At 36.0% G+C, this 144,179-nt stretch overlaps 7 protein-coding genes and 3 long non-coding RNA genes across 12 annotated transcripts; 1 reads left to right on the plus strand and 9 right to left on the minus strand.

Moving 5' to 3' along the window:
- Nucleotides 1-18,083: 18,083 nt before the first annotated feature.
- LOC144421945 (uncharacterized) lies at nucleotides 18,084-19,274 on the minus strand. The gene has a single exon (XM_078111557.1). The coding sequence runs from the start codon at nucleotides 19,272-19,274 to the stop codon at nucleotides 18,084-18,086; it is 1,191 nt and encodes a 396-aa protein (XP_077967683.1).
- A 73-nt stretch (nucleotides 19,275-19,347) lies between these two features.
- Nucleotides 19,348-25,991, minus strand: LOC144421946 (uncharacterized). The gene is made up of 4 exons (XM_078111558.1): nucleotides 25,234-25,991; nucleotides 22,098-22,782; nucleotides 21,232-22,023; nucleotides 19,348-20,703 (listed from the first exon to the last, which is right to left on the minus strand). Exons 1-4 carry the CDS (start codon nucleotides 25,989-25,991, stop codon nucleotides 19,348-19,350), a joined length of 3,591 nt encoding a protein of 1,196 aa, XP_077967684.1.
- A 7,178-nt stretch (nucleotides 25,992-33,169) lies between these two features.
- On the minus strand, nucleotides 33,170-42,485 carry LOC144422287 (solute carrier family 22 member 15-like). Of its 3 annotated transcripts, XM_078112309.1 has the most exons (11): nucleotides 42,394-42,470; nucleotides 38,566-38,768; nucleotides 38,264-38,368; nucleotides 37,954-38,086; nucleotides 37,439-37,567; nucleotides 36,773-36,832; nucleotides 35,845-35,980; nucleotides 35,491-35,631; nucleotides 34,939-35,024; nucleotides 34,131-34,315; nucleotides 33,170-33,626 (listed from the first exon to the last, which is right to left on the minus strand). In XM_078112309.1, exons 2-11 carry the CDS (start codon nucleotides 38,656-38,658, stop codon nucleotides 33,450-33,452), a joined length of 1,245 nt encoding a protein of 414 aa, XP_077968435.1. In that variant the 5' UTR covers nucleotides 38,659-38,768; nucleotides 42,394-42,470; the 3' UTR covers nucleotides 33,170-33,449. The 3 variants fall into 3 exon arrangements, with proteins under 3 accessions (XP_077968435.1, XP_077968437.1, XP_077968436.1); XM_078112311.1 differs by lacking the exon at nucleotides 38,566-38,768 and having other exon boundaries at nucleotides 37,954-38,025; nucleotides 42,394-42,485; XM_078112310.1 differs by lacking the exon at nucleotides 38,566-38,768 and having other exon boundaries at nucleotides 42,394-42,485.
- Nucleotides 42,486-51,086: 8,601 nt separating this feature from the next.
- Nucleotides 51,087-59,480, minus strand: LOC144422230 (uncharacterized). Its single transcript, XR_013475221.1, has 5 exons — nucleotides 58,993-59,480; nucleotides 54,830-54,979; nucleotides 52,931-53,023; nucleotides 52,258-52,431; nucleotides 51,087-51,543 (listed from the first exon to the last, which is right to left on the minus strand). It is a non-coding gene; the product is annotated as an uncharacterized LOC144422230 (long non-coding RNA).
- Nucleotides 59,481-63,694: 4,214 nt separating this feature from the next.
- On the minus strand, nucleotides 63,695-65,159 carry LOC144422251 (uncharacterized). The gene is made up of 2 exons (XR_013475239.1): nucleotides 65,084-65,159; nucleotides 63,695-63,926 (listed from the first exon to the last, which is right to left on the minus strand). It is a non-coding gene; the product is annotated as an uncharacterized LOC144422251 (long non-coding RNA).
- Nucleotides 65,160-67,498: 2,339 nt separating this feature from the next.
- LOC144421883 (uncharacterized) lies at nucleotides 67,499-78,161 on the plus strand. The gene is made up of 5 exons (XM_078111386.1): nucleotides 67,499-67,907; nucleotides 70,719-70,905; nucleotides 71,074-71,293; nucleotides 77,427-77,684; nucleotides 78,132-78,161. Exons 1-3 carry the CDS (start codon nucleotides 67,809-67,811, stop codon nucleotides 71,229-71,231), a joined length of 444 nt encoding a protein of 147 aa, XP_077967512.1. The 5' UTR covers nucleotides 67,499-67,808; the 3' UTR covers nucleotides 71,232-71,293; nucleotides 77,427-77,684; nucleotides 78,132-78,161.
- Nucleotides 78,162-96,399: 18,238 nt separating this feature from the next.
- LOC144422173 (uncharacterized) lies at nucleotides 96,400-104,505 on the minus strand. The gene is made up of 5 exons (XM_078112064.1): nucleotides 104,460-104,505; nucleotides 103,776-103,848; nucleotides 99,765-99,931; nucleotides 99,374-99,461; nucleotides 96,400-98,254 (listed from the first exon to the last, which is right to left on the minus strand). The coding sequence occupies exons 1-5, from the start codon at nucleotides 104,482-104,484 to the stop codon at nucleotides 98,233-98,235; spliced, it is 375 nt and encodes a 124-aa protein (XP_077968190.1). The 5' UTR covers nucleotides 104,485-104,505; the 3' UTR covers nucleotides 96,400-98,232.
- A 15,755-nt stretch (nucleotides 104,506-120,260) lies between these two features.
- On the minus strand, nucleotides 120,261-122,057 carry LOC144421878 (uncharacterized). The gene is made up of 3 exons (XR_013475010.1): nucleotides 121,614-122,057; nucleotides 120,994-121,099; nucleotides 120,261-120,574 (listed from the first exon to the last, which is right to left on the minus strand). It is a non-coding gene; the product is annotated as an uncharacterized LOC144421878 (long non-coding RNA).
- A 14,524-nt stretch (nucleotides 122,058-136,581) lies between these two features.
- On the minus strand, nucleotides 136,582-137,581 carry LOC120341871 (lactadherin-like). The gene is made up of 4 exons (XM_078111788.1): nucleotides 137,516-137,581; nucleotides 137,258-137,302; nucleotides 136,845-136,997; nucleotides 136,582-136,757 (listed from the first exon to the last, which is right to left on the minus strand). The coding sequence occupies exons 3-4, from the start codon at nucleotides 136,981-136,983 to the stop codon at nucleotides 136,582-136,584; spliced, it is 315 nt and encodes a 104-aa protein (XP_077967914.1). The 5' UTR covers nucleotides 136,984-136,997; nucleotides 137,258-137,302; nucleotides 137,516-137,581.
- A 3,699-nt stretch (nucleotides 137,582-141,280) lies between these two features.
- Nucleotides 141,281-142,280, minus strand: LOC144422050 (lactadherin-like). Its single transcript, XM_078111787.1, has 4 exons — nucleotides 142,215-142,280; nucleotides 141,957-142,001; nucleotides 141,544-141,696; nucleotides 141,281-141,456 (listed from the first exon to the last, which is right to left on the minus strand). The coding sequence occupies exons 3-4, from the start codon at nucleotides 141,680-141,682 to the stop codon at nucleotides 141,281-141,283; spliced, it is 315 nt and encodes a 104-aa protein (XP_077967913.1). The 5' UTR covers nucleotides 141,683-141,696; nucleotides 141,957-142,001; nucleotides 142,215-142,280.
- Between the last annotated feature and the right edge of the window lie 1,899 nt (nucleotides 142,281-144,179).

The raw sequence follows: 144,179 nt of genomic DNA on the forward strand, positions 1-144,179 counted from the left end.
TTCCCGAAGTTTCTGTTAATATGTCATTGTATTTATCTGGGTAAATATTGCCTTTCCTTTTGAAAGAGGTTTCAAAATAAACTATGTCTATATTTATTAATCCCTGGACTTGGACCGGTTTTAAAGACACTTTCTTATCGTTAAAAATTGTCGCTTTTGCCGATTGGTTGTTACCGATGGAATGGTTTTTATACTCATAAAATGATGGGAGAACTTACAGCGCTCATCCTGTCCCCGTAGATGGGGGTGACTTGGTCCCGCAGTAGCTTGCCCCGGTTGTCAAAATGACCACGCGCCGCCACTGAAACCTACCTTACATACTAGCCCATTCATCAGAAATTTAGCAAATGTAAAAGTTGTGCATGTGGGATAAGTACTGTAAACTAAGTTTTCTCACTACGACTCCGAGTTACAAGGTAACTAAAGTCGTGTCCTGTCCCTTGGTGCCCAAATTAATGTCTTCAATCTATGCACCAACAACTAACAACTGAACAATGCTGCAATCTGTACACCAACAATCCCGTACACTTTTGTTCAAAGAAACTTTTTTATCAGCCCTAAACACATCTTATGATGACGTCGAATTCGAAATAGGAAAACTCATCAATAATAAAATATATATACAATTGCAAAGCAGATTCCTGGATCCGCATTGTGCAATGCGTGTTTATTTTATGCGTGAATGTACTCAAAGAGCTTCAAGTAGACAGAGCTTCGCACATAATTAGAATTGGATATGCGCACTTTCACTTTTCTGACAACTTGTTGATCATCAGGGTCACAAGTTCACCAACTTGGAAGTTGCGTTGAACATTGAGTCACTTCTGTCGTCACTGTAATTCGGGAAGATATTTTTTGTCAAGCGCTGCCAAAATAAATCAAGTAATCGCTGAACATGTCTGTGTCCTCTTCCGTATTCATTTGTTCGAGAGAACAAATCAGGTTGCAATTACTGTTCTAATCTTTTTATCAAATTTGAGCTGGGAGTGAGGGCATTCAAGTCTGTCGGATCGTCACTTATCGGTGTGAGTGGTTTATCGTTGAGAATTCATTCCACTGCTGTTTAAAGAGACCATAATAAGTAATCATTGAGAGACTGGCCATTAAACATAGCTCAAAGAACCAATCTTTCCACCACTCCGTTTTCATGAATAGAAAGAAAGAAGAGGTGAAAATTGCCACTGTATACCATTTTGGGATAGAGATGTGTCGACCTGTTGAGAATTCCACTTGATAATAATTTCATAACGTCCGCATATAGATATATATAACGAAATTGGTTTTGTACTAAATTTAATTACTTTAAGCCTTATGGCATGTATTAGGAAAATTGCCAATCATATCTCCTCGTTTTTCATTTTTAATTGCTTAAAAATTCTAGCTATACAGGCATTCAGCAAACGCGAGTACACTTTTTCTCCCTCATTGGCTTGGCTTTCATAATCTTAGTTGTCCGCATTCAATGATCTTCTAATCTCCCTTTTGTATTAACCCATTCTTCAGAAAGTTAGCAAATGTAAGAGCTGTGCATACTCTACCTTTTTCTATCTGCTTCTACCTAGTTGCTTCTCATCGCTGTCGATTTGAAACCGGGAAAAGTCACAACCGTTGGTTACAGGGAAATTAATGAGTAGACCAGCGTTATGTTGCTTTATTCAAATGTAAGGTGTATGTTCTTCAAGTTGTGGGCGACAGTTATAAATATATCACTGCCTACTTCGAGTTTACAGCTATCATCACTTCTGTGCTCATTCGTTCTATTACAATATTTCAATGACGTAGTTTATTTATTTCTGCATGTTGCAAATCTATGATTGTGAAAAGTGACAATAGCACAGCAACGAAACGACAGTTCTTTTTTAATGAGCAATTCGAGAGTCCTGCTGCACGCTTACACAAACGTATTTCTGTAACCTTTTGTCTGACCAAAGTCAGACATCCGCAGACAAGCAGTTTACAACAATCAACTTTTTTATTGTTCAGGGCTAGGCTTTTATTAGTTTTTAATTCACATTCATTCAGATTTATGACGTCATAATCAATCTAATAAAGCATTTAAATTTCGTTCTTTCAATTTAGATAACAAGCGATACAGGCAACGTTCGCACATTTACGCACATTACTTGGAAATTGTGGAGTATAAAAACCAACTTAAATACCTTCAGAGAAGATAAGCAGAAATCAAAAGGTTAACAGATGATGTGAGTTTAGCTTTCTGTTTAGATTGTTTTGTAACTTTTCTAACAGTATTTCATTTCATTTAGAATAACTGAATATTTGAATACATGCTCAAAATATCTGTTCATGGAACAGCTATCGCTGTGCTTTGTTTATTCAATGATATATTGCTTCCGCGGTTAACTTGCCTGATGAGAGTGGCTCAGAGTATCTAAGTAAACCAGTCTCAGTTTATAGGAAGTGTTTCTTAACATGGGTTTTAATGGGTTCGACAAAGGTGCTGGTTTGAAACATTAGTATGTCATGGAGTACTTGTGTTATCATGTTATGTAAACCTACAGTTCACTGCAGATATGGAAGTTTATAAAATAACACAACTATTTGTTATTACTCAACAGTAATGCAATACGTCATACTGTATATATTGAAGACTTTTGTCTCCTTTCGAGCATTCTACAAAATTAACTTTAACCGTTCAATCCAAGAAGCAGTTGACGCGTGGATTGTTCACTTGCAACCAAACTAGTCCGGTAAATTTGCTTATTTTTTGATAAAGTACACAGTTGTCTTGGCGACGACGGTTCACGTATTGTTCGCTTATTTGCGTCCTTGGCGGGGTCAGCAAAACGACATGTCGACGGCTTAGGTACAATGGGAAGCAATTTTGTCCTTGCGATGAGGAAATTGATACATAAGTTCGGCCAACCAGTGACGATCGCTTGGGCCTGTTTCTAAAAGGTCGTAGATAGCAAAGACTCAGGAATTCAATAGCTGCAAAATCTCCGATTTTAAATCATACGTTCAAGCATCCACAAAAACGTAGTTGCTTCTGCAATGGTTTACATTCTTCGTACCCCTTCGTAAATATAAATCGTACCCGTGTTACCATTAACACTTTATGTAACAAAGGCGTTTCACAAGATACAGAAGTAGTAAAATTGTCGGTGAAATCTGGTTACGACGAATATTGGAGTTAAACAACGTGTTTGTGATCAAGTCACAAAGACCACATTCAGATAGAATGCTTAAAAAAGTTCAATATATGCCTCACTTGCAGGATATTCCGTTGGCCGATATTGAAGCGAATCAAGCTATGATTTTAATCGCGGCAGATAATCTCATAGCGTTCTTCCAGCTTTTGCATGGAGTGGGTCGACAACGTGAACCAATAGGAATTGAATCTCCTCTTGGTTGGACTTGATCGGAAATTTGCGTACAAGTATTGACAATAAGACAATTTCAAATTTGATGCATTGCGGAATACGTGACCATTATACCATGCTACAAGAACAAATCGGATAAAATTGGTCCAGCGAATCTGTAGACACGGCAAACAATTTTTCGCATAGTAAGTCCTTCGAAGATAGACGAGAATATATTTTCACGAACAGTAAAATTAAATGTTTTGACCGTCCTGATGAATTCGGTTTCATGGAGTTGAATGGAAATTGCGAAAAGTCACTAAACAAACACGCAGCTCGTATGAGATTCAAAAGTCCTACAAAGAAACAACGATTCAATGAATAATCGCGTCGGGGTGCTTTTTCATTTTCTGGAAAGACCGACAGCTATAAACGTCAATATAAAAGCCATGCTTCATTTATTCTATTTTTGAAAAATGATATTAAATCTGCAATTTTTAACTGTACAAATAACTGTTTTTCTTGGAAACAGCCATGTGCGTATAAATTATTGCCTCGTTTTGCTTTCGTAGCTGTTGATTCATCTTATGTGGCGAATTTTTGTTGTTTAACGGGAGATACGTACGATAGCGGACATAAATTTCCTAGTAGCGCATTATCAATTATCGATATACACTTTTACGTTGATTTACTTACTTCGAAATAGAGTTCGATTCATTGGTATCAGCATCTAAGAACGTGATTGAAATGTTACACAATAACGGGTTCAAGACGACAGATTGGGTTTCGAATTCCAAATCAGTTTCACGTGAGATATACATTCATCGTCTCGCCACAAGAATTGATTTAGATATCGAGAGACTTACTGTGAAAAGTGCTTGGGGCTGAACTGTGGAAGCGAGAGAGATTGCTTCATACTTGAACACCAGGAGTTCACAGGTTTTGTCACAAATAGAAAAGTCCTTACTGTTGTAAGTTCAATACTTGATGCTTGGGATGAAAAATTCAACAATGAGAGACTGAAGTGTTGGTCAAAGTGGAGTAATTCTATAAGTTTTCAAAATATTTCAATTCCTCGTCAATTCAAAGATGTGGAATGTAAATATTCCCTGTACAAATTTGGCATATTCTGTCATATGATATCGAAGCATCCCAAGAAGAATTGCCAGGGTCGTTCTACTTAACGCTGATTCCGCGCAAACTCCCACAGATTACTGCGATATAAGGATGAATATTCCTCAGTTTTTAGAGAATTCGGACATTGGACTAGTTTTTGACGCTACTCCCCCCGCATCAGGATTCCGCCTCATTGATGGATGACTTTCTGTGAATAGAATTGGCTGTTATATTTGCGTTATAATATTTTTATTTATTTCCAGTGGATATGATATTGTTTCAATTTCTTGATGAGCATAATGTGTCCCAATTTCGCATGATTTTTAACTTTTCAGAAGGCCGTTTTGTGAAATTCGAAACATTGATACAAGTTCATGAAGTAGCATTAGGTCAATAATATTGGAAATTTTTACCGATCCGCAGTGACGACATTTCATAAGTTTTATTTAATGCAAAAACATAGACACGACAGAAAAATACAACGAATCCAGGGGCCAGTAGCAAAGATATTGGTAAGTTTTCAATTTTACAGTGGCGATAAGGAAGATCAAATCCAGATCGAAAGAAAAAATTTAAAATAAAGTTAATTTGGAGATGGAAATTGCAAAATCATTTCTATAATTTTTCGCAGCGCCTCGTCGCCAATGATTGCACAGTAGTCTTCAAATTTGTCAAACAGAACGCGCAGTTCTGCAATAAATTAAAAAAAATTAAACATCGATATCCACCAGAGCGCAAGACTTGATACACGCGTGATTAAAAGAACCCACATTTGTATGTGGAATGCCGAAATAATCACGCCATAATCGTGAAACATACTTTAGCGGCAGTGGTTACCAAACTTTTTAGAGTTGGGACCCACTATTTATTACCAAAGCTTATGGCGACCCACTTAACTTTAATTTAATTTCATTTTGTTTTTTTAGGACATTATACAGAACACAGCAATGGCTAACCATCGCAAAACTACCGTGTTTCCTCGAAATGGAGACCTGGCCTGAAAATAAGATAATAATTTGAATTTTTAAAATGATTTTAAAATGACCCTACCCTTAAAATATATTTAAAATGTGTGGGAGAAGAAAAGTTCATTAACCTGAAGTAAGGTGAAGATCACACCACTATTAAAGATTGTGTGATATCACAATTATGATATTTGTCACTTGATTTTTGTATAGAAAATACAAATAAAAACTATGGATGTCGGTTTTTATATAATATTTAGTAAAAAAATCTTGTGATTTTCTACAATGTAATTTTATTTTTGATAAATGAACACAAAAGACCTCTTCCAAAAAAAAACCATAGTGTTATTCTTCAAAATAAATAAATCTAAATCCTGTCTAAATTTCGGGGAAACACGGTAAGAAGTGCTGTACAGTGTACAAAACTGCTATGCGTAAAAAATCCACGTGGTCATTCTTTGTGTAGCAAATTTTTGTTCCTTTGAGAAGATCGTAAAAAGGAACCAATCACAGATTCGAATTTAAATTCAATTTAATTTATTTTGTTTTTTGAAGATTTACGTATTCGAGTCCCCACCGATCCTAATTACCAGTATGATTAACCAAAGCTCTCTACATCTTTTCACGACCAACTAAGATTCTTTTTGCGACCCACCAGTGGTTCGCGACCCATAGTTTGGGAACCGCTAAAGTTTAGCCTATATAAAATACGGTACTAAAATTTAAACATTTAAAAATGTTTGCTTATGAACTCATTTAAGTGCGGGCTGAACGCGGCCCGTGCATGGGGCGTTGGTTGGACAGCCTAAACTATGTTTTTTTTATTCCTCTTCGTTTTCTTTTAGATATATTCTATATGCGGTTATAATTTCGCAATTTTTAGCGTTTGCTAAGACATAGGTTTGGTATGACGTCATAATGATTCTAACAAAACAGGAATTGTGTTTTTTTATTCAGATAACAAGCGATTCAGGCGAAGAACGATCATTTACAAACATTCCTTAAAATGTGGAGCATGAGAAATTGACTCGAAACTCAAATACCTTTAGTTTAGAGATAAGAAAACCAGAAATCAAAAGGTTAATGGAAGATGTGAGTTTAGCTTTCTGTGTAGACTTTCGTAAGGGTGATGAAGGAAGCTTTTGATCCTTCTCTAGAAACATTAGTAATGTTTCATTCCATTTGGAATACTTGAACACTTGTTTATTCTTCTGTTTGCACGTTAGTATATTCTTCAGATTCAATATTCTAGAAATGTTTCCGACTATTCGAAAGAAAAAGGAAAATTTACATTCGTAGCTAATTATTATTAGTTGGAGATTGTTGACAACGCGCCCCAATAAATAAACAAGTCCTGTCACGAAGTTAACGATTTGTTTCTGAATCAGGTACCAGTGTTTGATATTAGAAAGCAAAGTTCTTCAGCATATTGCCTGTGCCTTAATGTACTGTCCCAATGAAATTCAACTTAGAATCGGTGTAGTTTGTTCAAAACAGTCAACACGAGGGAACTTGGAATAGAATCAGGAGCATGGCATCTGCTGAAAACAATGAACCTAAACTAAATATTCCATACGGCAAGACAATTTTGCAGTATCATAATATCACAACTCTCTATATTTCAAATCAATCAGCACGATATAGATTAAAATCAAACAAAATTTAACATTATATATATACCCAATGTTTCGACTTTCCAAGTAACACAATCAAATGAAATATGCTCTAAACTAAAGTAACTAAAATCCAAGTTTTATGACTAAAATATTAAAGCAGTAGTTATTGTGCTAATTTGACAGTAATACTGCCACAAATTATATTTGTATTACACTTGAGAACCTCAATTCTTATTGTTATTTCCAACAGATACATAACGAGTACTACCAACAATACAGAACCTGTAAACACTGGTTCACACCGAATACTGAGCTAGACTGAGACAAGACATCCAACTATTGCGCTTCCAATTTACTAATTATCCTAATTAATCAACAAACTCACATCATACCATTGTGTAGTGCGTCAGACGCGCCTTTGCAGTTTCCGTAAAAACGTCAATATTTACCCTGTCCAACATTCGGATGGAACAGTAACAACCTATGATGATTTAAGAATGCATGTTAATAGGGATTTCAGGATAGAGGTTACATGAATATGATTAAGTACTGCTTGTACCGAGCTTTATAGGGTAGATCAGGGTGGTCCGAACCGCGGTCCTAGCACACATTCCTTGCGCCCGTAGAACAATTTTAGCGTGTACTAAACTAAACCATTGGTAGATAAGTGTATTTATTGGCAGAGTTATTTCTAAACTATTCCAACTGTGTTTGGCCTTTTTCCTAATTCCGATGTCGGGATTGATATTTGATAAAATCACGGAATTTCAATGTTGTATCTATAAACGTCAAGACTCAAGACCAGGATGGAAATGACTTCCCGTGGTCGGTACGAGGAGAATAAATTGTCTTGTGCAGACATGACCAAGCTGATGAGATGAATCGCGCTTCCATCCAAACTTCGTACATGAAGCTCGCCTTGAGTAACTTCTCAATTTTAGAGACGTGACCATGTGACAGCAATGACGAAACGCAGACCTGACTTAGCGCCGCGCAATCCATTTTTTTTAGCTGGGTCCGGAGTCTCATCTTAGACATATATTTTGGTTGTTATTTGACGATACCACTAGACCTGATCACGCTAAAAGTAATGAAATTAGTCAAATTTATGAATTCATCATACAATAAGTGTAGAATAAGTGAACTGTTGTAAGTTCAATACTTGATGCTTGGGATGAAAAATTCAACAATGAGAGACTGAAGTGTTGGTCAAAGTGGAGTAATTCTATAAGTTTTCAAAATATTTCAATTCCTCGTCAATTCAAAGATGTGGAATGTAAATATTCCCTGTACAAATTTGGCATATTCTGTCATATGATATCGAAGCATCCCAAGAAGAATTGCCAGGGTCGTTCTACTTAACGCTGATTCCGCGCAAACTCCCACAGATTACTGCGATATAAGGATGAATATTCCTCAGTTTTTAGAGAATTCGGACATTGGACTAGTTTTTGACGCTACTCCCCCCGCATCAGGATTCCGCCTCATTGATGGATGACTTCCTGTGAATAGAATTGGCTGTTATATTTGCGTTATAATATTTTTATTTATTTCCAGTGGATATGATATTGTTTCAATTTCTTGATGAGCATAATGTGTCCCAATTTCGCATGATTTTTAACTTTTCAGAAGGCCGTTTTGTGAAATTCAAAACATTGATACAAGTTCATGAAGTAACATTAGGTCAATAATATTGGAAATTTTTACCGATCCGCAGTGACGACATTTCATAAGTTTTATTTAATGCAAAAACATAGACACGACAGAAAAATACAACGAATCCAGGGGCCAGTAGCAAAGATATTGGTAACTTTTCAATTTTACAGTGGCGATAAGGAAGATCAAATCCAGATCGAAAGAAAAAATTTAAAATAAAGTTGATTTGGAGATGGAAATTGCAAAATCATTTTTATAATTTTTCGCAGCGCCTCGTCGCCAATGATTGCACAGTAGTCTTCAAATTTGTCAAACAGAACGCGCAGTTCTGCAATAAATTAAAAAAAAATTAAACATCGATATCCACCAGAGCGCAAGACTTGATACACGCGTGATTAAAAGAACCCACATTTGTATGTGGAATGCCGAAATAATCACGCCATAATCGTGAAACATACTTTAGCGGCAGTGGTTACCAAACTTTTTAGAGTTGGGACCCACTATTTATTACCAAAGCTTATGGCGACCCACTTAACTTTAATTTAATTTCATTTTGTTTTTTTAGGACATTATACAGAACACAGCAATGGCTAACCATCGCAAAACTACCGTGTTTCCTCGAAATGAAGACCTGGCCTGAAAATAAGATAATAGTTTGAATTTTTAAAATGATTTTAAAATGACCCTACCCTTAAAATATATTTAAAATGTGTGGGAGAAGAAAGGTTCATTAACCTGAAGTAAGGTGAAGATCACACCACTATTAAAGATTGTGTGATATCACAATTATGATATTTGTCACTTGATTTTTGTATAGAAAATACAAATAAAAACTATGGATGTCGGTTTTTATATAATATTTAGTAAAAAAATCTTGTGATTTTCTACAATGTAATTTTATTTTTGATAAATGAACACAAAAGACCTCTTCCAAAAAAAAACCATAGTGTTATTCTTCAAAATAAATAAATCTAAATCCTGTCTAAATTTCGGGGAAACACGGTAAGAAGTGCTGTACAGTGTACAAAACTGCTATGTGTAAAAAATCCACGTGGTCATTCTTTGTGTAGCAAATTTTTGTTCCTTTGAGAAGATCGTAAAAAGGAACCAATCACAGATTCGAATTTAAATTCAATTTAATTTATTTTGTTTTTTGAAGATTTACGTATTCGAGTCCCCACCGATCCTAATTACCAGTATGATTAACCAAAGCTCTCTACATCTTTTCACGACCAACTAAGATTCCTTTTGCGACCCACCAGTGGTTCGCGACCCATAGTTTGGGAACCGCTAAAGTTTAGCCTATATAAAATACGGTACTAAAATTTAAACATTTAAAAATGTTTGCTTATGAACTCATTTAAGTGCGGGCTGAACGCGGCCCGTGCATGGGGCGTTGGTTGGACAGCCTAAACTATTTTTTTTTTTATTCCTCTTCGTTTTCTTTTAGATATATTCTATATGCGGTTATAATTTCGCAATTTTTAGCGTTTGCTAAGACATAGGTTTGGTATGACGTCATAATGATTCTAACAAAACAGGAATTGTGTTTTTTTATTCAGATAACAAGCGATTCAGGCGAAGAACGATCATTTACAAACATTCCTTAAAATGTGGAGCATGAGAAATTGACTCGAAACTCAAATACCTTTAGTTTAGAGATAAGAAAACCAGAAATCAAAAGGTTAATGGAAGATGTGAGTTTAGCTTTCTGTGTAGACTTTCGTAAGGGTGATGAAGGAAGCTTTTGATCCTTCTCTAGAAACATTAGTAATGTTTCATTCCATTTGGAATACTTGAACACTTGTTTATTCTTCTGTTTGCACGTTAGTATATTCTTCAGATTCAATATTCTAGAAATGTTTCCGACTATTCGAAAGAAAAAGGAAAATTTACATTCGTAGCTAATTATTATTAGTTGGAGATTGTTGACAACGCGCCCCAATAAATAAACAAGTCCTGTCACGAAGTTAACGATTTGTTTCTGAATCAGGTACCAGTGTTTGATATTAGAAAGCAAAGTTCTTCAGCATATTGCCTGTGCCTTTATGTACTGTCCCAATGAAATTCAACTTAGAATCGGTGTAGTTTGTTCAAAACAGTCAACACGAGGGAACTTGGAATAGAATCAGGAGCATGGCATCTGCTGAAAACAATGAACCTAAACTAAATATTCCATACGGCAAGACAATTTTGCAGTATCATAATATCACAACTCTCTATATTTCAAATCAATCAGCACGATATAGATTAAAATCAAACAAAATTTAACATTATATATATACCCAATGTTTCGACTTTCCAAGTAACACAATCAAATGAAATATGCTCTAAACTAAAGTAACTAAAATCCAAGTTTTATGACTAAAATATTAAAGCAGTAGTTATTGTGCTAATTTGACAGTAATACTGCCACAAATTATATTTGTATTACACTTGAGAACCTCAATTCCCATTGTTATTTCCAACAGATACATAACGAGTACTACCAACAATACAGAACCTGTAAACACTGGTTCACACCGAATACTGAGCTAGACTGAGACAAGACATCCAACTATTGCGCTTCCAATTTACTAATTATCCTAATTAATCAACAAACTCACATTATACCATTGTGTAGTGCGTCAGACGCGCCTTTGCAGTTTACGTAAAAACGTCAATATTTACCCTGTCCAACATTCGGATGGAACAGTAACAACCTATGATGATTTAAGAATGCATGTTAATAGGGATTTCAGGATAGAGGTTACATGAATATGATTAAGTACTGCTTGTACCGAGCTTTATAGGGTAGATCAGGGTGGTCCGAACCGCGGCCCTAGCACACATTCCTTGCGCCCGTAGAACAATTTTAGCGTGTACTAAACTAAACCATTGGTAGATAAGTGTATTTATTGGCAGAGTTATTTCTAAACTATTCCAACTGTGTTTGGCCTTTTTCCTAATCCCGATGTCGGGATTGATATTTGATAAAATCACGGAATTTCAATGTTGTATCTATAAACGTCAAGACTCAAGACCAGGATGGAAATGACTTCCCGTGGTCGGTACGAGGAGAATAAATTGTCTTGTGCAGACATGACCAAGCTGATGAGATGAATCGCGCTTCCATCCAAACTTCGTACATGAAGCTCGCCTTGAGTAACTTCTTAATTTTAGAGACGTGACCATGTGACAGCAATGACGAAACGCAGACCTGACTTAGCGCCGCGCAATCCATTTTTTTAGCTGGGTCCGGAGTCTCATCTTAGACATATATTTTGGTTGTTATTTGACGATACCACTAGACCTGATCACGCTAAAAGTAATGAAATTAGTCAAATTTATGAATTCATCATACAATAAGTGTAGAATAAGTGAACAAGAAATAGGAAACATATTTACCTTTCCCCAACAACGTTCAATGACGGGGTCTGGTGTGTTTCCAAGTAATTTCTACCACGAAAAAATATAAGTTCAGCGGACATTACAAAATCAAACATGAAGAAAATTGCTATAAATATCACCATATTTCTCAAGAAGCAAATGGGTAAACTCCCGATGTTTTATCACTTCTGGGTTTTCTCCTACTGGGGCCCGCGAGACCTCGCCAAAAGTTTTTGCGTCACGCCAACCTTGGACCACCCTAGGGTAGATCTTATATAACGGATGCTGCAATTAGTAGAAACATAAATTAATATTGTATCGGTAAAAGATGTAGATAAATCGATCTTCAATACGATACCAGAAAATCTATGGATTCGACTAGGCTTGCACGTAATTGACAAAAATCAATTCCGTAATTACGGCCAAATCGATTACGTAATGACCCCGTAATTGCGATATTTTTTTCACACATTTAAACCTATCATAACAACCAATTTAATCCACTTTTATTCCGAATGGGACATCGAAGTTTGGTTTTCATATTCCCGGCAGTACTACACGCCGGCGACAGATGTTAAAGACAAATATCAAGGAGTGAATTCAAAATAATTTTATTCTGATTTTTATCTTTTGTATTAGCTTTGATTTTTTTTATCCACTATATCACCAAATTTTATGCGATCAATTTTATCATTACCAACACTGGTAATATATATTTAAGAAACGATAGTTCACTTTTTTAAAATCGTATGAACGTATTAATACGACTTTCTTATTAAATAAAAATTCCGGGTTGCTAATTTATTAATCAACTACAAGCGTATTCTCTCGTTTGATTATACTTTCGCTTGCCTGGCGACGAAGACTTGTTATTTCACCGTTTTTTACAATATCCGACTTTACTACTTAGTTAGCATTTTATAATAATTATTGATGCCGACTTATTGACGATATTCCGAATTCCATGCTTCATTTTACATTAAATCATTTCGCGGCCTAAAAGTTATAACATTATTTGCGATAAATTTAGATCAAATATTAATTATTTGCGCATTATTTAAAATACCGTACTTATATGACATGCCTTCTCCGAAAATACAAAGTTATATCGCAAAACAATGCATTTTGTGACATTTATTTTGCACTCATGAAAATATTAATTTATTTTTCTAACTCAAGTCGACAATCCTATTTGCCAAGATTGACACAAGTTTGGTCGAGTGCCGGTGGTATTCGAGTCGACGATAAATCAAAATAAGTTTGCCGCATTTGGTAAAGACAGGTAATCATATTTGGCCGACATATTGCGAGGCATTGTGAAAAACATATTGAGCAATGCCAAGGACAGATATATAACGATAAAATCGGTAACAGAACATCAAGATTTTAGAATAGAAAATGGATCTCGCGCAGAACAAACACGTGAAATTGTTTCTCTGCCGTCTCAATCGCTTTACCGATGCCGAAAAGACTAAGTTGCGTTGTTCATTACGCAATTTCTCTTCCGTCTTTATATTGCTGTTTGATAAGCGCGACATTAATTATCACGGCATTTACAAATAGACCATGTTTTATAAGTTGATCTCTTACAATCTTTAGTCATTTCACCCGAAGAAGTTGAAACCAGGTGTGTTGACGTCCATCGGTCTCAACACAATTCTATTCCTTATCTACGGTTAATATGTACGTTGGCCATCCTAGATAAGTTGATGATAGGTTAGTAAATGACGCGTTATGCCTTCCCCGTCTGCCTAACATAAGAGAGAAAAGCCTCACGGACAGTTGAAACCAGGTGTGTTGACGTCCATCGGTCTCAACACAATTCTATTCCTTATCTACGGTTAATATGTACATTGGCCATCCTAGATAAGTTGACGATAGGTTAGTAAATGACGCGTTATGCCTTCCCCATCTGCCTAACAAGAGAGAGAAAAACGGCTGCGAATACCGGAACTCTAACTTCTTTTACTTAAACTTTAATTTTTTACAATCGACGGAATTGACTGCTCTGAAGAGAGCTCGTTTCAATCGCGAAAGCGCTCGACCAATAATTACGACTTTACGTAATTCGTAACTTCGCTTCCGTAACTCGAAATAATTCCGTAATTCCGTAAATCCGTAAATTACGTGCAAGCCTAGATTCGACACGCATGTAAATTTAGATTCGAATCTTGCTCCATCCAATTCACTAAGGCAAGTAATAATTCCACAACGTCTTCATATATATATATCACAAAGTTTGTTTGAGATTAAATGTAATTAAGCCCCATATCATGTATTTGGAAGATTGTCAATTATATCTACCCGTTCCTTATTTTTTATAATGTGAAAAATTCTAATTTTACGGGCATTCAGCGAATGCGAGTATCGGCTTTCCTAATCTTATTTCTCATCATTCTATTGCTAGGACATCGGTGCCGTATGCGATGCAATCACGAGAAAATGTAAAAGTTGTGCATGTGGGATAAGTAGTTTGAAGTAATGTTTCCCACTACGGTTACGAGTTACGAGCTAACTAAAGTCGTATCCTGTCCTTTGATATCCAAATTATTGTCTTCAATTTATGCACCAACAAGAAACTTTGAAAGAAACTTTGTTATCAGCCTGAAACACATCTGATGTTGACATCAGTGTTAACAGTCTTAGTACTTCAGTATTGGTGTTAATAATAAATTGACTGTTTTTGACAAAGACTCAAAGAACAGCCGCGAGTATGCTAGGATACAAAATAAGACAATGATAAATATAACATTGCATATATTAGAGCAATCCTCAAAACCTATTCGGGGAATATATGAATAAACCTAACAATATTCGAAGTATCAAATTCTCACCTGATAATCATTTTGCAACGTATGGCATGAGTCAAACGCGAATTAGGAAATCCCATCATTAATGAAATATACAATTGCACAGCAGACTCCCTGATCCGCATTGTGCGACGTGCATTTACCTCGGGGAAACAAAATTTCGAATTTTCTAGCGAGGGGGGGGGGGGTGAGTCATTTATTCGCCCCAGTAAAAGAAGGGACGTTGACTAACTTTACAGTGCTTAAATTAAAGGGCTTATGATTCCATAAAATGGGCAATGAAACATTTCGTACATACCGGCCCCGGAAATTATATGAAATGTTTTGATGAAATGGATAACGGAGGGAAATATTAAAAAAAAAGGTTTGCTCAACTTCCAAAAACAATTGGAGTTAAAAATACGGAAACAAAACCTATGAAGATAACGAAATTGTCAATGTGTATGTGTGGTGAGGATGCTATATATGCAGTGTGTATTTTGTACGTAAATGTACTCAACAAGGTTCATGTAGGCCAGGGGTGGGCAACCTTTTTCGGCTCGCGTGCCAAAATCGGCTAAGTTTAAACAACAAAATTCTTCCGCGTGCCGACCAAAATTAAAAACAATGCTTTGGTACTTCCAAAGCAAAAATACATAATAATAAACCTTTCAAACATATGTAGGCCTACAGACGGATTCACTATTCGGATATATTATCAGTCCGACAAATAGATTTGATTACTTTTCTTATTCTATCTCAGTGAGACTTCTGCTGCTGCATTACCGCTGATAGAGATTTTACATTGGGTTTATATTTTGTAACTTTCAAAGAAATATACGAACTACTGGTTTCAACGTCCAGGCTACTCCTGTTACGAGACGACTTATTAAAATTCCAATCATAACTGAGAACAAAGATTCACAAGCATATGCAGATGATGTAGAGCAGTGGTCGGAAAACTTTATGTACTTGCGGGCCAAATATACACATTCCCTGTAGCGCGCAGGCCGCAATTTTTCCGCCTTTGAACAAGCGCTAGATTGAATTTCAAATTGTGGCGCATTCACACCTTCTATTATTGCGTTAAAAGCCTGCTACTATGAGATGTGTATGTGCCGTTTCTTAATATATATATATTATTCAACAACATATTGTTTTTATTTACTTGGTATTAATGTGAAGGATGATGTTTTTTTGCCACTTGCCCCAACGGTACGTCTTCCAAAGAAGACCTGACAAGCGAGTACAAAGTTTATTCCAAGTGTAATGCATTTTAGATAAAGCTGTTCGCAGCAATATGTGCTTCCGAACGTGCCCATTACTTGTTTTGCACTGTCGCATAGATCAACTGTGGCGCAGTCCTGGGTCTCGGCTCGAATTTTTCGTCGAAGCACATTAGAATGTTCAGTCCTCGTCGCGAGCTATCCTGCGTTTTCCAAACATTTTTAAATTTTAAAGATCACAATTAACTCGAACGACATGCAACTGACGCTACATATTTCAAAACAAGCGTCATACAGCAGAACTTGTTACCACATAAATCCGCGTACATACAATAATAAATTTGGGATCAATTTTTGTTTCATTTAATAAATGTCGGGTTGTTCGAGGGCCGCAACAAATTAGCTCGCGGGCCGCATTTGGCCCTCAGTTTACCGACCCCTGTTGTAGAATAGTGCATTGCAAAGTTTTCAAGTTTTAAAAAAATTCTCGGGAATGGCATCCCAATCATGTAATAGTTCGTTTTCTGCACTTCTCTCTTGTATTCCCTTTCCTAATAGCTTATATTTCTTTCGAAATCAAGTTATAACAGGAAGTTAGCATGTAACTCTAACCAATATGAGCTGCACCACTTCATAAATCAATCAGAAATATATATTACGTGACAATGTAGCCAAACGTTGTGTTAATTCCGACAAAATTCGTCGAGAGCTCAGTTGCTACGCCATGATATATATATTTCTTTGAAGCCATGAAAAGACAAAAAGAGTTTAAATAAATAACAGATTGTTAACAAACGATAATGAATAAACGAACACCGAGTTTTATCAGATAATTCAGTCTCGAAACTTTTTATCTGAAATAAGACGATCTCGTTTCTGAGGCCTCGCTCGCATGCCGAATAAATGGGCTCGCGTGCCAAGTTTGGCACGCGTGCCAAAGGTTGCCCACCCCTGAAGTAGGCAGAACCAAGTGGAATTCCACTTGGTACAAAATTAGTTTGGTATTAAATGTAATTGCTTTAAGCTTCATGGCATGTATTAGGGAAATTGTTAATCATATATCCTCGTTCATTATTTTTTTATAGCTTAAAAATTCTAGCTATAGGCATTCAGCAAACGCGAGTGTAGGTAATAAGCGGTGCTATCACCTAACTATGATGTGGAGTGATATCGTGTGATCCAATGTGCGTGTAACACCAGAAATACTTAAAAAGCCCGATCCCAAATAGTTCATCCAACATTTGTTGCTTTGACTTTATTGCATTATCGCAGTAGTAATGAACATCGATGAGTCAGTTTATTCCAGTAATTACACACAATTTAATCTAATTTATCATCATCACTCCAAATATTAGCTAAATAAATAAAACAAACATGAAAAATACGACTTACAAATTGACAAATTCCGGGGCTTAGAAACAGAGGTGCGCTCACTAAAAACTCAGAAAGAAGAGAGCGGCGTGCGGGAGAATTTACAGATGCCAGATTATTGGTCAGAATATACAGCCAAGTTGGCTCCATAAAATATATATTTGGGACTTCTCATGTATTAACATAGGAATAATATGTGGAAATAATTATTAATATCAAATTTAGGATAATAATCACTCCATTTAGCTGAATACGAATGTACTACGCTTGTAAAATTGAACGATTATCGCAAGACTGGCATGATTGCAAAAAATAGATATTACGAAACACTTTTCGGGAACACAACCTAGTGACCATAATTAAAATGAGGAAACATTTCTTACATACAGGGCCCAAATTAGAGAAAATGAAAAGCATTTTATGTAATTTTTTAAAGCAATAAAAGAAATGTTCAAACAACACAATGTGTGAAACACACAAAAATTAATCAGAAATATTTAATCTGAAAGAATGAGCACCATTAGAGATACATAAAAATGGTAAACGAGAATCTCTAAGGAAAGGGTAGGAATGTGGTACAAGCATAATTCCTGTTGCGGTATGTATGTTGTGAATAGGTGCATGTTATGTACAATGTGTGTGTATGTGCGTGTCACTATATGGCCTCTAACAAGCACAGCTTGCGAACATCCCGTACATAAGTAGAATTTGCAGTACGGACTTTAACCCTTCGAACAATACCATGCTTGTCAGGGTATGTCTCATCAACAATCGCCTTCGGCCAATGACTGCGAGGGGAACTATCATCAAACATCAACACCAAATCGCCAACTTCCAGATTTCTTTGTGTAGTGTGCCATTTTTGTCTTTCTTGTAGCAGAGGCAAATCATCTTTCTTCCATCTATCCCAGAATAAATCCAGGAGCCCTTGTGAATATCGCCATGTTCTTCTATATTCATCAGTCTTCATAAATTTGTCTAAAGGTAGAGATGGATCAAGTTTGGCAATTAGAATTGAATTTGGTGTCAAAACATTTAAGTCTTTAGGATCATCACTTAGTGGTGTGAGTGGTCTATCATTTAATATCCTTTCAACGCCAGTTAGGAAGAACCACAATGAATAATCTAAAAATGATCGACCATCAGTGATAGCACGTAATGTTTTCTTGACTTCTCGAACTAATCGCTCCACGACACCTGATTGATGACTGGCCAATGGAGGTGAGAAGTGCCATTGAATTCCTTTTTGAGATAATGAATTGTCAATCACATGTTTGTTCCAGTTTCTAATTCCTTCTCTCAACTCTTTCTCTCCGCCTATAAAATTTGTACCATTATCCGAATATACGTGGATAGGTCTTGAGCGTATGTCAGTGAATCGGAATAACGCTTGTAGAAATGCTGATGTATCAAGTGACTCTGCAACTTCAATATGTACGGCACGTGTGGCCATGCAAGTAAAAAGACATCCATAACGCTTGTATTCATTTCGACCAAGCTTGACCTTGATTGGGCCAAGGTAGTCTACAAATGTAGATTCGAACGGTTTCTTTCCAAGAAAAACTCTACAGCTCGGGAGGTCTGCCATCCACTGCTCGCCTGTACGAGCAGATCTTTCTCTGCATGGTATACATTCTCTGATGACTTTTCCAACAGCTGATTGTCCCCGTAACATCCAATATCTTTCTCTAACTGACGAAAGAACATGGAGAGTTCCAGTGTGACCTGTATTTCTATGATGCATGTCGATGATCAGCTTTGTTACATGATGGTGAGGTGGCAAGATGATTGGATTCTTCTGTTGCTCTGGCAAATCAGATTTTTCAAGCCGTCCTCTCATACGCATAATACCATCTTGTATGAAAGGGTCACACTTTAGTAGAGACTTGGCCAGTGTAGACTTCAATTTCTGTTTTTGTTCAACTGGCATTTTTCAGTTCCTCTACAGAAATGAATCGAGATGCAGGAACTCGGTCACATTTAAGATACTTCCATCTCATGTATCCTTGAAAACGCATCAACCAAACCATAGCACGCTGTAGTTTTTCAAACTTGGAATATCTAATGAAAAATGGGGGGAATGGAGATTCATATTCACAATCAGTAGATAAATAGTTGACTCTAAACTCAGATGCAATTGGACAATTATCACCTGAAATTGGAACATTACAAGGGCGAGCGGGCCAAAAGGACTCATCCTTGCGCAAAAACTCTGGGCCATCAAACCAAAGATTAGACAAGGAAACTTTATTGGGCATGAGACCACGGGAAGCAATATCAGCAAGGTTTTCCTTAGTACTGACATGTAACCATTGCTCAGGTTTTGACAATAAATGGATAGTATTGACCCTATTTGCAACAAATGTCTTAAAACGTTCAGCACGGTTGTTCAAAAACTGAAGCACTGAAGTCGAGTCTGTCCAGTACAGAACTTTATCAATTTTATAATCTAACTCTTTAACAATAGATCTGGCCAACTCTGCAGCAGCAACTGCAGATACCGCTTCGAGACGTGGTATAGTAATAGGTTGCTTGGGGGTGACACGGGAAACGCCTCTCACAAAAACAACATGAATGTTATTTGCTGCATCAATCATACGCAAATAACTCGAACAACCATAACCAACTCTGCTAGCGTCACAGAACAAATGCAACTGTACCTCAGTGGGTGTGAAGTCAGCTGGCTTGAAACAACGAGAAATAGACAAATAATTTAGGTTTGATAATGAAGCGATCCAATTTTCCCAACTTTCTCTAGGTGGGCCAGAAAAGTTATCATCCCAGCAATAACCTTTATCGCACAACTCGCGAAGAATAGGTTTTGCGGGCAAGATAAATGGCTGGACAAATCCTAATGGGTCAAATACTTGACTAACCATTGACAAAATACCTCTCCGTGTTAGAGGACGAGGCTCTACATTTATACGTATTACGAATTTGTCAGCATCAATGCGCCAATGCACACCGAGTGTCTTATTTGAGGAATCACCTTGAATGTCAAAATCTACCATAGATGGGGCTTTATCTTCATCGGGTATAGAATCTAAAACAGCTTGGTCATTGCTTATGAACTTAGCAAGACGAAAACCACATGTATCTAATAGCTTACGTAGTTGAGATATAAAACTGACGGTTTGGTCAGCAGTAGGCAAACTTTTCAAACAATCATCCACGAAAAAATTACGATTAACAGTTTCAATAGTGACAGAGTCAGCATTGGATAAATTATCATCAGCTACCTTTCGTAGCGCAAATGTAGCAACAGATGGAGAACTCTTACAACCAAATATATGACTCAACATTTTTAGCTCAACAGGGTCTCGGGATAAATCATCATTGGGCCACCATAGAAATCGCATGGAATCGCAATCAGGTGGATTTACCCGAATTCTATGAAACATTTGACGGATGTCACAAATTACCGCAACGGGTTACTGTCGGAAACGCAAGAGAACACCAACCAATGTATTAGTATTGAAAGGACCTGATAACAAGTTGTTATTCAAACAAGTGCCTTGAAACTCGGCTGAACAATCAAATACTACCCGAATTTTTTGGCCAGTATAGTGATGTGGTAAATATGATGTTCTGTTACTGTGTGGCAATTCATGTATGAGTAAGTATTCTGCATAACCATTCTGGATGTATTCGTGTATTTTATCTTTGTATTTTTGGAAAAGATCTGGGTCTTTCAGGAATTTTCGCTTGAGATATACTAGCCTCTTTTCAGCTAAAAAACGATTATTAGGAAGGGTTACATTATCAGATACCCAGGGTAAGGCAATTTGATACCTACCATTTACCATTTTCACTGTATCCGCCATAATGCTCAATGCTTTCTTGTCGTCGACAGAAAACTCTGTAGTACATGGATCAGCATATAAATCAACAAAATCACGACCACAAATATGACACATAGATAAATTAGTACTTTCCTCAATAGAATTTGCATAACTATAACCTGCTTTCAAAAAATTGACATCGACACAATTTGAAATTTGAGCATTTTTGTCAGGACCTGCTAGAGCCCAACCTAACATTGTATGGTAAGCAGTTGGTGAGCCTTGTTCGCCAACACATGTGTCTGAGATGGGAAATTGTCCCAATACATCAGAACCTATCAGCACTTTAATGGTGCCATTTACTTCGGGGAAAGATAAACCATGCAAGTGTGGATACTGTTCCACTATTTCCTGATGTGGGATAGAGTCACGCAAATCAGGAATACCATCAAAAGTCAAAATATTATTTATACATATTTCGTTAGGCTCGTTAATACCAGTAATAGTGAAAGATACTCTCTTTCCTGAGTGGGGCTTTGAACCACTGGCAGTGTGAATAGTACACCCCTCAGTTTCACCTTGAAGGCCTAAGCTCTTAGCAATATCAGTGGTGCAAAATGAACGTGACGAGCCATAATCAAGGAAAGCATATGTAAATGAATAACAATCAGAATCATTAGCAGAAACCTTGACTGGTACAACCATAAGTCGCACAGGATAATTTTCTATATTAGGTGAAATAAAATTTGCATGCACATTACTCACACCGGGCCCATTTGAGCCACTGGATTTTGCATTAGAATTAACAGGTTTCTGAGAAGACAGGGTGTCATCATGAATAAGTGTGTGGTGTTTCTTTCCACAGTTGTTAACTTGCAATCCTTTACGTTGTGTCCTGCACGCAAACAGTTAAAGCATGCCTTGTATTCTCGAACGAAGTCTCTACGCTGTTTGGTATCTTTATCTTTGAACTTCGTGCAGTGATACAGAAAGTGTGAATCACCACAACATAGACATTGAATTTGAGTGTTCTTGGTGAATTTGTTGTCACTTTTCTTTTCCCTTGTAGTTGCAATTGTAAAACTTGTGGTTGTGTATGTCTTAGCTGAGCGAGGTCTAGGGTTAACCTGCTGCCTACTTTTGACATAGCGTTCGGCCATGAGTCGACTATAAAATGTGTTGCTCAGGTGAGCTCTTCTTTCAACATATTCTAGTAAATGCATGTAGGATGGAATAGGACCATTTTTCCATGATTCATCTCTGAGATAGTCCATTTGTACATGATATGGCAATCGATCAAAGATGTCTCGCAGATACGATTGTGCATCAAGCATGTGTTCCTTCTTCCAATGAGAAAGTATAACATAGCAATTTCTCATCTTCACAGCAAGGTCATAAAGCGCTTCAGCATCGGAAGCCTTTAGCTGAGGACCAGCAGTGAGCTGCTTTATAATTGCTTCAATCACCAAAGTTTGATTTCCGAATCTGAATTCCAAAGTCTTTCTTGCCATGCCATATTCTTCTGCTGCAGGTGTTATCACAACCAGATGCTTGATTGCGTCTTTCGCCTTTCTTTTACACATTTGAATGAGCTGTGCTAACTTCAGTGGCGGCGCGTGGTCATTTTGACAACCGGGGCAAGCTACTGCGGGACCAAGTCACCCCCATCTACGGGGACAGGATGAGCGCTGTAAGTTCTCCCATCATTTTATGAGTATAATAACCATTCCATCGGTAACAACCAATCGGCAAAAGCGACAATTTTTAACGATAAGAAAGTGTCTTCAAAACCGGTCCAAGTCAAGGGATTAATAAATATAGACATAGTTTATTTTGAAACCTCTATCAAAACTCAAAAGGAAGGGCAATATTTACCCAGATAAATACAATGACATATTAACAGAAACTTCGGGAAAGCAGACAAAACTTAAAATAAGGTTTAAAACGTTACTATGAAGAAAGGAAAGTTAATGCAAAGATAAGGACATGCGTCGCTCACTCATAGATATATATGCTGCTAGACTTCTACTGCTTGAAGATATATGCAACACGCCGCGGTTTCTTGGAAGCAAAATGCTCAATAACGCGCTGATTAAAGTCATGCATCCCAGAAATAACGTCTCTGTGAATGGATAAAACAGCCAAGGAGTTTAATCTATCTTGCTTCATTGTGTTTCTGAGATACGTTTTAATACCTTCAGCGTGCTGAATGTTCGCTCTGCGTCGGCGGAAGAAATAGGCGTCGTCAAAATGATGTCCAGAAATTTTGCAGACGCCGCAAAGGTAGTTACTAGAGCAGGGATGGCGAACCTTTTTCAATGAATGGGTCAAAAATTATAATTTTATCGCGGAACAGAAGAGAGTGGGTCACAGATATTTAATTCACGTTTGTATCTATAAGAAACTTCTGAAACAAATCTTATAAGCTGGTGTTGGTGTAGTTTTGGGCTTTACTTAAGCAGCACTTCTATCAGGGACTTTTCATGACACTCGGTTTTATGATATTAGAGTACGAAAACACGCACATGAATTACCGAAAACGTTTGGGATGATGCGTTAAATTATTTTACGGTTCTAGTGTTTGAAGGTAGGCTAATTCCGCTTTGATAGTGTTATAATTTTCGATCAGCTTTCAACCACATTAAGCCACTTTTACACTGCCCCATTGTTTCATCAGATTTCTAGATTTTTATTTTAAGACTGAAAGTTTTTGTTTTCACAACAGCATTGTAGACGAGAAACTAATAAAACGCAAAGTAGCATCTAGTTCTCGTATAACCCCTAAAACAGTCTGCAGATGCACTTCCAAAAAAGACAGGCGTTGCGAGAAATGAATAGATCAATTGCATTGTTATGTCATAAACGATGTCAGGTCCAATAGCTGAATAACGGTACACAGCGGTGCATACATGCGTACAAGATTAGGGGTTTTGAAAATTACCATACCGGCCCGAAAATCAACATTTTGAACATGAGCGATCGCAGCCCTTCCTGACTGTCCAATTGACGGTACATTATAATAGTTTAGCTATTGTTAGATTAATTTAAGGCCGGTTTTATCAATTTTTATCATTGATATGTTAGCATTTTTTTTTATTTTATTCGTGCCTTCGCTTGGCGGGTCACAAATAAAACGCAGTGGGTCACTTTGTGACCCGCGGGTCAGTGGTTCGCCATCCCTGTACTAGAGTGTTATCTATGAGGAACCCATAGAGCGCGCAAGTTGATGTGATGTTCAAAAAAGTTTGATTGGTGTATATACATCGCAATTCATTTTCCAATTTACCCACGTTTATCATGGGGTAAAATTTTGAGACAGTAGCCAACAAATGGATGGGAAATTGACGTGCAAATTTTGAAAAATTTTTGGGGTTCATCAAAGAGAACGCGGCAAGGTGTTCAGTGCGCAGACGATCGCCTATTTGATTCACCAGAATGTCACAGCATTCCTTTGCAGAGTGCAAAGTAGTGCATCAACCTTATTCATTATGAGGTCTAAGGCTAAGAAATGCGAAGCCGGAAAGAAGTGAGGAGCTCAAAAGGAATGTGGAAAATCGAAAGCAAATGGACTAAAGGTCTCTAACTGATTCAAATAGCGAAACAAGCGACAAAAACGAAAGCGAGGAAACTATCAACTCTTCAAGCAACCAACGAACTAGAAGGAATGCGTGAATATATCAACACGTTGTTGTAAGAAACGTCGGCATTGTGTCGTCATAATTTCGGGGCCAGCCCCGATGATTTAGTAAAAGAAACAGAAAACAAACGAGACAAACGCGGCGAGTGGAAGATAAAAGAGAGAATACGATATACAATGAGCAACCGGGGCAAAATCGGCGTCGCCCCGTCGACGTTCGGCGAAGGCTTTGCGAGCGAAAAAAGAACCATGTCGGGAGAATATGGCTAGTGTAGACAGTCTGTGCAACCGATATTGAGGTATTTTTCGAATATTTTTTATTATACCGAAAAAACAACCGGGGCATTGCCCCGGTTGGCCCTATTGACGTGCCGCCACTGGCTAACTTCACATCAGGCGGATATGGATGTCTATCAATCATGTTTTCGAAGCCTTGGATGAATGAATGATAATACTCAGGGTTACCATCAAATGTAATTGGATCTAGCTTAGGCAAAGTGAACCCTTGACGCACTGTTTGCATAAGTGCAAATAAATCATCCTTGCTAGCTGCGTTGCTTGGTTGAACATTAGTAGCTGGACGGTTTATGTTGTACGAAGGAAATTCATATGATGGCATCAAACCTTGCCGTGGTAGTGTTGACATCACAGGCCTGGTGGAATGGCTTTGCAATAGTTCAGGTGCTCTTGTGTTCACAGACATACCAACTTGTGGATAAAAATTTCTTGTGAGTGGATTTAGCTGTGACTGACTGTTGATAGCTGCTGAGCTTGTGTATATTTGCATTCCGCTAGTGCTTTGAAGAAAGCCATTGTCTGCCAGTTTCGCAGGGGAAGCTGGAGATCTAGAGAACATGGGTTGATGGGAATGCAAATGACCTGAACTTGTTGCAATTGCCGGGCCCATAGACAACATTGGTTCACTCGGGCGAGTGGTAATATGGGTTGGTATGTCAGCAGTGGTAACACAGTTAGACACAGGGTGCATCAAAACACTTTGTGATGTAACAGGGATAGAATCCACAGCGTAGTCTCTGATTTGTAACACAGGTGGTGGTGAGATGCTAGTAGTTTGCGAATGGCGGAAGCTATGCCTTGAAGATCGGACACTACTTGCTGTAGCTATTACTTGAGCTTTTTCCATTTGTAGCTGGGCATTCCTCAAGGATATTTCGAGTTGCAATTCAGCTTGACGTTGATTGAATTCTGCTTGTAGTCTAGATTGAGCCAACTGTGCTTGTGCTTGCTCAACTTTTTTCAGCAGCTTCTAGTTCAATTGAACGTGCCTTTGCTAGACTTGAAACAGATGACATTGATGAAAGAGATTGATGAGAGTGACGAGATTTTTTACTTTTGTGTGATTTACTTCGACTTGATGTCACACAAGACTCTAAATAGCTCTGGTATTTTATGTCCCACAGCCTTTGAGTCTCTTCAGCCCTTGCCAGTTGTAATTTAGCCGTTTCAATTTCTTCTGATGCAACCGGGACAGATGCACCATCAGTTCCAGGAGAAATATATTTTTATAATGTTTGCCATGAATTTAATGCAATGTCCAAATTTTCTTTGACTTTTACGACAAGTACATTGTTCTTAATATCGGATAGAAGTGTTGACAGTTCGTGACATAGATCTGCCACATTTTGAGAATGTACTTCACATTGCTGCTTGAATGCTTGTGTAGGTTCATCATTTGTAGATGCGATAGTCTAATAGTTTAGTTCAGTTAGTGTTGCACAAGTCAAATTTAGATTAAATCCAATATGTAGGTAATAAGCGGTGCTATCACCTAACTATGATGTGGAGTGATATCGTGTGATCCAATGTGCTAGTAACACCAGAAATACTAAAAAAGCCCGATCCCAAATAGTTCATCCAACATTTGTTGCTTTGACTTTATTGCATTATCGCCGTATTAATGAACATCGATGAGTCAGTTTATTCCAGTAATTAGGCTACACACAATTTAATCTAATTTATGATCATCACTCCAAATATTAGCTAAATAAATAAAACAAACATGAAAAATACGACTTACAAATTGACAAATTCCGGGGCTTAGAAACACGTTCTGCTGTGAAGTTAATGTTCTGCTGTGAAGTTAATGTGAAGGCCAACATACGAATGGTCAGGGTGGTTTGAGAGTTTCTGCATGGTTTGCGAGGAATTCACCCTGTGTCCCAACCATATTTCAACTCTGGTCTTTGAACTAGCGTTACAAAGATAGATAACTAATAATCAATATCTACTCGAAATAATAATTAATTCTAAACAAAAGTGTAGGGTAGTGCTGTTTCCAAATATGTAACCTTTGAATATCCTACTCGCAGATTTATTTTCTGTTTTTCAGGTCGTTCCGTGATGATCAATACAATAGCTAGTTTATTGAATATAAATGGTGTCAATGATGATCAATACAATGGCTAGTTTATTGAATATAAATGGTGTCTACAACAACAAAATTCGCAGGCTGATGTCTTATCCACGATAAACTTGAATTGACATCTATTACGCCACAATAATTAAATGAAGAAATGATCCTGTGAAATAACAATACTAATTCCTTTATTCCTAATTCCTCTATCCTTGCAGAAGTCAATATCTAATGAAAAAAAAAAAAAACTTATAACCTTAGCAACCAACATATTCCTATACCCTGTCTTTCTACCTTAATTAATTATAATTACTCATACTTATAAAGTTACTGATAGATTTAAATACTTATTACAATGTGGACTATAATTTGGCAATAATAGGCTCTAGTTTGGGCAATAAAGTGGTCTAGCCCAGTGATTCCCAAAGTGGGCGATATCGCCCCCCAGTGGGCGAAAACGATACAGAGGGGGGCGAAAAAGTCTAAGGGGGCGATAGGGGAGCGATTTCGCGAAAGCTGTTTTATGTTCGGCGAACTTAATTCTGTACTTTGTGTGCATTCGCAGACTTGAATCATGTGGGCGATATTCACACGCGAAAGGATTACTGGTCTCGTCTTTGCAGTAAGGTAAGGTAGTTTGCGTAAAATACTGCCGAAGTAAAATAATCTGGCCCGGGACGATTCACTGAATGGACCTTTCCCCGACCTTTGACCGCGGAAAATTCTTTCCATACTTTACCATTTTAAAATTTTCGGTGCTTATTTTAAGAGTGGTTTCGCGAGCTGTGGCCTGTAAAATGGGGTATTTGATTCAAACTATCATTCTAATACACACCATTTAACAATCTGCTTTTTAAAAGTACCGATAAAGAATTTTAGCCTAGTCTATCACAGCTATTTCTACACTAATTTTTGATTGCTGTATTTAAACTGAAACTCATAGAAAGACAAAGTAATCATTGACTTATTTGATTTATATTTAAATTTCCGAAAAACAACTAAATACTAACGAATATAATTCAAAAACGTGAAAATGAGGTAGTGCTCACGACCACCCCTGAAATCTGTCCGAGTGAGAGTGTCTGAGCGCCTGCGAAAGGGGCATTGTTACGTTTTTTGCATCTTGCTGATTGGCCAATGTCACGAAGTAAACAAGGAAGTCTATGTCCGGGGAAATATCCAAACGGCGGTTTTGACGATGAAAATTTTTTATTTATAATCTACGCTCGAGGAGTAAATTACATTTTTTTACGTAACAGAATTTATCGTGAGACACGTTTAGAGTAAATTATACTATATCCTAACAATTTAGCGAACAGCCACTCGTTTAACGAGCCTACAATTTAATTATAATTAGACAAATGGAAACACGCAGAAAAGTTGATGCTGAGTGCAGGGGTTCAATAGCGCAGTAAATATTCGAATATATTGCAAAGCAATAAGGAAATAAAATTCCTATTCATATTCGGGAGATTCATCATGCTTGATTTTTGTAAGAATGTATCTTCTTAAAGAAAATATATATTTATCAAAATTTCACAAATCGTGCGAAAATATTCACTTCGATGTTTGGAAGTACATATTTGTGCAAACCATTATTTTCGAAAATGAACATTACAAAGAACAAGCAAAGAAGTGGGTTTGGTGATGCCCATTTAGAAAATGTTTCAATCTTGGCGTCGTAAAGCTATCCAGCGTGATTCAGCAACAAGACAGTGTCACATTAAATGTCATTGTAAAATTTTTTTAATAAGACGACTGAGTTGAGTTCACGATTGTCGCAGTTTTCGCGTGTGTTCCGTTTTTAACTCTCAAAAAATATATGCGACCCGCAAAAGACTAGCAACCCTGAATTTTGTCCTGCGATCGACATAAAATTTGCCGACCCCTGGGCCGTAGCCGATAGTCAGTCACGGCTTCTTCCACATCCGAGTCCATGAATCTAAAAAAATGACTGGTTAATTATGGACTGGAGGCCGTGATAGGATGAGGAATCGGGGATTTTTCCGAAATATTTTGGTGCAGGTCATCAGGCTGTACGAATGAATGAAATGTACGAAAATCATTATTATAAGTTTGGAAAATTAACTTTGTTCTTATTATTTTAATGTGAAATGGGGTGAATTTAGGAAGTGAAATGCTATAAGGCAAGAGTACACGGCGGTTTTTGAGGAGGTAGGACCCTGGATTCTTTCATTTTCGACCTATTATATGGTGAAAAAGGGGTTTTCAGCCGTGCTACTATTGCTATTAGAACAATGAAATCACCTTTCCATCAGTAAATGGGGTAATTTTAGATATAAACAAAACTCGCTGAAGAACACCAAGCTCATCTATCTCATTAAAAAACACTATAAACTATGATTTGTCTTCTTATTTGGTCTGTAATAAATTCGTTTCTGACTTTATATTTTTTTGTAGTGCAGGGGGGCGATGAAGTTGTATAAACTACTTTAGGGGGGCGATGGTCAAAAAAGTTTGGGAACCACTGGTCTAGCCCACCTCTTCATGCACCCAATTCTGGCAACTTTGGTTGGGCATTTTGGCATTTGACTCCATCTATAATCAGCTTGACAATATATTTTTTTATAAAAGTTTATCTTTACTGTTCACTCCCATTTATAAAATTGATCAATTTGGCAGTGGCAATCACCATAAATTTATTAATATGGTGTGGCAAGTAATTTTTATTTATTTATTTTTCATTAACTACCAGTATGTGATTTTTCATGTTCCCTTTACTTAATAACTTCTATATGGTTGTGTGTGTGGGTGCGTGTGTGAAATATTTCAATTATTTTAGGTGAGTGAACACGTAACGTACTTTACCCTATTATCGCCACTCGCCAATTTTCACCACACGCCTTCAGAATCGCCCTGCTGCAGTCGCACTTTCAGATAGCGCTGAATATGAGTTGTTTTCGGATTGCGACGTCGTAAGTGATAAATATTAAACATATTCTGTCACCCGGTGGCGTAAAGACATTTCAATAAAAACATACATTTTTGTAAAATGTAAAAATCAGCTGATATCACGTTCGGTCAACTTTTTGGGAGGGCGGTAATTACTAATTAGCAGCCCAAAATAGCGCGACAGTGTTTATTATTTTAGTTTTTGTCAGTCAGTGTTAGATCGATGTTGAATCAAGTTTGAAATGGGAAGTGTTTGTAAATATCGTGCTGTTGTTAATTATTGTATCCGCAGGGTGGCGATAATTAGGGTTGGATTATCCGGATAGCGGTTAACCGGATAACCGATTAACCAAGAGGTATTTTGCTATCTGATAACCGGATATTATTGTAACGGTTAACCGGATAATAGAGCAGTATAAATAATGCATATGCGCATTAGTGATTTTTATATTTTTTGTTGAGTGGCCAATGACATCTCTCAGAGCATATAATATTCACTTATATCCACACTACTCTGCATATTTTAGTCATCCGTGTAATGCTGGAGTGAACTTGACTATAGTATTACATCATAAAACACGCAGAAAAATGTGATTATTGCGTATTTGCGGTATAGAAGAGCCCGACTTACCTTAAAATAAAAGCATTTCTACTCTAGATATGAAAATAAATGGTAAGCTGCACGAACAAATCCAATTTCCTATTTTTGCTATCTTGAAAATTCATCAAATTTGAGCTATTATTGCAATTCCAATGAGTCTAATTTATTTAGTACAATAAATGCAGATATTAATTAGCTTATAGTTATATATTAACATTTTCGGGAGAAAAGTCGGGTTCAGTTTCGTCGGTATATAACGCCGATAATTGTTTTATTTCGCCCGGAACTGAAATGACCGCAGTATGTTATCTATCGTCGTATCTATCTATCGTTAATTAAGAGAGTAGATCTGAAACACACATTTTTGACTGACAATAAGGAATTGAATGCTAACGAAAATACCACGACTCTTGATTTATGAGCCAGTGATAGATAAAACAAGACTCTATTTTAGGCGCTGTTGAATCGCCAAAATTTCGTAATAATCGTATTTACTGAATTTACAACAAGGGTAACTTTTCACGGGATGTAATTTCTTTTCAAATTAAAACTGGCATAATGCCGATGTTAATTCCCTAAATAATAACGCGATGCGGAAGAAAACGATCGGCGATGATATTATTAGCCTGTAAAATTCAACCGCCTTTATTAGTGACGTTTTCGAAAATTTCAAAATGAGGAGGAAAGGCTGTTATTACATTTATGGTTTTCATGGAACTTTCACAAACAAATTTGTTTGCAAAATGGTCTATAATATTTCAGAAAAGTTTAATGTGACAGACTCTGTATCGTGTCATGTTTTTCGTTTACTCATTTAGGGTGGTAAGTAAAGTTGTTCAAAAACTGGCGCAGCATTGTTTTGGCTCTGTTAATTTAGTTTAAAAGGTATTCGAATGGAAATAGATTTAAAGTTGTGGCCTAATTAGTACAAACGTGAGAATATTTACAGTGACATGTTAAATAAGTGAAGTTTTCAAATTAGAAGAAATTTCTGACCACTTCGGTTTTTTCATAATCATCAATTTGCTTTATTATTAAAATTTTTGTTCAAATGACTTATATTTTCCTATACACATCACGGAATTTGTTCCCCCTATATTCTATTTTTTGGATACTTCTCTCACCGAAATAAAATGTTCGAAATGCACGATTTTTTGTGTTCATGATTTCATTTATATGTATGCTCTTGTGGTATATATTAACAAAGTTTATTTCGTCGTGCAAGAAATCACCAAATATTATAGAAAACAAAATACTATACATGACAATATTAAATTTCATTGCAATTGATAGGAAGGTGCGGATGATCAGAAATGATCATTGTGAGTCTGCGATACTAAAATTTAGTACGAGTCAAAATTTAAAGAAAAGAGGCTCTAGACACAAAAAGAAACTCTTAAAAAACTTTACAATAAAGTAGAAATAATATAAATCTTTACATATTATTTGAATAGGGAAAATAACTTAGCAGTTTGGGGAAAAAAAATTAGGACACAATATTTTCAAAAAATGTTTCATTTTATTATTCCGCTGTACATCGGTACGACTACTGAGCTTAAATTATTATTTATTGACACATGCAATATTAAAATGCACAATAATTCATATTCAAGAAAAATAATACATATGTGAGTATTTACAACAGAACTGTGTGGTGGTATTCGTTCAATTCACCGCGAAAATCCTGCGAAATCGGTTCTCTAAAATCAGCAGTAACTATCCGGTTAACCGTATATTTAAAATACGGAATACCCGGATATATCCGTTATCCGGATAGTGAAAATTATAGGTATCCGAACTAACCCTAATCCCCACTGCTTCTAAGAAAAATCTGCTGTAGCCGCCACTTTGATTCACGGGAGCCAAAGAACAACACACCACATGCGGCTCAGGAACCGCAGGTTGCCGACCGCTTGTCTGAGGAATAAAATGTTCGACAATCTGATCTCCGAAGGTCTGTTATAGGATTTACATATTTATCCCTGGGGAGAGGAAAGTCGACAAGACGGCTTAACCATATGGCGAACCACGGCCTCTCGTCCGGTTACCATTCCATGTCGGGTATGGGATTAGTTAGTTACGGTATTTGTTTTCGGTAGCATGGATTTGATGGTAGAGAAAGTCGCGATGAGTCCAGCAATCCTCTTGCACACAATTATCCCCGCATGGGATTCGAACCTGCGAATCCCGCAGAGTAATCAGAGATGCGGTGGCGAGCGTATGATGATCCACAACGCCGCGCCATATTATTTTATTTGAGTTGAAAAATTGAGGGGCCGCGCTCATACTGCTTAAAATCATAGCAATAGCGAAATCAGCCATGACCTTTGAAATGCAGTTTGATCTAATTTTCGTATTCTTCTGTTTCTTTCGTGTTATTATTAAAATTGCTATCGTAGTCCGCCTGTACGTTTTATTTGATGATACAGGTCTGCTTGTGTGGGAAGGCTGGGCAACTGCTCTTGGTTATTGACCCATTTCTTTAAATATTCGTTTGTTTTGGTTGGCCGTTGGCACTTGTTGGCAGTTTGAAGAATAAAACTTGATTTTTGTCTCTAACGGCTAATTTGCGTTATGAAAAGTCAAGTCAAAGTTCGTCGTGCCGTTTTTTTCAATTCCGAAAAACAAAAATAAGAAAAGACACGATAAACAATAATTTATTCAAGACGATACACAATAACTATATTCAATTAGTGTAGAGGACATAGTCAATGTTAGCATGTTATCGAATTACAACTATTTTCGTCGTTGTCTTCTTCTTGTAGTTCCGCTTCTTCAAAGGTGTTCGGAATTAACTTGGCTCGGGTTTCAGGGAGGAAAGCAGCAAAAACACTGCTCAATAATCCCACAATACCAAATGCAAGAAATGGGTCATTCGATCCAGAAAACACCTTCAAATGAAAAAGTAATCACAAAACGATAACAAGAGAGCTACGCCCAAATATATGGACACGTCTGTTCGCAGTACAGTACGGTTTCCGTACCGTCAGATCACAGTCTACAAATATATTCACACCAAGCGAAGCAGTACAGTAGGACACAAAATGGCGTCCAATGCCCGCAGAACATTCGGTGACGTCATAGCAAACAAAAACAAATCTCACAGAGCTAACAGAAATATTTGAAATAAATAAAAGTAATAGCCTTCTGGAGAAAAATTCCATCTTTAACCACTAAAAATTTCAAAGCAATTGGTCCAGTGATCAAAGAGAAAAGCGGTTTTTTAATATTTCCACTAGGTGTCCAAAAAGTGTCAAATAACAACAAGAACAAGAACAACATAACAACAAAACGATCGTTATGTCCACTAAACGTGTCCAATAATAACGACAACGATATATTTGTTCCGTTACCTTTCAGATGCTGCACAATAGTACTTCTCATAAAAAACTTACCGCAAGATTTGCTAAGAATGGAGCAATTACACCACCAACTCTTGCCCAGAACGACATTGAGCCCAGTCCAACGTTTCTCACAACTGTTGGAAAGAGTTCTGCAGTATATACGTAAATAAGATCAAAAGCTCCGCAGATTCCCAGTTTTCCGAAAACCAAAAGTGTCAATTTGTAGTTTGAGCGATCTGAATGAAAAACGGTAATTTAATCTTTCTGTTTATCTACATTTATTTCCAGATTTACATTTTAGTAAAGTAATATTATTGTTTTTACCAAAAAAATCTTGGTCGGGTTTGTTGTCGACTGAAACGGGATGGTTTATGAAGGCTGAAGCTCTATGAAAGATCAAAAAATTTTTACGATGTCTAACGAGAAATAAAAAAATTCATTCAATCGGCTATAGCTAATTCCAGTTAAACAGATTATCTTCCAGTTACAGCAATTTATAATACGTATGTATTATAGTCATTTGAGACAAAATTTACACTATATAATTAAAATACATTTGATCAATTAAAACTGGATTTAACATGGAAGAGCAGTTAATTAAATTGCTCCAACCAAGCCCCGCTTTATGTATTATGTACTTTACTTTCGTCCGAATCTTTAAATGTATATTTTCATGACAGACTATTTGGCCTGAAATTCTGTTTATGTTATAGAATTTCGTAAACAGCACTTTATTGTGGGTCCGCAAGCATCATTTCGACTTAACGAAAACTGTTCTGTAGGCATCCAAGTAATTACATTAAAAAACATATTTTCAAATTTGTAAGGTTGCTATTCTCAGGTAAATATTTGAAATTACCTTGGCCGAAGGAAACGATGTACATGACGAACATACACAGTGCAGCTAAACCCATGAAGCAGACCAGCGTTCGTCTTCTACCAGCCCTGTATTGAGTAAATCGATTAAAACTATATATATATATGGGGATAAGAATTGAACAAATACAATCAACTGAGTATACTTAGCAACACCTCTTCAATTTCTTGCGTTATATACTAATAATATAGCATTTGCTGCTTATTTTCTATGGATGTGGCCATTTTTTATGGAGTCAAATATATCAGTATATAAATATAATCCCGCGGCCGGTTTATAATTTCACCACGATGCCTTTACTCATTTTCAAGGTCATATGATCTGTTCGTTCATTCACTTTCAACGATTCTCGCTTTATTTTGCGGTTATTTTGTAGGTTAATTTTGACCAGTAGAACGAATAGATGTTTTTTTTTGGTGGACTCATTCAAGTTATCAGCCTGTCAGTCCCAGATTTTGACTACGTGACTATTTTTATGAAAGTTCAAAACAAATGGTGAGTTCGAGATTTTTTCCTGTTATGGTTTTGGCTTACCATCTTCTCTCCATAAGATAAATCGTAAAGGGTATTGATGGAAGCTGACTCAATCCCGATATTAAATATGCAACATAAAAATTTGAACTAAAAGATCCAGAACCAAGTGTTATGCCGTAAAATACAAAACTTGCGGTGAACCTGAAAATACAACGTGATTTGAGTCAAGATAGACAAACCTAACCGGATATACAATGAAGACGGATTTCACACATGGCTATTTTTTTATATAAATACTCGAACGATATTTGTCCAATCTATTTCATTTCGGTATAACTCCCATTTAGATTGGTCGTATAGATACACATTACGGATGTTATTATGTCAATTTTAGCTATGCAAAATTATACATACCATTGTAAACTTAAAATGGCTGCTCTGTATCGCAATACAGTTTTTCTTATCAAATCTATAATTGAGCCTTCCTCGTCTCTTGAGGCATCTTGCTCTTGTTGTGCATATTCATAATTTTGTTGTAGCATTAGACGATCTAGTGAAATATAACCTTTAAAGTTTAGTAGAAACTTTTAAGTTTCGTAGGAACAAGATACACAACTTTAGCTTCCAAGAACAACTTCGTTGTGTCATATCATTTTCTCAGAAATTTTAAACACATCCCATCCGCACGACGTACAAAATTACCCGTATAGAGTTAATTAATAATAGTTTATGTTCATGGCGTGAATCACGAGGTCACGTTTTCAATGTTAATTCGTTATTTGATCAACGTACATATATACCGTTCAATAGATTTTCAATGTGAGCCGATTCTAGTTTTAAGAAGTTTTAAAATTGTATTCTGTATATCGTGAAAAACTACGAATGAAACCAAATAGAGGTTTTAACGTCTATTCATTCGCGTGGGTGTTGAGAGGTAAAGCGTGGGCTTAAGATTACGAGTCAGAGTAGGTCAACGACACTCTGGTCAGTCAATCCTGGGGATTCTGTTTAATCCCTACATTTGCAACTGTTCAGCAATTCTGTCCTATGATGTAAATGTTTCTTTTGGGAAGTTAAAAATATAATATCTTGACATTCATTCAAGTGTTCATCTAGATCCGACTTCATCCAGGAACGGTATTTAAAACGAGTTTAAAATAATTCCATCTCGTGCCTTCATTGACGTTTTCATTTCTATTGATGTCGACATTGGCAAGATAGCTGTTCTAAAATCTTCTGAAGCTGGTTAGAAGATTCTGTGTTTGTGAATTTCATTTGTGAGAATGTTTTAAAAAAAAACGTATATCTAGAATTATTTAATCCGCGTTTGATATATACGTACTTTCATTTTGATGTCCCTCATCTTGGCGTTCTTTCGCGTTCCCCGGCAGAAGAGCATATTCTTACTATATTAATAATAATTATCAAGCGTTATTGAAATATTAGAATCATATTATAGGAGAATTTACGTATCAGCAATTACACATGTGATTTACTTTTTGTTTTTCGTAAGCAAATATCTTTGAGTGATATTCAAATTTGCGGGCATCCAAAATATTTGTTCATAATCACATATATATATATATATATAATATAAAATAGCTGTGTGGGGCGATCCATTCCACCTTGATAGTTTTTGCATCACTTCTTCTGCGCTGTCTGGTTTACCGCGAGACAACAGCCAACGCGGCGACACTGGGACAATGCTGAAAGGTGTTAAGCTAAATTTCTGCATCAATTTCATGTAATATGCACTTAAACTTTACTAATGTATGGACTAGCAGTATTGAAAATATTGGCATTTCGACAGAACTAGCACGGGATATATAAATATTTCACAATGCTATATCCAATTCACCATCGTTAAATAATACAAAAAATTAAACATCCTCGATATGAAAGCTTGAGATCCATTCGCTTTCCCTCGGACTTTGGCCATATTTTATCAATATTGAGAAAATGCGATTTATATCTTCAAATATATTCACCAACGTATTTTTTCACTTACTATAAAAAACAAATCCAAGAATTCCAGGTATCGTTGTAATAAAATACATTTGTCTCCAACTAGGATAAAGATAGGCAACCCATAGAAACGCTAACATATTTGCGGTGAATCCTATTGCACCGAGAGCACCTGAAAATAGATTCATTCAGTCCTATAGCTGTTGTCGAGCTTATTGGTTTTCGCAATTATTATTTATTCATTTTGGATTAAAATCATATGAAAGTCATATAAGCAATTCCTGTTGTACCAGTAAATGGAATTGGAGTCCATTGTACTCACCGTTCAGGACCCAAAGCTTCGATCCCGTAGTTTCTTGTATAAGTATAGTTGTCACAACACTTAAACCGCCAACAAGGAAGCCTGATATAGCTCTACATACTGTAAAATTGTTGCCAATTTTGACAAAATCCAGTGATAACTTAAAATATCAGAACTAATATGTATCCTGAAAATATATTTCAAATGCTCTTTTTAATTACTTTAAAATCGCAGAAGTCGCAAATAAATTTTCTCACCTATAACCGAAATTTTCTTTCTTCCATAGCGATCGGATAATTGTCCAAAAACGATAGTCCCAGGCATACAACCTACGTAAAAAATTGATTGAAGGAAGCCTGGTATCCAACTGCGATCTTCAGTTAAATCCCACTAAAGTATTTTTGCAATAAAGAAAGCATACCGACTAACTATAGTGATTTCGAATATTAGTTGAAAATCAAATTTTACATAACATGATCCCAAAATACGTGAATTACTAAATCAATGTATATAAAAAAAAACGGGAAATCCCTAGATTGTTCACTTAATAAAATGAAACTACGTTACCTGGGACACAATGGTTTCTGCGCCCTGAGCGTGTGGATTGTCATCAAAGGCTGTCGACGGCGCAGCAGAAAACACCAATAAAATCACATCAGGGGGTTTCGACAACTAAATAATAATTATACTTTGTCAGATTTTTGTTTAAAATATTCATTACTATGCGATTTTGTATTGTTTAGTATATATACGATTCTATATTTGTGCCAATACTTGCTACGAATTATGCAATGCTTTGTTAGATTTAAGTTATTGAAGTCTCAATTGAAAATCCTACAGCTATTCGCAAATGACTATATTTTTCTTACCGAAAAAAGGAAAGCCAACGAAGAGAGAAAAATATACGCTCGACTGGAGACCGACCCCACTTCATTATTAAGAGTCTCATCAATATTATTCATCAAATATATATATATATATTAGTATTTATAGTATCAATTTTATCACTCTTAACTGCCTTTATGTCTGCATATACATGGCAAGGTTTCAGCACCAGAGTTTGAAATTAAACCTGAAGGTAAATGAAAATAACATTTATAGTATAGTGCAATTTTGTACTTCTGCATACTATTTCAACATATCTATAATGATATTTTTGCTATCTTAGCTGGTATGAAAAATCTTTTCAACTTCAGTTGCTAATACCTCCACGAATACTCTATCAATTTATCTAAATCATTACAATGACAGTGAAACGTTAAGATTTTTGTTGGTCGCCTTTTAGCACATTCAATATTTTGGAGATTTAAAATATTTACATAATTTCTCAGTTGCTATCTCGTCTAGATTCGGTTCTTATAACGCCAACAAATTCTTTTGATTAATTTTCTGTAATAAGCCGCTGGCGATATGACGACCCAATAACTTTGTACGTGGTATTACTATACGGGGAATTTAAATATATTTTGAAGCGATACGCACGTAATCTGTCGATAATTCGGTTAATGTATGGCTGTTTGCATATTATGCCGAACATAGAATTATTATTATCACAGAAGTGGAGCGTTGCTTGTTAACCAATGCAACTTTTTGTTGACATTGTGCATGTAGTTTCCGGTCTTGTCGATTGATTAAATCTGCTGCCTTAAAGTCACATCTAGAAATAACTTTCTGACACGGTCGCTTTAGCTATTTCTAACAAAATTAGAACAGACAGATTGAACGAGTTGAGAAGGCGGATAATTACACGATTAAATAAATACACGAAGCAAAGCTGTTGACCGGTTGTGAAACTCGATCCTGAAATATCGTTGCCTTCGACTCCAACACGTATTCTAGAAAATTACGCATAATTGCACTAAATAGTAGGCTACGGTTGAAATGACGTAAAGTCGGGAGGTAGACGACGGCGATTCAGAACGACCAAAGTAGCAATTCTTGCAAGGTATATGGATCGGTTGTCGTAAATAAAATGAGAAGTATAGAAAAAATTCTGAATGTAGTTGGATCTGTTTACAAAAGAGCTTATTGTATTTTATCGTTGTTGGGTTTTCTATTTTTGGTAAGTTAATTTCATATATGTGTATTGGTCGGAAAAACATTAAGACAGGGTTTCAAGTTTGATGAAAAAGAAAAATGACTCTGTATGTATGCATAGCAATGTCATTTTATATATCAAATAGGTGATATTTCACTGGCACAGCACAAGCAACAGGGGCAAATTGTAACTACTAACGGTTAAGTTTAACAAACTAAAATTCAACGATAGTTTTAAAATATTTTTTAAGCTAGCGAAGCTTCCAGATCTTAACCTATATCAAATGCCAGACTGTTGGGTTGGACTTAGAGATAAAGACGCATCAAGTGAACACACTCCTGTGTAATCATAGTGTAATTAATCATATCGTTTATATTCATTTGTAAATAACCGATAAACAGCTTGGTCTTGCCGAAAAGGGTGTGAGTGGAATTGGAAGGTACCCGGTTGATGAAATACATCCCGAACCTTGAGTACACGGAAAAAAATATTGCAAGATTGACATTTGTTCAGCAGGCAAAATATATAGTTACGAACACTAGAGCAGCAGCGTACAAATCCCGCCCACATCGCTTCATCGAACTGTCGAGCCCGCCGCAAACTGATTTTAAGTGGGGTTTTGTTCAAGTATTACCTGCTTTAGAGCGTGTTGTTATGATGGTCTTCACATTGGCAAATAGCTTACAGCCTTATTACCGATTTAAAGCAAGCTATTTACAATGCAATATCTTTTTATGGTTACAATCCTGGATATACTTCAAACCCAAAATGGCTTGGTTTCCAAGTTGATCCGGGATATCATGGAACTTCGAAACCGCAGTTTTTCCACGTTGCTGATTTGTTTGAAGCGGTTGTTACTCCAAGTTATGTTACCCACGGAGAAGAGCTGAATTTTATATGGAATATAAATTTTGCCTTTAGATGTAGGAAGAAGTAATTTACTTGTGAGTAACACAGGCTGCGCAATTTAACGGGGTGAGCATGGCCAAACACAACAGCAATAAAATAAATCTCCACCTAACCACTAAATTTTGTATATATAAAAAGTTTTCAATGATCAATAACTTGTTCAGGACTCATATGAAGAGGTATGCGTAATACCATAAAGTGGATTTCGTTATTTACTATAATTGCATATTTAATTCTCACGCTATCTGACCAACGTTCTTACGAAGATTGTTGTTTGTTTATAATCGGCTTCGAAATAGCATTGTGTCTTCATTGTCTATACAGCGATTCTCATAGTGTTACAAAAATTAAATTTAGTTATTTCTGTTGCAGTGCTCTACACTTTGAACTAGAGATCTACCGATGTCAATGAAAAGGCACTGATACCGATATTTGAAATTGTCGACATCAGCGATATTCTAATAACACGTAATTTACATCAATGTAAATACAATTTTGTTGAGTGGTCGAAACGGGACAAAATATTTGTCTGCGAATAGTATTTACAGTGAACATTATTTCTTCTAAAGCAGCGCTTATCCCAAAAACTTCAAATCCTTTTTTTTATTCAAATGTATCAATAATGTGTCACTAGACTCACTTCTATTGGTTTATTAAAATACTTGAACCAAGTGCATCGTAGTATGCATTTTATCTTTGTAGGTATGCAAAGATGATTAGCACTCCCATTAGGCAAATTATAGCAGACATTTCGTTGTGCACAAGCGCACCACGCAATGAACATCTATGGGCAATCACCCAACCACTATACTAACTGTAATGAATTGAATGAGGCAGTAAATGACGCATGCATGTTCCACGTCCACCCACTATAATAACTCATAGTTCAAAGCATACTGGATGAGATCAGAGAGCTGCATATATCGGTTCATTTTTAAGCCGATATCGAAAAAATGGCCGATACCGATACATTGGTACATTTTTACGTCGGACTCTACTGTATATCATTATTCGTTATTTTCCTTTGTGTGTGTGATCGCCGATTATCGTCAAGCAACAGTGGATTGCGTCTGTCTTACTGCATTTGTTATTAGCTGTTTCGAGTATAAGTTCAATAATTATCTTGCTCTTGAAATTATATTGAACGATTGCGGCAGATCCAATCCACAGTCGCTTCCATGACCTTTTTCACAAAATTTGGGCGGCAAATCAGAATTCCATTTCCTGAATCCCATTAGAAAACTTCGCCATGTAAGCAGTGCCATACAAATGCAAGTTTCGGAATCCTGGCACGAAAAAGTAGCGTTGCAAGTGAGGCTCATTTAGTTGTCAGTGAGACTTAGTTTTGGCGTTTATATGAGGATTCGAAAGGTGCGTGTTCTCTATGATTGGTCACTTTGTAATGTTAGAATTTGTTAGCTCCTTTAATTCAATTATTATAGTGACTGTATTATTCAATAATTTTTATTGTGATTTTTCTCTGCATTCGCTCGCATGCATTGTCCTACCTTCAGCGCTACCAAATCGCACACTTGTCATGAAAACCAGACTGACTAGAATCCGATTCAGCAAAGGTATTTCCATGGTAAATATGTGAAATGCGTGTAAACATGTAATTGCATGAAGAAAGATTCGATGACCCAATAAATATTGACTATTCTAACAGATAGGCTATCTATTGTGTGCGCATCCAAATCATAAATATAAGTCACACAATTGATAAGATAAAAATCATAAAAGCTCCACTTACCCAGTCAGCTTACATGTGTAATGATCTAATCTAACAGAGTGGAGCTAGATCAATGCCGCAAGACACCCAAACACACTCTGTGGCTACTGAAATAAAAGTAATTTTCATATTTATTCCGGGAGAGAGGAAAGGGAATAAGATGGCTCAATCATATGGCAAAAAAAACACAGCCTCTTGTCCGGTTACAAGTCCAGGCCAGGTATGGAAATAGTCAGTTATTTGTTTTCGGATGCATGGACATTCCGCTGTCCAGACTGACATAACGACATAGTCTACTAAACCTGGTGAACCTAGTAAATATTTTTAAGTTTCCACAAAATCAAATGCTAAATCACTCACCAAATAAAGTGTAAAAGCATATTTTTATGAAACCACACAATACATTATTTCGAGAAGTGAGTATTCGTGATAGTAGATTATTCCGTTCTGGCCATCCCTACCAATAACACTTTTTAATACCAACGACTTGCTTAGACAGAGATGTGACATGCCATGCAGCATATTGTTATATAAACATAACTAAGGTTACAAAATAACTATAACAGAGCAGAAAAGCCTGAAAAGATGATTTAAAAGCCCTGCTTTTGCATCTACATTTGCTAACAAAGCCTTCATAACATTGAAAAATACAGACCCTGAACTACTCATTTTTAGTATAAATATTCAAAAACAAAATTTTTATTTTGCTTTGCAGGCTTGCAGCACAAACTAGACAAAATATTCATACACAGGGTTGGTTTTATGCTTTCCCTTTCTTTAAATCTTAATACTTCTAACAGAAAACTGCTGTTACAGCCTGTAACCAATTTGAATCACGAGATCCAGAGTTTCGAGGATAAAGAGCCACAGATCTACGGTGTTTAAATGACTGTCGATAAATTTGTTTGTAACTTTGCAATTCATTGTATTTCTGAGGGGTAATGATAATGTATGAGGTACTGTAAGGGGTCGACAGTATAAAAAAGTTCGAGAAGCGCTGTTATAGAAGACTATTATTTCAAGGAATCCTTGACAACCTGGAGAAACGTTATTTTTATACAGATTCACGAACTTATACGATATTTTTAAAAATGCTTCTCACTACTGTCACTCCAAGAGTTTATTTATTTTTGGGCATTGCCTTTGAATACTTGAAGCTTACCCTTTATTAAGAACTTTTATATATAGTTTTTTTTTTAATTATTTGCACCGAACTATATATGAACACGAATGTCATATTATTAAACGATGCGGATACTGCTGTCTTAATTAGCAATAGGTAACTTACTTACAAAGAAGCTCAGTATGCTAGGATAAGCAATCACCAAAAAAATTTTTTTATGATTTTCAAAATCAAGGATTTAGATAAGGATAGCTTTTTTGTGACGATAGATCTATCACATGGTTACCATAATTAAGTTGTATTTTTTTCCCAACCAAATAAACATCTTGAATACTAAACTGCCTTAGCATATATATGTACAATTTCTGGATGACCTGAATTATATTTCTAATTTTCTACAGCTAGAGATATTTTAGACTTTAGGAAAATTAGATTATAAAAGTTCTACTTACATCAAAGTGTAGATGCAAACTAAGAATGATATACGCTCCAAATAAATTGCCCACAATATTTTCATCATGAAATGAATGTCTGTATAAAAAATAAAACGACAAGTGTTAAATTTGAGAACCAGTGAAGTGAATATTGATAAAAAAGCTACCGCATTGAAAAAATAGAATCCGCAAATAAATTGATTTTAAGATTATGGAGATGAGTAATCGTCAACTACTTTTAAACGCAGAGGTTTTCAATCGGGGTTTGCAGTGATCTAGGGTTCCGCAAGTGCCCATTAAAAACCGAGAGTTTATTTTATTGTATGTATTATAACTAATGGGTCTGTCACTGATATTGAACTTGCTGCATTAAAGATCATATTGTTTTGTCAGTATTAGGTTTCAAGTCATAAGACACCCATTAATATATATATATATCATAATATACAACATATTATTGATTGCATTTTGCAAACTTGTTCTAGCTCAACTTGGCGATTGCACTATAAAAATTCTACTTTGCGAATCAGAGTTTTGGTTCAGCATATTTTCATTTCAAATTCCAGACTTTTCAGGTTGTTGAAAATTGAAGTGGGAAATTTCTACAGAAAAAAGTTGACTAAACAATCTTTAGTAGGCTCGTATTAACTTAAATTTTTATTGCCCGGATTCTATATGCAGTGCACAACCTAATATCATATATCCTAAATATGAGTGCAATAACAAAATAATATTAAAAATAAATAAATTTTTATTCCATTCACAGTCGTATGTATATTTTATCGACACAATCGCAGATTTAGTTTATCACAAATAATAACGAAACCATTTTAAATATGTATATCGATCATGAATTGACAGAAAAACCATTAAATAATAATATCTAAGTCGGCTCTTTTAACAAGTTGCGTAATCTCGACAACTGACTCAAGAGCGTGTGAAGAATATGTATTTTTGATTTACCAATATACTTTATATTATTTTCTTTGTACTAAATAAATATTCTTTCCGTGACTTTATACCAGATCTTTTTAACGACGATAACGAATTCGCATGAGCGCAATACATATCAAAACTTAATATAATTGGGCGGTTGATCTCGCATTATTATGTCCGCGGATTGGAGTGGTATTTTAGATCGGTAATGAGTTTATTTTGTCATATGAGTCGCCGCAAAGGCGAGTTACCTTGAACACAAATGTAGTAAAAAAGAGATTAATAGATTGAAAATTTGGGGGCAGAAAAATTTATTATTAGAGAAAAGCCGGCATTTTGAACAAACACGATCGTTTCAGAAGAAGTTGCATGAAAATTTCCGATGCCATCTTATGTCCTCTCGCGCCCCCCCTGATAGCATCTATTTCTGTTGGGTCTAGACCAAACTTATTTTTGTTTGATCCTAGCCCAAGGGTCTAAGCCAAAACTTATTGCTGTTGGGTCTAGCCCAAACTTATTTTTGTTTGATCCTAGCCCAAGGGTCTAAGCCAAAACTTATTGCTGTTGGGTCTAGCCCAAACTTATTTTTGTTTGATCCTAGCCCAAAACTTATTGCTGTTGGGTCTAGCCCAAACTTATTTTTGTTTGATCCTAGCCCAAGGGTCTAAGCCAAAACTTATTGCTGTTGGGTCTAGCCCAAACTTATTTTTGTTTGATCCTAGCCCAAGGGTCTAAGCCAAAACTTATTTCTGTTGGGTCTAGCCCAAACTTATTTTGTTTGATCCTAGCCCAAGGGTCTAAGCCAAAACTTATTGCTGTTGGGTCTAGCCCAAACTTATTTTTGTTTGATCCTAGCCCAAGGGTCTAAGCCAAAACTTATTGCTGTTGGGTCTAGCCCAGACCTATTTTTGTTTGATCCTAGCCCAAGGGTCTAAGCCAAAACTTATTGCTGTTGGGTCTAGCCCAAACTTATTTTTGTTTGATCCTAGCCCAAGGGTCTAAGCCAAAACTTATTTCTGTTGGGTCTAGCCCAAATTTATTTATGTTTGATTCTAGCCCAAGGGTCTAAGCCAAAACTTATTTCTGTTGGGTCTAGCCCAAACTTATTTTTGTTTGATCCTAGCCCAAGGGTCTAAGCCAAAACTTATTGCCGTTGGGTCTAGCCCAAACTTATTTTTGTTTGATCCTAGCCCAAGGGTCTAAGCCAAAACTTATTGCTGTTGGGTCCAGCCCAAACTTATTTTTGTTTGATCCTAGCCCAAGGGTCTAAGCCAAAACTTATTTCTGTTGGGTCTAGCCCAAATTTATTTTTGTTTGATCCTAGCCCAAGGGTCTAAGCCAAAACTTATTGCTGTTGGGTCTAGCCCAAACTTACTTTTGTTTGATTCTAGCCCAACTTATTTATGTTTGATTCTAGCCCAAGGGTCTAAGCCAAAACTTATTTCTGTTGGGTCTAGCCCAAACTTATTTTTGTTTGATCCTAGCCCAAGGGTCTAAGCCAAAACTTATTGCTGTTGGGTCTAGCCCAAACTTATTTTTGTTTGATCCTAGCCCAAGGGTCTAAGCCAAAACTTATTGCTGTTGGGTCTAGCCCAAACTTATTTTTGTTTGATCCTAGCCCAAGGGTCTAAGCCAAAACTTATTGCTGTTGGGTCTAGCCCAAACTTATTTTTGTTTGATCCTAGCCCAAGGGTCTAAGCCAAAACTTATTGCTGTTGGGTCTAGCCCAAACTTATTTTTGTTTGATCCTAGCCCAAGGGTCTAAGCCAAAACTTATTGCTGTTGGGTCTAGCCCAAACTTATTTTTGTTTGATCCTAGCCCAAGGGTCTAAGCCAAAACTTATTGTTGTTGGGTCTAGCCCAAACTTATTTATGTTTGATTCTAGCCCAAGGGTCTAAGCCAAAACTTATTTCTGTTGGGTCTAGCCCAAACTTATTTTTGTTTGATCCTAGCCCAAGGGTCTAGGCCAAAACTTATTTCTGTTGGGTCTAGCCCAAACTTATTTTTGTTTGATCCTAGCCCAAGGGTCTAAGCCAAAACTTATTTCTGTTGGGTCTAGCCCAAACTTATTTTTGTTTGATCCTAGCCCAAGGGTCTAAGCCAAAATTTATTTATTTCGGGTCTAGCCCAAACTTATTTTTGTTTGATCCTAGCCCAAGGGTCTAAGCCAAAACTTATTGCTGTTGGGTCTAGCCCAAACTTATTTTTGTTTGATCCTAGCCCAAGGGTCTAAGCCAAAACTTATTTCTGCTGGGTCTAGCCCAAACTTATTTTGTTTGATCCTAGCCCAAGGGTCTAAGCCAAAACTTATTGCTGTTGGGCCTAGCCCAAACTTATTTTTGATTGATCCTAGCCCAAGGGTCTAAGCCAAAACTTATTGCTGTTGGGTCTAGCCCAAACTTATTTTTGTTTGATCCTAGCCCAAGGGTCTAAGCCAAAACTTATTGCTGTTGGGTCTAGCCCAAACTTATTTTTGTTTGATCCTAGCCCAAGGGTCTAAGCCAAAACTTATTGCTGTTGGGTCTAGCCCAAACTTATTTTTGTTTGATCCTAGCCCAAGGGTCTAAGCCAAAACTTGTTGCTGTTGGGTCTAGCCCAAACTTATTTTTGTTTGATCCTAGCCCAAGGGTCTAAGCCAAAACTTATTTCTGTTGGGTCTAGCCCAAACTTATTTTGTTTGATCCTAGCCCAAGGGTCTAAGCCAAAACTTATTGCTGTTTGGTCTAGCCCAAACTTATTTTTGTTTGATCCTAGCCCAAGGGTCTAAGCCAAAACTTATTGCTGTTGGGTCTAGCCCAGACTTATTTTTGTTTGATCCTAGCCCAAGGGTCTAAGCCAAAACTTATTGCTGTTGGGTCTAGCCCAAACTTATTTATGTTTGATTCTAGCCCAAGGGTCTAAGCCAAAACTTATTTCTGTTGGGTCTAGCCCAAACTTATTTTTGTTTGATCCTAGCCCAAGGGTCTAGGCCAAAACTTATTTCTGTTGGGTCTAGCCCAAACTTATTTTTGTTTGATCCTAGCCCAAGGGTCTAAGCCAAAACTTATTTCTGTTGGGTCTAGCCCAAACTTATTTTGTTTGATCCTAGCCCAAGGGTCTAAGCCAAAACTTATTGCTGTTGGGTCTAGCCCAAACTTATTTTTGTTTGATCCTAGCCCAAGGGTCTAAGCCAAAACTTATTGCTGTTGGGTCTAGCCCAAACTTATTATTGTTTGATCCTAGCCCAAGGGTCTAAGCCAAAACTTATTGCTGTTGGGTCTAGCCCAAACATATTTTTGTCTGATCCTAGCCCAAGGGTCTAAGCCAAAATTTATTTATTTCGGGTCTAGCCCAAACTTATTTTTGTTTGATCCTAGCCCAAGGGTCTAAGCCAAAACTTATTGCTGTTGGATCTAGCCCAAACTTATTTTTGTTTGATCCTAGCCCAAGGGTCTAAGCCAAAACTTATTGCTGTTGGAAATAGCCCAAACTTATTTTTGTTTGATCCTAGCCCAAGGGTCTAAGCCAAAACTTATTGCTGTTGGATCTAGCCCAAACTTATTTTTGTTTGATCCTAGCCCAAGGGTCTAAGCCAAAACTTATTGCTGTTGAATCTAGCCCAAACTTATTTTGTTTGATCCTAGCCCAAGGGTCTAAGGAAAAACTTATTGCTGTTGGGTCTAGCCCAAACTTATTTTTGTTTGATCCTAGCCCAAGGGTCTAAGCCAAAACTTATTTCTGTTGGGTCTAGCCCAAACTTACTTTTGTTCGATCCTAGCCCAACTCATTTATGTTGATCCTAGCCCAAGGGTCTAAGCCAAAACTTATTGCTGTTGGGGTAGCCCAGACTTATTTTTGTGTGATCCTAGCCCAAGGGTCTAAGCCAAAACCTATTTTTGTTGAGTCTAGCCCAAACTTATTTTTGTTTGATCCTAGACCAAAGATCTAAGCCAAAACTTATTGCTGTTGGGTCTAGCCCAGACTTATTTTTGTTTGATCCTAGCCCAAGGGTCTAAGCCAAAATTTATTGCTGTTGGGTCAAGCTTAAACTTATTTTTGTTTGATTCTAGCCCAAGGGTCTAAGCCCAAACTTATTTTTGTTTGATCCTAGCCCAAGGGTCTAAGCCAAAACCTATTGCTGTTGGGTCAAGCTTAAACTTATTTTTGTTTGATTCTAGCCCAAGGGTCGAAGCCAAAACTTATTTCTGTATATAGTTAATATTTCATACAGGTCAACTATAATCTAAGAAATGTGGAATGAGATTATGATAATTTCTCGTTCAAGTATCCTTGTGGCTATTGCAATATAGATTATTAGACGAGGAGAAAGGAAAGGCAGCTTAATATACAATAAACTAGTACTTGAAAATAATATGTAGGATATTCGTCACGACACAAAAGCAACTATAAAATGGGACATATTCCTCTACAAAACTAGAAATAGGTATAATTTGAGATAAATGGATGTGTTTTTAAAGCAGTTTTTTTAATAATCAAGAACTTTTCTAAAAAAAAATATATACTTCATCTCATTTGAACAGAGATATAAGCAGGTAAGGAAGTTGAACGGAAATTTGAACGGATATAAAAAAGAGAAACAAAAACACCTCAACCTCATAAGCAGTGAAATAAAAAAATTATAAAAAATGTCACATAGACAGAGGTGACGGAGTCGAGCAAATATACCCAAATTAAATCATTGGTCAAACCGCAGCTTCCGCAAACCCCTGCACATAATACAATACAATTGCAATAAATGAAACAATAAAAAAGAACCAAATTTAGTCCCAGCACAATACCCGATTTTTCACAGGAAGTATACCCAAAAATTTACTCTAAAATAAAAAAAATGCCTACCGGTAACTACAAATCTATAACAGTATAAATCCCAGCTGAGACATATAACACGTAAATGACAAAAATCCCATCGGAGTTATAATCAATTGTACAAATATAAAAAATCATATATAAAATATTTAAAATCAAAAAACAGTTACACGATAAGCTTATAAATAAAACAATATGAAATCACAATGGAAATAAATCAAGTGGCAGGACTACGCTACACCTGCCATAGCAACGAATGATTCCGTGGTCATATTTAACAGGTTATTCTGGTCCTCTTAGTACGAACCCCAGGGTTAAAATATGAATATCATTACATCCATAATGTCATTACTATCAACAATATTGTCATTGTCAAAGCCAAAATCAAGCAAATTAATACCATCTAAGATGATCAACATAAGTAATCCTATATTTTCCACTCCAGAGATGGCCAATACCGAATGGCGAATAGTTCACATTTTCAATACATTTGGAATTATTATTTTCGAATATGAAATATCGGATACATTCGAAAATAAATTCAAATAAAAGAAAGCATATTTTAGTGTATAAAGAAGTTTGCATACAATAAACAATGGAATAACTGTTATCTACAACCTGGCTATTCACCAGACATTTTATGTCCGCACATCGCCGTGATATTTTAGAGTAGTTTTGTTTTTCACATTGTAGTAGGTACGAAAATACAAATTAAAAATTAATTATAATCAGGCAGTTTAAAACTTTTCATGTTGATTGCCGTGGCATTCATTTTTCGTTTAATTACGCAACCATGAGATAAGTTGAACAAAATCAAAATAATACAGCGAGGCATTTTAGATGCTGGTATCTAAACATTTTGCGCAACAGAAAATCATCCTAGTGAAAAGTCTATACTATTATCTATCATTATCAAAATTATTTGCAGAAAAGAGAGAAAAAGTATGAATTATATTTCCCAATAATTCCGACTTGCGACAATTTATTGGGTATCGTAACACTTGTGGCATTACATAACGTAAGTTTAAATTTTTCGACGTCATCGAAATGAATGTGTAAATTAGAAGCCTTGCAGGGGAATAGCGACTATGTCAAACACTCAATCGTGCAACAATATGAGGCGCACTTTCACACCGAAGATAACAAACAATCAAAGTGCCAGGTCTATTTCATCGTCAGTACAATACAAAGCGCAGAAAACTGTTCGAAGATTTCACTTAGGAGGCAAAACACCTCACTGACAGCTGAATGCGGCTATTATTCAGAAAGGTACTTGAATCGCTTTGGACAACCCCGTTTACCAGTATTATTAACATTCTTGATAAAATAAACAAAATGTGAAAAAAAATATAACACTTTGAAGGGTCTCACCCAACCAGTTGACCAACCTATTCTTACATGGATAAAAAATACCATACAAAATCCCCACATTAAAAAACAAAGATTTGACCGTTACATTGAAATTTCGTTTCTGCCAAACAGCAGATTTCCTGATTGATCCCTGGCAAATTCGAAGGGTTCAGATGGGGCATTATTGAACAGTTCAACAATTTCATCATGTAACGTTCATTCATACACAACTCATGGAGTTGTCTGTATATTTCAAGCACAATTAGAATGATTTTCCTACAGGTGCAGACGATAAAACACCCAATATAGAACTCCATCAATGACTTTCATTATCTTTCAGCAGCTGCACAAAATTCAAACTTTCCTGGAACAGAACAGTAGATCTACAGATAAAGTAGGTTGATCCAAGGTTTTCTTCATAGTTAGAACTTTTGAAATATGACATCCTTCATCCGCCTTTCGCATTCATATAATCTGATGCCATAATAAAATAATCACCAGGTTAGACCAGTTTGCCCCATCTAAAAAAATATAAATCAAGTCATTACAAATTTGAACTGAATTATACGATTTACTGATCAAACTCTCTTCAAAAATACGATTCGGATCACAGAGACAAACAACAGACAAAAACAAATTGTCATTAGGTTGAAAGCAAGAGCGCAAAAATGATAAACCTCATGAAAAAAGTAAAATTTCAATTAAGTAGTTGAGTGAGTAGAGTAGTTGAAAAAACATCTATAAAATTTAAGTTTAGAGCAGTGGTTTTTCACCTTTTTGGTGGAGCGGGTCTATAGAAACATTGCTGATTGAAGCTTTTTTCCACTAGTGCTCTGATATGAGACGAACTACAGCTCACTTGTCAGATATAGCAATAGTTCCTGGACCTTTTTTCACACGACCCAAATTTTTATACCATCTAAGACTACAAGTACTCCTGTATATTGACTGCAAGTGGATGTGGACGGTACACATTAGTCCAAAAATATATGACCGAGTACGGCAATGCATACGCGTATCCACAAAATATTTTATGGTGTTTTTCGTTGAAATACGATTTTACAGACTTTGGGCTTTTATTTTATGCAAATTACTTAATTATTATATTACTTAATTTTATTTCAGAATATATTGGATATTTTATATTCGAAAATAATAATTTAGAATGTATTGGAAATAGTAGATTTTTCAGGTATATGAATTGATTTCAAAGAGTCTGAAGATACTATACTAACCTTTACTATGAATATGATGACTAGAAAATATGGCATCAACATTGAATCTTGTACATTTCCGACAACATTTTTTGTAAAAATAGTCGAAACGTGAGCACAGTATACATGAGTAATGTGATGTTATGTGAACTCAGAAGTTTAAGGCTGATGACTATCAGTAACTGGCACCAGAGTCTGCAATATGTATCGAATATAAATTGTTTTGGTAAGGCATTAATGAAATAAGGCAATAAGGCGTCAATTTACAGACAGTTCTGCATTATACACGTGTCAGAAATTTTAAATTTTAAATTCCAACTCCCAACTCTAGAGAATTCAAAACCGGACTCTGTTTAAAAATTTTGAGAATACGAGTCAACTACACAGCCCTATTGAATACTAGAGTCCAGAAATTTTGGGTTCAAGACAAATATTATCTACAGTGTAAAAAATTTGGAGACTAAACTATATCATCAATATTAAATTCACACCAATTCAAACATAATTCTATGTTTAAGTGGCTTTTCATACAGAATCTTTTTTGAAGCAAGAGATGCAATGTATCCTAAACAACTTTCCAGCTTTATAAATGTTTGGATAGAAGAATAGTTTGGTCACAGAAGTATCAGATAGACAGATATCAAACAGAGAGTAATACATAAATATTCAAACAAAGAAAAGTTATTTTAGTTACCTGTAATTCAATAAATGCTGTACTGTAATGTATTGCAAACAGAAATATTGCAATTACTGGATAGACAATCATGTCTGACTGAAGACGTTCTCACTAAAAATATGAAAAAATGAAGTTTTAAATAGGTTTTAGAAATCCAAAACGGAATCTTATATTGTACGAAAGTGATTCCCGTTTATAATAACATTTGTCACAATAAATCATAATAACAACATCAACATTAAGATTACTAAGAGTTGCATATCTGACGATATTGGACATTTAACTGGTGTATAATTGTCAGTGGTTCCCAACCTGGGTGTCGCATTTTTTGAGGGGGTTGCGGGATAACATAATTTAATGTGCAACTTTTTTCCATAAAATCTCGATGAAAAAAATAAATTTGTATATAACCGGAAAAATTATAAACGAGAAACAATGGAAACCAATATTTGAGGCTTTGGGTTGACTAATTCCAAACTAAGGTCTCCCACTTCAGAACACTCTTACCAATGTGATATATTATCTGTTGACACTACAGCATGCATTTTAATTTTGAATATGAGTTTGTGGTTCAGTACCCTTTCATTGACTTCCCCATTTACCTATTTTGGAACCCGGCCTCTCTCTCTCTACGAATTCTATATTATTTATTGAATCTATGATGAGCCGCTTTCCAGTCCCATTTTTGTACAGTTTAGGTGATTTATCATAATAAACTGAATATTTGTGCTACACAATTCGAAGTGCTTACTATATATATAAAAAAGCAAATTTCCTCCCTTGGGCATGAATTCTTCCCCGATTGGGAAGCATTGCGATAGGTGTCTCATTTTAGCACTTGTGCGTTGGAGTATTATTCGACAAGAAACTTAGCAGTCGCGGCAAAAAAATTTTGTAGACATGGCAGCGTTAAAAATTGAGTATGTTCCTCATTTTTTTTTTCAATTTCAAGTGTTGCGTGGAAATTGCGCAACTGTAAAGGCCCTCTCGTTCATCTTCTACTATCAAGTCAGGCAAACTTTCTATGAAATGAGTAACAAGAAAGTACAGAGTTATGCATTTTCATGAGCGTATTTTTAGCTACCACTCTGGTCAATTTTGACTCCCATTATTTTCAGTTTTCAGTAAATCAGTTTGATAAATTAGGTACCGGTAGGTCTTGTAAATTGCCCTAATATCCGGAAATACTGTACTCGTCAAATAGTACTGATAGTGCAATTTCTATTTTGGGGATAACAGGGTAATTCAATAAATGATAGTATTTGAATTGATTTGGGGATAACTATTTTGCAGAAAACAATAAAGCTTAACATCCTCTCTTTTGTATGGCATACTAATTTAAAATCAGCATATATTGTGAAAGGGTGCGGTAAGCTAAAAAACATGAGTTTTTTCCTGAAAAATTTGGTGCCGCACGAACAAAAAGTTTGGAAGCCGCTGATATAAACAGTAAAAAGGCAATTATAAAACTGGCAAAACAAAATGGTCTTCGAGGTGTAGTAGCAAACCTAATGTATATTTGATAATTTATAAGCAAGATACATAAATTAATTTAGACTCTCGGATTTGAAATTAAACTTGCGGACCCTTGCGGACTGTATTGGCAGAATCTTTGAGTGCCACGGAGCTAATGTGGAGAACCATTGCTCTATTAATTATGCCGGCACCATAGGTTGTAGACCTCTGGTTCGAACCCATCCGCGTTTGAATTAAATTAGAACTTACTTTGGCTCTCAATTACAAATTTGTTGAATTGTCTATCAAATAATGACTGTGGATTCAATGCTTTTTCAGTTTCTTTCAGAAATTACAAATTCATGTCTTCACCAAAAGTTTGAAATTTTGACTCTTTACTCCAATATCAGTAAAATCATGTCACTCTCTAGAATCCGTCATCAAATACTAAATATAAATTACCTTCCCATCGCCATATCATCACACAAGGTATTTTGTAATGAACAAGTCAGATGTTCATAAAATGTTGAGTTGAGGTTATTATCATCCGATCATGGTCTTCTGTCTATCTGGGCTGCTAATCTTCTGTTAGAATGGCCCACTCTCTTTGTACTAAAAAATAGATCAACTGTGAGCATAAAATGTAGAAGGGTAATGAGATCTTGAGTAATAGTGAAGACTTTTTCAGCTAGTGCTCTGAAATGAAGCGATAACTACTGCCCACTTGTCATATATGACCGATACCAGCACCTAGGTATTGCATTATCGTGTCTTGCATTAATAAGACTCTAAAACATTGGTTCTCAAACCTTTAAAATCGCACCTCATTTATAAAATTCGTCAAGTCTTGTGTCAAACTCAAAAATAACAAAATAAGGGATTTAGGATTTACATATTTATCCCGGGGGAGAGGAAAGCCGATAAGACGGCTTATCCATATGACGAACCACGGCCTCTCGTCCGGTTACCATTCCAAGTCGGGTATGGGATGAGTTTTACTGTATTGTTTGTTTTCGGAAGCATGGACTTGGTGGTGGAGGAAGCCGTAACCGACCAGCGGTTACGTGAACTACCCAACGACGGCGAGGAGTCCAGCAATCCTCTCGCACATAACCATCCCTGCATGGGATTCGAACCCACGCAGAGTAGTTAGAGGTGCGGTGGCGAGCGTATTCTTAACGCTTAGCCCGTTGAGCCACGCTGCCGCGCCACATAACACATTGAAAATATGTCGATAGAACGTAAATATCGAAATCTAACAAATATATTCATTTTTAATTACCGTATATAATTGCATATAAGCCGAGTTACTTTTCATAAACTAATACCGCAAACCTAAACTGAACGATATTATCATCAATGGCGCCAGGCTAACAAATAACATCGGCCATAGATACTAAATAATATTTAAGAGCTATTTCATAGGCTGAAAATGCAAAGATTTCCCGGTATGCTCGGTCACTATTGATGAAAACAATGAATTACGACACAATTTGCTTCTAAATTTATTGTCATGGTCACCCATGATATCTTGACTATGTTAAAAATACAAAAATAATTGTAAAATATTTTCAATCAAAAACATCCTCGATGTGTTGTAAGTACTTCAAGTCGGCGCTCATTTAAATCCTCTCATGTCGACAGTAATTTAGTCGTGCCGTAAGGGGCTGTCTTCGAATACGAATACGATTAAACATAAAAATCGAAAAATGTTCTCAATCAAAATGTGTGTGCAATATGCCCTATTAATATAAACACTGAAAACGATACTAGAAGATAGCAAATACCAATATTTGAATATTAAATTTGAATTGAACATCATCGACTGTAATAGTTGCTTACAGCATGTTACGATTTGGAGAGTCGGCTTATACGCAAATTTTTATAAATTCACTATTTTAATAAAGTCATTTTTAGAAGGTCGGCTTATACGTGAGATTGGCTCATAAGTGAGGCTATACAGTAGCTGCACTCCAACTAACCTCTAGCGGGGCACACCCAACTGTTTGAGAACCACTGCTTTTAAATACCATAGCAATCTACGGACATAATATGTGTGGTAAACTGCCCGATTATAACTAATTTTTCATGCATATTTTTGCCATTCTGCGAAGTTATTATTTATTAATAAGCTACAAAGATCCGTGAAGAATCCCAAGAAATGTTTTTCATTCAATTAAGTATGATAATAATTGATTGAATATACTTAATAACATTGGTTAGCTTAATAATATGTCCATCATAGTTAGGGATGGGCAATTCAGAATACCAAATCCGGAGGATTAGAATTTAGCAGGATCTGACAATAGGTTGCGGATTCTGCCTCTTCATCACCACGCGTCAATTTTTTTATTTCAGGTTTCTAATTTAATATTCAAATATGAGCGTTTTCTCCCACGTGGAAATCTCACTGGTTTAATATTACTTGCATACCTTTGCGAAAAAAAAACTGTGAAATCAGCAAACATGGTAATCTCAAGTGGCATATTCAGAACAGCAGCGACTTAGTGGCGATATTCTGATAACGTGATTGCAGCAATCTTTATTAATATTTTATAGAAATGCCTTGCTTTATTTTACATTATATTATGACCTGTGAGTTTTCCCAAAAAATGATGTAAACCAAAAGCCAGGCGGTAAATGTTACAATATTATTTGCGATTAGTTTAGATCAAATATTAAATATTATTATTACTTTTAGGACACCAATTTCCAAGATACAAATTCCAAAGTTGTATAGCAAAACATGGCAATCTGTCAAATTTATTCTTCACTAAATAAATATAATTTATACCTTTTCTTGCTTCGTGGCAAATAATTTTGATAATGATAGTTAAAAGTATCGAATTTTACTAGGATGATTTTCTGTTGCGCAAAATATTCAAATCCGTGAACAATACCAGCATTCAAAATGCCTTACCATATTAATTTAATTTTGTTTAACGTAACCCATGGCTGAGTGTGCATAGAAAAAAATAAAATCATTTGGCCTACTAGCATACTTTATTAAAATACCACGGATATAAAATGCATATAAAATGTGTGGGCAATCTGCGGACATAAAATGTCTGGTAAATAGCCAGGTTGTGGATAACAATCATTCCATTGATTTTAAAAACAATTTCAAAATGAAAATATTGCAACGAATATGGTTCTCTTTCTGTTTCACAGTTAATAAATTAAAAATTACGCCAAATTTGGCATTTGAAACTTTTGACATAAATCCTGATTTTATCTAGTGAACTAAATTTGATAAAATTTGTAGGCTATTTGTGATTGCACAACACAATAGTTTTAAAATGAAGTAATTTCTTGGCTTAAATATAAGCAGAAGAAGGTAATTTCTGCCTATTATTAAAACCAATAACCTAACTGACAAAAAGTCTCGCGAGGATGTTTTAGAAGATTCAGCTTGTGTAAAAGTTCCGCTCAAATTCAATTCTCACAAGAAATTGGGCAATTTATGTCTTCATGTCCTTGAGTAAGATTAGACTAGGGCCTATAGTTAGACCAACCATACATCCCGGTTTAAACGTCTGTCCCGATGTCCCGTCCCGGTTAGCAAAATGTCCCGGAATTTTACTTTAGTGAAATTTTCAAAATTAACTCCGACCTTATGCAAAATTATGAATAATTCCGTCTCAAAAGGCATAACTTTAACTCGAGGCTTATATCTTAATTTTTTAGCTTATTAGGTTGAGTAAAATATCGCGCATAGCTTGAGAAATCCTTTGGCTAGGGAATAATGAGTGACGTTCATTTCGTCATTATTCTATTGACTCCAATGAAACTACAGCAATTGCTGCATCAGAAGCCTTATCATGCTTGGAGTTGGAGAAGGCATAATAACTTTCATTTGGTTTTGTTTGAGTCATATTATGCTGAAAGTAATCTAGAACTTGAGATTCTGTAGAGTAATGCAATATTAAAGCTTATAGATATAAATATGGAATAAAAATTTGCAAAGCTCAGGCCGCCGGCCTTTCGTCCAGTTATTTCATTCATAGTTTTAAGTTTGTCCCGGATTATGCCCAAGAAATTATGGTAAGTCTACCTATAGTGCTAGTATCGGTACATCGGGTCTGGTATAGTTTAGTACCACATGTACTTCTAGTTGACCTGGCTCAACAATTTTTGCATATGTCAATCCTAACCCCCACCTGACTACGTCACCGAAAAATTACGTCATTTCGTCGTCACAGTGGCGTAATAAGGCCCACCGAAGTATGCGGATGGTCGTCCAAAACGCGCAGACGATCACCCGAAATCGAGCAAGCAATTTCTCCCGTTTTCTTGTCACAACGATCACGATAGGAGAGAGATCGCCGGCTTTAACAAGTTCGTTATCAGCGGCGCAGTTGACATTTCGGGCGATCGTAATTATACTTTGGCAATCCCTATGACGTAATGGTGACGTCGTAGTGACGTAATTTTTGGATGGCATACCGGTAGTCAGGTGGGGGTTAGGAATAGCATATGCAAAATTCGCTATGCTACGCCCACCGGAAGTACTTGTGGTAGGCCTACTAAACTATACTAGACCCGGTGCATCTTGGAGGTATTTGTAGACCATTAGCTTGTCTTCGCTGGTATCAGCTTGATATTAGGCCATTCGTTTGACTAACCTGGCTCAAGGAATCCATATTTCCAGTCTCGACGTCGCCTACAATTATTTTCCCATTTGTTTCTTCTGCCGGCATACCGTATGTTGATAGCTTCAATCGTTGCACTGTTTTGCCATTCCCGAGCCGAGCGACCCTTCATTTATTAGCAGAAGGCAACAGCCTAGCCGAGGGCGAGGATCACGCAGAACCGCTGTAAGATCGCAGGCGACGTTGATCGAAAATGGCGCCAATTTACATCGTTACGCAATCTAGGTATAGAGGACTTGCACGGGTCACGTGACTTTGTTTACTGACGGCAAAAAAACAAAAACGTCCATTTGGCTCCTGTCAGTTGCAAGTCGGATTATACGTTTCCGTTTTGTTTGGCTGTTGAAAATGGTTATTTCGTATTGTTCCGTTGGCTGTACGTATAGTATAGACAACGAAATGGATCTTCAGTTATATTCCACTGTTTTGAAAAGATCCGGAACGTCGCGCAATGTAGATATCATCTATTGGCAGGACTGCTTGGTGTCAAGTTCAGAAGTCATCTCGATTGTGTTTCACTGTTTGCGGACAGCACTTCGGTGATGGTGAGTGATAATTAGGGTTGGATTATCCGGATAGCGGTTAACCGGATAACCGATTAACCAAGAGGTATTTTGCTATCTGATAACCGGATATTATTGTAACGATTAACCGGATAATAGAGCAGTATAAATAATGCATATGCGCATTAGTGATTTTTATATTTTTTGTTGAGTGGCCAATGACATCTCTCAGAGCATATAATATTCACTTATATCCACACCACTCTGCATATTTTAGTCATCCGTGTAATGCTGGAGTGAACTTGACTATAGTATTACATCACAAAACACGCAGAAAAATGTGATTATTGCGTATTTGCGGTATAGAAGAGCCCGACTTACCTTAAAATAAAAGCATTTCTACTCTAGATATGAAAATAAATGGTAAGCTGCACGAACAAATCCAATTTCCTATTTTTGCTATCTTGAAAATTCATCAAATTTGAGCTATTATTGCAATTCCAATGAGTATAATTTATTTAGTACAATAAATGCAGATATTAATTAGCTTATAGTTATATATTAACATTTTCGGGAGAAAAGTCGGGTTCAGTTTCGTCGGTATATAACGCCGATAATTGTTTTATTTCGCCCGGAACTGAAATGGCCGCAGTATGTTATCTATCGTCGTATCTATCTATCGTTAAGAGAGTATGAAACACACATTTTTGACTGACAATAAGGAATTGAATGCTAACGAAAATACCACGACTCTTGATTTATGAGCCAGTGATAGATAAAACAAGACTCTATTTTAGGCGCTGTTGAATCGCCAAAATTTCGTAATAATCGTATTTACTGAATTTACAACAAGGGTAACTTTTCACGGGATGTAACTTCTTTTCAAATTAAAACTGGCATAATGCCGATGTTAATTCCCCAAATAATAACGCGATGCGGAAGAAAATGATCGGCGATGATAACACAATTAGCCTGTAAAATTCGACCGCCTTTATTAGTGACGTTTTCGAAAATTTCAAAATGAGGAGGAAAGGCTGTTATTACATTTATGGTTTTCATGGAACTTTCACAAACAAATTTGTTTGCAAAATGGTCTATAATATTTCAGAAAAGTTTAATGTGACAGACTCTGTATCGTGTCATGTTTTTCGTTTACTCATTTAGGGTGGTAAGTAAAGTTGTTCAAAAACTGGCGCAGCATTGTTTTGGCTCTGTTAATTTAGTTTAAAAGGTATTCGAATGGAAATAGATTTAAAGTTGTGGCCTAATTAGTACAAACGTGAGAATATTCACAGTGACATGTTAAATAAGTGAAGTTTTCAAATTAGAAGAAATTTCTGACCACTTCGGTTTTTTCATAATCATCAATTTGCTTTGTTAATAAAATTTTTGTTCAAATGACTTATATTTTCCTATACACTTCACGGAATTTGTTCCCCCTATATTCTATTTTTTGGATACTTCTCTCACCGAAATAAAATGTTCGAAATGCACGATTTTTTGTGTTCATGATTTCATTTATATGTATGCTCTTGTGGTATATATTAACAAAGTTTATTTCGTCGTGCAAGAAATCACCAAATATTATAGAAAACAAAATACTATACATGACAATATTAAATTTCATTGCAATTGATAGGAAGGTGCGGATGATCAGAAATGATCATTGTGAGTCTGCGACACTAAAATTTAGTACGAGTCAAAATTTAAAGAAAAGAGGCTCTAGACACAAAAAGAAACTTTTAAAAAACTTTACAATAAAGTAGAAATAATATAAATCTTTACATATTATTTGAACAGGGAAAATAACTTAGCAGTTGGGGGAAAAAAAATTAGGACACAATATTTTCAAAAAATGTTTCATTTTATTATTCCGCTGTACATCGGTACGACTACTGAGCTTAAATTATTATTTATTGACACATGCAATATTAAAATGCACAATAATTCATATTCAAGAAAAATAATACATATGTGAGTATTTACAACAGAACTGTGTGGTGGTATTCGTTCAATTCACCGCGAAAATCTCGCGAAATCGGTTCTCTAAAATCAGCAGTAACTATCCGGTTAACCGTATATTTAAAATACGGAATACCGGATATATCCGTTATCCGGATAGTGAAAATTATAGGTATCCGAACTAACCCTAGCGATAATAGGATAAAAAAATTTTGGCTCGCCAAAAGGGAGAACCGGAAAAATAGTGACAAAACAAAACAGCAATGCTCAATAATGTGAGGACAAACATTAAAACGAAGTGTTATCAAATCTTTCACAGTAACGGTAATCTCATTTAAAAAAAAAAACTCCCGATTTTGCTGACCCCCTAAATGTGATCGCCGAACCACCATGCTACGATGCGCAATTTTTTAATTTTGATGATGTCATCATATATAACTTTGAAGTGAAAAACAAATCTCGTAGGGCCTACATAAATGTTTGAAATAAATAAAAGTAATAACCTTCTAGCAGCAGCAACACTCTTCAATCATTGAAAATTTCAGAGCAAATGATTATGTATTTAAAGAGAAAAGCTATTGAAAAAATTTGGAGATGGAGATTGCAAAATCATTTCTATAATTTTCCTCAGCGCCTCGTCGCCAATGATCGCACAGTAGTTTTCAAATTTGTCAAACAGAACGCGTAGTTCTGCAATAAATTTAAAAAAAATTAAACATCGATATCCACCAGAGCGCAAGACTTGATACACGCGTGATTAAAAGAACCGACATTTGTATGTGGAATGCCGAAATAATCACGCCATAATCGTGAAACATACTTTAGCGGAAGTGGTTCCCAAACTTTTTAGAGTTGGGACCCACTATTTATTACCAAAGCTTATGGCGACCCACTTAACTTTAATTTAATTTTAATTTAACAGAACACAGCAATGGCTAATCATTGCAAAACTACCGTGTTTCCTCGAAATGAAGACCTGGCCTGAAAATAAGATAATAATTTGAATTTTTAAAATGATTTCAGAATGACCCTACCCTTAATATAAATTTAAAATGTGTGGAAGAAGAAAGGTTCATTAACCTGAAGTAAGGTGAAGATCACACCACTATTAAAGATGGTGTGATATCACAATTAAGATATTTGTCACTTGATTTTTGTATAGAAAATACAAATAGAAACTATGGATGTCGGTTTTTATATAATATTTAGTAAAAAATCTTGTGATTTACTACAATGTAATTTTATTTTTGATAAATGAACACAAAAGACCTCTTCCAAAAAAAAAAACATAGTGTTATTCTTCAAAAGAAATAAATCTATATCCTGTCTAAATTTCGGGGAAACACGGTAAGAAGTGCTGTACAGTGTACAAAACTGCTACGCGTAAAAAAGCCACATGGTCATTCTTTGTGTAGCAATTTTTTGTTCCTTTGAGAAGATCGTAAAAAAGAACCAATCACAGATTCGAATTTAAATTCAATTTATTTTGTTTTTTTGAAGATTTACGTATTCGAGTCTCCACCGATCCTAATAACCAGTATAATTACCCAAAGCTCTCTACATCTTTTCACGACCAACTAAGATTCATTTTGCGACCCACCAGTGGTTCGCGACCCATAGTTTGGGAACCGCTAAAGTTTAGCCTATATAAAATACGGTACTAAAATTTAAACATTTAAAAATGTTGGCTTATGAACTCATTTAAGTGCGGGCTGAACGCGGCCCGTGCATGGGGCGTTGGTTGGACAGCCCAAACTATGTTTTTTTATTCCTCTTCGTTTTCTTTTAGATATATTCTATATGCGGTTATAATTTCGCAATTTTTAGCGTTTTAACGTCATAATGATTCTATCAAAACATATGAATTCTGTTCTTTTATTCAGATAACAAGCGATTCACGCTCATTTACAAACATTCCTTAAAATGTGGAGCATGAGAAATTGACACGAAACTCAAATACCTTTAGTTTAGAGAGAAGAAAACCAGAAATTAAAAGGTTAATGGAAGATGTGAGTTTAGCTTTCTGTGTAGACTTTCGTAAGGGTGATGAAGGAAGCTTTTGATCCTTCTCTAGAAACATTAGTAATGTTTCATTTCATTTGGAATACCGGTACTTGAACACTTGCTCATTCTTCTGTTTTGCACGTTAGTATATTCTTCAGATTCAATATTCTAGAAATGTTTCCGACCATTCAAAAGAAAAAGGAAAATTTACATTCGTAGCTGATTATTATTAGTTGGAGATCTTTGACAACGCGCCACAATAAACAACAAGTCCTGTCACGAAGTTAACGATTCGTTTCTGAATCAGTTACCAGTGTTTGATATTAGAGAGCAAAGTGCATATTGCCTGTGCCTTAATGAAATTCATCTTAGAATCGGTGTAGTTTGTTCAGAACAGTCAACACGATGGAACTTGGAATAGAATCAGGAACATGGCATCTGCTGAAAACAATGAACATAAACTAAATATTCCATACGGCAAGACAATTTTGCAATATCATAATATCACAACTCTCTAACTTTTAAATCAATCAGCACGATATAGATTAAAAACATACAAAATTTAACAGTATATATCCTACCCAATGTTTCGACTTTCTAAGTAACACAATCAAATGAAATATTCTCTAAAGCAGGGTCGGCCAACCTGTTCTGGTTTTGCTACACAAACTACAGGTTAATGAACAAACAAACAATACCCTCACACCAAACTTTCACAATTATTAGAATAATGAAACTGTTGTTTCCCAACCATTGATGGGGCGCCATCAGTGATTATTCCCGAAAGTTTCGCCAAAGGCAAGCGAAGATGCTTGATCATTTTTATCATAGCTCCCAACAAATCAATGCCTCCAGTCGTGGCTTAATAGGGACAATGATTGCGAGCTCTTTGGTAATTTAAAATCATCATTAAGTCCCCGCAAGAAGATCGCCAAGTTGTCAACTGAGCAGGAAACTTGATGTCAGTGCTATTGCCAAGCGCCAAGGAATACGATGAAAATTTTCCCGCTTTTGCAATTAAAGTTTCCGCTATAGATTTCCCAGGCTCTTCAACACGACGAGTTATGGTCTGTCTTGACAGGTTATTTTTGCAAAAACCTCTTTTATTTCTGGACGTAAAACATTGACAACCCAAACAATACATAATATACATTCCTTAGATTGTTTTGCCATATCATCATATAGAGTAGTAAAAGACAAAGAGTGTAAGCGACTATGGCACCTTTATGTATCGATATCTCCTCCCAGTTGGTTTCGATTCAAAATGACACTCATGGCACGTTTGAAAGGGCTGGCAGAGCGCATTTTAGAAAAATAAAAAAATCGTTTGTATCACATCTTCACTCAATATTTTTTATTCAATTCTGGAAAATACAGCGCGGGCCATTCTAAATGCTACCGCGGGCCACGGGTTGGACGACCCTGCTCTAAAGTAACTAAAATCCAATTTTTATGACTATAATATTAAAGCAGTAGTCATTGTGCTAATTTGACAGTAATACTGCCACAAACTATATTTATATTACACTTGAGAACCTCAATTCTTATTGTTATTTCCAACAGATACATAACGAGTACTACCAACAATACAGAACCTGTAAACACTGATTCACACCGAATACTGAGCTAGACTGAGACAAGACATCCAACCATTGCGCTTCCAATTTACTGATTATCTTAATAAATTGAGAGACTCACAACTTACCATTGTGTAGTACGTCTGACGCGCCTTCGTTGTTTACCTAAAAACGTCAAAATTTGCCCTGGCCAACATTCCGATGGAACAGTAACAGCCTATAATTTATAGGGTAAATCAGGGTGGACCAAACCGCGGCCCGAGCACACATTTCCTGCGCCCCGCAGAAAAATTTCAGCGTGTACTAAACCATTGGTAGATATGAGAAAAGATACCAAAAATACCACGATATTTCTTAAGAAGCAAATGGGTAAACTCGCATTGTTTTATCACTTTTGTGTTTTCTCCTACTGCGGCCCGTAAGACATCGTCAAAAATTTTCGCGTCCCGGCAACTTTGGACCACCCTAGGGTAGATCTTATATAACGAATTCTGCAATTAGTAGAAACAAAAATGAATGAAGCCTCGATAAAACATGTAGGGAAATCGATTTTCAATACGATTCCAGAAAATCTGTGGATTCCACACATATAAAAATTTAGATTCAAAGCTCGCTCTATCCCAATCGCTAAGACAAGTAGTAATTTCACAACGTATTCATATATCACAGAGTTGGTTTAGGATTAAATGTAATTACTTTAAGCCACATAACATGTATTTGGAAGATTGCCAATCATATCTCCCTGTCCCTTATTTTTCTTTTATAGTGCGAGAAAATTCCATTTGTACAGGCATTCAGTGAACGAAAGTAAACTTTTTTCCTATCCTAGGTAACATTCGGGACACGCGAAAGACCACTCATTTAACCTTATTTCTTGACACGTGTGGATACCAAGAGATAACCACCAAAGACTTCTAGGAGAATGATAACAGCAACAAAATATGTGGATAATAAAATATGTAAATTTAGCGTTCTTTGACTTGTCTTCTTCAAACCTCCCTTTCACACTAAAGTCATAAAATCAAACATTTCGTACAGTACATACCGGCCCCGGTAATTTTATGAACTGTTTTTTGGATAACATAGGGAAATGATTTTCAAAAAAAAAAGAAATGTTTGCTCAACTTCCAAAAACAATTGATGAAATAAATACAGTAACAAAACCAATGAAGATAAGCAAATTGCCAATGCAAGAAATTCAAAAAAGGATAGAACCAAAAACTAGCCCCCACTCAAATATAATTCGAATTTTACACCTAATATTCCCATAGTGAGAATGTATGTGTGACTGTGTATGTGTGGTGTGGATGCTATTTATGTAGTGTGTATTTTGTGCGTAAATGTACTCAAAAAGCGTAGACAGAGCTTCATTATGTCGCGCATATAAGTAGAATTGGATATGCACACTTTCACTTTTCACTCCTTGATCATCAGGGTGACAAGATCTCCAACTTCAAAGTTGCGTTGAATCTTGAGTCGGCACTGTAATTGGGGAAGATATTCGTTTGTCAAGCGATGACAAAATAAATCATGTAATCACTGAACATGTCTGTATTCCTCTTCTGTATTCATGTGCTCGAAGAACAAATCAGGTGGCAAAGACGGTTCTAATCTATTTATCAAAATTGAGTTTGGAGAAAAGGGCATTCAAGTCTTTCGGATCGTCGCACGGTGGTGTGAGTGGACTTTATTTTTTGACGCGTGTGGATTCCAAGAAATTCCTTCAACGAGAATGATAATAGCAACAAAATGTGGGGATAATAAATAATGTGAGTTCAGCTTTCTGTGACTTCTCAAATACTGGCTATGTGAACTTCAAATCTTCCTTTCGTATTAGCCGATTCTTCAGGACTCTAGCAAATGCAATATTTGTGCATACTCTACATCTTTCTATCTGCTTCTACCTAGTTACTTCTCAGTGGTGTCGATTTGAAACCGGAAAAGTCACAACCGTTGGTTACAGGGAAATTAATGAGTAAACCAGCGTTATGCTGCTTTAGTCAAATGTAAGTTGTATGTTCTTGAAGTTGTGGGCAACAGTTATAAATATACCACTGCCTGTTTCGAGTTTACAGCTATCATCAGTTTTGCGCGAATCGGTTCTAGTACAATATTTCCAGGATGTAAATTATTTATTTCTGCATGTTGCAATTTCAAGATTGGGAAAAGTGACAATAGCACAGCAACTAAACGCCAGTTCTTTTTTAATGAGCAATTCGAGAGTCCTGCTGCACGCTTACACAAATGTATTTCTGTAACTTTTGTCTGACCAAAGTCAGACAAGCAGTATACAACAATCAACTTTTTTATTATTCAGGGCTAGGCTTTTATTAGTTTTAAAATGCATCCTCATTCTATTATATGACGTCATAATGGATGTTACAAAGCATTTAAATTTTGTTCTTTTAATTCAGATAAAAAGCGATACAGGCAACGTCCGCACATTTACCCACATTACTTGAAAATTATGGAGGATAAAAATCAACTCAAATATCTTCAGAGAAGAGGAGATTGGCAGAGATCAAAGGGTTAACTAGCTTCAAAAAAATTATTTATTTGGGCTTGAACTTCTGTTTGCGTATGATATTCTCAGAAATTTCGCAAAATTTTCAACCACTCAGTTTTCTGCTGAAGCGCAGGGCATGGAAATGAAAGAGTTCAAACGGTGAATACAGAACATTACGTAGTTGTGCTAAGAAAAATCTGGACATCACTTGAGGGATTGATAGAGGACGCCCCATACATGAAATCAGACGCTTGCTTTCTTGAGGAAAAAGTCAGAGCAATGACATCCAGTGGGATGTATCGGGATATGGCCGAGAAAGAATTAGAGAACAGGAAAGTAAATAATTATCATAATCATCAATTACGTTTCATTGTTTTGTATATCTTCTATTGACTACACAAAAATATTATTTCAGTAACACCGCTCTACTTGTTGTTTTAATCGCGAATGTTTTTTTAATTTTCATATATATATATATACACACACATATATATATATATATACATATCACAAAATTAACAGTAAATCCATTATCTACAAAGAACAAAATCATCTAAGACTACCTTTTCTGTCCCATGTTCTTGTATAGTGGTATTCAGACCACAGGATATTGTGAATGAAGTAACCCATTGATAAACATTCTATTTCCCTTGTTTAATCATTCCACTAACTAGTTCCGGTCTTCCGTAGTCAACTTGAAGTCATTCGGCCTTTTGATCTGTCGGCAGGCAAGTAAAGTTTAATATTATAAAAAACAAAAACTAGAGAGTGAATACTTTTATCAATTTATCAAAAATCAAGTATGTTTGAACTGTTACACCTTCTTTTCTACGTGTTATATACACGTATATGTGTATAACTAACTATGTCTGGCAGCTCACATCCCCAATCTCCCCTTTTAGATCAATTATCAAGCATCCCGTCATACGCATTATGATTTACGTCGTATATCGATACAGCTTTATTAGCTGAGTCTGGTATCTCTACTTCTCATTCCCATTTAACAGTATAAGCCTATGCTTCGAATATGAACAAAGAAATATCCTTAAAATGTAGGAAAGGGTGGGCCGAATAATCTGCGTGTTTCTTCTCCGGTACTATTTAACATACTTTAGCGGAGTGAACCCCAGCTGACTTCTTCAGAGGTCAATAAGCCCACATTAGATTGTAATGCCAATGTTCGTATATTGTAAAGTCGTACGATCGATGTATAAATAGCAGATGAGGAAACACACGTAAATTCTTGACACGAATATATAATGATGGAACCAAAATTTCTAACTAAGCAAAAACGATAAAACAAAGACAAGCAACTCTTGGGCGAGGAAAAGTTTGTTCTTCGGACGGTTATTGTGAACCAATCACATAAGGTATTCTTCCATAGTACATCCACAGGTGTCGGTGGTTTTTCCAAGCTTCTAAAGCAGTGGTTCCCAACTTTTATGACTCGTGACTCGCTTCCGGATGTTTTTAGCACTCATGACCCTCTGTTTATCATTACAATGGAATTTATAGTGTTGTTATGATTTGCAGATTCCAAATCCAATTATGTTCGAACAATTCATGCTCAACAAAATGAAAACGAGAATATCGGTCAGAGACCGAAGACTTATCGATCGAAAGTTAGGGGATACCCAAAACAGCGCTCTTACTCCATAGTGACACCTTTGTCCCATCACTAATTAATTAATAACTCGCTAATTATACGACATAATTCGCCCAAAATCTGGTCCGAGATAAGATTAATGCACATGCAAAATCTGGAGCAGATTCAATCTCGCTTCCGTGAGATATCGCGTGCATCTAACAGACATACAGACAGACAAATACCTATCAACATACTTACCGATTAAAATCGATAAGTAACAACCTGTGAAATAACCTTATCAAGTGTATCGTACCGGTATTCTATGAAATAATTATCCAAGTTCAGAATATCTTCCAATATGATCTGACGTCAAGTTTCCTCTCAATATTCACTTCAATTTATGCTATTTTATTCTATTTATTAATTATTAATCTTAGTACAACCAAATACTCCAAACTCCACAAAACAGAAAGGGTACAACGATAAAAACAAAGATACACAACACTTGAACATCACTGACAATAACCAATTCCGTAGTACAACCTATAGCAAAACACCAAACCAACTGCAATTGCACTACACTCAAACAATAAAATCATCCTATTGACCAATATTAGAATATCCAAACCCGTCATAAACAATAAAATCGAAAATGGGTACCCTTCTCAAGAACTAACAATAATATAACAGACACAAGAAAAACCTAAAACACTAAAAATTCAACTAAAACAACCACAACTGCACTGCTGCAAACCACAGCATAGAAGGGTTGTCAACTTTATGTTAAACCATTCCGGGACACTCTTATGTCTAGAATTTGAAAATTGACGCAACAGAAGCTTGGGAAACACGAAAGACATCAGAGGCAACAGTGCGCGCTGGGCGTCAAAAAGAGATGATCGTGCAGCGTTATTTTCACACACACAACCTTAAGCCTGTAAAAAATTTTATCATAATCAAAGAAACTTGTGAAATGTTGACTATTTGAGGCAGGAATGAAAAAAAAAACTAAAACACGGAAAATGTGCAATTTGTGCCAAAGTAGATTTAATTATTTAACAGAAACACAAAAAATCAGTCTTCATCGTGTTTGAATTTGTATTTTTCTTGTGATTTGTCGCTTCAAGAAGATCTTTGTTAGTTTTCACAAGTGAATTTTCATTTCATGTTCCTGCCAAAAGTTTATATTAAAATTCATAATTCCTACGGGAATATAATAATCAATGAACTCTCGCTACGACAAAGAGCTGTCAGCATGACGTCCTATAATATAAGGCTATTCGAGCCTGAAAACTGACCGAATAATGAAAACCAACTCATAAAAGGGCCTCACACTAGCAGTGCATTATTGCCTAAACTAAAAATAAGAAACGCAAAATATTGTTACACACCGCAACTTTAATAACTAAATCTTTCAACAAATCTCACTGGATTAAGTTTTTAAAGCTTTGTCTTACTGTACTATTAAATAAAAAAGCAACATTTAAACTATTTTTAGTTTCACTTTTTTTTTTTAATTAAATGAAGAGAGAGATTCCATCGTGAACAAATTTATGCAGGTGCGTCAAGAAATAAAAATGATGTTCGATAGTTTGGATCATTGCAAAATAGCAAATGTGAGCGCTCCGAGGATCCAACGATTCAATACTCAACTGCCGATGAATCTATCAAGAAGTTTTTTATGTAATAAGGAAGGACATTTTAAAAGAGACTGCCCGTGTTGCAATAAAATTGGAGATAGTTTCGGTAGGTGTAACCGCAGAAATATTTTGGATCGAGATGGAAACAATTTTCCACGGCACAAAAATTGTAAACTTCGTCGTGAAGAGCGGTGGGTTGCCGTTAGAAGCGCCTTTGCCCAGTAAAGCTCGTAAATTAGCAAAATTAGAAGTATTTTAAATTGTAAATGTTTAGACATCAACCACCACTTTGTGAAGCATGGAAATGCAGACGAAGTCAGTCGAAAGACACTTCTAAGACATCTTGCGAAATGTGATGCTCGTTTAGACTTTTCATGGAAAATAGATTTTGACATACCAGCGGGAAGGGTGAACTCCATAGGATTCTGTTGAGATTTGGGGTATGCAGATGGCAATCCGAGTGCAATGCAAAAACAGACCCGAATTTGTCAGAGGTATTCCATTGGATTATTGCAAGTTGGATTTGTTTTATTTACAATTGATGGTTCCTGACTCAATGATGAATAAAATTCTGCGTTTTACGCATGATAATTTTCACGGAGGTGAACATTTGGGTATTGACAATACTTGTGGTAAAGATTGTGATTTAGCAAAAATGTTGTCCACAAATCCAAGTGCTCCATTAATTACATCTATATAGTGAGTTGCGGCATCTGCAATGAATTGGAATAAAAGTAGTCTGCGTTTTACGAGCACTGGCAATTGTTATTTATTAGGGGTAACAAACCCGTTTCAACCCCACAAGTTGGGATGTTGCCCTATACCAGTGGTTCATAAACTGGGGGGCGCGAGATGCTCACAGGGGGGCGCGAGAGGTCACAAGATGGAGTCGGAAATTTACATGTAACGGCTCCTGAAACGGTCTCCGCGTTCGTTGAAAATACCGGCTTTTTTCGTGTTATAATAAATTTTTCTGTCTCGTAATAACTACAATAATTCAAAATGTCTCACTATTTTAATTCATTCGTGTTCAAGGTAACTCGCGGTTGCGGCGACTCACGACAAAATAGACTCATTACCTATCTAAAACACCACGCCAATCCGCGGACATAATAAAGTGTGATCAACTGCCCGATTATATTTAGTTTTTATATATATTGCACTCATGCGAATTAGTTGTCGTCATTAGAAAAATCTGGTATAATATCCCAGAAATTATATTTAATTTAGTACAATTAACATACATGTAAAGTATATTAGTAGATGAAAAATACATATTCATCGGAACGAAATCCCCGCGGTACGGTTTCTGAGTCAGTCCTCGAGATTACGCCAGTCGTTACAAGAGCAGACTTTTTCAGACGGATATGTAATGGTTTTTCTGTAGAATGAAATGTTCAATTCATGATTGATATACTTATTTAAAATGGTTGCTTTATTCATTTAATTGTGATAAATTAAATCTGCGATTGCGTCGATAAAATAAAAGCACCAGTACTCCAAAATAACACGGTAATCCGCAACCATAAAAATGTCGATTACATTTTGTTTTGATTTGTATTCTTGCCAATTTCACCAATATGAGCTGTCCCTGCAACTCTTACTCCGCTCTATCGCAATGCCGCTACTCGATTAATTTCAAGATATCACCGTTACAGATATTCCTAAGTCTGCGATTCCACGGAGTAAAATTTATATCAAGTCTGTAGTTTTAGAACACTACTGGTGTGCCGCACGCACAAAGAATTTATGAGATTTTCAATGTCTAATAAAGTGTTTTTAGTCTGTCGCGGTCCACCCCAAAACAGAACTCATGGCGTTTTCCGTTTTATTTTTAGTATTTTATAATGCCACTGTTACAATAAAAAAAAATTTAAGTTACGGATTCACTTCTTTATTCTATCTTTAGCATCTTGTCGCTGATGATTATAATAAAAACTAACTCGTTTCCCTCAGAGGTGTCATGGTCATGGTTCCATTCGAGAACAAAAAAAGTAATTATAATCGTCTTCGCGGCACAAGAATATCTCGAGGGAAATTTCGGATTTAGGAAAAATAAACACCGAAATCAAGATTTTTAGGGCTTAAATAACACGCCACGCTGATGTAAACAATGGAGATTTAAACAAAATGCATTTGCAAACGCCTTAGCGACAACAATTGATTGAAATTTTACGTGTCCTATGTAAACGTTTAAGAAGAAAATACATTAAAGCATAGGTTTATTGCCTGTTTAGTTTTGCTTAATAATTAGTTTGACTTTGCCAAGTATTGCAAACTGAGCGGAAAAACGAGAATGTATGATGACCAACCACTATTTGGCTTTATACATACGACAGTGAATGGCGAAGTTGTACCCCGAAGCGTTTTATGCCTAAACCATCTGAGCAATGACGCTGTGAGACCAACACTCAGTTATAGCGCCATCTTAATATATAGCAACCTGCCCATCACAAAAGCATTTTTTCAAAGCAAAAAGAGAGGGGCGCGAAGTTTGTAAAATTTTTCAAATGGGGGCGCGGCTCAAAAAGTTTAAGAACCACTGCCCTATACGAAAGATGTTTAACTGTTCATGGCAATACAGAATCGGTACATTTGGAACGAGAAGAAAATTTCGAAAGCAGAATCTCTGTCGATTTAGGTCGAAAAAGGGGATTCAATAAGACTGGCACTGCCCCATATCTTCCGGCCGGAAATGGCGCGTTAAAAAATCGATCAAGGCTGTAATACGAATATTGCGAAACTACGTTAACAAAACCCCACAACTGGGAATTTTGCGCTTCCGTTGTAGTAAAGTACAATGCCAGTGTCCGTGCTAGCACTGAGATGACTCCGCACTGTTTGTTAACTGTTAACTACTTGTGTATCCATGTGGATCAATTGCATGATCATTCACGACGATCGAGTTTTGAGACCCTAGATCAGGGTTGTCCAACCTTTTTGGCAAAGGGCCACATTTAGTTTACGAATGATTGCGCGGGCCACTTGACATGGTTGTTATGTTCTAGCTTTCGCTACAATGACTACTGATTAATGAAAAAACAAACAAAAAAAACATCACACCAATATTATAAAAACAATGAAAATACGAAGATACACTTAGGTCAAAAATTTTTACCACACATAGATATTTTAATGCCAAGTATGACACCGTCTTTATCCAGTAAGTTTGTCAATATTCGGTGCGATGGACGATGCAGCCATGCATAGCGAATTTTTCATATGACTATCAGAAATTAGTGATCTCGCGGGAGATTTGACATGGTGCATCCGCAAAAAAACTTGCTCGTACAAATAACCGCTGTCAAATATTAAGGTCATAAAAAATGCTTCTTCTAACTTCACAGAAAAAAAAAGGAAAAACAGATTGAAATACAAGGCAGACGATAAAAATAAATTCAAACATTTATTTCCAGCAATAAAGCTCACAAATGGACATAAATAAGAAATAAGCTTTCGATAGCTGGATGGTACTTCTCGAGCGTTTGAATGACCAGGAATAATTTTCTTATCAGAGTTTTCAATAACGGCCCATATTTGTGAAAGGCATTGTGATTCGGAGATAACCGCGCGGGCCACTCGGAAACCTTCGGCGTTTCGCATGTGGCCCGCAGGCCACGGGTTGGACGACCCTGCCCTAGATGTTGATCTGCATCGCGAAATATCGTTTGTCACATCGATGGGATCGTATAAAATATAGATACCACAAAAGTGCGGTAACGCGTCAACATTGCGTTGGAGACCTAGTTCTTGTCCCCAGCTGTGCCACCCGGCGGAAACAGGAGCTTAAATGCCATACACAGGTCTATACGTCGATATGCGCGTTTTATCTCGAGTGACGTATAGCATGCGCAGTGGTAAAACTATAAGCGTTCATATCAAGTGTCTTTAACATATATACTAAAGGAAATTTTGATAGAACAACCGATGATTGCAATGCATGCACAACCTACAGAATAGCCCAGAGCCAGAAATATTAGGATTTTATTTTGATTCGGTTTTAAAGAGAACTAGATAAAATCGTCCCGTCAGAAGTCGAGGAAGACCCGCATTTTATCCCGATGTTGTAAAGCACAATATTTGTAGTTTACTTCACGAGTGTTCGGATTTTTCACGCATTTGTAATTTGTATGTAAGTATAGCACCAGTTACACTGATTTGATCAGAGGCGTAGCTTAGGGGGGGCAGTGGGGTACATATGCCCCCGGGCGCCAAGGTACAGGGGCGCCAAAATGGGGCTGGCAAAAATTTCACAACAAAGGTAAAAAACGGTCACAAGCAAGATCGCACCGGCGGCAGACATCTAATCTTAGTACATGGCAAACTGCACACTTGGTCAGACCACTTACGACTGCCGACGTCATCACGCACATAGCACGGTCAGATTTCCATCGTAATTACATGGCCAAAAAAATTTGGCCGGAAAACAAAGCAAAATTTGATTTGGTAACGTTAGGTAACAAAATGCACCGGGTTAATTACGTGGTTCTGTATCGTTAAGTTCTTGCCTGCGCACTCGGATGTAAGTTGATATTAGTTCTGTGCTGGAGACAAATGGAAACGGAATTTGGTTGAATGATGTTAATACATGTTTTGAGTAATACGTGGATTGTATTTTGTTGTCAAAGTACCGTACTTTGCGGCAGAGTTGAATAAAATATATTATACTGTGCTAAAAGACCTCAATGCCGTTTTCGACAATTCGTCGAGATTGCACAGATTTTGCAAATCTCTACCACACGGACATCAATAGCCACGAACTTTTCACCGAAATTGGAGATTGCAGAATGCTGCTCAGTAACAGAACTGTAGATCAACCAGAAACTCCTTCGGCTCTTCTTGGTTTTATTGTGTCTTTTGGAGACGACGTTTTATTCAATCTGCGAATTTCTCTACAAATATCAAATATCTGTTAACAATATCAGTTTCAATTGCAAGCTGTGAACGGTCATTCAGCAGATTGAAACTTATTTTGTCGTATTCGCGTGCATCAACGGGACAGGATCGTCTCCGTGATCTTGCATTTCTAAGTGTTGAAAGAGAAACATTGGAAAAAAACAGATTTTGATGACGTGTTAACCAGTTTACGACAGTGAAATTGAAAAAATGAATTTATTTTAGACTATGTAGATCATCTTTGACAGTAACTGAGTGGGACATATGCTCTATTTTGTATAGCTTTGCTTCTTCTTTAAATAAAATGTTCCATTAAAATTTGAATTTACATATACATATATTTTTGAATAAATAATAAAATATATAAATACATATAAATTTGAATTCACATATCGTCACGCTAATAACCGAATTGCGTAAGTCATTTTGGGCGGTTTTGAATTTTTCATAAAATAGGTATTTATGTAATGCTGCGCACCTGTCTGTTAACTCAGATTTTATTTTAAGAATTCCGAAACCCATAAAAATAGAAATTTTGTATGATATGCAAATTTGTTCAATTGTTCCGTCATAATGAATTATCACTGTTAACGCAGGACTATTGTGACGTCACAAAGGCAAAATAACCTAGGCGAAGGATTTTCGAGTTTTTGCATCTCAGATTCTAGCTTAGCGCTAATAATTTTCAATTTATACTACTGTATAGGAAGGCGTGCACTTGTGATATTTACTGTCTGAGTCCAATTCACCTTGGTTGACTTTTATATGAGAGTACATTACTGTTTTATTCTTTATATTTAACTTTAGTCTTATTTCGGTGATGTGCAGAGCGTGTTATATTGATGAAATATATATTTTTAAACATAAAAAATAATGTAATTGAAACAGATTAGCTATTTTGGGGATTTTGGATTGTTTGGTTTTCAGGACTGGTACATATAGACAAGTTGCAAAATTGCGTATGTCCTCTAGCCATAGACACATTTTTGCCTAAATCACAGTGTGCCATTATGACGTCACATGACTGCGTCATACAAATTAACTTAAATCCGGCTACGATCAAAAAGTTGAACTATGGCAAATTAAAGACTCTCAATGGCATAGCAATATCATTAGGAAGTTTTTTTACGTTTTTCTCAAAACAGCTAAAAGTGACTTACGCAATTCGGTTATTAGCGTGACGAAATATAATTTTTTTTACATATACAATTAAATGCAATAGAAAACATGATTAAACGTGGGGGTCGGGGCGCCAATTTTATATTCTGCCCCGGGCGCAAAATATGCTGGCTACGCCTCTGGATTTGATATCCTTACTAGAATACAATTTTTTATAATTTAGTTGTATGCTTTTTTCGTTTGAGCTTGGTGTTATTTTGGTATATATCCAGTATTTGATACTTTGCATGTGCAGCATGACCAGAAGATCATGACATTTAATTGAGGGACTGTGTGATGGGATTTGTCTGTGTGTCGTTTACCCTTTTGTTTTTGTCATTCGATTCATTATCTGTTTGATGATGATTGCTGCCAAAATCAAAAGCCAGGAGGCATCGTCGGTCACATTTTTGACTTTGATATTGAGCACTCCAGACAGGTCAACCATAATCTATTGAATTACTAAGCGAGACATTTTTATTGAGAGCTGTGCTAAAGCTGGTACATTTCTGAATGCAATTGCACTGCGTATTCATTTACCATCTAAATAACATTTTCTATATTTTTCTGAAGGATACCCAAAAACGAAATACACAAGACTCAATTGCTGACTTCATTCAAACTCGCAGAGCAGAGAAGAAATTGGAAAAGTGAACTTGTATGAAGATTAATCGATGCTTTACTATTTAGCTTGGGATCCGAATAAAGAAGGCTTAAGTTGCTAGTTGCAATGATAAAAATGATCGCGTGTTTTAGCTCAAAGTAAAGCAAACACCTATTTATGCCATTAGCATTCCGAGCACCTCTGATGAAATCTGCCTTGGATCAATGGTACTTTCCTGTCAATCTTTGTTCAATCATGTACTCATGAGCCTATTTATTTTTATTCAAGTTCAATCACGATAAAGTCTATAGCACTAAACTAAAAGCAGTATTGAAACAACATGCTGACACTTATGCTACAATATAAGTTATCCTTGCAGCAGAGATGTTAACATATACGACTGGTGTGTTGTTTATCACTCATTCAGAGTGTCAAAAATTAGAAACCAAATTTCTTTGTTCAACTATTTCTTGCAGGACAATTCATGGGTTATTTTTAAACTTTTATGTAAAGAATCCCAGAATCCCTTCGCGTAAACATGTTAGGTTAAAATATAGATGATTGCGGTGTCTCCTCAAACCATTTCCGATGTTTAAGTACTTCCGACAAAGTCCAATGTACTACAGAGCCATGCGACTACTTGATGCGCTTAAATAGCACATGATTTACACCAGGTACATTCATGTCAAAGATGAATAAAGCACAGCCGGTGTATAGCAAAACGAAGTAATTTGCCGACGTCTCGAATTTATATTCAGAAAAACTTCATCAGGGCATGATATGAAAAGCATAGTATCGTAAACATATAGAGCAGAAAAAAGAAAAGGTAAAATTATCATGGCTTAAAAAGTGGACAGTACGATAATAAATTCGAGTGAATTAGCACAAGTTCAAACAAATATGACGACTATCTAAATTCTAAACAATGACTAATACACATGCGAGAACAATGTAGTTTCTTCATTGTTCATTGAATTTTTCTCTTTGTTAATGTGTTATGATTCGAGAAATAGTCTTTTACTGCAGTGAATTTCATTTCCTGATATTCTGCTGTTTCCTATCTCCTGCTGTTCATAAGAAATTAAAACTGAACCCGTTAAAATCTACTGAAAGAAAATTGGCAAAATTCGTTTGGAGATTATTGCAGGAGGACTAGACCAATGAAGCTACAGGTTAGCTATTGAGAATAACTGAATCTTCAGCTCCATTGCTATACGGACTACCCAAAATTCATAAGGAAAGTTTCCCTCTTTAGACCCATAATATCATTCATAGGATCACCAACGTACGAACTTTCCCAATTTTTTAGCGAATTAATCAGCCTATTGGTAAAAAATTCGGAAAGACATGTCAAGAACTCTAAAGGTTTTGTTGACAAAATTCTCCATACAACGGTAGCTCCTGATAAAATTATGGTATCCTCTGACGTCGTTTCACTGTTCACCAATGTCAGATTGAAGTGGTGCTAAGAGTAACCCAGAAACGATTAGAAAACGACATTACGTTTAAGAAGAGAATAAACATTCAATCGACCAAATTTGTGAAACCCTAACAAGTTGTTCCAGCGCAGCGAATTTAAGTTTTAGAAGGGAACAATATCAACAAATTTTCGAAACAGCCATGGGTTTTCCTGTTTCGATCGTGGTGGCTAATATGGTTATGGAGGAAGTAGAGGAAAGAGCCTTAACGTCTTTCCCTAAGAGCCCAAGAATTTGGGAAAAGTATGTTGACGAAACCTTTAACATTACCAAAAAAGATATGGTTCGCAAGGGAATTGCTTAGTCGCTGAATAAAAACTACATTTACCTCTCTTTTCATTGGTCCCGCAAAGTTAAATAAATATGAAAAATGAACAGGTCCAATTATGCAAAGAAAAATAAGGGTCCGAACCTTCCTCTAGTCTTGGTAATAACTGTCGTTCGCAAATCAGTTTTAGCTGTACCATCAGTTCAAGTGCCTTAGCATCAGCAGTGGTTATGAACTATATATTTAAAAAATTTTGATCTAACATAGATGAAAATAACTAAAAAAAAATCCCTCTAATATATTGCATGCAGTAAAAATTTATCTCCGCATGTTTAGGAGATTCCACCAAAAGATTAAGGCAAATCCTACTTAGATAGTATCAAAATTGCAAATAAGTTTTGTCAACTTCGTGATAGTGACGATAGATTATTCACCTGGTAAATATTTTAAATTTTCCGATATAAATCAAGAAAAGTGTCTTGCTTAGAAAATGTAAAGAGCTGTTAGCACTCTTATGTGCGGAATATAATAACAATATGAAGATGAAATTTCGAGTGGACACGGCGACTGGTCAATATTTCAATTTATGTGTGCAGCGTACAACCTGTACGTTTTGTTAAATTTCACCAATCTTCTCAGAGTGTGAGGCAAGAGAGCATTCAAATTCTATATTTTTTGTGGCCACTGTCCAAACCGCCAGCTGGAGAAAGCAAATCTTTCTCGAGAAAATCGATAATTTCATCAGCTTCATGGCATAGATAAACAGTGTGAAACGAATAATTTTAAATGTTCTGTATAATGTTTGCCGGTCTTTAAATATCAGTTCAAAAACAGGCGTGTTGTTAGCCTAAAACTGCATATAATGATTAGGGATGGCGGAATTGACTCCGGATTTCATTCCAGATTCGATTCTTTGTGGAATCGATTCCGGTGCATTGAAATCGATTCTTAGGGTTAAAACTTGGTTTGCAAACAAGTATTCACGTTCTGTGACAAGTTCTTCACAAATATGTATGTATAAACTAATCTATGGAGTTGCCACAACGCCGCAAACTTAACTATATTTTTACAATGTCTTTCTCACTCGTTTGCGCTGGTTGAGGGCACATGCCACTTTAGGCCATTTTTGTATATTTCCTCTTATTTATTGCGTTCATTACTTCTATTTACTCGGAGCAAGGGGCATCAAGAAAAGTGAAAAGCTTGTTGCAGTTTATAGGAAGTTTTACACCTAGGAAAGGAAACAGTCTGCAGTCAAACAGACCGGAATAGCAAAATACTCTTCCCTAGAAATAATGGAGCATGTATTAAAAATATAATTAGTGATGGTATGGGTATCTCTGAAATGACTGGCGGTGACATTGGTGAATTGACCAGGGAGGTGGAGGCTTGACACGAAATATAAAAATATTTGAATGACAGAATTCTTGTCATATCTATGACCCACGAAGAAATGATGCAATGGTGGCAACAAAGCAACAACAAAAAACGTATCCAAACATCGCAGTTGCCGCCTAAAAGTACCTCTGTGTCCCAGCAACATCCGCTGCATCGGAAAAGGCATTTAGCTCAGAGTAGCTTTCCATATCCAAATTCCGATCGAGCTTACAGGAAGTCATGTGAACGAATTGAACTTTTTACTATGACAGTAATTGTTTGACACAAAGTGGACATTATCGTTTTGTTATTTAGGTATTATATATATCTTTGTTAGAACTCAATTTTTTGTTTTTGTTATGAAAAATATCTTTTATCATTATCTACTGTACCAATTGCTGGAAAACTTTCAGTGTACATTTTTGTTTTTCAATTTGCCGCTAGAAGGCTATTAAGTTTATTTAGTTCAAGATTTTTTGGGGGCTCTAAGGGATTTGTTTTTTTTGTGTGCGATTTTGTCTACTGTGACGGATTGAAAACCCATACTACTTGGTTTAGGCTTTCGTGTTTGATTCGCTAGTATTGTTTAGGTAGGTATGTTTTCTTGGTAAGCTACATCGAGGAATCGAGAATTGGAATCGAAAATTTAGGAATTGGATAAGAATCGAATACTTGTAAGTACTCATACTTAGCATCCTTAATATTGACTAAAAAGTCCTGATCCGCTAGCCTAAAAATTGTTTCCAATAATAAGCAAAACGGATTAAATACACTCATTGCAATGTGTGATTCTATCTATTCAACAATGATATGTTTCTATCGCCATTTCTTTTCAGAAATATGTAATTTCTTCCTGTTTGCCATTTTTTCATGCAATGTAATAACACTGCATATTGTGTGTTGATAGTCAGGCAACGTTCGATGCTAGATGTAATACGTAAATTTCTGTGCTTCAATGTTGTGGACCAAATAAAGAAGTGTTCGCGGAGGGAGTTTCCCATTTTTAGAATTTGGAGGAAAGGCTTCCACAACGAAATAAATCTGACATACAAAGATGAGCTCTTGCATAATTCTATAATGACAATTAAATATTTTTGCAGCTTGAAAGCTGAAAAAAGATCGCTACGGCGTGGAATATACCCTTAGTTTACGTACTAGTGCGATAGGGTTTTCCGTGTGTTTCCAGGGAGATCTTGAGGACTTTATGAGATAATATATTCGATTCTCATTGCGCTTGTGTGGATGCCTCACCAGAGTTGGGGAAGCACGTGGTGATTATTTGTTGAGATAGTGAAACTAAATTGGACATCAAGGATGTTCGAGGAAATAATTACGACTTACAGCCAGGGTCAGCAATCTGTGGTTCGGATCCGGCCCGCGGAGTAATATAATTCTGCCCGCGACGCTTCACTGAATTATAGTAATAAAACGGCCGTTTTGACGATCATATTCTTTACGTGACAGAATTTATTGTGAGACACTTATAGACTAAATTATATCATAGCCTAACTATTTAGTGAGCCACTCGTTTAATGAGGGCATGAGCCTATGATTTAATTATGATTAGACAAATGGCAACAAAATGCAGAAAAGTTGATGATGAGTGCAAAGGGTTCAATGGCGCCAAAAATATTCAAATGGAATTTTTTGAGATACAATGCAATGAGGAAATAAATCTATTTTCTTTTTGAGAGATGTATCACTGCTTGATTTTCAATATAAAAAGTATCATTCGTTCGGTTTTCAGCTTTCTAAAAATATGTGCGGCCCGCCAATGACTTGCAGTTGCTACCCTTAATGTTGGCCCGCGAGCGACAAAAAGTTGCCGACCCCGACCCCTGGCGACATAATCGAGCGAAAACGGTCAAGCGAATCTGGGTCATTGCGTTTGCATATCAAGAAACATATTTTGTACCTACTTCAATGAGAATATTTTTTTATCGGACATCTGTTCGTATAATACTATAAACAACTGCGAAAGAAGGCGCATGATTTTTTATGAAGGCGCTAGATTAGAAGGCGCTACAATTTATAGAAACCGGGGACAGTGATCCGAATGGTGAGATTGCGATCATCAATGCATCAAAAACATGGAAGTCTAGTTGCGCATTAAATGAGGACAGATAATCTATCGTGAACAAAATTACGCAGATGCGACAAGTAATAAATATGAGGTTTGATAGGTTGGAGCATCGCGTAAGAGTACATGAGAGCGCCCCGAGGACCCAACAATGTAATAATCAAGTGCCGATGAATCGATTGAGACGCTTCTTATGTATTCATTTTAACAAAGACAGAAATAAAATGAGGAGAAGATCATACAAAATTCTCTTCCACACTCCAATTTGAACAGCACAAGTTTATATTTTGCATGCATAACCACATATTTTTAAATATTAGCTCTACTAAGAATCAAAAAATCGCTCTAACAAAGTTGCGTGGTTCAATCATTGGACGAAATGATTGCTGGTATTTTGCAGTATGGAGTGCCCACTCGCCCTCAGAAGCCGCTACCTTGTAGTATAATTTAGGAAGTTCTGCTGGTGAAAAAGTCATCGTACTTTGGTTCCCCAAAATGCCTATTTCAAAATTCCCCTTTTTTTCCGCTCGCGCCATGATTCAGATTTTCCCCCAAAATACTAAAATAGTAACATGTCAACTATGAGTAAGTTTTATCGTGTCATTTGACATCAAGAGTCCGGTCCGACAAATTGTAAAAAGTGACACCCATATTTTTTTCCCTGTTATTCCACTTCACCACGTTCATAATATATTCTATTGTGATAATTAAATTGTAAATTCAATAATTTCATTTAAGACGAAATAAACAAGTATCGGTCAGATCATCGTGGCCAAAGAAAGATTCGCAAAGCTAATTACGCACTCACGTCGAATACTGGCTATGTTTGTCAGTACTTAAATTTGCGAGCAGTTTTTCAACTATGAAAGTTAGCAAGTCAGCCCTCCGCACACGACTAACGGTCAACATTTGTATGCTCTATTAGGACTAGCAAACCAAGGCAAAATAAGGTCAAACATCGAGTCTCTTTCTCTTACGGCTGAAAAACGATGTCAAATATCCAACATAAGTAAATAAATATGTTTCATGTCTCGTTTGTTCTAAGATTCAAGAGTAATTCCACTGAATACAGATTTTTCTTTTTTATGTATCAATTTTGTACTTAATTTGTTGGTTTGTGGCCCGCGTCGTCAATGAGGTTCAAAAAGTGGCCCATGACATATTTTAAGTTGGATACCCCTAGTCTAAATTATTGTTTAACCCTAAAACTGAGCAGCAAGTGCGTCACAGTAACCCTGCCTATAGGCGTACATTCATCGGATATGCATCTCGAGTAATGACTTTTTAGTGATGATAAAACAGCGTACTAGTTCCTAGAATATTGCGTTTGAAACCTCATAGTAACTCTTTCCTGTTTTCCAGTAATTCCTCTTGTTATTCTCACGCTTTTTAATGACCCTAAAACTGAGCAGCAAGTGCGTCACAGTAACCCTGCCTATAGGCGTACATACATCGGATATGCATCTCGAGTATTGACTTTTTAGTGGTGATAAAACAGCGTACTAGTTTCCAGAATATTGCGTTTGAAACCTCATAGTAGCTCTTTCTTGTTTTCCAATAATTCCTCTTGTTATTCTCACGCTTTGTAATGATATTTATCAGGGTGGTCCAAGGTTGCGAGGTTGATGGGCCGCAAAAACGCGTGAGGACGTCTCGCGGGCCGCAGTCGGAGACAACCCGGAAGTGATCAAAACATCGCAAGTTTACTCACTTTACATATATATATATATATTTAGTAATAAGAGTTTATCGTTCTAATCAGTTTTTCAAGGAAACTATATAAAGCTTTAGATATTTTAAAATTGCTTCTCGAGAAATACCATGGCCATTTCGGTATCATTTCTCGTGTTTGGTTTTGTAATGTCGCACAAAATTATATTTTTCGTAACGGATATTACTTGAAAACACCTGAGACACTGTGGTTTAATGTTGGTATGGGTTAGGAAATACATTTCCTCTCAGTTTTCTTCGCTCACTTTTTTTCTACACTCATTGTATGGTGAATTGTTATATTTGGAGTCAGCAGGCCTAGTGCTGCCGTCAAAAAACAAGCAAGTCTGTTTTAGTTGAGACCTCGGACCCATATATATATATATATATATATAAACTTGATCGTGCGGGGCTAAGTCAGCTCTGCGGTTCGTCACTGCTGACACATGGCCAACGTCTGAAAATAGAGGAGTGTTTGTACTAAAATAAAGGCACAAAACGCGTCTTCAAATGATGAGTCACTTGACGCGAGCTCATCCCATCGCCTTGGCCCTGTCTGCACAAAACAATTTATTCTCCTTTTATCGGCCACAGGACGTTCATTCCCATATAGGCACAGTCTTGACGCTTATAGATACAACAATGAAATTCCGTGATTTTAACGAAAATCTAACCCGACATCGGGATTAGGGGAAGGACTTTTTCCAGTTGGAATAGTTCAAAAATAAATCAAAATTGTTCTATTGAAAAATACAAATATCTGCCAATGGTTTAGTAGTGTGCGGTAAAATTGCTCTGCGGGCCGCACGGAGTGTGTCGGCGGCCCGCAGTTTGGACCACCCTGATATAGTCTATTCTATATGATTTTGTCATAGAAACCAAAATTAACATATGCATGTTTGTCTTTCCGTATTTCTCAAAGTATATTTACGCTTTAATACGTACATCGAACATGCACTTCGGGTAACCGATATGCTCAATTTATTTTATATCATGTCCTTTTATCGGCGATAAACTCGATTTTCTTTCAAACTGTGCTTGGCTGGTGTCTATCTAGATCAAGCTCGTGCGACTACCGGTACTTTGAACACTACATTTAGACCTCATCAAAAGTTTGCTTGTTTCAGATTAATTTGATTACTGCGTTTATCAAGTCTATTATAACAATTGTTATACCATTCTCGCTTTTCTCGGGTGTCCCTGGCCTAGAGTCTTAATTTTTTTTTTAATTGTGAGAGAATTCATCGATAAATATTGTTTTGGCCCTCACAGATGTATTAAATGAATTAAAATACCTAAACCAGAGTGGTTCAAACCGCGGACGCATTCCGCGTGGCCCACAGAACAATTTTAGCGTGCATTAAAACCATTGGCATTTTTGAGTTATTTTTCCATCCAGCCCTTTTTCTAATCCCGATGTCGGGATTGACGTTTCCCGGAGTTTCAATGTTGTATCTGTAAACGTCAAGACAGTGCTATTATGGGAATGACGTCCTGCGATCTGTACAAGAAGAATAAATAGCCTAATTAACGCCGCGCGATCCAGTTTTTGTAGCTGGCTCAGGAGTCTAAACTAAGACGGACTTGGCTAGCCCCAGGCCTTCTCACGCTACGAGTAATAAAATTACCCACATATACCAATTCATCATACAATGAGTGTAAAGAGGAGTGACCGAGGGAAACGTGAGCTATTTCCTTTCCCACAACATCGTTGAACCACAGTGTCTGGTGTGTTTTTAGGTAATATCTGTCACGAAAGAATATAATTTTAAGCGAAATATAAATCCAAACTCGAGAATATATACCGAAAATACCACGGTATTTCTTGCGAAGCAATTTTAAAATAATTAAAGGCTTATAAGAACGGTATTCACGATGTTTTGGTCACTTTTGGGTTTTCTACGACTGCGGCCGGCGAGATCTCACAAGTTTTTGCGACCCGCAAACAACGAAACTGGTTAATGTATATATATTGAGGACTGACTCCATAACAAAATTAAAAAGGGACTTTATGGACACCCTGTATATATGAAAGCAAACTAAATGTGGCAAATATGATCTTTGGGTTGTAGCAAATTCCATATTGGTGGAACACCCAATACCAATAGGTATTCAATTATATTTAGACAATATGCATATAAATGATATAAAACCTCGGATGTAAATGTTAACTTGCGAACCCCTGAGCTGTATTGTCGGAACCCCGTTTGAAAACCACTGCAATTCAGCATATTATATCATTTTTGTAGTTTTGCTAAGAAGACGTCTTGTTATCCGGGCATATTGGCAACGTCTTGGTGGGTGTGGCGGGTGTCGATGCGTGGTTTGGCCAACATTGTTTTTTTCTAGTCATGAAATGCCATTTTCATGTGTTTTTTTTTAGTTTCTGTTTGCATCTAGTGTATTTCATTTTGGAGAAAAATAAACTACTGACTGACTTTTCAGGTATTTCAAATACTTTTGTCAACGTTGACAATTTTTATCGTTATTGGACACGTAGTGGACATAACGATCGTTTCAAAATTTTTTTGTTATTGTTATTGAACACGTAGTTGATATAACGATCGTTTCAAAATTTTGTTGTTATTGTTATTTTCATTATTATTTGTCTCCATCATTTTTAAAAAAATCGCTTTTCTCTTCGAATACTGGACCAATTGCTTTGAAATTTTCAGTGGTTGAAGATAAAATTTTTCCCCAGAATGCTATTACTTTTATTCATTTTAAATATTTCTGTGAGCTCTGTGAGATTTGTTTTTGTTTGCTATGACGTCATTAAACGTTCTGCGGACATCGGACGCCATTTTGTGCCCTACTGTACTGCTTCGCTTGGTTTGAATATATTTGTAGACTGTGATCTGACGTTACGGGAACCGTACTGTAGCCTACTGCGAACAGACGTGTTCATATATTTGGGCGTAGCTCTCTTGTTTTGGTATTGAGATGGGATGTGGTTATCGGTCTTTCCTTGTGCATGTCACGGCGTAGATCAGGGTCGTCCAATCCGTGGCCCGCGGAATCATTTTGAGTGGCCCGCGCTGTATCGAAACCAACTGGGAAGAAATAGCGATAAATAAAGGTGCCATAGCCGCTTACAAACTTGGTTTTTTACCATTCTATTTGACGTTATCGCAAAACAATCGAAGCCATTCTCAGATTAAGAATTCGTTAGGTGATGTAGGCTATATATATTATGTATTGTTCGGGTTGCCAATGTTTTACGTCCGGAAATAAAAGAGGTGTTTGCAAAAATAGCCTGTCAAGACAGACCATAACTCGTCATGTCGAAGAGTTTGAGCACTTTATAGCGGAAACCTTAATAGCAAAAGCGGGAACATTTCCATCGTATTCCTTGGCGCTCAACGAATGCACTATCATCAAGGTTACTGCTCAGTTGGCGTTCTTCTTGCGGCGAGTTAATGGTGATTTTGAAATTACCGCAGAGCTTTTATTAACCTGTAGTCAGTGTAGCAAAACTAGAACATAAGATGACCCGCGCAATTATTAGTAAACTACATGTGGCCCTTTGGCCAAAAAAGGTTGGACGACCCCGGCGTAGATGGTGGCACCAGTCAAATCGGAAAGGATCGTTCCAGACACATGGCAATATGCAGTTGGGTGTATAATTATATATATCTATTGTACAAATCGTTGTTGTGCCGTACCTCTCCATCTCGTGTATTGTACTAGAGTTTTATTTGTCTATTTCATGTCTGTTGTCCTACTATAACGCAGCAGTCCTAAACTGCAGTTATACTTGTTGGGGTACATGTCGCACATCCGTGTCTTACGCCAGTAAGGTCTTGAACATGTATCATGTCTCCATTATACCGTTCAAATAGTATGCAGATAGTGTTACATTTTTGAGGAAAATAAACATACATACATACAATAAAAAGATGCCTGTAGCAGCGTTCATGTATGTGTTATTCAGATGTATGGACTTGATGGTGTAGGCGCATCGCTTCTTAAACCTAGGGACTCCGCGAGCTATTCGATTACTTGTCAAACTCCTGACTTGGCTATTCCATAACTCTTCAAAGAAGCAATAACAGCATTAATAAAATTTGACAACAGTAGCGTCGGAATATGGCAACGAGGCGTTAATTCAAATATGACATTATCTATAAGCAGAAGCGCAGCCAGGATTTTTAAAAGGGAGGGGGGGGGGGGGGGTCTTCGAAATTGGAATTTCCCGGGCAACATTATTTGCGATTAGACCACTCGTTAAGAAAAGACTTTTTAAGTGGATAACTAGTTTTCTGTCGCGCAAAATATTCAATTCATGGCCGATGCGAGCATTTATAATGTCCTGTCATAATAATTTAATTGTCCATCGTTAATCGCCTTTGGGTGAGTTGAGTGAGATTGCTATTACTAAAATGAAAAATACTATTACTATTCTAAAATAACATAAAAAACGTGGTAAACTGCCAACTATAAATAGATTGGAATCTTATATTTGCAAATTTGAGTTGTTCTCTCAGCCCTCAATATTAATTAAGTTTAATCAAGATATTTGTGCCGGTCTCGATTAAATCATGATCAGGACTGACTGGGTGGCAGATAACAGCGATTTAGCCAAGTCGACCCGTTTTACATCACTGACTCCGCCATCTCACAGGTCTGCCACTCAGATTCTTTTTAGAATATCACTGTTTGAAAAATCTCAAGATCTATAAAAAAAAAACGAATATTGTTGCACACATTTGCATGCTTGCGTGGTTGACATTGCCCCCATTTCCATTACTTCGCAAAATTATATTGTTAAAAGTCATATCTCTGTCCGTAGAATGTAATGAGACATTTCATGTATGGCATGACTGAAAAGATACTATCGGTAATAACATTTAAAGTGAGGTTTTTGAAGTTTACACAACGAGAAAACTCGAGATGTATCTCTGTCCGGTATAATGTAATAATCCATTTCATGTATGGTCAGGAACGAAACGATATTACGGGTAATAACATTTAAAATTGAGGTATTAGAAGTGTACACAGGAAAAAACGCTAGTTCTATAAATAAAATCGAGTTGTATTTCTGTCCGGTAGAATGTATAATAAGCCATTTTATGTATGGTCATGACTGAAAAGATATTATCGGTAATAACATTTAAAGTGAGGTTTTTGAAGTTTACACAACGAGAAAACTCGAGATGTATCTCTGTCCGGTATAATGTAACAATCCATTTCATGTATGGTCAGGAACGAAACGATATTACGGGTAATAACATTTAAAATTGAGGTATTAGAAGTGTACACAGGAAAAAGCGCTAGTTCTATAAATAAAATCGAGTTGTATCTCTGTCCGGTAGAATGTATAATAAGCCATTTTATGTATGGTCATGACTGAAAAGATATTATCGGTAATAACATTTAAAAGTGAGGTTTTCGAAGTTTACACCTGGAAAACCCTAGTTCTTCTTTGAAGCCCCATTTGCAATCCTTTATTAGGAACGAACAAGCAGCAATATTCTCACTACAGCTAATTGCGTTTGTACATGATTTGGCATGTACATAATCTTTGGTGACCGTACATTTGCACATGTATATCCGCGGGTTACATCTATATGAGGGTGCCAAAATCCATGGGTTAGGGTTATTATGCGTTCAAATATCCGTAGAAAAGAAAAATTTAATAGGTGCAATTGTCGTGGGTTAAAATGTGATGGAACCATATTTTTTATGTGAGATGTTTTCTGTGTGCCTTTTTACGCACAATGGGCGCCCAGAAATTTTATTATATTACGCAAATATATCTTATCATTTTCTGATCCACTCATTTGAATTTTATGCCGGTCCGTTACTACATTTTATTAAATTTTACTGGTGTAGGGAAGCCAGAACCATTCGGCTAATACGTGACACGTGTACCACTACCACCCTACGACGCCAAGTAATCCACCAATCATTACACTCGTAATTATCTCCTGTAGGATTCGAATGTGTGAGTCCGCCGATTGTATGTACGGTATCCATCAGAGGTGCGGTGACGCGTTGCACAGTGCGTCAAATGCGAAACTAAAATAAAATTCATATTGATAGAACATAACGGTAAGAATCTATTCTGAGTAGAAGCGAACGTGGTCTGGCATTCGAAAAAGTTCCCGTTAATTTATTGAAGAACGAAAATGAAAACAACATGAAAAGGTGAAAAGTAATTGTACATAAAAAACAATAGAAATGGAATTGAGAAAAATTATGAAGGGGTTTAACTGACTAACTAATACCCGACATGGAGTGGTAACTGGACGAGAGGAGGTGGTTCGCCATATAATTGGGCCGTCTGATCTGCCTTCTTTCTCACCTGGTTATGTGGATTCTTGAATGATCCTATACCCGACATGGACTGGTAATTTTAACCGCACAAGATGCTGTGGTCCCCTTATGATTAAGCAGTGTTATAGTTTCTCTCCCCCCCCCCATTAACCCTGGGGTGATATTCAGATTTGTATTGAAATGTACATCAAATTAAAAAGCATATCATTAAGAGATCAAAAACATGGAAACATGGTACGATACAAAATGTGGAAAAAATGCACAAAAACAATTTAAATAAAATAAATAAAAACATATTAGAGTAACTGGCTAAATAATTCATACCCGACATGGAATGGTAACCAGACACGAGGCTGTGATAGTCATATGATCAAGCTCACTCATAGCTTTCTTTCCCCCAGGATAAATATTAAGATCTTACCTCATCCCATACCCGACATGGACTGGTAACAAGGCGCTTGTGTGTCGCCATATGAATAAGCCGTCTTATGGGCTTTCCACTATCCAGGGATAATTACAAAATTGTTACAAAAATGGACTAAAAAAGTATAAAATGACCAATAAAAACACAATATATAAGTGGTTCGATAATAAATAAAGCACAAGCATGGTATGATGAATCTGGCAAATTGGCGGATATTTGAACAATCGCAGTAAGATAATCTAGGTAAGCTAGTTTTATGAAGTAATTTTACATTTGACATAACGGATTACCGGTGTTTATTTATTGTGTATTGTTTCATATTGATACTAGTCTCCCAAATGACATTTATTAATGCTCTATATTCTTTTCAAATCAATGCTGCCTGGCATGTTTCGTAATGATTTAAATTATTTTTACCTTGCTGTCAAATACCTAGGTACATGAAGCCTTAAAAGCGATAGCCCAATATAATAGTATTTTGTTTATTACATAACCCGTACAATACACATAGCTAGTATTGAGATTCGGATCGATAGTCAAATAATAAAATATAGCCCTGCACATAACGCGCCCATAAAAACAGCGTTTTATAAAAGTTTGGTAGATATATTGAGCAGCTATTGCAACTAATACAAATTCTTAATAGTGTATCATCTTTGAATCAATACACGCTATAAGAAACTTCAAACTTTGGCCACCAGATTTTTTTTAAAACTTCCTTTTAACCATAATATTTTTGACACTTTCCAAAAGAAGTACAGTATCTAAAATACAATTCTTCCGGATCAATATCCACAATTCCTATACCTTGGGTCACATAGTTTCGAGAATAGCTCATACACTAAACACCATATCTGATCACTTGCTTTGCCCCATAATTAATTGCACCGAAACAAACAAAAAAGTCTTCTGGGGAAGGGAGACATGGAAAAACCACCTATCGATGTTCGAAGACCAAACTCTTACAAACAATATAATAAAGAATTCTTTCGAGTCTACCCTCAGTGAACTGGAAAAAGTTGATCAAATACCAAGATTGGTGGGACAATTGGTAACCTTGAAAATGAAAAAAGCTAGTCTCGATTCCCAAAAATGTCGGTAAAGATAAAAAAAAAAACAGACACCGAAAAATGTAGATGAACTCATAAATGAAGGGTAAGGGAGAAATATATTTAAAATTGAACAACTGACATTCCAAATACAAATTCTACAGAATGAGCAAAACAAATTAGACACCATAATGGCAAACGTGAATGATTTGGAACAAAACGAAAAATCGGCTTTTTATGATAAAATCAAACAAACCACAATAAAAAGGTTATAGACGCCAAACAACGACTAGTCACTAGTGTAAGGCTTTTATGTCAATTTATGGTGGGAAGAACACAAGACAAACGATTACTACCAGTGATATCGCTAAAGAGTTCGTCCAAAGTATCTATTTAAGATATTTTATATTGGAACAACCTGTCACCAGCGACGAAATTAAAACTCTGCATAATCACGCAAAACAACAAATCACCTGGGATAGACGAACTCAGTAAGGAATTTTACATAACTTTGTGAAACACTATAAAAATAAAATTCACACAAATGATCACTAATGTTTTTTCATTCGACCCTATTCCCAATTCCTCTGCAATAGCAAAAGTCAAGCTTTTATATGGAAAAAAACTAAAAAATTAGGGACCCATTACTACCCCTAATTAATCATTTCAAAAATTATAGTCAAACATCTAAAACCAGTCATGTCCAGTGCTCCTCAGAAATGCTATCTAACCCAAAGGATTATAACTAAAGCCAGTTTCAAGCCGATATTATCAAATTGGTGTGGTATCTTTCTGAAATATGAGGTACAAAATATGGTAATCCCGAAGTATGAGTACTCGGTTACAGTTAGGCCATAATTTTATTCCGATTTTCCTTGTATTAGTTCTATTACGAACTAGAGGACTGTCCGTGTTAGTCAAATAAATATCCCCCTGTTTGAAGATTTCAGTCCCATTACACAAATTGATGTAAAATAGGTGAATAAAATTAGTTACCTCTCAAGGAGTTCTTTACCAAGGTCCTCGAAACCCCCTCATGTCTCCAGATGAAATGCAAGATTCTGCAAGGGATCACTATTAGACAGGGGCGCAGCCAGGGGGTGTGTGTGTGTGGGGGGGTGGGGGATTACAGTTGCGATTCACCTAAGGCTTTCTCTAACAGACAGAACCGATTAATGTGAAAATCTTTGTTTTATGGTATTTTACTCCTACTGCGCCAATCATATGTGTTCAATTTCTAATTTTGCATGAAGCACGTCAGCACAGTTTTTTTCAATTCTGAAATGTCACAGGTTATCTATGCGAACTTATTGGTTTTTTAATTATAAGACGAGAATACAACAGACACAATAGGAATTTAAATGCTTAAAAAAGTCTATGATCAGCTTTATAAATATTTTCATTCAGAGGTCAGTAATGATCATATTGTTTGCTTGAAACTGGTACCGTAATTAAAAAACTGATAATAAATATCAGAATAAAATTAATTTGTGTTGTGAATTCACTCCTTATATGATAGCTGCATTTAACATTTTTGCTGATGTGAACTCACAGTTCTGCCTGAAATATGAAAGCCAAACTTCGATGTCAGCCGTTGCGTGAAAATTGATACTTGTGTATTAAAAAGGTCCTTTATTGATACAGTTTATTACCATTAAGGTCGGCCGCCAAAGAGATCACGGTGACGGTGTAAAAAAATTCTGCGTTGTTACAGAGTTTTCAGACTTCAATAAGTTTTCTGAAGGAGTTATCTACAATACTCGTTTTCCGATAATCGTTGAAAATATTTGAATATTAAAAAAAAAGATTTTGTTCATCACTAATCACATCATATAAAATCGACATAATTAACAATAAATTAAAAGTTCTAAAATAGTTTCACATTTCATGCCCATTTAATCGATGCTACATGCGAGTACATTGTTTTTGTTTATATAAACGATTATAATGCCACTGACATCCGTATATTTGTATTTCTCTTTCAAAATTAATTTGAAGTTCGAAATTAGTTTGAGAACCACTGGCATATATCATTTGTTCAGTTTCTATATTGATGTCGTTTCTAAATTGTCTAGATTCCACTTTGTTCTCCCGACGTCTGGCAAAGGGAAGTGAGCTACACAACAATCTGGAATTTACTCAACACAGATTCGCTGTGAACTGCACACAATTTTTAGTTTGTAAACACCTTGTGACATTGTTGGTACAAAAATCCTGGCTGCGCCCCTGCTATCAGATGACATCCTACAAGCTGACTAAGCCAAGTTCGCTACCCTCAAGACATGGTAGCTGTTTGAATAAGATTCTTAAATTACATATGCAATCAAATGCAGCCTACCTGACCTATACCTCGGAAATGCAGTGGCTGTAAAAGCAATGATCACAATTCATTAAACCAGAGGAGAAACTACAGTGCAGAGCATTCTGCAAAACAAGAGAGAAATGTAGCATGACGAATCACCTTGAAACAGTGTATCGACAGAAGGATTCCGCAGTGGAGTTAGCAGCATCTGCTAACCATTCTGAACAGAGAAACAACATAACAGAGATCACAATAATCAATGCCACCATAACAGCCCATGATGGTTGTCTACGCCACAAACATATTTCTGCATATACAGCAGTGGAGCCAACATATGTCTTACATCATTAGGCCTTCTAAATACATTCGGTCTACACCAATGTAATCCAACACCATGTAAGGAGGTTATGCAAACTGTCGAAAATTTCCGAATGGCCTGTCACGGCTCGGCTGTGGGGTGCATGAATACGCTCGCCACCGCACCTCTGATTACCATCTGTGAGTTCCTCTACAGGATGGCTATGTGTGAGAGGCATGCTGGACTCCTCATCGCCGCAGGTTGGTTCATGTTATCGCTGGTCGGTTGTAGCTTCCTCCACCATCAAGTCCATGCTTCTGAAAACAAAATAACTGGCTAACTAATGCCATACCCAACATGGACTGGTAACCAGACGAGAGGCTATGGTTCACCATATAATTAAGCTGTCTTATCGGCTTTCCGGTCCCCCTGGATAAATATGTAAACCCGATCCGATATGCTTCCATGCCACCATGTAATTCTCTGGCAGCAAGTTCACAGACAAAATTTGGTGCTGCGAAGCATGTGTACCAAGATGGCGCACAACCTGGACATAGTTAGGATTCAGGTTGTGCATCATCTTGGTGCACATACTTCTGGAGCACCTAAAATTGTATATTTGTTCCAATATTATGCCTGAACAAACATAACTGCATTGAACTCAACAACCTTCCAAATTCCGATGGATGCCATCTAATCACTATCATTAGGACATTGATAAAATCATCATTCAGGGTAAGATATAACAGCACTGTTCACAGCTGCATTAAGCAGCAAACACATCAAACCCCAACCTCCAGCCTGCTTACCTTAATAGTTATCTAAAAACAATCTATGCGCAAAACTAAGAACCTATAAAGGATTCTTAGCCAAAAGCACTTTTAGTAACACTGATGCATTCCATCATAGGATGAGGGAACAACTACCTAACCTATGAAGAAAATCCACTGGTGTTATTGAAAGTGCTTAGTTTTTTCGTACAGACTGTTTTCAGGTAGCTAAAAAGGCAAGCATACTGGTTGTTCGGGGTAAGGGGTACGCTGTGTTTGCTGTCTAATACAGCTATGAACAGTGATGTTCTGCCCTACCTTGAATGATGATTTATCAATTTCCTGATGATAGTGATTGGCTGACATCCATTGGAATTGAGAAGGATGTTGGGTCCAATGCATGTATCTCTGCTCGGGTATAATTATGGGACAAATATACAGTTTCGTCTGTGAACTCCAGGCCGACTCATCAAGAAATGTACGGTGGCATGGAAGTGATGGGCCAATCCAAAGTTTTTGACTGTTCGCACAACTTCCTTACATAGTGTTAGATTACATTGTTGTAGACCAAACATACAAAGAGGATAATTCTGCAAAACATATACTGGTTACACTGTCTGGATATGTAGAAATACATTTGTCTGGTAAGACGACCATCATGGCTGTGGTGACATTGATTATGATCTCTGTTATGTTGTTTTCCGTTCAGAATGATTAGCAGATGCTGTTAACTCCATTGCAGAATCCTTTTGCCAAAACACTGTTGCAAGGTGATTCGTTATGCCACATTTCTCTCAGGTTCTGCAGAATGCTTTGCAATGTGGTTTTCTTCTGATCGTATGAACTGCGTTAATTGCTTCCACAGTCATAGCATTTTTGAGGCATAGGTTTGGTGAGCTGCCTTTGATTGCATCTCTGACCTCGAAACTGAAACTTTATTGTCAGAAAATGGGTTGAAAAGTTAGAAGACAATACATCAAAAAAAAATATGTAAAGATTGATGATCAATGCTAGAAAATAGTGTCCTGGACATAGTCAGCTTATAGATGAAAGTGAAACATGTGCCATATATAAAGTCCATCCACTTGTGGTTGACTTATCTTTGGCTACGGATTATTTTAATTAGACTGTAGCACTGTGTGACACCTACATATGGTGGATGAAGTTACTTAATAGAGCACCGTAGCACAAAAAGACTTCAACAATCGTTGAAAAATTTACGAAGACCTGGATTTGCATATTTGAAAGGACCCAACCAAGTACATTCTGATCATTGTGAAGAACTCAATTCGGCAGGAACTAAGCGTAGTCGAAATGTTGGTATCAAAATTTTTTTTACTGCAGTATATTTTTTTTAGAGCAATTGATTATGTTAGCGTTATAAAAGGCTTACTTCTGAAATTTGTCCTATTACAGTGAAAGATGAAAATGATTGAGAAACAGCACTTGCCCAGGAAGTTAGTACTAAAAATAGTCAATACCAAGGTTTCAGCCCTAACCTACTTGTTATTGGTAGAAACATCTGCTGACTACCATCTATTATTCATGGAAATTCTTTCAAAACGAATGACTACTAGAATGTATGTAGCAAAACATGTAATAGCATTATCCATATTGCTCGCAAAGCATTTATTGAGTCTGGGTATTAATAAATAAAGCATTCCTGCTTGTAAAATATTTTTCAAGATTACATCACATATCAACCTCAACACCACTATTTGTACAAGTGGTTCCTAAATGAACTACGTAATTGCAGAATGAAACGACCTCTTACTGCAGCTATACAACCAGTATACAAGAGAACCACCAGAACTTCACCCAAGAATAACAGTTATTATGATGAAAGTGTTTTTCATGCCGATACTGAATTTAAATTTTGTAACAGAAATGTATTTTTCCATAATTTTGACCTTATATCTGCCCACCCAGGATTTTCAAAAACGGGGGTTTCAAAACCAGAAATTCCCATTCCATTCGGAAACTATAACCATGATTATGCATTCGCTAAAAGAGACAACTTTTTTAGCATATACCGACTAAAATACCCTTTGTTGACATAAAAATATGAAAAAAAAATGCCCAATTATATTTAGTTTTGGTCTTTATATTTGCGATTATGCGATTCACTTCTACCATTTATTTATTTAGTTTCAAATACACAAAAGTATCATCAGAACATTCCCATGGACTAGCAGTGAAACTCTCAAGCGACATTTACAGAACAGCAATTACCAAAAATATCTTTACCGTTGATATAGACATTAACTGTAAGGGTCCAGAGTTGGATCAATATCCAATTATCATCATATGGCTATGTGTAAGCCATCCTACCTATGAGAATGACTGGCGCATTGCGGCATGTTTTAAGTATATATTTTTTTAATCTTACACTACGATAGAATAGGTCAATAGAGACCTGAACGCGGTTTCATCACTTTCAGTACCTGAATTTGACAGCCAAGGTAAAAAACTCATATAGAATTAGGTATTTTTGAAATTTGAAACTTTACAATCATGCCTTGTCGACAGATCACAGCATTGATTAATAAAAACAGCAGGATTTAAGAAAAACTCACCACTCTACAGGAAAATATTATTCTTTGAATTTTACCACATAGATACTTTGTGAGGATTAATTGTCATCTTGGAATTGAAAGACAGTGTTGTCTTTTTCATATCATGCAAGTGCTTTATTTATTATCAATACCATACAAAAATAATTTTAAATTCATTCTGGTCTTTAGGGTGTAGATGTAATATATCTGCAAGAAAATATTATATTCATTAATGAAAAGTTGGAAAATAGTTGAAAATGAAATACTAAATCATACTTTAGTTCTGTCCAACAAAATTATGTTCATTTTCGCGACACACCCATTGGGAACTGCTGCTATAGACATTAACTTTAAATTTCCAAATATGGACCTTTCCCCCCGACCTTTGACCCCCAGAATATTCTTCCTATACTTTATCATTGCAGAATTTTCAGGGCTATTCTAAGAGTGCTTTTGCGAGTTGGCACCTGTGAAATGGGCTTTGTGTTTTAAACCATCATTATGATTCATCGCATACAACAATCTGTTTTTTAAATGTACCGGTAAAGAATTTTAGCCGACTCTATCACAGCTATTTCTACACTAATTTTTTATTATTGCAATTAAATTGAAACTCCTAGGAAGACAGAGTGATCATTGAATTATCTGATTTATATTTTTAAGTTTCTGAAACACAACTGAAAACTAACGAATAGAGCTCAAAAACGCGAAAATGAGGTAATGTTCACGACCACGCTTGAAAATCTGTCTGAGTGAGAAAAGTGTCTGAGCGGATGCGAAAAGGGAGCATTGTTACGTCATTTTTTGTATCTTGCTGATTGGCCAATGTCACGAAGTAAACAAGGAAGTCGATGCTCGGGGAGAGGTCCATATGGCTCGGAGTTGGATCAATATCCAATCATCATGATATGGCTATGTGTTAGCCATCCTATCTATGATGACTGGCGCATTGTGACCTGTTCTAAATATATATCTTACATTATGATAGAATAGGTCAATAAATAGCTGGAAGTACTATCAACACTTCAAGTACCGGTACCTGAATTTGACAGCTAAGGTACAAAAACTCAAACTGGGTTGGATATATTTGAATTTTGAAACTTTACAAGCATGCCTTGTTGACAGATCACAGCATTGATTAATAAAAACAGCAGGATTTAAGAAAACTTACCACTCTAAGGGAAAATTTAATTCTTTGAATTTTACCACATAGATACTTTGTGAGGATTAAATGTCGTCTTGGAATTGGAAGACTTTTTTTTTTTTTAATACCATGCAAGTGCTTAATTTATTCTCAATACCATAAAAAATAATAATATACTATACCTTGTTTGGTTTCTGGGTTTTTTCCTGATACAGTAGGTATCATCTGTGCGTCTGGAGTCATCACTGTCAGTGTGTAATATGTCGACAGCTGAATGAAATATATATATTCTATATAAGTTGCAATTATTTGATCGTTGGCAATGAAATTAAGCGCAGGTGTCAAACGTTTCGAGAGTTTTAGTGAAGTGAAAATTTGTAAATTTCAATAAGTCTCATGTTGACCGAAAATTCTCCATAGACAAATGAGGTTTGTTTTTTATGCTGGAGTCAAAATTTCCATCAACTCGAAATTTTTTTAGGAGAGTAGATTTTAAATGGTCCAGAATTTAGAGTTTTGAGTCGGGTACTCTGCTTGTAAAAAACGAAAATTTTTGCTATAAAACTGACTTACCGTTAGGTAAAGTGACAGTTGTTAACTCACTGACAGATGATGACTCTGTTATAAATGATACCTCTCTGACAGATGACGACCCATTGATCGACGATAGGTCCGTGACAAATGGCATCTCAGTGACAATTGGCAACTTAGTGATGGTAGCAGATGGAGATAGATATTTTCTGCAAGAAATTATCATATTTATTGATGAAAAGATGGAAAATGGTTGAATATTTGACTTTATGATCAAAAATATTATTTGACTGCAGAATATCTAAAATGTTAAAAAGGAAAAATGCATAACTAGTACCACTATGAAAGCAAAAGAATGTCAATTAGTCAAAACATTCCATTTTGTCCCCAAATTTATGTATCTGCATTATTGAATATAAATCATTTGAGATGTATCCATACATGAGCAAACTTAGAAACCTTTTGGAACAATTGTAATCCTCTTTAATAACATAATATTTTGGCTAGTGGTCCCAACCTTCGTCTATTTTAGAACTTTTTTCCCATTTCTCACTGCATAAAAACTACTTTATTTATTATTGCAGCTTCATCGCTCTCCGACATTTGTAATGTTCACCGGTTGGGATTCATTTCGGACACTATATTATGTCAAAATCAACCCAATCAAAATACACATTAGTCCAGTGGTTCTTAATAACCTTTTTTGAACAATTTACCCCTTTATCAAACAAGGTTACAAGATTTACCCCCAATACATCTGATATTAAAAATTCGTCAGGTAAAGTATAAATAGCTCTAAATTTAGATGCGAAGTCTCTCTCTCTCTCTCTTTCTTTTTTATACCCCGTCTTCGCCTCTGTATTGGGCTTCAGATCGGCGTGAAAAATAAGAGAGTGGGGTTCAGTGGGAAAAGAGTGGTGTGGGAGGGGGAAAACGTATGCGTATCTCTATTGAGGTGATAGAGAGTTGCGAAAATAGTTCGGAGTGGGAAAATGAAATCATCGATCACAAAAAGCTTTCAAGATGATTTCTCCAATCGTATGTGCTTTTTGCACAGAACACTCTGGGGAATATAAAGACTATCCTGAATAAGATACGTCAACTCAAAATATAAAAATTTGCTCTGATTAGGAGCGCAGCTAAGATTTAGACACAGGGTTAAAATCCAATCCCTTATGAGACAGTCGTCGCGGTTACGTGCTCGTTAAAAGACCCCACTTTTGCAGCCGACTTTCCTCATTTCCCTGACAATTATGAGAATCTAAAATGTCTTTCTATAGTAATTTAAATGTGTTCAACGTAACTTGCAATTGTTCCTTCTTACGGCAAAAGAAAAACATTACTACTCTAAAGTCTAAATTACCAAGGTAATCTGTGAACATGAAAATATGAGATGAACTGCCCGATTATATTTAGCTTTGATTCTTTTTTTTCGATCTTGCGAATTCGCTATCGCCGTTAGAAAAGATCTGATCTAAATTCACATAAATTACAATTTAATTTAGGGCAATAAAAATACACATGAAATATATTAGTAAATCGAAAATACATATTCAACGCCTGGAAATCCCTTCCGAAAGGCTACTGAAGTTCCTTCGCCGCGAATACGCCACTTTCTCAGCAGGCACAATTGGCTGTATTTCATTCAATGTCATTGACGCTATGGTTCCAACGCCGACTGAACATAATGTGTGCTACAGACACACGAATTTTCGTGATTCACAATGGATAAAGAGGCGTTTTTAATCGTCACCTGCCTCCTATGACGAAACTTCTATTGTTTTGGGTTTTATTCTTAGTGTTTTATATTGCCGCCTGTCAACCAATAAATTAGCGTTACTAATTAAATGATATACTTGAGCATATTCCCGCCGATGAACATAAGACATACTTATGTTGGAGGAAATATGTGATTTAGCGAGAATAAACACCGACGTTAAGGTGTCTACGACCAAAATAACAAGCCATGCTGACGAAAAATATCGGCGATTATAGTAAAATGCAATCGCACACGTTACTAACGTTTTTTGAGTCTTCCAAGTCTTTTAAAGGAGGGGGGTCAAAATTTAATGAAAAGAACTCGATTTAATTATGGGTGTTGGTTTTCAATTTCGTTTGAAATAGGACCACTATTAATAAATAATACGCTGACACTGATTTCTCGTAACAAAACGAGCAAATAGATATGTTTTGTGTTTGTTTAAAATATTTTTTACAATAACGAAATTTACCCCCAAGAATGAAGAAATTTACCCCCAGGGGTAAATTTACCCCAGGTTAAGAAATGCTGCATTAGTCGGAACTAGTCAAAAAGGAAATCATTGTAAATGAAAACACAGTAAAACCCAAAAAACATTTTTTTGAGAAACAAATATATTGATCAAAGACGCATCAACATTTGACAATTAAGCATAAATCTCAATCTCTTCATCATTAAATACTGTTTTTAGTATTTACTAACAAAACAAACAATTTTATAATGATTTAAAGTCTCAGTAGCTCAATCTCCTATATTTCTAAATGATTGTCTGTGGCCTTAATTGAGAAATTTAAATCTTATAAATTTTCACTATTTCAGCTGCTATAATATTAGTATTTTTGTGGTATAATTGATATTAGTGCATTTTCAGCTCTTGGATTTTTTGCCAACAAAATTGGGAATTGTCCTAATGATCCCACTCTCATGTTTTTGCGTCAGTTTTATAAGGAATGAACATGAATGCTTACGATACTGTATTTTCTGCCTAATAAGTCTTTTTTTTTTGTCTAATTATTTTTTTGGGGGGCGTCTTGTTGGACGACTATTCTTACTTTCCTTCGATGGGTTCGGCTTATACTTCTCAAACATGATTTATGTGAGCTCAATATATGGGTTGATATATTTTATAACATATTCACGGAGGTCAAAGTTTCTGTCAATCAAGATAATTTAATTGACTTTGTAGCACCAGCAGTTACTTGTCTCATTCCTTTAAAAACATGGCATGCAGTAACTATCACACCATATCATGGGTTATTTCAGTTTATGTATTGTTCAAAATGATTAAAATTACCCCTTATTGGTAAAAATAATGCTGTGAATATTATTCTACCTGAAATAAACAAGACCTGGTTCCAACCATATAAAATTATTGATACATATTACTGACCCACTAAGACGAACTTTTTCTTCCCATCTTTTTGTCTTATTGGATGGCTATATGGAAAACCCTCTTTTTCAGTGCTAAATTTAGGCTTAGCCTCTTAGATCTCTTTATTGGGAAATACGGTATTTGTTTTATGTGTGTCTTTTCCAATTTTATTAATCCCAGGAAATTCGAGAATTATATGGTGAAAATCACAGAAAATCTAGATTTTAAATCTGGCTCCGAAATAGCAACTCTGATATGAACACGAAGGCTAAAATGAAGTAGCAGAAGTATGCAATGTGCTCTAACACAGATTCCCACAAACTTTTGGGCCGTGAACCCTTGGTTGTAAATCTTGTTTTTGACGGCCCCCCATCTTATGCTGTATCATTGAATCTGAATCAATACATTCTAGGGCAATTCGATAGGATTATGATTGATTGACCCCCGATATCTGGGCTGTCGGTACTAATTGAACACTTAGAACGAATTTAATTCTGTATATTACTGGTGTAGTCTCACACAATTAACTTAATTTTTTTACTTCAATTGTTAAGGTTTCGTAACAATTATGATACGAGACTGTGTGAACTTATGTTTTATCTCGTTCATGAATGTCTATGTGACAGTGGATATACGTTAAAATGTATGTGTCAGATTTATAATATGTTGCGGACCCCTGTGCAGTTATCCCAGTCCGCAGACACTAGTTTGGGAAACCCTACTATAACATACATACAACTGATAGGAATTCTTTATAAATATTTCCGATTGTTTTGTATGAAAAAAGAAGTTAGGTAGTTCAACACCAATTCTCAAGGAATTATGTTTGACTAACGAGGTATCACTGTATACTAAAAACAACCCAATTGCCAATAACTCATTACTAAAATCAGTGAAAAAACAAAGTAATATAAATGAATACCTGACATATGATGGCCAATCCACTCTGCAAACAAGTTCCAATTCGTCATTAATTTTTTTTCCTTGCAGTACCGCTGTGAAAAATTTAAAATTGAATAGGTTTTTGGTTTCAAAATTGTGGTTCACATTCAATTCCAAATAGTGTGAACTCCACTGTGTTATTTCCACGATTTAGTCATAACTTTAGTAATGCAAATTTTCATAAATTATTACTGATAAACGAATATCAGAGTAAATGAACATATAGAGAAATATCATATTGAATGTATCCAATTTCAACCATATTTGAGGAATTGATTTATATTTGACATCACATGAGGGACAGCCTGGTCAAAAAGATTTCAAGGGTGCAATGGCAGTTAAAGTGTTGAATTTAACGACGTGGGAAAAAATTGTGTAGGTAATACAGAACCAGAAAGTTTGTGGTCTTTCAGAAAACAGTAGTCCCTTACACATCCTTAGATATCAGTGGATGCTTGCTCTGTGACCTTTATTTGAAGTGGAAGGCGTGAATAAGTGTTGAAGGACAATTGATGCACAAACTTTATTTGTGATTACCAAAGGCTGAACTATAGATTCGAGTTACACATATTTCTGTAATATTTGTGAGTTCAACTGGCAAAATGTTTTTCCTTTCTCTTCATAAAATAGGTAAATTTTATGTCCTCATATTGAAAATACTTACGTTGAAAATTGGCTCGTTCCAACATTTGTCTCACGGTGGGTTTGTGAATTTTTGGTGCAGCTGCGCTGTTACTGCAAAGAAGCATTAGATAATAATGACTATACATTTTTAATCCCCAAGGTGGAGTATTAAGTTTGCAAACTTGAATTCTGAAATGTGTTTCTTAATTTTCAGTGCAAATGATCAAATAAAACCTATTAGTAATTAACTGAGGTGCATATCAGATGTATGTACTCAAGTATAGCTTGGTGGTTCTTATCAAGGATGATTAACTTATTAACTAGTTTTGTTAGCACTTATAAAAATAGCTAGAGTGAAGTTCCATCTACCTAAAATACATTGTAATTATATTATTTGCCTTGGCCTTGCAAGATCACTTATAAACATTTGTCCTGCGATACTTGAAAACTTATGTGAACATCAGAAAGCAATTTTTTTTCAATAGAGTTTTCCGACTTTTCCCAAAGAAAAGTTTCCTACTTTTGTCTACTTGATGTTTTTGTCTCAACCAAAAAACCAAAAAAATATATATCTGAATCGCTTTTCCTTCCCGAATTTCTCTAAGAGGTTATATGGAAATCTTTACCTTGAGTCATGCTGTATGGAACTGTTTTGCTTCTGAAAATCAAGTACAAATAAAATTTAACTACGGAACATACCAACAGATATGAAGCACAGCTGCAAAATTTACTATTATGGTAATCTTCTTGAACAAAATTCCAATACTGAGTACTAAAGTGACCTGAATTTTTCCAAACAAATCATTTAAATAAAAACTAAGGATCATCCAATACAAACAAACCCTAGTCAGATATTCATATAAAAATTTACTATTTAGTTCATTTAATTTTTCAAAAAACAGAGAACATGTAGAATCACCATTTACCGTCAAGACTAGTTTCTGGACTCATTGCTCACAATGACAATTTCAGTAAATGTGAATGCACTGAAGTATTGGTTGAATCAACAATTTAACGTAGAAAATATGTAAAATTTGTCTCATTGAAAAACTTGGGACTACATTTGGCACAAGTGGGCAGAGCAATAGGATAAACGTTGGGGTTCAAATCTTGCTAGAAATTTCATAAGTTTTTTATATCTTCAGAATAGAAAATATCAATTTAGATGAATTAGATGTTTTATGAACTCACCGGTATAGATGTTTTCTTGTATCCTGTAACCAAATAACAAATCAGAGGAACAATGATTACTGTTATGCAGATAAACAATAGTGAAAAGTAATACCTATACTGGTAGTTGAAGTTTTACATTCAACTGTTGAATTGAATCAAATATTATCACACTTTCTATGTAAACACCATTCTCCCTTTGGTTGTAAATATAAAATTCTTACAACCAATGTATATTTCAGTCTAACACTGGGAAACATTTTTGCTGATGGGCCATACAACCAACTTGAGACATCTAGCTGGGCCACACAATATATTAATTTTTTCCATGCTCACAACGAATTGAAAAATTTTAATAATGAAAAAGGCTATCACTTAGCCTTACAGTAATAAAGGCATCAGGCAAAACCACGAAAGATTTCACGTAGTGACAAGAGCAAATACTATTCTGTTTTCATACCAATGTGAGCTGAGTGCCTTTCTAAACACAAACTGTCATTTTAGAATATTATGCTAAAATCTGAGTGTAGACAAGGGTCATACTATATGGCCTACTTCAAAGCTTATTCCAATATAAGTGTTGAGTGGAAATTGATGCACAAACTTTATTTGTAATTATCATGAACTGAACTTCAGTTTAGAGTTACACACACTTACATTTCGGGGACCAGCCAGCTGGGGGTGGGAGGATTTTGCGGCCTACGAGGGTCAACACTATTTTGAGAAAGTGAGACAGGTAAATAATTTATTCTATGAGAATTTTTCCAAACTTTCAAGCGAATATTGTTTTGATCATGTAGAAATACCAATATTTAGTATCAGTATTATAACTCAAAGTTGAGTTGCATTATTAATCAATTATCAGTTTCATAAATAAACGCATCTGGTGATTGAATTGATAATAATGTTTCATTCAAATTAGGACCCTAATTTACAAACTGTGATATGGAAGGTCAAATCCTACGCAGAAGATAAAAAATCAGAATACAATTAATTTGTGTTGTGAAATTCGAATTCGTGTTGAAAATATTCGAATCATTCTGTTTAAAAAAAAAAGTAAATTTTTCCCACCACTAATCACGGCGGGTGTCAAGACTTATTGAATGACAATAAAAATATCCACTTGATTCAGCATTAACTCTATCAATGATTTAACATTTGATCGATGCTACATGCGAGCTTGTTTTGTGCATATAATTTCAAGAAGATAAGTTTAAGAACCATTGGCATACATCATTCGTTTATTCTCTATATTCATTTTGTTTCTAGGTTGTCAAGATTCTATTTGGTTCTTGTTGTATTTCATGTTCATTAATCACGTTTGTGCAAGACATCGATCGATGTGTAAATATTTCACACTGGGCATATAGCAGTCGAGAGTGTGCGGGCAGTGCGGCTACATATGTCTCTCTGACAAATAGTTAGTTTCCTCATAAAACAACGAAGAGCGGATGATTAGTGGATGTTTATCGACGTCTGGCACAGGGCAGCCATCTGAACGTAAATCTTGAATTTTGCTGTGAATGACGCAAAATTTTCGTTAAATGCCATACAGCGTCGTTAATTGCACTTTTGGCGAACCGTTTCAAATTCTATGTAAACCCTCTTAAAAATATCCTGGCTGCGCTCCTTGCACAATATTTGTGTGTTCAACTGGCAAAGAATTTTTCTTTTGGGATTTTATAAGTGGTAAAGTTACATGTCCCCTTATTGAAAATACTTACTTTTAGAATTTCTTTTGTTTGATTGATTTATAATGTCATTCCAAATTCTATTTTCATTAAGATTTGAGTGTTTGATATTCCTTTTCCGAACCATGACTCTTCGTGTTGGAGGTGGTCGACAACTGCAAGGAAAATTATAACAATTAGAAAAATGCAAATGCATAAAAAATGGTGAACAAGAGATGTTATTATAATGACTATATAATTTTACCCACCGAGATGAGATATTAATTTGGCTCTTTTGAATTTTGGAATGTTGATCTTAATAAGTTTCAGTGAAATGATGAAATAAAATATATTAGTCATACTAATTAACTGAGGTGCATATCCGAGCACTCGAGTCTAGTAGTGTTATTTGAGAATTGACTGGTTAGCCTGGTGGTTCTTATCTAGGATGAGTAGATTGTTAACCAGTTTTGTTACATTTAAAATTTTTTTTACTATTACTTGGTATTTTTGTCAAATAAACTATATATTTCAAACTCTGGTCTGTCCAATATTTCTCTAAGTGCATATGCCTATGTCTATCACTCTTGATATACAACATGGAATATTCTGAATTTATTTAAATAAAAATATTTCACCTTGAGTCATGGTTCGGATCGATTTGGTTCTGAAAAGTAAATACAAAGAAAATTTAACTACATACCAACAGGGATGAAGCACAGTTACAATGTACTATTAGAAGAACCTTCTTGGGTTCACAAACCTTATATTGACTCACGCTTAAAATTTTGTAGATAAGTCACTATTTAGTTCATTCAACTTTTAAAAACTGTGAAGAATAAAATAATTTCTGTATCCACTTCCATATCAGTTGCTGCTTCTATATGGCCACATTCGGGTCAAAGGCCATGAATAGCTGAGATTTGAACATTTAGAACAGAGGTCGGCAACCTATGGCCCGCACAGCAATATAATCCGGCCCGCGATGCTTCACTGAATTATAGTAACAAAACAGCTGTTTTGACAATTATATTCTTTACATAACAAAATTCATTTTGGGACACGTGCAGACAAAATAAATTATTATAACCTAAAAAGTATATAATTCACAATTACGAGTTTAATGAGCTTATAATTTAAATATAATTAGCCAAATGGCAACAAAAGACAGAAAAGTTTATGCTAGTGCAAATGGTTTAATGAGGCAGAAAATATTCGAATTGTCAGTCTTCACACGCTGCTCAAAATTTAACTTCTGATCTGTGTGAAAAAGTGTGATTCATTGGCCATCTGTTCGGTTTTATACTTTCTAAAAATATGTGTGGCCCGACAATGACTTGCAACCTTTAATTTGGCCTGCGAGCGATAAAAGGTTGCCGACCCCTGATTTAGAATATCTGAAAAAACTAGATAAGTGAAAAATAAGAAACAAAGTATTTTGCTGGCGCTATGTTATTTTGGTACTTTTTGGTATGTACTTACTTGGTATGTCCTTTTTGTTGCAGCACCTATCATGTCAAAAAAGGTAATCAGGTTTTATGGTATTCTGATGTGAAATTCCCAAGTCTTAAGTCTTGACACAGATTGTATTTTTGTATGATAGGGTAGAACTTGGAAAGTTTCAATTTACAGTATTATAAAAAATGCTCTTATCAGACTACTGCTACATTTCTGAAACCGCAATTTCCAAGACATACAAGGTGAATTCAGTCTAATGTTGAATGCTTAACCAATGATAAAATCTTCAACTTTGTAACTATGGTTGCGCAAGACTAACTAACACATATGCTTCCTCTATGCCTTTACACTGGTGGTCTATGTATGCTTATAATACAAGTACGACATGGCAAAAATAAGGATATTGTTTTATTTGACATCAACAAAGATACTAGGTTAGTGTGCGACAAGACTCTTAGAACACATAAAGTGAAAGCTATGTTCTCAAATAGTCATAAATGCAATATCTGTCCAAAAACATACAATATGTTTTCAGGTGGTATATTTATTGATGCTTCCACAATCACAATAAAATTCATTAACACAAAACAAAAACTTACGTTTGGTATATTTCATTACACTGCATTCAGATGACAGCTAAAATAAAAATAATAAAATACTTATCGTTATTGTATATAAATCTCATAACTGCACATCAAAAAATTGTGAGTGGTCAAATTGTGTCGGACTGATGAAGACACAATTTATCTTTTTTCACATTTATATTGGGTTTCAAAGCACGATGAATAGGAAAATGTGAGACGATCCCCCTTCCTTCCCAAAAGAAAGTTTTAAAGAAAGCATAACATTTGCACAAATCATCATTCAGATATAATCATACACAAACAGGAATTAATTTGCTGTATAAGTTTTCTTTATTTGCGCAGAAGTAATTACGGTAAATAATTGATGGGTTCTGTTTTATTGGGTCACCTGGTACTTAAATAAACATTAAACTAGATCAGGTACATTATTATGTTCTACATTATTCACTGAAGTCGATTTTTTAAATCCAGATTTTTATAGATTAAGGTGTGAGTCAAAATTTGGAACGAAACTGAAAAACCATTTTATCAACATTTCAAAAATTTGCAACATACCAGTACTCTAATAAAAAGTTATCATTTATCAAATGTTAATCCGGTCAAAATTTAGTTATCTTGAAGTTAGGAGCTTGAGTCAGATTCTTTGAATCAAATTCTTATTTTTTGTTTAACCTGGGTCTGAGAGACACAGAGGCCTGGAATTAGAATTCAGATGAAACCTCCTAATTCTACATGTAAATACTGAAGGTTAGAACATTCAGACAGAACACACAATCATGAGTCAAAACTATTTTGTCATAAAAAATTGTTTTCAAATTTGGCTTCAAAATATTTTATTGACTTAAACCATTATGCAGACATACCTCATCAGAGTCATCAGCACGTCTCTTCACGCCTTGGTTCTGAAAATCAAGTACACACTCTGGTCAAATGTTAGACTACTGATACATTTAGATACAATCATACACAAACAGCAGTGAAAGTTTCGAATACGTTTTCTTCCTTTGTGCAGAAATAATCAGAAAATTGATGTGCTATATTTATTGCATTACCTTGTAGTATAATAAACGCGAAACTACATATGAATGCATATGTTCTACATTAATCTAGGCCACTCGAACGACTCGACTTTTAATGCATCAAACAAAATTTGATCCCAAATTTATTATTGCCTCCACACAGATTTATCTAATAGCAAGTGCTGATATAGACATAGAAATTGAAATTAAACTTTCCAAACTCTATAAAGTTTATGAGTTCTGTATTTGACCTATGGTTTCGCAGGTCAGTAATCAATTTGATAAATTCAAAATCGAAAAAATTGCTGAAGAGTGGTAATTGGGCAAATGATTCGAATTTATCAAGTGGGTTTCATGCAAGATTACTAAAACTAAAGCCTATCAGTTGATACTGCTATAAAAGCATTGGGCTAAACTGTGTTGGTATCCCAACATCTCTGATGCAAGTCATATATACACCACCTCACCCGGGATGTAATAAATCGGGTAAAATGATAATATTTTCAAAACATAGTAACTCCTCACATCAGTGGTTTTCAAAAAGTCGGGTGCAAACAATTTTTAGGTGATGGGACGCTAATTAAATTAGAAAATATTTAATAAATTTGATCTTGCCCGCCTTATATTGTATATTTACATTTCTCTATTTTTTAGAGATTACATAAAGCTGTTGTGCTTGTCTTTTTATTATCCTTAGCGTGGGGCATGTCCAAGAGTTCAACTTCATGCTGTTAGTTCACAGATTCTAGAACAAACTTCGCCTTACTATCTGTTATTGGTAGCTCATAGTTTGCTGGTTATTTTTGAGGTGGGGCGCGAGACTTCACAAGTTATAAAAACTGGCACGACTTGATAAGTTTAAGAAGCACTGCCTTACATATTGTTATATATCAGTGGCTACCTGTACATTCATGGTGAATGAGAGTCATAAAAAAAACTTACTGTTAAACTCATTCAACTGAAAAACAATAAAAATTTTAAATATATTGTAATTTTACAAGCATTGATTTCTGCAATTGATCTTGATGAACTTAAAAAAATGACTTGACAAATAGCAGCATTTATGAACATGTATGATGAGTTCAATTGGTAACACTAATTATCACTACACTGAATCCATACAGCCATACGTAAATGAAATATATAATATGTCAGAATATTGTGTTTAATAATTCCACTAGCTACTGCTATGATATGCAAAAAATGGTTGAAGTCAAGTTTTTTTTAATAATAGTAAAAACATACCAGGTGACTTTAGAAGCTTTCTATCAAATGTCCCTCCCTTTTTCCTAAAAAGAATACAAATTTTCAATGGAATTTTAAAATGGAAAGTTATTCAAATATTGTTCATTGATATTTCAGAATAGGTTACTGTTTCTTTGGAAAAATTGGGAGAGTGATTTGACTTGACATCTTCTCCTTATACCATCTGACAACATTTGTCTCATCATTCCCAAGACAAGTAATCTATTTATTTACTCAATTTACCTCCTCATTCTATCTCCCTTCTCATCCTCTTTCACCTAAAATTGTTCAATATTTTAAAAACAATCAAAAATAGACATTTTTGCGATTCTAACTGCAGATAACTTATTAATCAGGTATTCCTATTCTCTTGAAAATGAAAAACTGTTACAGAACATCCTGGTCCTACAGTCGCTTAAATACATGGAAATTATATAATCAAATATTTTCAATATAGTCAATTCTTCATTCCACAAATAACCCAGTAGCACTGAACCTCACCTGGGTTGCAATGAATTGGGTAAAATAATGATCTTTTCAAAACATAGTAACTCCTCACATCAGTGGTCTACAAAAGGTCGGGTGCAAACAATTTTTAGGGGGGGTGACGCTAATTCAAATAGAAAATATTTGTTAAATTCGATCTTGATCGTCTTATATTGGATATTTACATTTCTCTATTTTTAGAGATTACATAAAGCTGTTGTGCTTGTCTTTTTATTATCCTTAGTGTGGGGCATGTTTCAGAGTTCAACTTCATGCTGTTAGTTCCCAGATTCTAGAACAAACTTCGCCTTACTATCTGTTATTGGTAGCTCATAGTTAGCTGGTTATTTTTTAGGTGGGGCGCGAGACTTAACAAATTCTAAAAACTGGCACGACTTGATAAGTTTAAGAAGCACTGCCTTACATATTGATAGATATCAGTGGCTACCTGTACATTCATGGTGAATGAGAGTCATAAAAAAAACTTACTGTTAAACTCATTCGTTCAAGAAGGACAACTGAAAAACAATAAAAATTTTAAATATATTGTAATTTTACAAGCATTGATTTCTGCAATTGATCTTGATGAACTTAAAAAAATGACTTCACGAATAGCAGCATTTATGAACATGTATGCTGCGTTCAATTGGTAACACTAATTATCACTACACTGAATCCATACAGCCATACCTAAATGAAATATATAATATGTCAGAATATTGTGTTTAATAATTCCACTAGCTACTGCTATGATATGCAAAAAATGGTTGAAGTCAAGTTTTTTTTTATAATAGTAAAAACATACCTGGTGAGTTTAGAAGCTTTATATCAAACGTCCCTCCCTTTTTCCTAAAAAGAATACAAATTTTCAATGGAATTTTAAAATGGAAAGTTATTCAAATATTGTTCATTGATATTTCAGAATAGGTTACTGTTTCTTTTGAAAAATTGGGAGAGCGATTTGACTTGACATCCTCTCCTTATACCATCTGACAACATTTGTCTCATCATTCCCAAGCCAAGTAATTTATTTATTCAATCAATTTACCTCCTCATTCTATCTCCCTTCTCATCCTCTTTCACCTAAAATTGTTCAATATTTTAAAAACATACAAAAATAGACATTGTTGTGATTCTAAGTGCAGATAACACATTATTCAGGTATTCCTATTCTCTTGACAATTAAAAACAGTTACAAAACATCCCAGTCCTACAGTCGCTAAAATACATGGAAATCATATAATCAAATATTTTCAATATAGTCAATTCTTCATTCCACAAATAACCCAGTAGCCACTGAACCTCACCTGGGTTGCAATGAATTGGGTAAAATAATGATCTTTTCAAAACATAGTAACTCCTCACATCAGTGGTTTTCAAAATGTCCGGTGCAAACAATTTTTAGGGGGAGTGACGCTAATTAAAATAGAAAATATTTGTTAAATTTGATCTTGACCGTCTTATATCGGATATTTACATTTCTCTTTTTTTTAGAGCTTACATAAAGCGGTTGTGCTTGTCTTTTTATTATCCTTAGCGTGGGGCATGTTTAAGAGTTTCATGCTGTTAGTTCACAGATTCTAGAACAAACTTCGCCTTACTATATGTTATTGGTAGCTCATAGTTAGCTGGTTATTTTTGAGGTGGGGAGCGAGACTTCACAAATTTCAAAAAATGACACAACATAGGTTTATGAAGCACTGTCTTACATATATTTAGATATCAGTGGCTACTTGTACATTTATGATAAATGCAAAAATAAAAAAACTTACTGTCAAATTTATTCCTTTATGCACGACAACTGAAAAACAATAGAAATTTTGAATATATTGTAATTTTACAAGCACTGATTTTTGCAATTGATCTTGATTAACCCAATAAAATGACTTGACAAATAGCAGCATTTATGAACATGTAAAGAGTTTAATTGGTAACACCACACTGAATCCATACAGCCATACGTAAATGAAATATATAATATGTTGGAATATTGTGTTTAATAGTTCCAATAGCTACAGCTATAAAATGCAAAAAATGGTTGAAGTCAAGTTTGTATTTATAATAGTAAAAACATACCTGGTGAGTTGAAAACATTCTTTCTTTCCCTAAGAAGAATACAAATTTTCAATGGAATTTCAAAATGGAAACATTCAAATATTCAAAGATTGTTCATCGATATTTCAGAATCAAATGGGATACCGTTTTTTGGGGTGAAATTGGGAGAGTGATTTGACTTGTCACCCTCTCCTTATACCATCTGACAACATTTGTCTCATCATTCCCAAGCCAAGTAATCAATTTATTTAATCAATTTACCTCCTCATTCTAACCCTCTTCTCTTCTTCCCTCCGCCTCCTCCTTTCCTTCACCTGAAAAAGTTTTATAATTTAAATCATGCAAAATACACAAACATTTATGTGATTCCAAATGCAGATAACTTATTATTCCTATTTCTTCAAAAATGAAAAATGATTACGCGCGAATAACCCAGTAGCCACTGAACCATGATTGTGAAATTTTACATTGTTTTGCAGCAATGGAGTACGAAAAAATTCAGATTTTTGAAAGGTTGTAAGTCAAAATTTTGAACAAAACTGAAAAGCCACTACAGCACTAACAGACTAACCATTCCACTTTTGTCATTTGAAAAATTTTCAAAGTGATCTAATAAAAAAATTATTTATCAGTTCATCCAGGAATTAGGAGCTTGAGTCAGTCAGTCAGAATCCTGATTTTTTTTTTTAACCTGGATCTGACAGCCAGAGTTCTGCAGTCATTTTACTGAAAGACACAGGCAGACAGGGCCGGAATTCAGATGTACTGGATGAAAACTTATAATTTTACATGTAAATATTAAAGATCATCAGCCAAAACTGTTTTATCATACAATCAAAAAATATATAAATCAATGAAAACGAATAGCTAAATCAGAATAATGAATTATTTCAAATTTGGCTTCAAAATATTTTATTTACATAGACCAGGGGTCTCAAACTTTAGGGGTTGCGGAGCCTTTGAAAAGGTAGACTATTATTCAGGGATCCCCAAAATAAATATTGAAAATTGTTACTTCCAGATTAAAATTCCTGAGTAAGTTAAAAGTACTTTACCTAATTTAAATGCTGAACTTTTTTTAATAGGGTTAATACAAGTCATACATAAATCTAAAGGTACTCCTGAAGTATGCGCACCAAGATGTCGCATAACCTAAACCCTAACCTGGTACACAACCTGAGTTCAGGTTGTGCCCCATTTTGGTGCGCATACTTCAGGAGGTCCAATCTAAATTTCAAACATAAATTATATATACTAAAGCTGTAAATTTGACACTTGACAAACATATTAATAAATTAGGGGTCGAATCTTTTCCCGTTTGACATTTTTGGAAGACTTAAAATGGCTCTAATAAGGTGCCCGATTGCATTTTGTTACAATCGCCGATTTTTTTCGTCAGCGTGGCGTGTTTTTGAACCTTTAAACATCTTTACGCCGGTGTTTATTATATATACATGTATTGTTACACAATGACGACGTTATTCGCTTTTTTGTTCTGGTGGGGAATTATGAATGTGAAAAACATGTTACCATTTTATAGTCATCGGGACAAGATGCTAAAAATATTATTTAATAAAGAAGTAAAAAGTAAAGAAAATGAGGGAAATCCGCAACTCAAATTTCTTGATTGGAAAGCGGCATTCTAAAATATTAAAACTGAAACTTAAAATGGAAGATAACACGTTTGGTTTCAGCAGACTCACCTCAGATTGAAAACGCTTTTTTAGACATTGTAAATCACAAAACTTGGTGTTATGTTAGGTTTTCATCGTAGTAACTGCGAAATCGAAACACAGTCAATTGTGCGCGCGATTGCCTTTTTTCCCCATTACCGACGGAGTCGCACGCAATCAAGTGTGCGCGCGATCCGCGATGTACGGTATCTTTTTTTCATTCTGAAACTACCGACGGAGCCGAATGCAATAAAATAAATTTCAATTGTTCGTATTTTGCCCAGACATTGTAATTTTTTAAACGGCGATATCTTGCTTAAAAATTATCTCAATTGCGAAAGAAGAAATCAAGTTTGACAAATCCCAAGATCGCAAAAATACGACTCCAATTTATTTATAGTTGGCAGTTTATCACATATTTTAGAACAGTATTCTTACATTTTTCAGTAATCCTAATAGTAATCTCGAATCAAACGTGAGTAACGATGAGCACAATTACATTATAACGACGAGACAAGTTAAATGGTCGCATCGGTCATGGATTAAATACTCTACGCAACAGAAATCTCGTTATCCGTTTTTTTAATCGCGAAGAATGTTGCGCGGAAATTTCCGATTCCAATTTTGAACCACCTCACTCTTAAGAATCTTGGCTGCGATCCTCCTTAAAAATAATGCCATTTTTTTAATTCCGCCTCTTTTCAATATTTCGAGGCTATATTGTTGTCAGATTTTATCAAAGCTGTTATTGCTCTTTTGAACAGTTACAAAATTAGTCAGTATTTTGAAAAGTAATCGAATAGCTCGCAGAGCCCCTGGGTTTCTTTCGCGGAGCCCTGGGGCTCCGTACGGAGCACTTTGATAACCTATGACAAAGATCAGCGTTTCCCAAACTGTGTTCCGCCGTCTTCGAAGTGTTCCGTGAAAAAAGAATCAAAAATACGTCCAAAATGTTCGCCATGGCAATCTATGGAACGTGGAGTTGCCGCCCAACTGACCGGCGATATTGCGTCACCGTCGGCCTAAAGTGGACCAATTAGGGTGAGGTAGTGGAATTTTTGATAACCGTCGCTATTCTTCCTTCATCTTTGACTGGTTTTACTTTAAAATAATTTATTATTTGGCCAAACTCTATTCAATAGATAAATAAACTGCAGCAAGTACTTCTATCTCCATTAGAGGCAAACACTATGTAATAGAAAGTAAACGACATAGAATGGTAAAATGAATGAATTCATTTATATACACAGTATTTAAATTAATCAACAATAAAACATTCATAATAATCAATATGCAAAATATTCAGTCATTTTTTAGGTATGTTTAACACAATTCTGTTAGTTCTCGCGGCGCATTTGGTAACTCGCTACTAGATTGAGTAGCGATACATTACACCGTTTTTCTTTATCAATTTTATCTTTTCAATTTTTAGTGTTCCGCGAGGCGAGATGAAAAGTGCAAGTGTTCCGTGGACGAAAAAGTTTGAGAAACGCTGACATAGACTATACATGCGGACATACACATACCTCTTCTACAATTTCTCTTCCTCTCGCCATTATCTGATTATCCAATTTAGTTATTTATATAGTACGGTAGTATGATAAGCTATACAAAAAAAGTTCATACGAAATTAACAATTAAGAACTATCAACTATACAAATTGAAACCGGCAGTCCGACAGTCTGACAGTGCTGAAATCTTTTCGAAAATCTAACAGAACCCAAGGATATTGGCAGTTGGCACCATGGATTTATACAATTATACACCATACGGTACCTAAATTTCAGAAATACAAATAAAACTGACAGACTGACAATTAGTCCAAGCTAAAACTAGCTGGTCTAAATGATCATCGCCATAACTGAAAACCACCCGCCTGATTGAAAAGGATCGCCACGTGTCGAAGGTGGGGAAAAAACGTTTCCCGGGGAAATAATGTTGTGTGGCGGGAAAATGTTCCATTGTTACGTCACAAAATAGTTCTAACCAAAATGCTGAGTGGAAACCGAGAGATATTTTTGCAACACAGTGTAATATCTGCGCGATGCTATCCAATTCCATTTTCGGTTGCTGAACTCACGTTTCCCCCCTAAGTGCAAATGCTTGCCCTTTGGCCCGTTTTGTCTAAATTGAGGAAAGCGTAAATTATCTTCGATCTTGTCATTAACGGGCTAACTACGACCAGTGGTTCTCAACATTTTTTAGTTTTTTGACGGTTAAATTTCAGAATTCAATTTGCAAAATGGTGAAGATTCAAAATTAACTCAAAAGTTGATAAAATAAAAACATGTAATTACGAATTAATTGCAACAAAAGTCTGGAATAAAAAAAGCCGCAATTCAATTAGATCGAGAATGCGCTACTGACTTTAAAACGCGGCCTAATGAAGTTTTTGCAGAGAGTGGACTAAAACACACGATTTATCTGCTTTGTCCTGATATAACGATGAAAAGATTTCCCAAAATAATATTAAATCAAAAGTAATTTCATCATACTTCATACTTAATATCATACTTCCCAATCAAGTGTCTTTTCCGTTTTTGCTTGTTTCAGCGTAGTCTGCATGTATCTCAAGCTATGTTGTAAATTTAAAGTATGAGTTTCTCCTTGTGTCCTGTTAACACCACGAATTTTATGCGTGGATTCTCAGGTGTGAATCCCAAGCAGGGATGGTTATGTGCGAGCGGATTGCTGGACTCCTCGTCGCCTTGGGGTGGTTCACGTAACCGCTGGTCGTTTACGACTCCTCCACCACCAAGTCAATGCTTCCGAAAACAAATACCTAACTAATCCCATACACGATATAGAATGGTAACCGGACGAGAGGCCGTGAGTCGCCATATGGTTAAGCCGTATTATCGGCTTTCTTCTCCCCGGGGTAAATATGTAAATCCTATCTTATGCTAACTTGATTTTTACAGCTGGGTTTCTTCTCAAAAGAATTGGACAATACTTCGTTGTTTGCTTGACGCCATTTTGCTACCAAATTTCGTTATATTATATATACTGAAAATTACAGAACGCACGAGCTGGATTTTATATAACTTTCAAAGATTTTTGGCGTTTTCCGCATGCAAAAGGTGGACTTGCGAGACTCGAATATTTAAAAGCAAACCCTGCCGCAATTGAACGCAAATTAGTATGTCCCGTTGATTACGTGTGGACTGAAATCTCGTCGGCGTAATTTTCCATTAGGTCAAGGGCAAATACTGAATTATAGAGTTCAGTGTACTTATTTTGGACCGTCTGCTAGTTATATTGGGCGGCGTATTTAGAAAACGCTGCAGTGTAAATACATACCAATATTTTCAAACTAGATAGCGATCGGAGACCGCCGACTTGATGATCGTTCGCAGCGACGTAAGTTAGGGGATCCCCCAAAACAGAAACTGCGGTTTCGATTCCTTCGCTCTGACTCAATAGCGACATTGCGTGTCCCATTACTAATTAAATCATAACTCGCTAATTATACGACATAATTCATCCAAAATCAATAAGCTTCTGGTCCAGGATATGATGCAAAATGCACATGCAAAATTTGGAGCAGATTCAACCTCACTTTCGTGAGATATCGCGTAACATACGAAGGGGTCTAACAGACAAACTAGAATTCGGTTGGAAACCGAAGACTTATCGATCGAAGGTTAGGGGATCCCCAAAACAGTGGTCTTACTCCATAGTGACACCGTGTGTCCCATCACTAATTAATTAATAACTCGCTAATTATACGACATAATACATCCAAAATCTATAGGCTTCTGATCCGAGATAAGATGAATGCACATGCAAAATTTGGAGCAGATTGAACCTCGCTTTCGTGAGATATCGCGTGCATCTAACACACAGACATACAGACAGACAAATACCTATCAACATACTTACCGATCAAGATCGATAAGTAACAAACGGACAAATACCTTTCAACTTACTTACCGATCGAGATCGATAAGTAACAATATCGCTGCATTATTAGAAATTGCGGTAAACTTAACGAATCGAAGTCAACATATATACTCGCTCAATCTCTGTGCCGCACCTTTCTCTGTAACATTTTTTGCAGTGAAATAACGCATACCAGGCTATTTTTTTGTCACAAATCATCTAGATTTTATAATTTAAGTGGGTTTATTCTGCTTTTCTAATTCTGTAACCGTTCTTTTGTTATATATATTATCGATATATATATAGACTTTATTAGAATTAGCATAAATGTGCTTCAAGCACTAGCGGATGTGCAGTTGGTGGTGACTGCAGAGTTCCCAGTAATGGTTCTGTCCAAAAGCAGGAAACGAGAAGAAATCTACACTGTAAAAAAAATTAAGGGCGATTTACAACCAAACGCGCGGCAGCAGCGATGCCATGCACTTCGTTGTGAACACCATATACAACTTCAGATGTATTGTATCGTGGCAAGCGCTTGTAATTTTACAACCAAATGTATGTACTAGGCAAAAGCAGTGGGTTGGATGTCTCCGATTTTTACAGCCATAGCGATGCTAACCTTAACTACAAGAAGAAGTTGTGAAACTAAACAACATCCGCAAAGTAACTCGATTAACCCTCATGCCAGCACTTGAAGAAATGAAATACAATTGAAAAGAAATCACTTTTAATAAAATATGTGATCAAATATCAGCAACGAAATAGTATCAAATACACTCGAGAAGTGATCGTCTCCGCCAGCAAAATAGTTCATTTCATCTCTTCAAATAGGTGGAAACCATCTAAAAGATTCAACATTGCAGTGGCCCTCTGTCACTTTTTCTTGCACTGGCTGTTTATCTTGGCAATTCGGCTGAAAAAAAGGGCATAGCTGGTATAAAATGTAAATAAGTAGTTGAGTGAGAAGTCAACATATTTACATATGTTATAACTTCATCTGCTGGGGTAAAATGATTTCATTAGCAAAGTGGTAGATTCATAGTATATTCAATGCTCAGACGAAGTTAAATTTATTATAGGCTATATCATTTCTGAAGCTCGCAATTATATCATTATTTCTCCAAACAATGAAAATTGTTATATAGAAAGACAAAAAACTATGTTTGAATTTTTTTGTCTATTCATTGCACAAAAATCAACTTAGTGCAAGGAGGCTCACTATATACAGTAACATGTTGCTCATATTTATAAGCAAGGCTTTTTTTATTAAACAGTTAAGTCCATACCATTGCCATCGAAAAAAGAAACACCAATAGGCTACCAGTTCCTCACCTTTCCAGAAATTCTTTTGTAGTGTTGATACAATGACAGACTTGATAAGGGCCAAATGTGAATGCCCCAGAGGTAAAATGGCAGGATATGTTTGTCTACTTTCGAACTGAAAAGAATTAGCAGATTGAAGATGTATGAAAATGATATAGGCATGAAAAGTTCATGACTGTCTACTGCAGTAGCTAATCTCAGTTTCACTAGAGATGTCTTTCCAGATGCATTTTATTTTAGATTAGTCTAGTTCAAATCTCGAGTCAGTCATTTTAAATCGCAGGGTAACTGAAATTACAATTTTACCAGTCTGCTAATAGGCTATTGCAAATCCTTTTCTGCTTTTTAAGAGTTAGGCTAACATTGTCTGAAATTTTAAAAAATAAGAGACCTTTCTGCATTGGTGTAGACTACCTTGGTTTAGAACTCCAATAAATAGAATACCGGTAACAAAGATTAAACATGAGCAATTAAAAGTAAAATAACAGAATATGGTACAGTAGGCCTACAATAGCTCATTGTCTAAATGCAGGGATGGGACATCTAGTACGGCAATGCTGTAGTTAACAGGCCAATCCAATTAATGCAAAATTGATTAATAATGACAGATATAGCATAAATTAACTCACCTTTCAAAACCTGAAGATCTACCGGTAGTCTACAAGCACCAGTAGTCCAGAGTTTACAACCTAGGTAACGGTATTTCTTTCTCCATACTTTCCGTTTTACAACCTTCAGGCAGCATAGTGTAAAATGTACAGATTCACACTTTCAAACTAGGCTACTTCAATTGTTTTGAGAGTCGAACCAAGCCAAGCTGCTTCCTAGCGAAACTGGAATCCGCACTAAACAGCCATTTTGGCGGGAAAGTACGTCAGGCTTTGGCGGAGTCAGAAAATTCAAATTCAAAATTTGAATCCGTTGCGATCTGAGATATTTCTAAAACTTAGGAGCATTAAGCAAATAATTAAATTAAGAAAATATGCCACTCAATTCAAAATTATATTAACCAAAACATTTGCATATACTTTGGTCCGATAAAAGATATAGCGATACAGCGTAAAACTACTAGATTCACCAGTAGTTGGAGTCGTGACTGCAAGTAGACCTGTCCGTTTGAGAATGAGTGCTGTCAGTTGAATCACCAGTTTACATGATGCCTAAAATAAAATATCCTTCCACTCGATATAATATTAAGTGCAATATTAGGTTTTTTTTATCGTAAGCTATAAATTCTATGTCGAGATGACATACGAAGCCGCAGGTTTACGTAGTATTATATTACTTGCGCCTTATGACGCGAAGCCAAATTTGCATCCGTTCGGAACCAAATTCGTCGCACCAATGTATTTTTTATTGGCATGCATTTTGCTGATAATATGTGGAAGACTGTCTTCTGAGCTCTATGCTTTTGAATACTACCAAGTGGACTTATTTTAACATAACCGCGAGATAGCTGTGTTCAGTACAGCCGTTTTTGTATGTTACGTATAATTCATTGTATATTTAACAACCGTATGTTTGTTTTATGATTATGCAACAGTATATGTAATTTTACATCGTACAAGCGGTGAAATTACAACACGATGATGTAAAAATACGTATAAATAGTTGCTCGTCCAAAACACTGCCAAACGATCGTATTTTTTACAATGAAATGGCTGTAAAATTACAAAATTTTTTACAGTGTATGAATCAAATTTCCTGAACTACTTGTTCTGATGTTTCCATGGAGCTATTGAAAGGCCTATAATTCGGGGGTCGTTTCAGCCATAAAATTATGTTAAAGTCCATGCAGCAAATTACTGCCCACGGCCCGAAACAACAATACCTGGCGCAGTTTATCAAATAAAGTTTTTATTCAATGTTAACATTTTCTGATCACAAGTTTTCATATTTAGTACATTCATGTTAATAAATGTTTTCTCATCGATGTCTCGTGTTATAGATACTGCTTTGTGATTTCAGACATTTCATTAAAAAAAACAAGCCTTTGTATAAACATATCAATTGATATGCATGGGCCAACTTTATTTGTGAATAAACATTTCTCTAATTCTGGAAATAGCACACGATTGGATTGGGAATCTCATCTTCTCTCCAGTCATACTCCAACACCGATCCAAATGATCAGCTCAAAGTGTACCATTGGTGGCAGCTGGACTGTGTTGTTAATAATGGTGTGACCTGGGACACAGAAAGTATACGAATTAAATTGATCCTAAGTGCTTTAGGATTTTGAGAAATGTAGATATATTGCAACTCCCATTTTTCTCGAAAGTGGGGTTAGGGGGTTGTGAAGTAAAGTTCACTTTCCGATTTACCAGCATGAATCAATACCAATATAGTGGGAACTGAATTGGGTCTTTACCAGTTGTAATGAATATTGTAAATTTACTCAGCAGAAGCCAGCTCCTGGCGCTATATAGAAATTTTCTTTGTTTGATTCAGGTAACACCTCATTTTCAAAGATTTTGCTATTCCAGAAGGCCCACCTCTGCAAAAACAACTTCGTAAAAACAAATGTAGGCAATTTAGGTTGCATGATATCTGGCAGAAATGTTCCTTACTTCACACGTCAACAATAATTTAAATAAAAATAACAATTTTCCCGTTCCCATTTTCATGTGCTTTGGATTGATTCAAGCAGTGTACCTGTGTTTTTTTATCAAGTCCGTGCTATGTTTGTATCGCTCGTTCATAATGTCCAACTGGCCCGAATAAATTCTTTGAAAATGATCATATTTAAACCAATATTTGTATATATACATATATTATTCCAGCAGGGCATATAAATTGTTTTCTTTTGAAGGTTTTCGAAGTTTAAAAATTGGCGAGACTCTACAGGACATATACGGCACGATATATTTAACATTAATTTACCTTGATAGATTTTTTGCTTCGTTGGAGATCGATTATATAGGTATTGATCGTGGACTACTAACGTAAATTGCCCATAATGTACGAAAATGACGCCTAATATGCATTAATGTAATAAAAATTCCTAACAGAAACACTTCAATTCACTCCCTCCGCAAATATTGTTATTTTATATTTCATTTTATAAGTCTCTGTTCATGGATGTATCTTCACATAGAATAGGAAATCACCTAGCCAGAAGCGGTTGTTCTATCAAAATTTCCTTTGTATGTTTAAGCAGGTGGGAATGATCTTTTATAGTTTTACCACTGCACATACTAGTCACTGTTTTATACGTCACTAGAGATAAAACGCACTTGACGACGTATGTTCCAGTGTATGACATTTTAGGCGTTTTGTTTCCGCCGGGTGCGGCAGCTGGAGACAAGAACTAGGTCTTCAACTCGATGTTGACACGTTACCGCGCTCTTGAGGAATTTGTCTTCCATAAGATCTCATCGATATGACAAACGATATTTGGCAATTTCGCGAGGTAGATCAACATCTATAGGTTCTCGAAACGGGATCGTGAATGACCATGCAATTGTTCTACGTTGAGACACAAGTGGCTAATAGGTAACAAAAGTGTGGAGAAATTTCTGTTCCAGCATGGGCACTAAGCTGTGTACGATACTACAACACCCGGAAGCGCAATATCCCAAGTTGTGGGATTGTTGTATCTATAGTTTCGCAACGTTTGGATTACAATCTCGTTCGATCTTTCAACGCGCAATTTCCCGCTGGTTGATTCACGGCAGTGCGAGTATTCCCGAATCCCATTTTTCGACACAAGTCGGCAAAGATTCTGCTTTCGAAATTTGTTTTTGGTCCGAATGCACCACTTCTGAAACGCCAACAGTTAGCCTTCTTTCGTATATCAACGTTTTTTTTTGCATTCCGATTTTTCATTTGCCAAGACTGTAAGTATTTAAAAAATGGGTCAGTTACAACTACGTCAATCTCAATCCATTGCAGATGCCGAAACTAGCTAGAAGTAATTAAACGAGCTTTTGGATTTGCAGACAGAATTTTAGCTAAGTCACAAACTTTACCACAAGTCTTATCAATACCCAAATGTTCGCCACCGTGGCAATTATCATGCGTCAAACGCAGAATTTTATACATCATTGAGTCTGGAACCATCAATTGTTGATTGAACAAATCCAAATTTTTAGAATCACTCACTCTTCTATATATAACGCCATTTTTTTTAACAACTATTTTTCCAAACTGACCCCACAAAAATGTATGGTATGTCAAGTTCTACCCCCCCCCCCCCACAGAAATTTCAAACGAACATCACATTTCGGAAGGTATCTTCGAAGTGTCTTTGACTGGTTGCGTCTGCATTTCCATACTTCACAAAGCGGTGATTGCTGTCTAAAGGTTTACTATTTGAAATACTTCGAATTTTGCACATTAACGACTTTTCGGGTTTTACGGGATGCTCCAAAATATCGAACCTAATTTTTATTTCTTGACGCATCTGTATAATTTTGTTCACGATGGAATCTCTCTCCTCATTCAATCCGCAACTAGACTGCCCTGTTTTTGATGCATTGATGATCGCTATCTTACCATTCGGATCACTGCTCCCGGTTTCCAAAGATAGTAACTTTCTAGCGGCTTCATGAAAATCCATGTTTTTTGTATTATGCGAACAGATGCCCTATTAGACAATCCTCTCATTAAAGTATAGTACAAAATCTGGTTCACGATATCACGATCTGACAGATTAAAGTATGTCATATCTCTGCGATCGGTTGAATGAAAATATAGTCTTTGCTACTATTATGCTTCTTCTGGATCTTATTAAAGAGTTCCTGATTCAACTTATGCAAACGCGATGGCCCAGTTGCGCTTGATAGTATTCGCTCGATGTCATTAGCCCGTAAGTCGTAAGTATTTTTCGACTATCCTTGATGTCCCATCTAGTTTGACTATCTCAACTAGCAATCCTCATATCGTCACGCTAATAACCGAATTGCGTAAGTCATTTTTAGCAGTTTTGAGAAAAACGTAAAAAACTTCCTAATGATATTGTGATAATGATAATTTGCCATGGTTCAATTTTTTGATCGTAGCGGATTTAAGTTAATTTGTATGACGCAGTTATGTGACGTCATAATCGCGCACTGTGACTTAGGCAGAAATGTGTCTATGACTTGGGGACATACGCAATTTTCCAACTTGACTATATGCAACAGTCCTGAAAATCAAACATTCCAAAAACGAATTTAATTATCAGTATCTACGATGTCTAATACCCAAAATATCGAATCTGTTTCGAATACATTATTTTTTATGTTTAAAAATATATATTTCATCAATATAACACGCTCTGCACACCCACCGCAATAGGACTAAGATTAAATATAAAAAATAAAACAGCAATGCACCCTTATATGGAAGCCAACCAAGGTGAATTGGACCAGGACATTGACTATTACAAGTGCACGCCTTCCTATACCGTAGTATAAATTCAAATTTATAAGCGCTAAGCTAGAATCTGGGATGAAAAAACTCGAAAATACTTCGCCGAGGTTATTCTGCCTTTGTGACGTCACAATAGTCCTATGATAGCAATGATAATTAATTATGACGAAACAATTGCACAAGTGTGCATGTCATAAAAAATCTCCATTTTTATGGGTTTCGGAATTCTTAAAATGAAATCTGAGTTAACAGACAGGTGTGCAGTATTACATAAATACCTATTTTATAAAAAACTCAAAACCGCCAAAAATGACTTACACAATTCGTTTATTAGCCTGACGATACCCTTTCACTGGTGACGCATCCACACCCGCGCAATAAGAATCGAATCTCCTCATAAATTCATCTCCATGGCAACACACGAAAAAATCCTCTCACACCAGTACTTAGAAAAATCGTATATCTCACGCTATAGTGAACTTTTTTTCAGCGTTTGAACTGCGAAAATATTTAATTTCCATTGTAAAAGCATGCAAGAGATCATCTTTGTATGTCAGTTTATTTCCTAGTGAAAGCCTTTCCTCCAAATTCTGAAACACCTTGCGCGATTACTCGTTTATTTGGTCAACAACATTGAAGCACAGAAAGTTACGTATTATATCTAGCCTCAAAATACGCCTGACTATATACACACATTATGCAATGTTATTACCTTACATGAAAATATGGCAGACGAGAACAAGAATACATATTTTTGAACTAGAAAGGCGATATATATATATATATCACGGTACGCGCATCGTCTATTCTAGTGTGCCCATCTAACCAATGAGTATTCTCGTTGTTTCTTATGCATAGGAAGACATTGCATTTGGTGCATTTAAATCGTTTTACTTATTATCGGAAACAATTCTTAAATCTAGCGGATTAGGCCTTTTTCGACATTATATGCATTTTTAGACGAACAACCCACCTGTTTTTAAATCGGTATTTTAGACCGGCGAACATTATGTCGAACTTTAAAATTATCCGTTTTACATTGTTTATTTATGGAGCTGATGAAATTATCGATTTTCTCGAAAAATAGTTGCATTCTCCAGCTAGCAGTTCGGACAGCTGCTACAAAAATATGGGATTTAAATGTTCTCTTGCGTCGCACTTTGTGATCTTTGGTGGAATTTAACAAAACGTACAAGCTGTACGCTGCACGCATAAATAAAAATATTGATCAGTCATCGTGTCCACATGTAATCTCGTCCTCATGTGATAATTATAGTGAATTCTGCGCATAATGGAGCTAATAGATCTTCACGATGTTTGTGCGCGATATTTTCCTTATTTTGCGTCGGAAAATATAAAACATTTACCAGGTTATCTATCTATCATCACCACCATGTCGTTGACAAAATTGAATTGCAGTTTTGATAGCATCTACCGGGTAATTAAGATTTGCCTTGATTTTTTTGTGGAACCTCGTAAACATACGGAGATCATATTTTGAGTGCATGCAATTCGTTAAAGCCCTTGCCCTTATTTATTAGGTATTTTTATCTATGTCAAATCAAGATTTGTTGGAATATATAGTTCATAACCGCGACCGACGCTAACACACTGATACACTAATGGCACAACTAAAATCAAGCTGTGAACGACAAAGTAGGGGAAAGTGGGGAAGGTTGGGACACTTTTTTTCTTTTGTATATTTTGAGACGTTAATTCTGCATATTCACTTAATTTGCGGGACTAATGCATAGAGGGGTAAATGTAGTTTTTATTCAGCGACTAAGAAATTTCCATGCGACACACATCTTACTACCAAAATTCTTTGAAAAACGTCTGTCAAGTGTCCCACTGTACCCCACTTGTGGGACACATTCAGACAGACCTTGGGGCACAATGGGTCAGTCTGTCGAAATTCAACGAAGTATGCCCTTAAAAATAAGCAATTAATCAGCATAATCGTCTAAAGAACAGGGAGACTTCAAATTTGAAGATTTAATATTTTTAAAATCAATGTTCAACTGAAATATTTCAGATATTTTGACAAAAAATTTCGCAAACAAATTTGATTATTTCCATTCTCGAATCTAAATCTGGAAATATTATTGATTCTCGAATATATTCCATATTGGGCCATGGGTCGAAAGAAACCATAACATTGCACAAAATATAACGCATCTCTAGGTCTCTAAGCACTTATTGTATCAAACACTGTCAAATTTTGCCCTGTGGGGCATGTCCCACTGAACTCCGGTCCATTGTTCCCAAAGGAAACAAATATTTTCAGACCATCCCACGGCGAAATTCGGAAGGCACATCCACTCGTCAACGTTATGAATATTTTACAATGCACTATAGCTGAAAAATATCTGACGGTGGTTTGTCATGTTGGAAAGGCTAAACTAAAAAAAAGAAAAAACTGGAATGATGAAATTTTAGTTTCAACCTCCCAAAACCACTTTCACCCCATAACTTGCGCCGCTCTACCAGTACGTTGTCCGTTCGCGGGAACGTTGTAACTCACCGAAGGGCGGATTGAAACATCGAACCGTGGACAGGATTGCGGATATATATCAGTGTGAAAGCTGATTTTCCACTGTGCCCCATGTCCCAACGTGCCCCACCGTCCCCTGCGCAATTTTTACGTTGAGGTAAGTGGGGAAGGTTAAAACACTTTTTTCATTTGCATTTTTTGAGCTGTGTTCTCTTGCGACACACATCTTACCACCAAAATGCTTTGAAAAACGTATGTCAAGTGTCCCACTGTACCCCACTTGTGGGGTATATTCGGACAGACCCTGTAGCACAATAGGTCGTTCTGTTTAATTCAACGAAATATGCCCTTAAAAAAAAGCAAACAATATTCATCGAGAGTACGACAGACTTCAAATTTCGAAATTTAATATTTTTGAAATCAATGTTTAATCAAAATATTTCAGATATTTTTCAAAAATACTCCGTAAACAATTTAAATTACTTTCATTTACGAATCTGAAACGGAAAATATTATTAGAAAAAAAGCTGGAAAGATGTACTTTTATTTTCAACCCCCAAAAACAATTCACGTCGTAGCTTGTGTTGCTCTACACAGTCGTTGTCTGTTTGCGGGACTTTGTAACACATCTAATTGGGGATTCAAACATCGAACCACAGGCTGGATATAGTACGAGTGTGAATGCTGATTTTTCACTGTGCCCAATATCCCAATTTCTTCACAGCCTACAGCGTTATGCAAAACGCGTCGCATGAACACCATATACGTAAATATCGTAATCGGACTTAGCATTGTTTTGCAAACTTGGCGTCAAAATCATTTACATTGTTTTTTGTTCATAAGCCGCTGAAATCGCGAACATATATTCTGCAATAAAATATGTTAAAACTTATACGGAAAGTAGGAAAGACGCTCGCACATATCTGGGAGATGTTTTTGTACAACCATCAAAATTATGCGACGTAACAAATAGGCAACTATTCAATTGAATCGTGCAACAACGTGATGTAAGAACATTGGGAATTACAATATATTGTTTGCTTATTTGTTGCTGTTTATTTGAGGCTCACTGCACTAAAGCACGTTTGATTTTACTGGAGAAAGACACACAGATGGGTCTAACTGTCCATATAGAACAATATCATCCATGGTTTTTCAGCCCACAATTGTTTTAACATTAACAATAACAATATTACTCTTAACTCAGTTCACTAAAGTTTGCACTGGAGATAAAAACACTATTGCTGGTTAAATCCACATTGAACAAATTAATTACTAATTACCATTGAAGATTTGTTAATTAGCCATCGAGATACTCATCGTGACTGAGATTGGGAGATACGGTAGGTAAACAACACAATAGTTGTATATGTTAACATCTCTGCTGCAAGGTTAACTTATATTGTAGCATAAGTGTCAGCATGTTGTTTTAATACTGCTTTTAGTTAAGTGCTATAGACCTTATCGTGATTGAACTGGAATAAAAATAAATAGGCTCATGAGTACATGATTGGAAAAAAGTTGAATGGAAAGTACCATTGATCCAAGGCAGATCTTATCAGAGGTGATTGGAATGCTAATGGCATAAGTGTTTGCTGTAATTTGAGCTAGAAGCATCAATCATTTTTATCATTGCAACTAGCAAGCTAATAAAAAGCAACGAGTAACACTCATACAAGCTCACTCTTTCAATTTCTTCCCTGCTCTGCGGGTTTTGAATGAAGTCAGCAATAAAGTCTTGTGTATTTTGTTTTTGGGTTTCTGTCATAAAAGTAAAAAAATATAGAAAATATGTTTTAGATGTTGATGAATACGCAGTGCCACTGCATTTGGAAATGCACAAGATTTAGCACAGCTCTCAATAAAAATGATACACTGACTAATTTAATAGATTATGGTCGACAACAAGTCGATGACCTGTCTGGAGTGCTCAATAGCATACGATCTTGAGGCAGATAATTTGTAGTATGGACAGATCACGGCAAAAATGTGGCCGACGATGCCTCATGAACCTGTCCCCGAGCATCGACTTCCTTGTTTACTTCGTGACATTGGCCAATTAGCAAGATGCAAAAAGTGACGTAACAATGCTCCTTTTTCGCATTTGCTCAGACACTTTTCTCACTCAGACAGATTTTCAAGCGTGGTCGTAAACATTACCTCGTTTTCGTGTTTTTGAACTCTATTCGTTAGTTTTCAGTTGTGTTTCGGAAACTTAAATATAAATCAGATAATTCAATGATCCCTCCGTCTTCCTAGGAGTTTTAATTTAATTGCAGTAATAAAAAATTATTGTAGAAATAGCTATGATAGACAATAGAATAGACTAAAATTCTCAACCGGTACTTTTAAAAAACAGATTATTGTATGCGATGAATCATATTGATGGTTTGAAACACATACCCCATTTTACAGGCGTCAGCCCGCAAAAGCACTCTTAAAATAGACCGGAAAATTTTGCAATGATAAAGCATTGGAAGAATTTTTCGGGGGTCAAAGGTTCATTGCCTTTAATCATCATCAAACAGATCAAGAATCAAATCAAATCACAAAAACAAACAGGAAAACAAAAGTATATAACACACATTCAAATCCAATCACACATTCCCTCCCTTAAAATTTCATGATCTCCTGGTCATACTGTACACGCAAAGTATCAAAACTGGAGGTATACTAAAGTAACACTATCACAAAAATCAATCTTAAAACGAAAAAATCGCTGGTAACCATATTTTGTATAAACGCCTCGAAATGTCTTCTGCAGTCTGACTTTATTAGCCAATACTGTAAGTATTCCAAAAAGAGTCAGTTACCACTAATAAGTAACTATTGTCGGAGCTCGCCACGGGTAAAGCACAGACTACTTTAATCCAAATATTTTGCAGAAGCCGCAACTCGCTAGATGTAAGTGAAGGAGCTCTTGGATTTGTAGACGGAATTTTAGCTGATTCATAAACTTTACCACAATTATTATCAATACCCAAACGTTTGCCTTCGTGACAATTATCATGCGTCAAACGCACAATTTTATTTATCATTGATTCAGAAACCATCAACTGTAAATAAAACAAATCCAAAATTTCAGAATCACCCACTCTTCCATACATAACGCGATTTTTAACAACTAGGTTAATTTACCAAACTGGCCCAACAAATGTTTTAAAGTTGGAATCGTATGATTACCCGTTTTAAAAGAAAGCCATTAACATGAAACAATCCAATGAAATACCACTGACAAATTTGGGTCAGTTTTTTGCATTGCACTCAGATTGCAAATCTGCTCAACCCAACTCTCGACAAAAATCTATGGAGTTTCTCGTTCCCCCTCGTATGTCAAAATCTATCCTCCACGGAAAGTCCAAACGAGCACACATTTCAGAAGATGTCTTCGAAGGGGCTTTCGACTGATTGCGACTGCATTTCCATGCTTCACAAAGCGGTGGTTGCTGTCTAAACATTTATTATTTGAAATACTTCGAAATTTGCACATTGACGAACTTCACTGGGGCAGAGTAACTTCTAACGGCAACCGCCGCTCTTTCTTTCCCCTGCACGACAAAGTCTGCAATTTTTGTGCCGTGGAAAATTGTTCAATCGCGATTCAAAATATTTTCGCGGTTACACCTACCGAAACTATCTCCAATTTTATTGCAAGACGGTCAGATTATTATCTTATTATTAAGCTTGTTATCTCGATAGATTCGTCGGCAGTTGTGTATTGAATCGTTGGATCCCCGGGGCTCTCTCAAGTGCTTTTTTGCTTTGATGCAACCTCTCAAACCTCATTTTTATTTCATGACGCATGTGCATAATTTTGTTTAAAATGGAATCTCTCTCCTCATTTAATTCGCAACTAGACTTCGCTGTTTTTGATACATTGATATATATAATTAATCGCAATCTCATCATTCGGATCACTGTCTCCAGTTGCCATAGACAGTCACATTCTAACGGCTTCATGAAAATCCATGCGGTTTCTTTTGCAGTTGTTTTCTGCATTATGTGAACACTGAACAGTTGCCCTATTAGAAAATCTTCTCATTAAATGAGGTACAAAATCTGGTTTTCGATATCACGATCGGACAGATTAAGATAAGTCAATATCTCTCATTCGGTTAATCAAAATATACTCTTGGCTGCTTTCATTCTCCTCATTCTCCATCGTGCAAACACGATGTCCCGGATGCACTCGACCTCAAATCTGAACAAATAATCTTCATATGCTTTCTCGACTCTGGTGACGCATCCACACCAGCGCAATAAGAATCGAATCCCCTCTTAAATTGCTCAAAATCCTCTTCTTAGTAACATTACACTAAGCGCATATCTCACGCCGTAGTGATATTTTTCAGCTCGTGAGCTGCGAAAATATTTAATTTCTATTGTAGAAAAATGCAAGAGCTCATCTTTGTACGTCAGCTTTATTTCCTAGTGGAAGCTTTTCCTCCAAATTATGAAACTGTGAAACTCCCTACGCGAACACTCCACTCGTGAACTTTGGGTCACAACATTGAAGCACAGAAATTTGCGTATTACATCTACCCTCGAAATTTGCCTGACTATGAGACAAAATATATATAACTATTGACACAAAATATGCAGTGATTATCTTGCATGAAAATATGAAAAACAAAAAAAATACATATTTCTAAAAAGGAATGGCAATATATATATCACGGTACGCGCACCGTTTGATCTGATGTGCCAGACAATGGGTTTTTGCATAGGAAGAAACGGAATCGGAAACAATTTTTAAACCTAGCGGATTAGGATTTTTTGACATTATATGCAGTTTAAGGCGAACACCACACCCGTTTTCAAACTGGTATTGAAATACAGGCAAACATTATGCCCAACTTTTTAAAACTATCCGTTTCACATTGTTTATCTATGAAGCTGATCAAATAATTGACTTTCTCGAGAAAGTTTTGCTTTCTCCAGCTATAGGTTTGAACAGTTGCTACAAAAACATAGGATTTGAATGTTTTCTTGCCTAGTACTTTGTGAGGCTTCGTGAAATGTAACAATATGTACAAGTTGTACGCCGCACACATAAATAAAATACCGACCACTCGCCGTGTCCACTTGTAATGTTGTCTTCATATTGTAATTGTAGTACATCCCGCGCATAAGGATGCTAATAGCTCTTTACTATTTGTGAGTAGTAAAGAGCAATATAATATTTACCAGTTAAATATTCTGGCGTCACAACCATATCGTTAAAAACTTGATTGTAATTTTGATAGTATCTCAATAAGATTCACCTTGATCTTTTGGGGGAACCTCGTAAACATGCGGATGTCATATTTTAAGTGCATGCAATTTTTTAACGATCCATATTCGTGCTCCTATTTTTCAGGTATTTTTATCTATCGCACATGATTGCCACCAGGTATATTCATGTCAAAGATAAATAAAACACAACCGGTGTATAGCAAAACGACGTAATTTGCCGACTTTTCGACTTTCTATTCAGAAAAACTTCATTAGGGCATGATATGCAAAGCACAGTATCGTAATTACATATATAGAACAGAAAAAAAGAAAAAGGGGACTCGAGAAGTAAACTACAAATGTTGTGTTTTACAACATAGGGATAAAATGCGGGTATTTCTCGACTTCAGACGGGACGATTTTATATGGTTCCCTTTAAAACTGGATCAAAATGAAATCCTTTATTATGTTTAAGACGGTTGAAATGAACGTTTAGAGTTTTACCACTGCACAAGCTATATATATTAATAAACCTGCTACACTTTAAGATCATTTCTTCTTGTCAGTATTATGTTCGATTTTATAGTTTATACAATTCCGACAATGAAAGACTATATTGAACAGGGGGGTTCTGCTTCACTGAAAAGGTTAAAGACCACTGGTCTAAATTGTAGACTGCAAATCAAAGAGTGCAATTAAATAATCAACCCAAAAGATGAAAATAGAATAAATTGATCAAATCCAAGGTCGGAAGGTTTTAGAGATCGCACCCAAGCGAAATAAAATACAACTTATTGTATTGATTTCATATCGGTACTAAATAAATACTTGCAGTACACTGAGTTTTTCACTTTAATATTATTTGTTTTATTATTAATTTATGTTACAAATTCAATGAAAGTTCAGATGATGCTAACTGAGAAAATTGATATTATCATATATAAATTGGTAAACGTATATATATATTGAGACACCTTTAGAGGACCTAATCCCTAAAGCAACAGAATACGAATACGTAGTTGAATTTAATGTATATTTAATAAGATTTAGTAAGATAGACAGTTTTTAGTGGAGTAAGCAGTTTTCAATGCCATTCGTTGTATTCTGTTCCGTCTAACAACCCAATACCACGAAGTTGTAAGATAGATAGACAACGTTTAAGCCGAGGGAGATCAAGTCACCATGAACAGACAAACTACATGGACATAAAAGAGAGTAGTTACAAGGTGATGAAGTTTTAAAAAATAATTTTTGCAAGTATATATATGTATATATATGTGACAAAATAATATTGTGAAAATCATAGTAAAACTGATTTGGGTTGAAGAAGTCAGTTCAGATTAATAATACATAATATATTTTCAAATTGGCTTTAATTATGGGAAATTATTTGTATGTTAAATTAAAGTAACCACGACGTCATCACATTAGATGTACAGATCATAACACACTCCCTTGATAAATTCGACTCTCATGTTGATGTAGATATACCAAGTCTGAGGGTGAACTCAGATTAATCGACAAGTGATTGGCTTTGGGAACATGTTGATTACCTTGGTGTCTACGTCAGAATTTCCTGCAAATATCCGGAGAAAACATAGAGGTGAACTGGTTTCATAATATGAAATGTATTTATTAAAATGGTTTGCTTCTAGCATAAAAGGCTTAATCGACCTATTTGCACATTCTACGTTTCTTCGTCGGGTCTCATATTGTTTCATTATGCCAGTGAAAGGACAAAACGCTAAATTTCAATATTCATTTTGGAGAAAATTTAAATATATTTTCAATAACTCCACAGAAGACGAACAAAATCTGCGTGCAATACAAGCAGTTAAGAAAAAAATAATTGAATTAATAAATTTATCTCAGCTTCCAGTTTCTACAAACTATCGTCTACCTTTCATATATTTTTAAAATACATTTTCGTGCGCTTCAGGTCAAAAAACAATTATCACATTTTTCCCAAAATGTTCGCAAAAATCACATCCTGGACGACGCAGGAACAAGGGTACAGCTACCTAACTTATCAGTACCGGTAGACTACCCTAGCTTTTCCAGGCCTTGTGTCGATGATGATTTATGCATCTATTCTCATCGTGAACCGGAATACCGAATGATTCGAGTCACACTTGCAATATCAAATCTTTTACTGTAGCCTTGCGTACCCTATTATCTTACCGTCTACCTTCAGCTTATCAAAAGCTCTCGTTTTCGCTGACCAGGGGTTCGGTGACATACGATCGCGGAAATGCCACAAGTAAATTTTGATGACGTCACCATAAATATTTTTTGAGTGAAAAACGAATTCCATAGAGCTCAAGGAAAATCATGAAATGAATAAAAGCAATAGCTTTCTAGCGATAACAACAATCTTTTACCACAGAGAATTTTAAATTGGTCCGGTAGTTGAAGAGAAAAGCGATTTTTCACGACTACTTGTGAATGAATAGCAACAACAATATCATAATAACAAAACGATCAACCGTGTCCAATGAAAAGAATCACCGCAATAATGAGAATGTGAGGTGTCTTTAAAGTACCTTTTCTACCCCACTCTCTTGGATGGTAGCCAGAGAACTAGTGCTGAGACCACAAGATACTGTGAAAGACGCCACCCATTGTGCAACGGCATCTCTTCCTTGTGTAATTATTCCACCAACTAGTTCCGATCTTCCGAAGTCTACTTGAAGCCATTCGCCCTTTTGATCTGGCCGTAGAAAATCAAAAATGTACGTGATTTATTACATTCATATAAAGTTTATTTATTGTTTTATTTTCTAGTACTAAAACTAACTGTTTTTTGGCGACCATCTTCCACAATCTTCTGTTTTAGCTCTGTTATCAAGCCTTCCATGATACGCCTGATGATATTCGTCGTATATTGATGAAGCTGTAATAGCTGAGTCCGGTATATCTCTGCTCCTCATTCCCATATAACAGTATGTGCCTGTGTAGTGAAGGTTAAATAATAACAAAAAATAAAAGTTCGAAAAAACTTAAAAAAAAAACATAAAAATTTAAAATGTCAATGGAAGATAAAATTTGACATTGTCGATATTTAGACCATGCTTCTGTAACAGAGCGAAAATAAAATAATGCAACAATTTTATATGATTGTATGTTTTATATGATTGTATTTTGAATAAAGTTCAATGAAAAAGAAATTTCCCAAATAATTCAAAAGACAAATGGCATTGGAATACTTACTTCTTGGCAAAGCGTCAATGATCTGATTTGTCTTTGTAAGTGAATCTTAAAAAAGTATGAATTCGTGACAGTCATAGATAGAATAGAATCAATAGATTATTATATTTATGCAACCAATTCGTTGTCGCTGGGTGATGCGCATGAGCATGGGTCGTTTACGAAAAGTCATGCATTTGGAACAACTTGTTATAATTTCTTATCGAAGCGATGATAATAAATAGATATATAAGTCTATGTGTGACCATGATAAGCCTTCACCTTCAAGTTCTCCAATTCTTTCTTCCAGATTCTCAGCAGTTCCCTGTTCGCCCTTTTGGCCCTTCGCCCCTGTCGGTCATATTTCACCAGGACTGCCTTGACATTGGCTCGAATCACAAATCAGCTGACCTGCGTCTCCATTTGCCACAACATGCGAGCAGAGTTCATACACTGTTGGCATGTGACAGCTGGCTAAGTGTAGGAAAATGACAACGCAAAAAGCGAAAGTAATCTTCATATTCGCTTCGGAAAAAATTGAATGGAACGAATCGAATGTATTTCAAATATCAGCATTAGATGTTAAAACTTTATACCAATAACGATTTATATACGCGGTGTGAGATTCATATCCAAGCTCCATGATTAGTCCTTTGCGAAAAAATGACTTCAAAGGAATTCTGCTAAGTTAATCCCACAAATTAACGAACGGACATGCTAACGTGAACTGCTTTCGTTATTGCGCTAAACAAGACCCATAGATTTGAAAACATCTCTAACACTCGGCCTATTAGTGATTTTTGTAAACTGCTTGTCAGAAGAAGTCTGATTTTGATCAGACGAAACGTTACAGAAATATATTTGTGTCAGTGTGCAGCAGGACTCTTGAATTGCACATTATGGCATTTTTATTCCTGCTACAGCAACCTTGCATTATACACATACGGATCCAACCTCTACTGATAGTTGTAATAAAAGGGTTGTGATATTAACATCTGGTTCCGTTATCTTTGCATCCGCGTACACGAGTACTTGTAAACCGCACCCAGGAAGTTTGCATATGCATACTTTTCAACCCACGGACATTTGTGCGTAAAGAAATTTGTACCTGTACGCCAGGATTCATGAGGTCATATGGCAAGAGCCATAGCCATATATGATGACGGCATATGGCTCCCAGAAAAATCTGATATTCCAAGGCTAAAATTACAATTGTTACTACCAGATTTCAAACTATATAGTTATAGCCAAATTTGGGAGAACATTTGCCAATACGCTTGAGAACACGCGCTCAGCGCTTTTCTATGTTATGGTAAGAGAAGTGCCAGACAGGCATTGTGACAAAACTAGGGGATTCTGGAACATGGTTCCATTACATTTGAACCCACGTACATTTGAACCCATGACAATTGCACCTGTATGCTATTGCACCTATGGAATTTTTTTTGTTTCACGGATAGTTAAACCCATACTAACCCTAACCCATGGGTTTTAGCACCCGCATATAGATTGAACCCGTGGATATACGCATGGGTTCAAATGTACATGGGTTCAAATGTACGGTCACCCTGGAACATATTTTGTGATATCACGAAACGATAAAGTTGCGAAGCATAAAAGAAAAGCCTTCCGTCCGTTTGTACTGCTTATTTGTAATATTTGAATTATTTCAGGAACCACGGATAAGCTTTAAAGAAAGAAAGGCGATGAGTATTGTGGAGTTCAACATGTGTTGGACGTGAACAGTCGTTCAAGGACGACAACATGCAGCATCAGAAGTCATATTAGAAGTTTGTTGAGACATTGTATGTGTTGACTTTTGAGTAAAAATTTAAGACATGATTAAGGAAAGGTAACCGCTGTATGGCTCGCACGGAAATGCAATTGAAAATATGTACCTTTTTTGACTATGCTAATGATTCGGTTTCTGCGAGACTAACTACTTATCCTTCTTCTATTCTTTTGTGCCGGCGGATCCGTATGACTATCTCGGCCAAAAAGGTTCTCGACCCCTGTCATAAGGTATAAGTGCCAGCTGGCCAAGTCAGCTGACTTGCGTCTCCATTTGCCACAACATGTGAGCAGAATTCATACACTGTTGGCATGTGACAGCTGGCTAAGTGTAGGAAAATGAAATATTCGCTCGGAAAAACATAAAATGAAACAAATCGATTGTATTTCAAATATCAGTATTTGATATTTGAAAATTCTATACAAATACCGTTTCATAGACGAGGTGTGAGATTCATATCCAAGTTCCTCCTCCTTTGTAAAAAAAATGACTTCAACAAAATTCTACTAAGTTAATCCCCCAAGTGAACGAACGGACATGCTAACGTGAACTGTTTTCATTATCGCACTGAACAAGACCGTTAAATATTCAAAAACTTCTCTAACACTGTGCCTTGCGATGATGATACCTTGCGATTTCATTTATGTACAATGGGTTTAGTATTAAATCCAGAAAGTATATATATATTGAGACACCTTTAGAGGACCTAATCCCTAAAGCAACAGAATACGAATACGTAGTTGAATTTAATGTATATTTAATAAGATTTAGTAAGATAGACAGTTTTTAGTGGAGTAAGCAGTTTTCAATGCCATTCGTTGTATTCTGTTCCGTCTAACAACCCAATACCACGAAGTTGTAAGATAGATAGACAACGTTTAAGCCGAGGGAGATCAAGTCACCATGAACAGACAAACTACATGGACATAAAAGAGAGTAGTTACAAGGTGATGAAGTTTTAAAAAATAATTTTTGCAAGTATATATATGTATATATATGTGACAAAATAATATTGTGAAAATCATAGTAAAACTGATTTGGGTTGAAGAAGTCAGTTCAGATTAATAATACATAATATATTTTCAAATTGGCTTTAATTATGGGAAATTATTTGTATGTTAAATTAAAGTAACCACGACGTCATCACATTAGATGTACAGATCATAACACACTCCCTTGATAAATTCGACTCTCATGTTGATGTAGATATACCAAGTCTGAGGGTGAACTCAGATTAATCGACAAGTGATTGGCTTTGGGAACATGTTGATTACCTTGGTGTCTACGTCAGAATTTCCTGCAAATATCCGGAGAAAACATAGAGGTGAACTGGTTTCATAATATGAAATGTATTTATTAAAATGGTTTGCTTCTAGCATAAAAGGCTTAATCGACCTATTTGCACATTCTACGTTTCTTCGTCGGGTCTCATATTGTTTCATTATGCCAGTGAAAGGACAAAACGCTAAATTTCAATATTCATTTTGGAGAAAATTTAAATATATTTTCAATAACTCCACAGAAGACGAACAAAATCTGCGTGCAATACAAGCAGTTAAGAAAAAAATAATTGAATTAATAAATTTATCTCAGCTTCCAGTTTCTACAAACTATCGTCTACCTTTCATATATTTTTAAAATACATTTTCGTGCGCTTCAGGTCAAAAAACAATTATCACATTTTTCCCAAAATGTTCGCAAAAATCACATCCTGGACGACGCAGGAACAAGGGTACAGCTACCTAACTTATCAGTACCGGTAGACTACCCTAGCTTTTCCAGGCCTTGTGTCGATGATGATTTATGCATCTATTCTCATCGTGAACCGGAATACCGAATGATTCGAGTCACACTTGCAATATCAAATCTTTTACTGTAGCCTTGCGTACCCTATTATCTTACCGTCTACCTTCAGCTTATCAAAAGCTCTCGTTTTCGCTGACCAGGGGTTCGGTGACATACGATCGCGGAAATGCCACAAGTAAATTTTGATGACGTCACCATAAATATTTTTTGAGTGAAAAACGAATTCCATAGAGCTCAAGGAAAATCATGAAATGAATAAAAGCAATAGCTTTCTAGCGATAACAACAATCTTTTACCACAGAGAATTTTAAATTGGTCCGGTAGTTGAAGAGAAAAGCGATTTTTCACGACTACTTGTGAATGAATAGCAACAACAATATCATAATAACAAAACGATCAACCGTGTCCAATGAAAAGAATCACCGCAATAATGAGAATGTGAGGTGTCTTTAAAGTACCTTTTCTACCCCACTCTCTTGGATGGTAGCCAGAGAACTAGTGCTGAGACCACAAGATACTGTGAAAGACGCCACCCATTGTGCAACGGCATCTCTTCCTTGTGTAATTATTCCACCAACTAGTTCCGATCTTCCGAAGTCTACTTGAAGCCATTCGCCCTTTTGATCTGGCCGTAGAAAATCAAAAATGTACGTGATTTATTACATTCATATAAAGTTTATTTATTGTTTTATTTTCTAGTACTAAAACTAACTGTTTTTTGGCGACCATCTTCCACAATCTTCTGTTTTAGCTCTGTTATCAAGCCTTCCATGATACGCCTGATGATATTCGTCGTATATTGATGAAGCTGTAATAGCTGAGTCCGGTATATCTCTGCTCCTCATTCCCATATAACAGTATGTGCCTGTGTAGTGAAGGTTAAATAATAACAAAAAATAAAAGTTCGAAAAAACTTAAAAAAAAAACATAAAAATTTAAAATGTCAATGGAAGATAAAATTTGACATTGTCGATATTTAGACCATGCTTCTGTAACAGAGCGAAAATAAAATAATGCAACAATTTTATATGATTGTATGTTTTATATGATTGTATTTTGAATAAAGTTCAATGAAAAAGAAATTTCCCAAATAATTCAAAAGACAAATGGCATTGGAATACTTACTTCTTGGCAAAGCGTCAATGATCTGATTTGTCTTTGTAAGTGAATCTTAAAAAAGTATGAATTCGTGACAGTCATAGATAGAATAGAATCAATAGATTATTATATTTATGCAACCAATTCGTTGTCGCTGGGTGATGCGCATGAGCATGGGTCGTTTACGAAAAGTCATGCATTTGGAACAACTTGTTATGATTTCTTATCGAAGCGATGATAATAAATAGATATATAAGTCTATGTGTGACCATGATAAGCCTTCACCTTCAAGTTCTCCAATTCTTTCTTCCAGATTCTCAGCAGTTCCCTGTTCGCCCTTTTGGCCCTTCGCCCCTGTCGGTCATATTTCACCAGGACTGCCTTGACATTGGCTCGAATCACAAATCAGCTGACCTGCGTCTCCATTTGCCACAACATGCGAGCAGAGTTCATACACTGTTGGCATGTGACAGCTGGCTAAGTGTAGGAAAATGACAACGCAAAAAGCGAAAGTAATCTTCATATTCGCTTCGGAAAAAATTGAATGGAACGAATCGAATGTATTTCAAATATCAGCATTAGATGTTAAAACTTTATACCAATAACGATTTATATACGCGGTGTGAGATTCATATCCAAGCTCCATGATTAGTCCTTTGCGAAAAAATGACTTCAAAGGAATTCTGCTAAGTTAATCCCACAAATTAACGAACGGACATGCTAACGTGAACTGCTTTCGTTATTGCGCTAAACAAGACCCATAGATTTGAAAACATCTCTAACACTCGGCCTATTAGTGATTTTTGTAAACTGCTTGTCAGAAGAAGTCTGATTTTGATCAGACGAAACGTTACAGAAATATATTTGTGTCAGTGTGCAGCAGGACTCTTGAATTGCACATTATGGCATTTTTATTCCTGCTACAGCAACCTTGCATTATACACATACGGATCCAACCTCTACTGATAGTTGTAATAAAAGGGTTGTGATATTAACATCTGGTTCCGTTATCTTTGCATCCGCGTACACGAGTACTTGTAAACCGCACCCAGGAAGTTTGCATATGCATACTTTTCAACCCACGGACATTTGTGCGTAAAGAAATTTGTACCTGTACGCCAGGATTCATGAGGTCATATGGCAAGAGCCATAGCCATATATGATGACGGCATATGGCTCCCAGAAAAATCTGATATTCCAAGGCTAAAATTACAATTGTTACTACCAGATTTCAAACTATATAGTTATAGCCAAATTTGGGAGAACATTTGCCAATACGCTTGAGAACACGCGCTCAGCGCTTTTCTATGTTATGGTAAGAGAAGTGCCAGACAGGCATTGTGACAAAACTAGGGGATTCTGGAACATGGTTCCATTACATTTGAACCCACGTACATTTGAACCCATGACAATTGCACCTGTATGCTATTGCACCTGTGGAATTTTTTTTGTTTCACGGATAGTTAAACCCATACTAACCCTAACCCATGGGTTTTAGCACCCGCATATAGATTGAACCCGTGGATATACGCATGGGTTCAAATGTACATGGGTTCAAATGTACGGTCACCCTGGAACATATTTTGTGATATCACGAAACGATAAAGTTGCGAAGCATAAAAGAAAAGCCTTCCGTCCGTTTGTACTGCTTATTTGTAATATTTGAATTATTTCAGGAACCACGGATAAGCTTTAAAGAAAGAAAGGCGATGAGTATTGTGGAGTTCAACATGTGTTGGACGTGAACAGTCGTTCAAGGACGACAACATGCAGCATCAGAAGTCATATTAGAAGTTTGTTGAGACATTGTATGTGTTGACTTTTGAGTAAAAATTTAAGACATGATTAAGGAAAGGTAACCGCTGTATGGCTCGCACGGAAATGCAATTGAAAATATGTACCTTTTTTGACTATGCTAATGATTCGGTTTCTGCGAGACTAACTACTTATCCTTCTTCTATTCTTTTGTGCCGGCGGATCCGTATGACTATCTCGGCCAAAAAGGTTCTCGACCCCTGTCATAAGGTATAAGTGCCAGCTGGCCAAGTCAGCTGACTTGCGTCTCCATTTGCCACAACATGTGAGCAGAATTCATACACTGTTGGCATGTGACAGCTGGCTAAGTGTAGGAAAATGAAATATTCGCTCGGAAAAACATAAAATGAAACAAATCGATTGTATTTCAAATATCAGTATTTGATATTTGAAAATTCTATACAAATACCGTTTCATAGACGAGGTGTGAGATTC

The sequence above is a fragment of the Styela clava genome, chromosome 4 (assembly GCF_964204865.1).
Source record: "Styela clava chromosome 4, kaStyClav1.hap1.2, whole genome shotgun sequence".
NCBI lineage: Eukaryota > Metazoa > Chordata > Ascidiacea > Stolidobranchia > Styelidae > Styela > Styela clava.

Excerpts from the sequence above, each read along its gene's own strand:
- LOC144421945 (XM_078111557.1), bottom strand. The coding sequence starts at position 19,274 with ATGCGTATGAGAGGACGGCTTGAAAAATCTGATTTGCCAGAGCAACAG.
- LOC144421946 (XM_078111558.1), bottom strand. The coding sequence starts at position 25,991 with ATGGAAAAAGCTCAAGTAATAGCTACAGCAAGTAGTGTCCGATCTTCA. Across the intron at positions 22,783-25,233 it reads CCATATCCGCCTGATGTGAA|AAAGGCGAAAGACGCAATCA; the intron begins GTTAGCCAGTGG and ends AATGTGTAAAAG. Across the intron at positions 20,704-21,231 it reads TGGCGGATACAGTGAAAATG|AGTTCTCCATCTGTTGCTAC; the intron begins GTAAATGGTAGG and ends TTTGGTTGTAAG.
- LOC144422287 (XM_078112309.1), bottom strand. The coding sequence starts at position 38,658 with ATGAATAATATTGATGAGACTCTTAATAATGAAGTGGGGTCGGTCTCC. Across the intron at positions 36,833-37,438 it reads TCTTGGATTTGTTTTTTATA|AATATGCTCTTCTGCCGGGG; the intron begins GTAAGTGAAAAA and ends TAATATAGTAAG. Across the intron at positions 33,627-34,130 it reads CATTCTTAGCAAATCTTGCG|GTGTTTTCTGGATCGAATGA; the intron begins GTAAGTTTTTTA and ends TTTCATTTGAAG.
- LOC144421883 (XM_078111386.1), top strand. The coding sequence starts at position 67,809 with ATGAAATCAGACGCTTGCTTTCTTGAGGAAAAAGTCAGAGCAATGACA. Across the intron at positions 67,908-70,718 it reads AAGAATTAGAGAACAGGAAA|GTGCGTCAAGAAATAAAAAT; the intron begins GTAAATAATTAT and ends AAATTTATGCAG. Across the intron at positions 70,906-71,073 it reads TAAAATTGGAGATAGTTTCG|ACATCAACCACCACTTTGTG; the intron begins GTAGGTGTAACC and ends GTAAATGTTTAG.
- LOC144422173 (XM_078112064.1), bottom strand. The coding sequence starts at position 104,484 with ATGTTGGAACGAGCCAATTTTCAAC. Across the intron at positions 99,462-99,764 it reads AACTGTCACTTTACCTAACG|CTGTCGACATATTACACACT; the intron begins GTAAGTCAGTTT and ends TATTTCATTCAG. Across the intron at positions 98,255-99,373 it reads AAACCCAGAAACCAAACAAG|ATATATTACATCTACACCCT; the intron begins GTATAGTATATT and ends ATTTTCTTGCAG.
- LOC120341871 (XM_078111788.1), bottom strand. The coding sequence starts at position 136,983 with ATGGGAATGAGGAGCAGAGATATACCGGACTCAGCTATTACAGCTTCA. Across the intron at positions 136,758-136,844 it reads AAGATGGTCGCCAAAAAACA|ATCAAAAGGGCGAATGGCTT; the intron begins GTTAGTTTTAGT and ends TTCTACGGCCAG.
- LOC144422050 (XM_078111787.1), bottom strand. The coding sequence starts at position 141,682 with ATGGGAATGAGGAGCAGAGATATACCGGACTCAGCTATTACAGCTTCA. Across the intron at positions 141,457-141,543 it reads AAGATGGTCGCCAAAAAACA|ATCAAAAGGGCGAATGGCTT; the intron begins GTTAGTTTTAGT and ends TTCTACGGCCAG.